The sequence below is a fragment of the Dioscorea cayenensis genome, chromosome 15 (genome assembly GCF_009730915.1).
Source record: "Dioscorea cayenensis subsp. rotundata cultivar TDr96_F1 chromosome 15, TDr96_F1_v2_PseudoChromosome.rev07_lg8_w22 25.fasta, whole genome shotgun sequence".
Lineage (NCBI taxonomy): Eukaryota > Viridiplantae > Streptophyta > Magnoliopsida > Dioscoreales > Dioscoreaceae > Dioscorea > Dioscorea cayenensis.
Genome location: NC_052485.1, coordinates 5,551,443 through 5,663,131, shown reverse-complemented (window position 1 = coordinate 5,663,131; position 111,689 = coordinate 5,551,443). Strand labels below are relative to the sequence as shown.

The window sequence follows — 111,689 nt, the reverse complement described above, 5'->3', positions numbered from 1 at the left end:
TTTATACATTTTAGAAATTAGTACTTTTTTAAAGCTATGGATTGGAAAGTTAGGCCACTTGAAGCCAACTATTAAACGCAGCTTCAATTTATTTATTTATTTATTTTTTTGTACTTGAACACTCTTCTTCAACCATAAATTCAGTCAAAAACATTTAAAATATGATCGGATAAAATTATCACAATTTAATAAAATCTAATGAATGTTAATTTAATTAACATTGTACTTTTGTTTTTCTTTTATATGTAAAGATGTCCTAAATGACTATTATATATCTCAATTTTATGATTACAATTTTTTTGTCATTATCTTTGTATTTATACTTAACAAGTATTTGTAAAATTATGTTAAATAATTAATAACTAACGAAAATTAAAAAATATAGTTTATATAACCTCAAAGATACAACTATATTATTCTAAAGTGTAAATGTATTTTTAGCCATATAGATATCATGAAAGAAACCCAATTATTAGAAGGGAAATATGTGTAATTTGAGACATTGGCAGGCTATATATATATATATACACACACACAAAAATATAAACCATTTATTTATCACTAAAATGGGAGAAATAATGTGGACCCTTGGATGAAGAAGGCTAAATGGCACGTGGCTTTATCCAGATGACGGACCACCGTTTCTATGTGGGGCACTTGCCACCTTGTTTTTCTATTTATTTATTTATTTAATTTTATTTCGTAAATAAATAAAATAAAATAGGTTGCTTTTGGAAAATATATATTATAATTATTGTATATTTTTTTTCATAATATGCATATATATATACACTCGTTACAAACAATTTTATGCAACCTCATTATCAAATTATTCAATCTATTTAATTTATAAATATATATATGGTAAAAACTCTTTTTACACAACACTTTATTATTATTATTATTATTATTATTATTATTATTATTATTATTATGAGCTACACGTGTGCTAAGGAAAAGGAGCGAGGATAATGTAGCATAAGAATATATCATCTTAAACAAGTGGAAGAATAACAAAAATCGAAAGTGGAAAGTGTCTATCTGTTGAAAGATGTACAAGAATGTCTAGTGCTAAGGAATCCCAAAAACAAAAGTGACATCTTATGCCTTAATAAAGTTCTCACTTTGAATCATTTTACCATCAGTATATTTTACATATAATATTAATTATGAATTATTATATGGCTAGAAAAGGATGCATGAATTTTTCATTATATATATATATATATATTAAAAGGGCGATAAACACCTGTCTCTATGACGTATGAATGTAGGTTGCAATATCACCCGTGAGTTAATTCTTCTAACGAGAATTCGAACCCTCATCACTTCACACAGCACGAGAGATTTATTTTTTGTGCCGTTAACCACTTTTGTTACCATTAAAATCATTTATATATTTTTGTCGAAAATTAATACAGTTTTTGAAATTAAAAAAATAATATTAAAAAACTCAACTACAATAACAAAGTGCAGTTTTGAGTTCTTGGACACCATCACATTGATCCATGCAATCATGTAGAGAGGATATCCGAGTTAGGAGCTAGCACGACCATTGCAGGATATTAGCTCATCTTCTATAATGAACCGGGGTTCATTTTAATGTCATGTTTTTTTTTTTTCCATTAGTTTTGCTTATTCCAATTTCTTCTCTTATCAGGATCTAATTTTAGTGTATCAATACTGTCCTATTTGTTGGTTTGTTGTACTACCTTCCTTCATTTTATTTACTTTATATTTAACATTAAATAATAATATGTAATTATTATTCGCCTTCTACTAAAGAGTATATATGTGTGTGTATGAATGTAAGTTTTAAAAGAGGCTTATTTTATTAGATTAATTGTGATAATAATGTTTATTAGTGATAATATAGATTAATTATCAGTAGTGGCATTACGTATAACAATCAACTTTGGTATAATATGTTAGACTTATTGGGCAGTGGAATGTTTAGATGGACAACACCACTTTATTAAAATATTAATTTTTTTATTCATCATATTAAATAATTTTATATTTTAAGGAGTTATTAAAGAAGAAGCTTTTGCATCTAGAAAATAAAAAAAATATTTTTGATTCAACGTTATTATTTGGAAGATTTGAACTTTGACAATCCGAGATCAAGATTTGTCGATTTAAAATCTCTGGTACTATAATAAAATAAATTTCATAATAAAATAGATAATTCAATTATTATTTTATACTCTATATTATTTTTTTTGTAAAATACGATAAGTACGTGTCAGGAATATGTACATGTATGGAGCAAACTCAATAAGCACTTGTGCCTTTATTTTACGTGGATTTTAGGGTTCATCTCGAGTTCTCCCTAAAATAAACATCTTGTGTAAAGGACTCTATACTAAAAAAAACTAGACATCTATTATACTCTAATTTTTATTGTTAATTTTTATAAAATCTAAAATAATAACAAATAGTTTCCCAAAACATAGCATTTGATGAACCATTTAATAAAGTTTGAATAAAATTTTGATTCTAAAGAATAAGTTATTAAATTTTTAAAGCCATAATGAAAGATCTTCTACAGTTAACAATCAAAGACCATTTATATTTCTTCAAATTAACTAATGATGTTTTAGTTTAATAATACCACTAACTCGGCCCAATCTATCTTGTAAGCCGAAATAATAATAATAATAATAATAATAATAATAATAATAATAATAATAATAATATAAGGAAGGAATAATTTATTAATTTATAATTTGTTTATGCACAAATATTGGTAAAATAAATTATAAAAAACCTTTTGGATATTTTCATTGACATTAAAAGCCTCTAAAATAGTTATTAACCTTTTCTTTAATGAACCATTTAGTTTATTTTCAATCTATTTTTGTTAATTTTCACAATAATAAAATCAATATACTTTAGATTGTAGAAAATAATGAAAATTAATATTTGTCATGAGTTTTCATGAATTTATGATGAATAAAAAATCGTATATTTTAATAAAATTACTAAATAATAATTATCATCTAAAATTTTGCCCATTATATAAACTTAAAAGACTTTAATTATAGAAATATACTGTCTCTATTGCTTTAATCTCTTATCAATCCATGTGTAAACAGACTTTGATAATAAAGATGAATCAGCAAAAGTCTATCAAAAATCATAAAATTTAAATCATTTTTAAAAAATCATTTAAATTTTCTCCCTCCAAATTGAAATAAATAAATCATAATTTATGTCATTAATTCACTCTATAAAAATCACAAAACTCATAAAACAATATTTGTTGCATATAAATAACTCGATAGTTAAGAAAACACAAAAATAAGCAAAATAATTATTTGTTTGGACCAAACATACGTATTAAACTCACACATCACATATCATTATAAGATTACCGATGCACTCTAAAATAAAATAAAAATTCAATCACCTCTTTCACCTAAACAATGCTGTTAAAATCATTATTTTGCTCAGACAAATTAATGACAATTTACCTACCATTCGATTTGATTTGATTGAAACCGGCTTCTTTCTTAAAACATTTCATTAAGCAAAATAAAAAATAAAATAAGAAAAACAAACAACCACTCCCCTATTTTAATTAAATTCCCCTTATTGCTAATTAATCAACAATTACCAACAAGAAATATTACCACACTCTCTAAACCAACCCAATGGTCACAGAAACCTTAACACAAAGAAAACACAAGTAAATAGCTAAAAGCCCAACCCCTAAAACCCTATCCAACTTCATTCCTCTCCTTGGCAACATCACCAAAGCCCAAAGCAAACCTCCAATTAAAAAAGCCAAAGTCTCAAGCAAAGGATGAGCTCTTTGGCACCTCAAATGATGCAGGATAAACAGCAATGCATGAGAACAAAAAAGACACTCCCAAACCAACCAAAACATTGAACACTGGCCCTGCATAACACCCACTTATTGCAACCTGAACTCCATCTTCTCCTCCATTCAATGCTAATGCAACATTGGCCATCAAATCCCCTGCTGAGTTCCCCCATGCCAGCACTGTAACTCCAAGCATTGATGGATTTACTCCAAGAATATACCCTACTGAAACCAACAGTGAAACAAGCTCTCTTGATGTCATGTAAGTCCAAATCACACTCATCAGGAACTCTCCACAAAGCCACAGTAACAAGTACTTGTTTGGAGGCCTTGAACTCTCTGTTGTTTCTACTACTGTGATTCCAAGCACTATACCAACCAGAGCACCAACAGTCATCAGTGTTAGTCTTTCCTCACTGTCATACAGTGCTGCAATCAGTAATGGTGAGAAGAACACTGTTGCTATTGCCATTGGCTTTGACCACCTCTCTTCTGAAACATCTGGGATTGTTAGTCTTCTTGGCAGGTATAATGGCAACTCCAAAATATACAAAATCTTGTTCATTTTGTGATTATCACATGAAGAAGAAGAAGAAGAAGAAGAAGAGTGAGCTCCATCTTCTTCTTCTTCTTCTTCTTGTTGTTCTTCATCTGTGTTATTAATGAAAGGTTCTATCAAGTCTTGTTCTTGAGGCTTGCTAGGTTTACAGCAATGAGCAGTGGACACAACAAAGACATAAACAATATAGACAGAAGCAAAACAGAGGGAGCTCCAAACATTGATTTGTCCAATGAAAATGATCAAAACAAGAGACAGTGAAGCAATTATGAGGAAGGAAATGTTACGGAAAAAGCCGGGTTTTTCGATGAAGACTGAGTGATGATTTTTGGAGTTCATGGTGATGCTAATGACTCCAACAACAACAGAGGAGACAAAGAATGCACCACCAATGACACTGCTGAGTCCCACTTCTTCAGCTCCAGAGCCAGAGAATGAGACAATGCTAGCAAACACATCACTGGCTCCATTACCAAGAGACAAGAGAGTAACTCCTGCAATGGTTGGTGATAGTCTCAGGAGTTTAGAAAGGCCTTCAAGAGATGAACAAAAGTAGAGAGAAGCAGTGGTGCCAAGGATGTAGAAGAGAACAAGAAGCCAGAGAAAGAGAAGGAGATAGACAAGATAAGGATGGAGAAGCTTGGAAAGAGAACAGAAGAAGTAAAGGTAGTCTATGTAGCCTTGAGGAACACATGGGGCATGGTTGTTGTTGATTGGGCATCTTGAAGTAGAGAGGAAGTCATGGCAGCCATTGGCTGGGAAGAAGTGGATGGAAGAGAGGAAGAAGAGGGAGAGGAGTAAGAGGAAAGAGAGGTTTAGGAGGAAGAGAATAGGAAGAGCCATGAATGGAGAATGGAGAAGATGGTTGGAGAAGGGAGACTTGGTGAGGAGGGAGTTGGAGAGGAAAAGGTGGTGGTGTGAAAAGCTTTCTAGTGTGAAGCCTTTGATTTGAAGCAATGGAAATGCTTGGAATGAGGTGGTGGCACTTTAGTAAGAATCATGCATCAATGGCTTTCACTAAACTAGTGACATTGATCTAACTACTATTTTAGTTGATGATGTGAGTTAATACATATATATATATATATATTTATGTTGAAAAGTGTATTTTTGCTTTTCATGCAATTATACTTGTACTATTGCTACAATAGATCACCAAATAGTGCAATAAACTCTCACGTAAAAGATAGATTTTTAATATGGTTGAGGATTTTGGAGAATGTGTATAAGGTGAGTTGTTGACATTATAAAATAAAAAAAATTGAAAAAAAATAAAAATAAAATAGTTTTTTATCTTTTGATGATAATATAATGTTGTGGGGTATTTTTAGTTTATGAATTACTGAAAAACTTTAATTTAGTCTTTAAAAAAAAATGTTAATTTCGTCATGCAATTTTTTTATAATAAAGATCAAAGTTGTTTTTTTTTTATCTATTTTAATAATTATTTTATATTTTTAAAAAGTTTGATTACTAACAGGATTTATGTTGAGTTTCATTGATGAAAATGAGTATCCACCTATATTTGGAAAAGCGTGTATTTTCATATATTTCTTTTAGTTTAAAGATGATGTGAAATTTTAACTATTTTAATTATATAAAAAAAATATACTTTAATATTCTTGTCTTAAAAGGTCCATACTTTTATACCAGAGTCACTTTAAATTAAAAATAATTAAATAATATAATAATAATAATAATACTGTTTTATACTATGGTTGTTAGGGTATTTAGGTAATAATAGCACACTTTTGTAGGGTTATATTAATGCAAAACCCTCAGCATTAAAATCAAGATTTTGGTAGTGACTTGAATTTAGTGGTTAACATTAAATATACAAAAATTGGATGAGTAGTGGGATTTAGAATTTGGATTTATATTTGTCTAGGCTTCTTGCTTGTGAATGTGAATGAACAAACAAATTGAGGTGGTTCTAATATTATGCTCACTTGTTTTTTTATACATTATGTGAAAAGAGTTTGTAAATGAGTAGCTGGTTATAATGTGCCAAATTGTTACTTGATAAAGTATACTAATTCAAGTACTTTTTTTTTTCTTTTTGAGGAAATACAGACTCAATTCTTATTATTAGTTGGACAATTTGTTTTATTTCTCTGTTTTTTGGTAATCAATCATTCTCTTTTAGACATATCAAAATCTAGTCAGAAAACAAATTAATGAGCATTGTGGTTGAAAATTTTCAATGACCATTGTGGTCATTGAAAATTTTCAAGAATTAAAAAGTTGGAAAAGACCTCTTTTGAATAATTGTGATGAGTATTATTCAGAAGTTTGGAATAATAAACTTTTCAAAAAATGATGATATTTTATGGGAGCTAATAATAATATTCTTTAATATCATGTTCAAGGAAAATAGAAGAATTATATATGTAAATACCATAACCTTGATATATATATATATGAAAAGGGTTTCTATGGACATTCGTAAACGTGCACAAGTAGTAACAAGTTTGTCTTGGTTTTTATTTTTGTTTAGTTACTATATGAATAATTGATTAAACGGTTAAGATTTAAATACTATGCATTTCACTTTTTTATTGTGCATTGTTCATAAGTACAGTAATTTGAACACGGTAAGTACTATTTACTCATAATAAAAAAAAACTGTTGAATTTCAATTTAACAGTTCAAATCTAAAGTCAGGACTTTAACTAAAAATATCAAACGGAAAAAGATAAGTCATTGTTGCAAAATTTGGCAATAACAAATTTTATTTCAAAAATATTTATTTATATTTAGAAATTATTTTTTATTTCTTAAAAAGTGAATTTCAAACTATGCATGTATATGTAAAACAGAAATAAAAATTAGTAACTACATGTATTAATTTATCATGAAAAATTAGTTTTGTTATATGGATTTATCAAAATTTATCTATCTTAGATGCGCTTGATCAAAAGTTACAAATTCAATAATAGTTAATTTACCATGCTTTTCAGCTACATGAATCAGTTGAACCGTATTATGTTTTTATTTATTTATTTATTTTACAAAGGTGACAAATTATACTATTTTATATTATTCGCATGATTAAAATGATTAAAGTGTGATTTGAACACTTGAACTCTCAGGTGGGATTTTTATGCTTTACGGTTAGACTACACCAATATTAATGTGTTACTCATTTGAATTTCATATGTAAATAAATAATTTTAAAATTATGTCAAATTACAAATAAATTCACGCCCAATTGGTTAAATAATTTTTTTTATAAAGACGATAAATACCAGTTTATAAAGATGTGTCAAGAAATAGATAAGTATAATGGTGCACCAATTACAGTGGCTTAACGACTTTTTAAAAATTTATTAACATGGCTAAATATCACATGAGACAATTTGAGTTCTACTATGTGCAAATCTGTTCGGGAACCAAACAGAATTAATTAAACCCTCAATATACAACTTTTAAGGGGAGAGAAACAATAACTTTTTGACATGAGATTTGTGAACATTAAATAAACAGTACTATTATAATATTTATGTATTGTTTTATATAATATACATAGTATTTTAACATTATTACGACCCAAAGATTCAACTTTAAATCTCTCTATTTACTATTCTCATCACATTCTATTAGACAAACCAATGGTAAGTTATCCTTCATTTTGGTGAGTCTATTTGGAAAAATGAAAAAAAAAACCTATCTCACGAAAAAATAGAATAAGAAAGAAAAAAAAAAAGCTGAAGTAGACTTAGAAAGACAAACGATAGCGTTGCTTGACAATCATTTTTTGACTTTTAGGGTTTACACTTGTCACATCTTGCTATGTATCACAAAAATAAAATAAAATTGAAAAAAACCAGGCAGGAGAAACACGAGTATATTATATATCAAATAAATTGACATTTCCACTACCTGATATGATCAATCATATATATAATCAATATAACCAATTAAAGAAACAAAAGGAAGACGGTCATTCAAGCAAGCGCAATGGTCCACACAATCTTCTCCTTCGGAACCCCACAACACAACGGTCAAATCATTACTTTCTTATTAGCACTCACAACAACAAATTAAAAAATAAATTAACATAATTAATATTAATCAACAACCTTAAAAACCAAACCAAAACATCAACAACCAACAAACCCCAACGGCTAGGCTAGATAATCCTATCAGCCAAACGACGGCAATCGCCGGAAAAAGTTAAACGGCGCCGGTGGCATATCACCTCGGAACCTCGGGTGACGTAGATAGTAATACCCCATCCCCAAACCCATCACCTTAAACGGCACCACATAACAAACCATCGCCGCGAGTAAACACACCGCCGCAAATATCCCCGTTGCCCTCGTGTCCCTCCACGTCATCAACGCCACAATTCTCTCCCCTTGTGCTGCCACGTCACCAAGCAACACTTGTCCCCTGCCTGCAAGCGCTCTTAGCCTATCATATCTGGCTCGCACGATCTCGGCTGTGCGCCCACTCGGGTACCCATCGAGCTCCTCATCGATCTCATCCGCGCCCACACCGTCCACGTGCGAGAGCCGTGCGTCAACTCCCTCTGGCCCACGTGCTCTTCCTCTGTACTTCCATGTGAGGACAAAGAACAAGTAGACGAAGGCCGTGGAAAGGATCATGTGCGGGCAGAGCACCATGGCGGTTACCAGGACGTGGACGAGCATTGTGGTCGGGAGTGTGCACCCAGGTGCGCACACCGTGCGCCCAACGAGCCAGTGCCGCGACTCCTGAGAGACAACTCACGACTCGGAACCAGTTGGCTTTACTCCGCCTCATGCTCCACGCGTGCGCATCCGTGTCGAGCATGTGTTGCACGACTTCGGGACCTAGTGGTGGCTCCGATCGAGCTAGCCGTGTGGATACGATTCGGACTGCTGTGTGTCTGAGCATGTCTTGTTGCGCCGGACTGAGTGGATGGATGTAGTGCATTCGTGGTAGCATGGGTGTGCCGTAGGCTTGGATTAGGCTTAGGAAAGAGAAGCATGTGAAACGGATTGCGAGCTCTAGTTCGCCGGTTTTCTTTGCGCCGGTTGGGTGGATTGTGATTAGTGGATATGTGTTTGTGTAAACACGGTTGGTATCGAGTGTGGATAATCGGATTCGGACTTTGCCGATTTTGGCATCACGTGGGGGTTTATTTTCGTCGGATGGTTTGAAGCGGGTGTTGTCGAAGACGGCGACGGTGAGGACGGTGCATGGGTCGAAGACGTCCCAGGCGTACTGCTCGTTCCAATGTGGATTGAATTGGTCGAGGATGGTGCGGGTGCGAGCCCATTTGGGGCCGTATTTGAGCACGACGTACGCGTCTGTGGAACCACTGGAACCGTCTTTGGCTACTTTCATTGGGATCAGGTTGGATGCGCCGCGAACGCCGACTTCGAGTGAGCCGATGGCTGGCTTCGAGAGCTGCTTCGATGCTGCACGGACGTCGCTGGCCGCGTGCGCGGCTTCGTCGAGCACGTGGTACCCACCCTCCAGGCAGACTCTGACGTGGACACGGCCGGCGTATGGGCGGGCTTCGTCGCCGGATAAATTCAGCCAACGAGACGGCGGCTCGGCGCGGTCATCGATGCGCCGGTGAATGCTCGACAGTGGGACCCGCGCCTGACCCACTTGCTGCCCCGCGGTAACGTCCTCGACCCCAACCGTGAGGAAAGGATCAAACGGCTCCGCTGCAACGAACACCAAGTCCTCGTTCCAACTCGGGTTAGCGGAGCTCGCTGCCGAACCCATTGAGACCCTGACCCGTTTTAAAAACCTGCCCGCCGAGCTGGGCCTTCACGTAGAGCTCTCGTGCTTTGAGATCCGAACTCGAGGTCGGTAGTCTGAGATCTTGCGTCTGGATCACCGTCAATCTCAAGTACCACAGTTTGGGAGAAAGATAAGCCTTGGATCGGGTATGGACGATGAGCCCGCCCGAATCCGATTGCCACGCCTCTTGGAAGGCCTCATCGGCTTGGGTCCCCACCCAAACGGCCAGCATAACATCATTCCCGGTAATCTCCTCCGCGGGGCCTTCAAGATTGTACCACTGTGGAGCGAGTGGGCTGTCCTGTGAAGCACGCTTGGGGACTTCCTGCAAGTCAAAGGAGACGGAGCCTAAGCTTACCTCGGCGGTGACCGTAGTCCCATCCTCCTTCTTCTCTTCCGTCTCCTCCCAAACGGACACATCCAGCGCCGTCGAGTTGAGGCTCGCTTTGTGGAATGCGAAGACCTGATCCCAGTCCGAGCATTTGACGGCCCTCGTACGGACGGTGTGACTCCCGATCACCGCTTTGGCGAAGATTGACCGGTCGGTGCTCGGATCGCGCTTGGCTCTTAAGAAGCGGACGAAGAGATAGGGCACGCGATCCACGAGATCGTAAGAGCTGGTGGTGGCGCGATCGCTGCTTGGTGGCCGGAGCTCGAGGTCGGTGAAACCAGGGCTTGCTGGCTCCTTCGCCGGTGATGGCGGCGGAGGTGGCGGAGGCGGGGCCAACACCACCGTTGAATCTGCGGCGGGCGCTGGCTTCTCCTCCTTCGGTTTCGCCTCCTCGGGCTTCGCATCCGCCGGAGGTGCCTTCTTCTCCTCCGCCGCCGCCGGCTTCTCTTCAGGTTTCTTATCCTCTTCTCCTTTCTTCTCGTCCTCTGGCTTCTTCTCTTTCTCCTCTGTTTTCTTCTCATCGGTGGCAGCCGCCTCATCGGGTTTCGATGCAGCAGGAGCCTCTCCCTCCGTCGCCGGCGGCGGCGCCTCGTCTTCATACCAAACCTTGACACCGATCTCCCCCTTGATCTGCGAGAACACGCTTCGTTTCTCCAACGGGTAGTAGATCAAACTCTCCGACCCCAATTTCGCGAAGCTTGAGCCGGAGATCTTCACTTTTCCCAAGAAGGTACCCTTCTTCCCAGTCTTCTTATCATTGTAGACATTGATCTCTAGCGTCTCAGAAACCATAGACTCAGGATCATGAACAAAGAACTCGAGACGCTCATCCCACTGGGGATTGAGATCCCGAAGCTTAGTCTTCGTCCGCCGTCGCTGGCCGTCAAAATCCACAATAGCATAAGCACTCGCCGTACCCTGCCCATCCTTAGGCATCAGGTTCCGCGCATTGCTCACCTCCACCAACACCTTCCTCCCTCCCCCTTCCGCCATTAATCCCGGCGAAATCCCTAGCTTTTTGCACCTAATTTGAACACTCTCCGGCGAGCAATTTGAAAAAAATTTAGTTGAAAAATCAGGGCCGGAACTAGACTTACAGGAAAAAGCAGTCGACCGTTAGGAAGTGGTGGAAGTGAGCTCTCAGCGATAGGGGCTTTTAAAACCCGAGCGGTAGCATGGGTACACGTAGGATCCGTACAACCGACACGTGGATCGCATCGAAGAGCGTGGAGTGTCTGGATCATTAATCTCCAAAACCCTCCTTGAATCTCAACAAATTCACGAAACTGCCACTGTGGTCCCGTAACGGTCGACCGTTGGAATGGCATTAATGGCAGGATTGAAATAAAGTAGGGAAGATAGTGGTGATTTATTGTGAATACCTGATCCATATGAACGTTGGGCGTGCATGAACGTTTTAGAAAATAACAAGTGCTAGCGGGTTTCATGTGGTGCTTATGAGTTATGAGGATGGTTCCTTAGTTTTTTAGACTTAACTAGATGACACTTTATTAGGGGAAATCAGGATCTTGGAATTAGTTTTTTGTTGGGGTTTGTAGGGTTATGTGATCTTGTCGGATGAAGATGGTATTCTAATTGGTTGGTGAAAAGCATGTGGGATTAGAACGTGGGGGAATAGAGAGAGTGGGTTGTAAAAGAGTGGAGAGCAATGGGGTTGATTAGGTGTACTTAATCAAGAGAGATTGATTAGCTAATTAATTACTCCATATTTTTGTTTTGGTGCTTATTGGTAACGTGTTCCCTCTAATGCCGTTGGGGAGTCATTTGATACCTGTGTATTTATTCTGCATGTGTTAAATGGTTTGAGCCATTTGATGAATTTTGGATTTGGCTTTTGGGATCAGAGTTTTGAGTTTTTTTTTTTTAAAGTTTCCCGGTTTGTTTGATTTTTTATATTTATTTTTTTAATCTTATATTTAAAAATTATCACCAACTTCACAAAGATTCAAAAATTTTTGATCAGTATAATTGGTGTGATGAATAAGAGAAATACATTTAAGATTATATATTTTATTGGCAAAAGGTATTGAATTAAGTGTAGCATGTCGTTTGTTGTATTGAATTTAATTATATTAAATTTTTAATTGTAATTTTATACATGGATTAACTTGGCTTGTAAAAAGTGTATTTAGTATTTCACTTATCATTATAACATCCCAACCATACGGATCAAAATAAATAAAAAATTAAAATTTACATTAACTTTATTGAACAATTTTGAAATAGAGATGGTAAAATGAATAAATACACAAAATAAATTTAGAGTCAATGGCCAAATAATATTTGATTTCAATCTTGAATTAACTTTAATAGTACTATTTATTATTAGTTTATGTGATTTTGTTGATAAAATTTACACCATTTTCTGCCCCGAGGTGATAGAATTGCTCTATTAATAAATGAAGAGGATTCAAAGAACAAGTCCTCTCATGCACATTAGCACTCGATGGTACCAAGCCATTTTGTCAAAGTTTAACTTTTAAATTAGTTTGGTTGGGTTTGACCCATGTTTCAATCAATCAATGTGGTCTTGGGAGTACATTGCTTGCTCCATAAATTTTGGAACATCTGCAATTTATTGTTAGTCTGGGTACATCAGGATTGTTGACTGTATTTGTAATTTAAATACTTTGGTACAAAAGGTATGGTTTTCGAACAAGTTTAGTTATTCTTGTGTAGCAAGACTAAAGATTGTTCAGCATATGCCTTGATTAGGGATCACTAATGCTTGATGCTAGTATTATTAGAGTTGGTCACTAAAGAAACAAATCCTTTGAATTAGATTTAGGTTTATTAGGGTTGGTTATTAGTTACGATCGCAATGGTCAAGCAATCATTTGATTCTCATACAAGCACAAGCGGAGGATTTTTTTTTTTAAATATTTATATTTTTTATTTTTTTAGGAACCGAACAAATCACTATAATTATAATGAAACTAGTAAAAAATCTTGAATGGGCCAAACACCAGTTAAGAGAGCCCAAATAATAGAATTTTTACTAAATATTTTTTTATAAATATATTTTTTCATCATATGTACTAATTTATAAAAAAATAAAGAGATTTGTACGGGAAAAAACTCCCTTTAAAAATAATTGTTTAAACTATATAGATTCATAAAAAAAACTAGATTTATAAAACTATACATTCAAATTTATAAATAAAAGTAGAACAAATTTGTAAAAATTATATATATATATTTATTTAAATATAAAAAATTTTAATGGGGGATTTGTAAAAATAAGAAGGGGCATAGCTCTTTTCGGCCACCCTTCGCTCAGCTTATGTGTATAATTAACATGAAATAAATAACATTAACATTTAACAACAATCACATTTCTTTAAAAATATTTAAATTTCCCATCCTAACTTGAAAGGACCAGCTGGCCTAATCAGAGCCTCAACGGTCAAATTCTGTAAAACCAAAAATAGAAAGGAAAAAAAAGAAAAAAAAAACCTTCTTATATTCAGAAATATAGGATAAACCTCTCAGTGCTTGGCCGCTAACTCTTCTCCTTCTTTCTACTTCGTCATTGTAGAGTGCGCGAGCGGGAGGAAAAAAGCCATGCTTGCAAACCCTAGCGTCCATGGCCGACCTCCTTTTTCTCCCTCTTTCTCTCTCTCCTACTCCTCATGTAACTCTTGGCTTTTCCCTCTCGCCAGAGTACCCAGGCTTCAGCCTTTCTCTTCTCTTGGAGTCCTTAGAATGAGGCGAAGGGTATCCACCATTAGGGCCTATATGGCCTCGGAGAGTCCAGCAGTATGCGGTGATGACGATGAGCGTTTTGCCCCCCAGGCCATCTCTGTCAAGATTCCCATCGGTGATCGGCATGTGAGCATTTGGTTTTGAATTTTAGAAAATCAAGGACTTGTTTTTTCTCTTTTTTCTTTTGATTCGTTGTTTAACTTGAAGTTCTTGAAGTGATTTTTTTCTTTATTTATCCTGAGGGGTAATGTCATCGTTGGTTTCTGATGAGTTTCCTAATTTCTTGTGAGTTTTCTTTCTGGTAGTTTGCTCTGCTTCTAGTGCTGAAGTAAACCTCTATGTTTTCTGTTTTTCATTGTTATTGTTTGGATAGTTGAGTGGAATGTGTAATGTTCCATTGGTGACCGGCATGTGAGTATTTGGCTGCTCTCTCAAGAATTTCCTTGAATTCAAGAAAGTTAAAAAATTGTTTCCTTTTTCTTCAATTTGTTGTTTAACTTGAAGTTTTTGAAATGATGCTTTTTTGAGAGAACCCTGTAATGGCATTTGTTGGTTTCTGATGATTTTCGTAATTTCTTGTTTTGTTTTTTTGGTGGTTTACTTTACTTCCCGTGCTGACCTAACCTTTTTCATTTTCAATGTTATTGATTGAATAATTGAGAGAAATGTGCTATGAGATATGTTCTCTTGCAGATTTTGGTGGAGACTGGTCATATTGGGAGGCAAGCTAGTGCTTCTGTCACAGTAACTGATGGTGAAACTGTAAGCTGAGAACCCTTCTTCACTTTATATAAATTGATTCTTTCTGAAGTGAAATTGAAAAATGAATGCACTGCATTTTATACGATTGTTTTGGTTCTCCAATCTAAACACTGCACTGAATTTGTTGTGTGGCTACTAGCTCGAATATAAAATTTTTTAACAGTTTTTGTGGAATCATGATACTTATTCCGGTTTTTGAGGCTTTATTCTTGGTCCTCAATGTTGGCAACATAGAGATCACATGTGGGTTACTTTTCATAATTTTCAATAATGAGTTCTATTCTTCAGCCTTGTAAATCAAAGTTTAAGAAAACATGATAATAAGTTGGTTGTGCATGTGGTTATAAGTGCAACATTGAATGCTTATGGTCTATAATCCTTATACATGATGTTGTGGATAGTTGAAGATGATGGGATGTATCACATAAAGCCTTTAAGCTTACTGCCAAAACCTGAACACTTAATCATAAGGTCAGCTAAACTAGGCAAGAAATGCCCATTTGTGTAGGTGCAGCTGTGTTAATTGAAATAGTGTCAATCTTTGCTTGGGGTATCTGAGGAGAACCTGCTCAGTATCATAATAAGATATTGCACATGTCATGTGGATGGTTTTCATTCTGCATTATTTATTTACATATTATTTGGTTTTTTGCTCCCCTTTTGCGTAGTGGGCTGTTTTTTTTCCTGTGGTTCTGATGCTTGTTTTGAGCATGTTCATTTTAAGTCACCAAACCAAAGCACACTTTTTTCTTCTCATCAACTAATGCAAATATTATATTGAGATGTTTGCTATTATATTTCTTCCTGGCCAATTACAAAAATGAAGGTTTAATTGCAACTTCTCTTTTAGGTATATCTATTTGATTCTTCCTGTCCATAGTTGAGCATAACAAGCATTGTCTGCTGAAGCTGGGTGTATTGTGACAATCATCTTTCTGGACACATTTGTGATTTATCTTTCTCCTTGGGTCGTTCAAAAGTTTGTGTTGTTATGCTGTGAACATCCGTCTGTTGTTAACTATATTATGTTTAGATTTGTGGAACCTCTACTTTGCAATTTATTACTTCACCATCCTATACTCCTTGGCCATTTCCTATTTCCTACCATGCACTGACGGTAGATGGGGAATTTTATTTTATTTTTTGAGTCATCGACTTTCAAGTTATAGTTTCCTTTCATGCCCAATAAATCGCAGGCCTCTGTTCAAATTTTGCTAGAAAATGTGCATTTCGCAAACTGATTATTAATATCTGCCTTCTGCACCGTCAGTTTCCTGAAACATGTGGTTTATTTGGTGAGGCTCACTACCATGCCCATAAATTTAGTGGTTTAACTTTTCCAGATTATTGTGAGCTTTTACTGATATCTTGGTTTTGGATATTGGAAAAAAGGTGCCTGTATAATTTGTTAATGATTCACATTTATGATTGTCCGTGACCAACCTTCACGAGAATATATTTTATATTTTAAATATTTGTTAAAATTTGTTTATAATAAGTTATTTTTTTATAACATAATTCTAACAGTATACTAGTTTTTAGCGTGCTAAATAACTGTATGTATACTCTCCTTACATTTCTTACTGGATATTTGGTGTACTTAAAGTTTAATTACTTTAGTAATTTCCAACCTTTGATTTCAAATGCTGGGCCTCGTTCGAAAGGTTTTCCAAGAGATCAATGACACATGCAATCTTCTAATATGACCAACATGTTAGTGACACAATATGCGGAAGTTTGACTCATGCATGTGAGATTATGTTGGTGAGCTTTGTGTATCATATATATGAAATTATGAACTGTAACTATATCTTTTCAGTTTCTGCTGATTAGATTTTTTGTTGTTCATGAAGCTTGTTTGTGCAAAGATGCAAAAGAAGTTCAGAAGATCTGAAACTTTTGGCTTTTTTAAATACTTTTTCACTATAAGTGAAATCCTCCAAATTTGTTGAGAGTGGAATTTTATTGAAAGCAAATAGTTATTTCTTGTACGCAATTATCTGCCATCAACAATTTAAAGCCTTATTATTTAAGATTAGTATCTGATTTCCTTGTTAATGTTGTTGCATTTTTTATTTCCTGTGACATAAGAAAGCCAGTTGGTCTGTTATGGTCAACTAGCGGAGGAATACATTTTGTCTCTATTAACATTTATCTCGTTTCTTTTTCCTTCGGTTTGTTTAGATTGTGTATTCTTCAGTTTGTTTGGCTGATGTTCCAAGTGAGCCTTCTGATTTTTTCCCTCTCTCAGTAAATTATCAAGAGCGTCTTTCAGCTGCAGGCCGCACAAGGTATCAATTACAATAGCTATCTATAGTTATCTTAATTTATCATAGTCTAAATTATAATTCATTCTAATATTGGTTAATTTTCACTGTGGTTTAGTGGAGGGTTTTTCAAACGGGAAGGGAGAGCAAAGGATCATGAGGTTTGAGTAATCACCTTTGTAATAGATAGAAAAGCATGATTTGATATTTTCTTATGTTGATTCCTAATGTGTGATTCCCTTTGATGATTTTGACATGTATCTTTTCTTCATTCGAATGATTTTTACATACTCTGCGAGTGTTTGCCTAATTCTTCTTCATTGTTATTGGTGAAAGGGAGCAGGAGCCACTCTGGGAATTTGACTGTGTATGGCTATTTGCTTTCTTATCATCTCCTTTTATGTTACCATACGAGCAGCCATATATTGAGAATGTAGATAACATTTCACCAAAAAAAAAAAGAAAAAAAGGAAAAATAATAGAATGTAGAAATTCCAAACCAGGTTTAAGAGACAGTTTCATGCATGTTGAAATGCTATGTGATAAAATGACTAATTTCTATCAAATTGGTGGCTCTAGTTTATGAATTTTGAGATAGGAGTGTGCCTTTGAAAGTAGAGATCACATTTGACAACTGTATCATGACAGTGGCACTCTGTATAAACAAATTTTTTAAGACTAATCATGCTTATTGCATATATTTGTTCATTGCTTCAAAAGCGGTTGGTGTGACGGAATTCACCTTTTTGTTACTGTATTTGAACAGTTCTCTAGGTTTATCAGCAAATGGACAGCACATGGTCCTTCTTTCAGTTTCCTTATTGTCATCATTCCATGATTAACACACTTTCTGTTTTATATTGAAAGTAACAATGAAAGATTTTGCTTTTTCACCGCACATGAGTGACTGTATTAATCCTGAAATAAAATCAACCTGAGGGTTTATCTTTTCCTTGAATTTCTATTGCATTTTGATTCAGATAATATTACTTTTGTACTATCTTCTGTGAATTTCGAATTAGGCTTGTGCAGCATGCCTTATAATTTTCTTGTGTAACAGATGGAGGAAACATGCAGTTATATTGTATCATTAATGATTTTAGTATACCTAAACTTCTTTTAATGGAATAGGTTATAGGGCATTGTCTTGATTTATGACAAATTTGAATCAGTTGATGGATAATTTACTAACCAAATCTGTTACTAGGCCTCATGGAGTATTGAATATTAATGACAAATTTGTATCATCATTTCATGCAGGTGCTCATATGCAGATTGATAGATAGACCGTTGCGTCCAACCATGCCAAAGGGTTTCTACTATGAAACACAACTATTATCATGGGTATTCTTTATATTATTCCATTTTGTGAATTACCTATACTTGATTTGATATGCTTTCTTTTTGTAATTTATTTCTAATTTGCACATGTGAATATTTTTAGTTATGCTTTTGTTTATTCTCCTCGTTACCTGTATTTATGTACCTCCCTCAAGCTTATTAAAGAGAGTTTTGGTTCAACCTGAACTTTTTAAAGCAGTTTGCGGAACACACTATCATGGAATTGTTTTACATTTACGTACAGGTGTAAAATCACTTAGAAACAAGAAGAATGCAGAGTTTTGATTTGATCGCCAGTCACTTTCTTCAGATGAGAAGCCTATAAAAAGGAGCTTAGATTCTTTGAATAGTGTGGATTTGCTCATTCATGTGGGTTCAATAATATTTCCTAGATTAATTTGATTGGCAAACATACACAAAACAATCCTAAAGGATTATTTGCAAGGACAACTTAAATTTAAAAGTTATATACTGTAGAGAATCATTGATCACTAACTTCCTAGAACTTGCTGACTGATTTTCAGGGATTTGATTTATTGTCTATTGCTGTATAGCTGTAAATTTATTTTTTTACAAGTGTAAGATGCCTATAAAAGAGTGTGTGGTTCTTTCTTCTAGAGATATAATACAAGTGAAAACTTCTCTTCTTTTTTCCAGAATTTCAGCAATACAACAAACTCTTTCTTCTTTAGTTAGAAACTCAACCTGGTATCAGAGATATCTTAATTAGCCTATTTTTTCTTACTTCCTCCTACGGTCTTCTACTATCTTTTATTTCTATCATTCTTTGACCCAATTATCATGTCAGAAATCTCAAAATCAACTTCTGTGTTTTCTGTCAACACTAACTCCTCTAAGCTGCCAACTGAATCTCATCAGAATCTCATCATTCTGTCCAAATAACTACTATCCGCCTCAATGGAAACAATTTCCTTAGATGGTCACAATCAGTCAGAATGTATATTAGAACAAGAGGAAAGATTGGTTTTTTAACAGGTGATATTCCTGAGCCAAGGAGTGATGTATTCAGATCTTGGTAATCAATCTCAAATATATGAACTACAACTCAAGTTGGGGGAAGTTTATTAAGGTGAGCATTCTAGCACTAAATATTTCAACATTCTCAAGGGCTTGTGGCAGGATCTTGACATATTTAATGATGACTATGAGTGGAAGAATACGGATGACTGCAATTACTTTGAAAAGACCGAAGAAAACTCACATGTTTTCAAAATTTTGGCTAGGCTTAATGTTGAGTTTGATGAAGTACAAGGAAGGATTATAGGTTGTCAACCTCTCCCCTCCCTCGATGAAGTGTTTTCTAGAAGGACGTCGTGACGAAAGTAGGAGAAATATCATGTTTGGAAAAAAAAACCAATGTGGGGGAAATGGTAAATTCTGTATTGATAGGAACTGCTGCTATTGCCTATCGTCCTGCTCATGCCAAGGCTGGCGTTGGTGTGATGTTTGCAATAAACCACGACATTCTCGGGAAACATGCTGGAAGTTGCATGGAAAACTTGCTGATTGGAAACTTGTTGAATGGAAGAACAACAAATCAAGTAATATGACTGCTCCTGTCAAAGCACACAATGTTGAAGCCCTTTCTTTGAGCCAAGGACAAATTGAATAGCTATTGCAACTATTGAAAACCACTCTGCCAGCTCCTAGCACTCCTATAGCATCTTTGGTTCAAACAGGTAGAACTTTGTGTGCCTTTTTTTCCTTCATTATCTTTATCATGGATAATAGATTCAGGTGCCTTTCACCACATGACTAGTCTATCCCATTTGTTTATCTCATATGAACCTCTTTTTGGAAATCACAAAGTGCGTCTTGCAGATGGAAGCTTATCCCCCATTGCTAGTAAAGGTTCAATTCGCTAATCAGATAATCTTACTTTGAAATTTGTCTTGCATGTCCCAAAACTATCCTGCAATCTTCTATCAGTGAGACGCCTATCCAAAGATTCTAATTGTCTTGTCATCTTTGATACCTATTGTTGCACATTCTAGGATTTGAACACGGGGATGATGATTGGCAATGCTAGAGTGATAGAAGATCTTTACTATTTTGAAGACAACAAAACTGAGAGTAAACAAGCTCATGGTTTTATTGGTAGTGTTTGTTTAAGCCTTATGCATGATCAAATAATACTATGGCATAATAGACTAGGACATCCTTGTTTTCCGTATTTAAAGTATGTTTTCCAAATCTATTTGAAAAATTGGATTGTAATACTCTAGTTTGTCAAACCTGTCTTTTAGCCAAAAGCCATCGTAATCCTTATAAAACCAAACCATATTGTCCTTCTAAACCTTTTAATTTGATTCATAGTGATGTTTGGGGTCAATCCAAGATTGCTACTTGAACTGGGAAAACATGGTTTGTCACATTCATTGATGATCATACTCTTATGTTGGATCTTTCTAAGACTCAAAAAGTGAAGTAGTAAAGCTGTTCAAAGATTTCTATTCTAGGGTTGAAAATCAATGTCACACCAAAGTAAGTATTCTTCGAAGTGACAATGGAGCAAAATTTTTTAATGGATGTCTAGGAGGTTTTTTACTTGAAAAAGGTAATTCTACATCAAGCAATCTGTATAGATGCACCCCAACAAAACGGGATTGCAGAATGCAAAAACAAACATTTACTTGAAGTAGCTTGGGCTCTTATGTTTCACATATAACTTTGGGGAGAAGCTGTTTTAACAAGTCGCTATTTGATTAATAGAGTGCCTACTAGAGTCCTAAACTATGAAACTCCTTTACAAACTCTCAAAAGATCTTTTCCCAACACTCATGTTTTCACTGATCTTCCTTTAAACATTTTTGGTTGCATAGTTTTTGTCCATATTCCGCCTCATTTTTCGATTCAAACTTGATCCTCGAGCTGAAAAATGTATTTTCATAGGATACTCTCCAAATAAAAAAGGGTTATAATTGTTTTAACCCAGTCACCAAAAAACTCCATGTTAGTATGGATGCTCAATTTCTTGAAAACATTCCTTTTTTATAAAAAAAAACTACTTTTAAGGGAGAGAGTTTGAATGAAGATCAGTTTTGGCATCTTGTTCAACCAAAATCACTGTATTTTTTCCTGAAATAAATCAAGAAATGAGTACTTTACCAATCGAAAATTGGGAAAATTCCGATGATCTTTTTATGCCAAGTAGAACTGAATCACAAATAGGGGGAGAAACTTTACCACCTATGTCCGTTGAACTTCGTGTTTATACTAGACGCAAATTGGCTCCAAATACTAGGGATCTTCCAGCTAATCTCGAGCATGACCAATCAACAGCCCCTACTTCAACAAATCTAGGTAGTCTTTCTACAAATTTTGCATCTATAAATTCCATTTCTCCAACTCCTTCAGATCTTGATATTTCTATTGGTATTCGTAAAGGAGTTAGGACTTGTACCAACTATCCTATAGCAAAACATCTTTCCTACCAATGACTCTAAAAATATAAAAGCTTCACAACAAATGTTTCTCACTTGTTTATGCCAAGGACTATACATGAAGCACTAGGACACACAGAATGGAAGTCAGTAGTGTATGAAGAAATTAGAGCACTTCAAAAACAGAAAACATGGGAAGTTGTTGATGCACCTAAAGAAAAGAAGACAATCAGGTGCAAATGGGTTTTCACAATCAAATGCAAGGCTGATGGAGCATTGAGATACAATGCTAGATTAGTTGCTAAAGTTGTTGATGCACCTAAAGAAAAGAAGACAATCGGGTGCAAATGGGTTTTCACAATCAAATGCAAGGCTGATGGAGCATTGAGATGCAATGCTAGATTAGTTGCTAAAGGCCTCAAACAAACTTATGGAATTGACCACCAAAAAACCTTTGCACCTGTTGCAAAAATTAATTATGTTAGTGTATTATTTTCTCTTGCAGTAAACTTAAATTGGCCCTTGCATCAATTAGATATAAAGAATATTTTTTTAGATGGTGATCTTGAAGAAGAGGTGTTCATGGACTTACCACCAGGCTTTGAAGAAGAATTTGGAGAAAAGAAATTCTGCAGATTAAAGAAGTCATTATATGGCTTTAAACAATCCCTCAGGCGTGGTTTGATAGATTTAGAAAAGTTGTAAAAATTCAAGGATATGTTCAAAGTCAAGCTGATCACATAATGTTCTATAAACACTCAGAAGAGGGGAAAATTGTTGTCTTGATAGTATATGCGGATGATATCATCCTCAATGGAGATGATTTCTTTGAACTTGGAAGATTAAAGAAGGCCTTGGCGAGTGAATTTGAGATAAAGACTTGGGTCCTCTAAGATACTTTCTTGGAATGGAGTTTGCCAGATCCAAGAAAGGAATCTTTGTCTCTCAAAGAAAACACATACTTGATTTATTAGAGGAAACTGGTTTACTTGGTTGCAAAGCAGCTGAAACACCTATGGAGCCCAATTTAAAACTCCAACCTACAAGCTCAGAAGAAGCAACTGACAAGAAAAAATATCAACGCTTAGTTGGGTGACTTATATATCTCACACACAAGACCGGATATTGTATTTGCGGTAAGCATGGCGAGTCAATTCATGTTTTCTCCTAACAAAAGACACTTTGATGCTGTATTGTACAACTGCAAGTGTACGATTTTTCCAAGTAGTAAATAAGTTATCGATCCCACGAAAACCAAGGTGATTACTAATCTATTGCAATAATAGGCTATCTAGGCAATTAAAAGATATATAGATGAAAGACTAAAAACAACAAGCAAGAGAAATTACTCAAATGGGGAATGCAGAAATGCAGAAATGCAGGGCTGTGGACTGAGATATAGATGAAAGACTAAAATAAACAAGCAAGAGAAATTACTCAAATGGGGAATGCAGAAATGCAGAAATGCAGGGCTGTGGACTGAAAATCAGATTTAGGTAAACCTAGGTTTGGGAACTCACCACAAAAAGTAATGAAAGATGTGCTTGGATCTCTATTTGATTTGGGTAGATCAAATGAAGGGTAATAATCCTTAATTACTTGTCACTATCTTTCAAGATACAAGCTGATTTTGATTAAGCCATCTCCTACTTTCGTGGTAGATGAACTCTTTCAAAACCCTATTAAGATCAATGATTAAACAATGAACCCTGAAATTACTTTTCAAGAATCTCAGGGTTGACTTAAGAGTTTCCGGGACCTAGAATAACCTTTCAGCTAATCTTGATCCCTAAGATAAAGCAAGCAAGGTAAACCTAGGTTTGGGAACTCACCACAAAAAGTAATGAAAGATGTGCTTGGATCTCTATTTGATTTGGGTAGATCAAATGAAGGGTAATAATCCTTAATTACTTGTCACTATCTTTCAAGATACAAGCTGATTTTGATTAAGCCATCTCCTACTTTCGTGGTAGATGAACTCTTTCAAAACCCTATTAAGATCAATGATTAAACAATGAACCCTGAAATTACTTTTCAGTAATCTCAGGGTTGACTTAAGAGTTTCCGGGACCTAGAATAACCTTTCAGCTAATCTTGATCCCTAAGATAAAGCAAGCAAGGTTTTCACACTCATAAGCTATGCGAACACAAATCAAAAGCCAACTCAAAATAATCTACCATTAATTCATAAAAGATCCTTACAAAAGAAATAAGCACATCAATCATCACTACTTTGGGCTAATCCCAAACCTAGAGAGAAGTTATATACTTTCATGTCTTCATTACAAAAGAAAACAGGAAAAGTAAAAGTCATGTAAAAACACAACACAACAGGACTTGGAAAACCTCCTATTTTGCCCACAAAAGCTTGATCTCCGGATTTTCAGCTATTTTTTTCCCTTTTCAGCCTCCTTTCAGAGCCTTTAGAACTCTCTCCTCTTTCTCCAGCAGCCAGTCCCTTCTGCCTGCCTCCTCTCTCTGAAAATTCCTTTTTTTGATGCCCTTTATACCCATTGTCAGGAATTGGGTCCTAGGCCACATGTGGGTTGTGTATTATGGAAAAGATGGTCCCAATCCTCTTTGCCTTTGGGACATCCTTAATTCATCAAAGTTTTGGGTCAGCTCCTGCTTCCTACATGCAAAGTAACTAAAAGAATTAGTTTGTACACAAAGGGAGAAGAATTCATTACAAAAGCTAGGAAAATGCATGATAATAGTTATGCAGTTTTTATATACAACATGTTGTTAATTGAATCTTAAAATACCTTAGAGGGACTTCAGGAAAAGGAATTCTATACCAAAATAACGGTCATGTGGAAGTTGATGTGTTCACTGATGTTGATTGGGCATGAAGTGTAACAGATAGAAGATCCACTTCGGGATATTGTTTTTTTGTTGGTTGGAATCTTGTGACTTGGCAGAGTAAAAAGGCAAAGTGTGGTCGCTAGAAGTAGTGTTGAAGTCGAGTTTAGAGCAGTGGCATATAGCATTTGTGAAGCTTTGTGGATCAAACAATTACTTGAGGAATTGAAGGTTGTCAACCCCTTTACGTATGAAAATCTTTTGTGATAACAAAGCTGCTATTGCTATTGCAAATGATCCAATACTATATGACAGGACTAAGTATGTTGAAGTTGACAGACACTTCATCAAGTTGAAGTTGACAGACTCACATTTCTACATTTGACCAAGTTGCAGATGTATTTATTAAAGGCTTACCTTAGAGGCAGTTTGATAAATTGGTAAGCAAGCTGGCCATGGATGACATCTTCCAGCCACTTGAGGAGGATTGTAGAAAATCATTGATCACTAACTTCCTAGAACTTGTTGACTGATTTTCAGGGATTTGATTTATTGTCTATTGTTGTACAGCTGTAAAATTTTTTTTTACAAGTGTAAGATGCCTATAACATGGGTGTGTGGTTCTTTCTTCTAGAGATATAATACAAGTGAAAAAAACTTCTCTTTTCCTTCCTAGAATTTCAGCAATACAGCAAACTCCTTATTTTGTTAGAAACTCAACATATACCATATTGGATTATATTTGCTACATGTGCTTCATTAATTTGGTCTACTGCATGGTTGGTTAAGAATGAATGACTTTTTGGGTCAAAAGTTCTATTGCTATTTCATGTAAAATAACCGGATAACTCAATTGATGAATGCTCTACAAATGCCTTTTGGGACAAATACTTTGGGAGAAGGTAGATTAAGTCAAATTAAGCTCAAAAATGAATGGTGGATCATTACTAGGATGACGAGAATCGAGGCTGCAATCAAAAGAATACAAATTAAGGTAGTAAATGCCTTTTGGGACAAATTCTATGGGAGAAGGCAGATTAAGTCAAATTAAGCTCCAAAATGAATGGGGGATCATGACAAGGATGACAAGAATCGAGGCTGCAATCAAAAGAAAACAAATTAAGGTAGTAAATAAAGGTGATTCCAATTAATTATGCTAAAGAATTATTCTAGAATCTAATTATAAGTAAGCCTATTTTTTTCCTGTAGTTTAGTCCTATAATAAAGCGATTAGAATCCCTTTAATTATGTACTACTTAAAATAGTAGCCTAGTCTTGTTATTTAAAGATTGAACCTAATGGAAGAGGGCTAGCAGAAAGTTTGTTCAATTAAGATAGGCAGCTCTTTCGTGAGCTCTTCCATCACCCTCACACTCCTCACCATAGGTTCTCATAGAAAACAAGCAAAATCATCTCATTACTAATCCCGATCCAAGGCTCGCAACAGTTCATTAGTTGTCACAGTGGATTTCATGGGTGTTCAAGCTTATACATCAGTATATTGTTCTGTGCATGGGCTTTATAGGGTCTTGATTGATAGCTTTTGATAAATGGCTAGGATACCAAGGAATGTAATTGATAGGAGATGTATGTCTGGTGGCAGATGAAACATAACAATAACTTTGTTATTAAAAATTGGGCCAAGATACTTCATGAGATAGGCTAGGCTTGGTGTGAGGCATGCAAGAATATACTGATTCAATTGGTGTCGTTGATTTTTTTATTTTTTTATTTTATTTTTATTTTTATTTTTTTGGGGAGGCTCTTAGCAAATTACTAAATTTCTATATATAGTATGAAAAAAAATTTTTAGGAAAAATTTTTAGCATTATCTGTATTATAGTTTGACATGTGAGCTTTGACTATCAAACGTAAATCACTTCATCATTCCTATGGCTACCACATTTGTTAGGATGCATAGGATGGACTTACATGTACATGCCTCACCCATTATTATCATGACCAAAATCAGTCTAAAGCCTCGACTTTAACCTGATACATGATGGAATATGGATCGCAATAGCTGACTGAACTCAACTTGTCTGTGAACAACATGAATTATGGTCAGCCGACTGCAGGTTCAGGAAAAAAACACCCCTGATGCATTCAGCATTCAGATAGATAAATAGCATTGATGTCAGATAATGAGGGAAGTCTGTCTTTGTTATTAAAGGGCTATCCATATTTATCTTTTTCTGCTAAACTCTTATTTCTTTCTTCACTGAGGAATGCGTCCAACTAGTGCCCTTACTTTATTTTATTTTTTTAAAATAAGAGCAGCACTACTGCATATGCTTAAAATTTTTTTCTCTGTAGGTTTTCAGCTATGATGGTCTACATTCCCCTGATTGCTTGGCTGTAACAGCTGCAGGCATAGCAGTGTAAGTCTAATCTAAGTAATCCTCTTGAAATGGCTTTATATATATATATATATATATATTGTGCAAAGCATCGGGGAACTTTAGTGAACCTGCTTGATCCTATTTGTTGTCCTCATAGCAAGCTTTTTGGGTGCTTTGTTCCTGTCTCAGGTTTTCACAAAATTGATTTCTGGTCATTTAAGTTAGTTCATCATCTTTTCCAGGGCTTTGTCAGAAGTGCCAAACACGAAAATTATTGCAGGAGTTAGAGTTGGGATTGTTGGTGATCGTTTTATTGTTAACCCAACTACCGAAGAAATGAAAGAGTCAGAATTGGATTTGATAATTGCAGGAACTGACAGTGCTATTTTGATGATAGAGGTGTGTTTTTCAGACTTCCTTCTTATGACCTGAGGTGTCACAATCCAGATATTTGTCTCTGCTGCTTATCAACTATGCCTACGGTGTCACATATATAACTGTCAATAACTAATCAAAACTGCATATGTGGGATCCATTGATAATTACGAGGCTGCTTCTTTGATATCAGTGGCAATGAGTACAGTTAAAAATGTTTAAATTGGATCTTTTTCTGGATATCTGTTTTATGCAATTTTGTGTTTTATTGGATGTCTTGATCATGAAAATGATTAAAAAGAGCTCCACATATTCCTAAAACCAAATGAAAAGGGAAATTGACTGATCTATACCTCTGTATTTTTTGTTATTAATAAAAATACATGCATATTAGGAACTTGGAAGACTTTGTCTTACATCACATGGAAAACATTCATAACCAGCTCTATCCCTTTTTAATTGGAATATACTTTGTATCCAACATGCTTTGCCTGATTTATTCCTTTTGTTGCATGGGAACCATCTTCTCAGTTTAAATGCCAAAATTGATGTAGAATATCTGCCAATAAATTCAAAGAAAGATACAATTTTCTTTGTGCTGAGCACCGCATGTCTGCTTTTCTACTTTTTAGCAAGTCTAAATATATATGATATTATGATTTCCACTCACAGGGTTATTGTAATTTTCTTACGGAGGAAAGGTTGCTTCAAGCTGTAGAAGTTGGGCAGGTATCTTTTCTTTATTCCATGCTTGATGTAGGGCATCTATTGCTATTGGCTATGCAATATTATTGCATAAAAGTTGCATGATGTATTTGAAATGCATGTGATTGATATAAAGGATTTTCATAATTTTCCACATCCTATTATTGTTGGAATACGTAAAGCTTTTCATGGCTCTAAGATATTTCTTGACCCTTTGTAAATAACATACACATACTATATTTTCTCAACTCCGTAATGCACTTAATATTTTCTGAGCTGCCAAAGCCAGGATGGTTGGATTTTTCATTCTGTAAAAGCTGAAATTTCTTTTTGTAGAGTCAGCAGTTTCTGATATTTATCTTCTTATATCTCATGGCTTCTTGCAATAATAGGCTGCTGTTCGGGGAATTTGCAAGGAAGTGGAGCAATTGGTGAGGATGTGTGGAAAACCCAAAATGACTGAAGCAATCAAATTACCTCCTGCTGAGCTTTATAGGCATGTTGAAGTATGAACATATTTTTTATTCTCATGATTTACAATGGTTTAAGAATAGTCTTTGGGTTCCTTATATGCCTACTTTGCTCCTTAATATGCACTTCCAGTATACTTCTTTCATTTTACTAACATGGTTTCTCATGTTTAATTATCTTTGTAACTTTAGTGCTTCATTTTTCTGCTTAAACTTGGTATAAGTCTGCAACACCAAATCTTAATTGACTTGAAATCATCAGTAGCTTTAAGACATTGTTTACATGTTAGGCATCAGCATTCTGGATTAAGCCAGTGAAAACTTAATACATAATCTCAATTTGATAGCCTTTTGATTGAAAGAGCTTCTTTGTGTTGCTCAGGAGTTAGGATAGATTTTCTCGTATTAACTTGTTTGATTATCTCAACATGAAATCTTTTTTATCACGTAACTACATAAGTTTGTTGCTTGATCTGAGATTGCGTTGAATTTCTTTGTTTTCATGATGCTGGATGTTCTTTGAACACAGGATATTTCTGGTGATGAACTAGTGAGGGCATTACAGATAAGGAGAAAAATACCACGGAGAAAGGCTCTTTCTGCATTAGAAGATAAGGTTTTAGCTGTACTTACTGAAATTGGATATGTTGCTAAAGGTGAGGTTCAAGGAACAGCTGATGTTTTGGTGGATTTGTTGGAGGATGAGGATGAGGATGAGGTTGTAGTTGTGGATGGTGAAGTTGATGAAGGTGATGTTCATATAAAGCCTGTCTCTCGGAAGTCCACCCCCTTGGTGAGATTCATTTGCTCTTGTCATTTTCATTTTTCTTTGCTTGATTAATCCTTGATACCTCAGTAGGGACGAGTGTGCTTTCTTTCATATATGTATATATAGAATGGCTGGTAACTACAGAGAATCTCCTGGCTTTAAAAAATGATGTGATTGGTGTAAAACCTAGATTAACCATCTATCCGTGTAATTTTATACTGAGTATGCTTTAAATTCTGTCTTGTAGTTATTCTCTGAAGTGGACGTAAAGCTTGTTTTCAAGGAAGTTACATCCAAATTTTTACGTAAGCGGATTGTGGAGGTATAGTGTTGCTTTTATGATTCTATCCTGTGCATCCTTTTTTTATTACTATTATTTATTTATAGTGTTGGTAATTTATATTTTTTCTTTCAAGTTTTGCATCAGTTAAAACCACATTGTCTGTCTACAATTTTCAATTGTGTTAGATGGGATTAGACCACCTGAAAGCCGGTCATACGAGGCTCTCTGTTCCTACTGAACAATCTGTTTATAATCCTGAATCATCAGGATACGCATGCTAAAAATATATAAATTTTCATATTAATAAGATGTTAAATAAATCATTTAAGAAAATCATCAATCTGGCTCTTATTTCACTGTCTAATACACTTGGTGTTTTAAACAATAAATACACATAGCTATGATGCAATTTAGTTCATATGAAATTCAAATAATAATTCTTGATATGCCTTAGATCGGAAAAGCAGGTTTGTAGTGATATTCCTGTAGGAGTTTAGAATGGAAAGGAGAACATTTCTATTATCATTTTGTATTCATGGGTGGTCTGGAATAAGAAAGAAGATAGTTCTTTTCACACTATTGAGTTACTACTCTTTATGAGTCTTACTATATTGTTGAAGGATGAAGAATTTGGATTCAGCTTTTCAATTAATGTGACTATAGTAATAGGTGGGGTGTTTGACCATGGAGTCTGCACATCTGTGATTTATCTGACGTCCCTATCCTTTCTTTCTTTATTTCCTTGATTTCGTAAGTTAATTTCACTAAACATCTTCTACAAGGCAATTTGATTTGGAGGCTGTGTCCCTCTCCTCTAAAGAAGCTCCAACATGTGATGAAGAAAGAAGCACATGATATTTGCAATGGTGCCTAAGCCCTCCCAAGTTGACCTTTTGATATTCTTTAATTCGTTATTCATCTGAAGCTGCCAAGTGATAATATTTATTTCTGTATTTCTACTGATCATTTCTAAGGTTTGTTTTGCTATTCCCTGTTGATGCCTAGCCTATGTGGTCCTCCATAAGAATACCATGGCCTAGAAATTATGCATAAGCTGCAGTGTATAATCTGTAATTTGTCACACAAGTATGTAGAATCTGTAATGTGACATAGCTTGAGGTGGTCCTCATTGTCCTAAACTAAACTTATTTTGGCATATTTAGGAGTTGCTTATATGCTATGTTTTGATGTATCTTGAATCAGGCAACTTTTCAAGGGAAGGTTTGTAAAACTCCAATGATTAACCTATTGATAGAAGTTATGAGGAAACTTGGTTATATATGTGGTTGTGATATGGCAGTCTGCACAATATTGATAGAAGTTATGAGAAAACTTGGTTATATATGTGGTTGTGATATGGCAGTCTGCACAATATTGATAGAAGTTATGAGAAAACTTGGTTATATATGTGGTTGTGATATGGCAGTCTGCTCAATATGACGATGCTTGTGTTGTGCAATTCCATTTTGTTTAGGGGTGTAAAGACAATTATTTTAATGAATTGTTCCTTTGGAGGATACAAATTGAGGGAATTGATCAGATGGATAATCTTTTCTATAATTAGAATAAAAATATTTAGTTGATTTTCCAAAGTGGATGTGTACGATTACAACAAAAGCGACCCAGGTATTGTAGAAGTCAGAATGCTTATGCATTAAGTCAGTCCATGTGTAACATGTGTGACCGTCAATAAACAACACATAATAAAGTGCACCTTCCTGGGGAAGCATGGGTGTAGGTACCCAAATGTTTGAATGGGCCAAATTAAAAGCAAAGTGAGGAAATACTATGACTTATTAAAAGGAAAAACAAATAGCTTGGACAATTTACATCTGTGACAATTTGAGATGTCACTAAAATGTACTCCCTCCATTCTTTCTTAGTTGTCACATTTAACTAATTCACACCAATTAAGAAAAGTTGGTTAAAATTAGTTGATTACGTATATTTTTTAAAAAAATCCATTATTTTTCAAAATTACCCCTATTTGAAAACCCCACTAGTGGAGAATATAATTTAATGCTTAGTTGATTTTGTTTTATTGAAAATTGTACAAGTACATTAAATTAAAGGGTAAATTTAGAAAAAAATTATTTAATGCTGCACAAAGTTTCTAATGTGACAAGTAAAAAGGAACATAGAAAAGCTCCAAAACGTGACAACTAAAAAAGAACGGAGGGAGTTTTTTTTCTTCTAATTTTTCTGTAGAAATAATAAACTTTAACTTAGAAACATGTCTTAACCCAGAATATCATAAATAAACGATGTCGATTGAGAGTTTAACACACCAAAAAATAAAAAAAATTTAAAAATGATGCAGATGAAGATGCTTTAGAAATAACACCCAAACGTGGGATGTGAAGACCAAGTCATATAAGCTAGCAACTCTATGGCCTGTCTTGATCTCGTAAGCCTGTTGGCGGATGTTGCACAATGCGAGAAGCAGCAGTAAAGGTTACATAATAACCTAAATCAACCAATTGATAACAAATAATAAACAAGTAGTGAATTTGGGAGCATGTAGACTATGTAGACTATGATTAATAGTAAGGTGAGGTAAATTAATAGTACGAATCCCTTGAATGGGTATAACAAAACCATTGGGAGTATAAACTGGTATGAGATTATCGATAAAAGAAGAGTAATTGGGCTAAGGTGCGTATAAGGGGGTCATATGATTGGTATTGTTCAATCAATCAACCAAGAAATAGAAAGATTAGCTGAATTGGGAATTTGTGCGGAATGGGAATTGTTAGATTTTATATTTTGGTATCAGTGGGCCCTATATGGGCTTTATATGGGCTTAGGGGTCTTACACCAAAAAATCTCAAGACTTAGTGGTTCAACCCCTATACCTATATATAAACCCATTACACTTCTATCACACAATCGATGTGGGACTATATTTCTAACACCCTCCCTCAAGTTCAACTGGGTCTTTTTTTTTCAGTTTGAAGTTGCTCAGACTTGTACACCAGAGGTCTGTTTTTACTAGGACTTGTACACTACTTTGTGTTTCAGAGGTCCTACACACATGGACTTGTCCACTACTTGTGTCTCAAAGATCCTACTCACATGGACTTGTACATCACTTGTGTCTCAGAGGTCTTTTTTTTTATTTTAAAATATATATATATATATATATATATTGGGCTCCACTATATTTCTCTGATATCATGTTATATTTTATATTTTGGTATTAGTGGCTCTATATGGGCTTAGGGATCTTACACCAAAAAGTCTCAAGACTTAGTGGCTAAATTCCTATACCTATATATGAACCCATTAGACTTCTATTACACAACCAATATGAGACTATATTTCTAACAGGAATATTGCTAACCTTCATATAAACAAAAATATTGAAATTGATTCAGCATAAAATGTTCAAACTCTTTGTTTATATACCCTAGTAGGCAAAGAATATATGTGTTGATTTGCAAATATATTAGACTAAGACATTAGCAGAAAATTCTTGTCAACGTCCAATGCCTCATTGTGGTTGTGCCTAAGAATAATTTGAGTAATAGATTGTGAGTGAGACTGAGATAGAACATATGGATGGGCATGGCCATAACCTTGACTACTGCCGTACCTTGTAAGCTATAGACAAGAGTTTTTCCAACACCTTTTCTCATGGCAATAGGTACATCCCTTTGGATAATTATTGGATAAATTATTTTTTTAATTTTACCCTTACTCTTTCTCTTTCTACATATAGTTATATCTGTTAAAAATGGAATTATGTATGCACCCTTAAGCCATGATTTTCTATATATACCATTGCATAATTATATATGTATATAACATAAATATTTTTTTATTGACGCACTTATATAGAGATAGTGTTTTATGCAGTCTGGGTGTTTAATATCCAATTCTTTGCATATATACCCCTGCTAAATTTGTAATTGCATATATACCCTTTCAAAACCTTTGAGGTTGTATATTAAACATTATTTATATTTGTAAGAGGGTATGTTTGTTATACTTCTGGTATTATAAATTTTGCAATGACATATATGCAAAAAAAAAGTATTATGTTTTATATATAGAATTTTATTAGAATTTTAATTTGGTGAAAATGATTTGGAGCAATGAAATATCCCTGTAAGTAACAGTCTAACATAGAGAAATTGGCATGAAAGTTGCTGCTCTCCTAGAGCTGGCATTTCAAATGTTCAACTACTAGAATTGTACATACTGTTAAATTATGCACATTCAGACTGGTCATTGTCAATTTAGTCAATGGTTAGCCTTTTTCCTTTCTGATAATTGCATGCGATTGCATTTGTGTCTAGAGCAGGGTGGAAAACGAAGTGATGGGCGGACACCTTTGGAGATTCGACCAATCAATGCACAGTGTGGATTACTTCCAAGATCTCATGGAAGTGCGCTTTTCACACGTGGAGAAACTCAGGTGTCTTGAAATTTGGGATTTTTGTAGATAAAGAACTTTTTTTTACAGGTTATGACAATTTCCCTTTCAAAAATATGACTAAACAAAGAAACAAGTGATTCCAATATCTAAAAGAACTAGATAACAAGCATCATGTGGCAAATTTAAATATTTAGATCAGCTGACAATGAAATCAACATTCAGCCCATTGTGGTTCCTTCTAACAAGGCCATCTTGCAGCAATTCAGATTTGAAAATGCCAGCGCCTTGGCTGAAGAAACCAGTGATTTTTAAATTCTGAGTAGTGTCATCCAATATTTAAAGGAATGGTGTATTTAATACGATATTAATGTTTTGCATCTTATTTTTCATCTAATAGTCACTTGCAGTGGTTACTCTTGGAGATAAGCAAATGGCACAAAGAATAGACAATCTTGTGGATACTGAGGAATTGAAGAGATTTTACCTGCAGGTGTGTTCTGTGCTCTTTTATGATGATTAATTATTTGAGTAATTTGGCTTTCAACCCTGGTTGACGAATTCAGTTATTTTTTTTCCATATGCCGAATGATGCATAGATTCAGAACTCACACCTTCTAAATTTCTCCTCCGAAGTAATTAAATTTTCTAGCTAATTCCTGTTTCTGTAAAAACATGTTTATTGTATTTTCATTACTTTTTCTTGTTAGGAGATAAATCTAGCCAGTTAGATATGGAGTACTAATTTTCAAGTTCTTATTCTTCATTCAAGTAAACTGGTAAATGAAGCAGAAGATTAATAGGAACTGGCCTTCAAGTGTTGCTTGATGGTCTTTAAAAAACATTTTGCAGTTCACAACTATTATATTTTGGTCGACATATCCTTCCAATGTATGCTCAATCTAACTCTCGTTCATTTCTTTTCTGAATGAAATGGGACTGTTGTCATGGTGCAAACATGATCATAGATTAGTGATCTTACAGAAGCAAACATGTAATACTGCTAAACTTGTATCTTTTTTAGTAATTTATGTTTATTTTTATAATATTAATCCTTATATTCTTTTAAAGAGATGTGTCACCGTCTAGTTTGTGTTCTTCAAGACTGCTTTTGAGTGTCTAGGTCGACTAATGAATTACTAATTCTCTTCTTTGATTTGTTCCTTGGTCTGCTTCAAATCTAACTCATACTCTTCACTCAAATGTACTGTTGTATATATGTTGTATGTTTTGTGGTCAATACCCATGCCTATGTTGCTTTATGATGCTCAGAACTCTATCATAGGTGCCTTCCTAACTTTGTAGGTCACAAGAACTATGATTCACGGAGTTATATATTTGGTTGATAATAATGCTATTTGTTCTCCTAAAGAATATTGAAACCTCCTTAGCCATGGAAAAGCTAGCCTATATTGCCAAATTAGCCTTCCCTAAAGGATTCTTTTGTCAATTTATTTGTATGACAGAATTATACATGACTTTTATCTGGTTGTTTCAGTACTCATTTCCACCTTCATGTGTTGGAGAAGTTGGACGAATGGGGGCACCCAGTAGAAGGGAGATTGGTCATGGAATGCTTGCTGAGAGAGCTCTTGAACCTATTTTGCCATCTGATGGGGATTTTCCTTACACGATTCGTGTTGAGAGTACTATTACTGAAAGTAATGGTTCATCCAGGTGATTCATCTTTACACAGTTAATCTGTGATCTTTTCTAATATATGCGCAGGATATAGTTTTTTTTTTTCCTTCACTTTTGATTCTGTCCTTAAAAATTTCTATGTGTCAAGCTAATGCATTTCCAACAATTACTAGTATGGCATCTGTTTGTGGAGGTTGCTTAGCACTTTTAGATGCTGGAGTCCCTGTGAAGCGCTCTGTTGCTGGCATAGCAATGGGTATGGTCTTAGACACGAAAGAATTTGGAGGAGATGGGACTCCACTTATTCTTTCTGATATTAGTGGATCTGAAGATGCTTCTGGAGACATGGACCTTAAGGTTTTCTGAGTCCCCTTCTGTTTATTGCAAGCACATTTTTTAGTCTTATTTTCCTTCTTATAATCCGTAGGTGAGTCCTCAAGTACTTGAATTCAATTTTGCAGATCGCTGGTGATGAGAATGGCATAACTGCTTTCCAAATGGACATCAAGGTAGGGTTTTTTTTTTTTTGAAGCAGGTCTTCCTAATGCAGCCTTTTCTTTCTTTAAAAATGAAGTTTCTTGAAGCACATTTTTCAAAATTTTCTTCCATTCATTTGTGTGTGATTTCGATAGATTGGTGGAATTACGCTGCCAGTTATGCAGCAAGCTCTTTTACAAGCAAGAGATGGAAGAAGGCATGTTCTTCGTAAGTTAAAGTATTTATTCATTTTACATTGATGGGCTGGAGATGTTGGTCTTTGTGCACTTGAAGTTCATAATTAGTTGTTATTAAAACGGTCTTTTTCAAGTTCATGAATTAGGGAAATGTTAGCAGGACCAGATCAATTAGAAACGTTGTTTTCTTAAGAGGAAGGATGACCCTTGTTTCATTGAACTGGTTTTAATAACAATAGATCCTAAGGTATTGTGTCTTGAATGTGCTAGGAAATTGGGTCCTGATCTCAGGTTAGCCTAAGTTAGAGAAGTTGGCTTTTGTTTGCCCAGTTAAACCCAAAAAATTAATCAACTCCGGTTGATGTGAGGAAGGTGAGCAATTAGGGAGGAAGTTTTGAGTGAAGTTGTGCAAGCAGTCATTCTAGGGGTAGAGTGGGCAGTAGCATTGTCCTAAATTTAAGGTCCAATTAGTTCATGTGGAAGTGAGGTTGAATACAGTGATGGGAAATGAATTGTTGGCAATCTATGGAAGAAAGAAACAGAGGTGTTGAATAGTCGCTGCAGGTGGCTGTCTTATCTTCCCATAGCCATCACATGGCCAAGTTGCATTCTTACCCTCAGTGGCGGAGCTAGAAACAAAATTTAAGAGGTGCTGAATTCAAATTTAAAATATTTATGAACATTAAATAACTTTATTAATTCAAACTTTGAGATGATAATAATCAATATTTCAAAAATATAAAATATACATCCAACTATAAAAATTATGGTTTAGGTGTTAAAAACCTAACATATCTATATAATTAGCAAATAACTCAACTAACTAATAATTAAACACTAAATTTACAAATAATGCAATTAAAAACTTGGCACAAATTCACAATCTAAATTCATTTATGCAACAATTATTTAACAAATAATTTATAAATAATTAATTTTTCATACAATTAATCACAACAAATATCTAATAGTGTTCACAATAATTTTCATAACAAATAATTAATCAAATATTTGACAAATATCCAACAATTATTTAACAAACATGAAATATTTTTAGGCAACAAATAATAATACAAAAATTAAACAAATTAAATTAGATATAAAACAAATAGAAAAAAATACATAATAAGTCCCTATAATGAAAGATAAAATATAAGCTCAGAAGAAGTTGAACAAAGAGAGAAAACTCACAAACTGCAATAATTTTTTTTTTAGAGATTTTGAGATAGCAATTGTATTTTTTTAGGGTTTTATTTATATTTATATTTATTATTACTATTTTTGTATTAATATCCAAAAAAATTGATAATTATGTATTGATAAGTTCAATAAAAATATATCTAAATATAAGAATTTAAACATAAATATTTGAAGATCTATGTTTGGTTAGCCTTGTTATTTATTATTGTCACCCAACATCAATTTTATTTAATATAATAATTTTATTGTTTTTATTTAATTTATTTTAAAAATTGTGGGTAGAATTTTGAAAAAATAAATAAAGAGTACCACTTTCTATATGAATTATAATTATTAATATTTAAATAATATATATACATTTATATTCATGGGCAAAGGGATGCTTGCCTATGCTTACCCTCACTCAGTGAGGATGAAGAAACACCATATAGTAGATGTTTGTGGACATTATTTGTAGCAAAGTCACATGAAAAATTGCTCTATTGCTTTTGTGGCACAAGCAGGATGTGCAACAGGATGGGATTACAAACATATGTGTGTAGCCTCTACGTGTGCTAAGTGTGTGAAAAGGTGATGAGCAAGGTTTTTGGACAACAAGGTTTTGGTAGGTAGTGGAGGCCTAAGGATGTTTGCCATCTTTGAGGTAGTTTGAACATCTTTTCATGATGAAATGGAGCAAACATTCGAAGGAAATTAACATGGGTTTTAAGATCTTTACTATCTTCCACTTATAGAGAAACTTTAACCCCTAGAACTTTTTATAGCAGTCTCATGCTTTCATTCGTGCAATAGGAAGACCTTGTTAGATCTAAACCAAGTATATTATTCTAATTTAATTCAACTTAAAAGCACTAGGCTTGTATGCTTAGATCCATATTAAATTAACTGAAACTCTAATAGACCTAATTACTGGATAGTTTGGGTTCATCCACCCCTAAATTACTGAAAACATTCGCTATTGCTAGAATCTCATCTACCAATAGGAGCAATTGACTTTTCTTTATTTATTTCAAGCTTATATCTCTATCATCAAAATGTGGAGGTTAAAGAAGCCCTAATGTTTTAGTAAATTAAGCATAATCTTCCATTATTCCTTTTTTTGGGCATAGAATTCATAAAATGTGCAAGCAATCCTCATACTTAGGACTAAGATATCTTTGCCTCAATTGGAAGTAATAAAGAAGATAACTATATCCCTCTGTTCCAGGCCACAGTTTTTGAATTATTAATTTGAATTCCCCCTTGGCCGGGCCAACCTATTTTTCCTAGGAAAATTCATCTCTATGTATTTTCAGTTTTTTAAGACAATCCTTTGTTTCATTATTCAGAGTGTTACGATGGTGGCCATTATTATCTGTATTCTATGGAGTCTAAGCTTATAATCATGAAATGAACTTTTGAGCCATATTACAAAGAGGTAGGTTTTTGAAAGGAGGGTGAGAAATGTGCAAACTATGCAAACCATGCAATTGCTTGTCTTTATCAAGATGGGCTCCATTTATTTATTTATTTATTTATTTATTATTATTTCAGTAACCACCTGCATCACAGGCCCACTTCTTTTGAGGGACACTTTTTTAGCCATTGATCACTAGTTTTGGCGCAAATCTGATGTATAGAATGCTTGCTAATAAAGCATGAAAGTTTTAAGATACGAGACTTATTTTATACTTCATCTGCACGTTTTGTTGGAGATTGTAAACTTTAATATCTCATAAATATTTGATTTAAGGAAACGAAGAGTTTCTAGGAGGAAAAGTTTTTGGAATATTATAAATTGTGGGTTATGAGTCATAATTATGAGAGATTAGTGAGAATATGAAAGGTTTCATTAGAGCCTATATAAAATTATTACTATATTAATTAAAATTCTTCCTTTTCCTTGTATCTTTTTAATCTTGCACATATCGTTGCTTCCAACAAGTGGTATTAGAGAGAAGTTGGCTAGATCTTGGAAAATAGTGATAAAGATAAGCGACTCTCTATAGTTGATAGAATATCTTTGAGACTTGAGCCTATAATAGGAGCACAAGTCTAGGCAAATACACCTGTAGCCTATGAGGCTCGAAGCTTGAAGTACAAGTCAAGTTAGCTGTGAAACAGTATAAGCCAGAAGAAAAACTTGAGATGTGGAGAGTTCAAGACCTATTGTTGTGTCTATACAATTTAAAGTGATGCTTAATGACATACCAGAAAAGCTAAACCTTCCACCTGCAAAGTATGCGCATGAAAAGTTTGGTCATGATCATTTACCTGTTTTTGTTGTAAAAATAGGATTGAAGGCAACCTAGGAAATCATGAATTGTATGGATCCCAAGCATATACAAAAAAAAGACATACCTTGGGGGTGAAAGGTTTAGTTTTTCTAGTATTTCCTCGAGCATCGATTTAAATTGTATTGACACAACAATAAGTTTTGAACTCTACATATCTGAAAATTTTCTTCTAGCTTATGCGGCCGTCTCACAACTGATTTGGCTTGTACTTCAAGCTTTCAATCCCAGAGGTCTTTTATCAACTACAGAGAGTTATCTATCTTTATTTCTGTTTTCCTAAATCTAGCCAACCTCACTGTGATACCACTTGTTAAAAGCAACGATGCTCATAACTAGTTCAAGAAGATACTAGGAAGAAGAAGAATTTTTATTAATATAAAAATACTTTTATTTATTTTTAATCTCTTACAAAACTGTAAACACTTAGCCTATATATAGGCTCTAATAAGACCTTTCGCATTCCTACCGATCTCTCATAATTATGACTCATTAATACATAACATTAATAACTCACAATTTTTAATATTCCAAAAACTTTTCCTTATAACTCCTAAAAAGTCTTCGTTTCTTTAAATCAAATATTTATGAGATATTAAAATTTATTATTTCCAACACGTATGGCATCTCAGTTAATGTCAGAGGTGCATATCTGAAGTAGAATTTTAACATATTTTGGTTTCTTCCAGATGAAATGTCCAAGTGCTCACCACCACCTTCAAAGAAGCTCTCTATGTATGCTCCGCTTATCCATGTCATGAAGGTTTGCATCAGTTAATTTAGTTCATGTTATTTTCATATCTGTGGACTGACATGGTCACTAATTATTTACCACATATATACTTTGTTGAACGAAATCTTAGGTCAAACCAGAGAAGGTGAATGCAATAATTGGTTCTGGTGGAAAGAAAGTGAAAAGCATTATTGAGGAAACTGGAGTAGACTCCATTGAAACTCAAGATGATGGGATAGTAAGCATGAAATTTGACTTTGTTTCAAGTATATGTTTCTTGTCATTGCTTCAATTTCTTATGATTGGTTCGGGCAGGTTAAGATTACTGCAAAGGACTTGTCAAGCATTGAGAAGTCAAAAGCAATCATTGCAAATCTGACAATGGTTCCAACCGTTGGTGATATTTATAGGTATCAGGTTATCAATAATTTTTATGCATGTAAAGAGATACTAAATCCACATTGCATTTTGCAAAATTCATAGTTCCATAGGTTTAAGGTAAGCAAATCTTTTGAGGAGTACATAATATCGCAAGGGGGAGAATTGGTTGAAGTAAGAAATGAAGCATGTAGTGAAACATTTTTTGGATTGGCTTACCTTTCCCTTATTTGTTCCTCTTCTTTTTTCAGTAATTGAATTTTGATTGATATTTTTAATCATCTCCCTTTCGAATATCTCCTATTTTTGGCAATGAAACTTGATAGTTGCATTTATGAAGGATAATTTCTTAATACTTGTCTTGGTGATGCTATAGTAGTCATATGATTTTTGTTTATCCATTTAATTTCTTAGTCTGATGTATGGCATTCTTGTTGCACTACTCAGGAACTGTGAGATCAAATCAATTGCAACTTATGGAGTTTTTGTTGAGATTGCACCAGGGCGTGAGGTCTCTTTCCCCGATATAATAAATTTGAATACTGCCTTCTTTTATACATTTTGGTTTATCACTTCTTTTTTTTTTTGGTGGCTTATGTGTATCATACAATTATCTGCAAGAGTGTAAAGTTAAACCTTATTCTGTTGGCAACACTAAGCACATGTGTCACTATTTGGAGCCATATTTCACCACTAGAAACTTGATTTGAGTTTTTATTGTGAGTTCTAATGGAGGGATTATTTTGCAACAGGGACTCTGTCATATTAGTGAGCTGAGTTCAGATTTTGTGGCAAAAGCAGATGATGTAATGATCACGCATTTTTAATTCTCTTTTATTTCTCAAATACTATATGAATCTTGGAGGTAATATCCTTAAACATCTCATTACAGGTGTTTAAAGTTGGAGATCGCTTGGATGTAAAACTTATTGAGGTCTGTAAGCTTTTTTTGTTTTTTCTATTATGTTTATGTTTGTTCATAATTTGAGATAAATCCTAATGCTAGTTTCATTTATATTTCTAAAAGCTTAATTGAGGATCCTACTAATGAGGAATGATCCAACAATGTCTTGTTTTATTATTTCATTGCTTTGATTACTTTTCTGGCTTTTAGATTCTTAATAACATTAAATCCAGTGATCTGATGAAAAGATCCATCTAAATTTGGTGTTTATTATTTGTGGGTATTGTTGTTATGGATGAATAACTTATATTTACCATTAAAGGTACTAGTGAATAACCATTCCGTGATGTTGCATTCAACAAAAGAATCACTAAAAGAGCACCTTGTGTTAACCTATTAGTTTTCTCTATGTTCTTACCATTTTCATTCCGCCATTGTTTTCTTGAGACCAACAGTTAACAAAAATGTGTCTATACATAGGTGGGTGCAAATTTTAATGCATTTCTTTTTATTTATGTCATCCTTGTATTAATTTTATTGCCTCTGTTTGTGATAATTTTTGAATACTTTCCTTGCCAAAAACCAAATGCTATGCCATGCCATAAATTTGGTCATGCTATGAATCAGAGGTAACGCAATTAATTTCAATCTCAAACTAGTCTGCTTGAAGAGGAACTTGACCTAAAGATATTGATTGTTGAATCATCATGCGTGTGGGAGCATATGCGACAACTAGTCAAATTAAAAGTAAAAGAAAAATGTGTCATCCTTCATATTGAGGCCGACTGTTGTTTGTTTCTGGTGAAATGTCTAGACCCAAGTTTCCTAAGAACTAGTTAAAAAGGAAAGAATCTATTTATACTATGGTAATTACTACTATCTTTTGCAGATCACTACTTATTTCATTTAAACAATGAATGATGCCCTTATGTTGATAAAACTTGAAATCTTTTAGTTTATGAATATCTTGCATGTAAATGCATAACCATTTTAGAAGAAAATAGAGATTACAATAATTAGTTTGGTAAATATGTTACTGCCTGTAAGCTGTATATGATATTTATAAGACTCATTGAGTGCAAATAAGTAATATACAATATATTTAAAATTTCAAGATAGGAAATATGTACTAGCGTATACAGAATAAACTACTATTCTTACAATTTTCATGCAACATGCATCATAAACTCCTGTTGAACAAAGCTAGGTTTGCTTATATTTGAGAATGGTTATTATAAGATTTCTGACTATCTTGGAGTTTGTGATCCAGATAAATGAAAAGGGTCACTTACGACTGAGTCGCCGGGCTCTGCTTCCTGATTCTGAGAAAACAAGTCCCAATCAACAAGACAGTAACTCTACAGAAGAGAGTACTCCATCAGGTGATGTCCCTGCAGAGCAGGATCCTAAGAACAAGGCCCCATCCTCTAGAAGAAAAGTTTCCTGCAGCACAAGCTGATAAAAACAAGGAGAAGGCTAGTAAAAGAGCAGATAGCTCTGCTAGAACTGGTCCCTATATCAACAAAGACAAAGAGAAGAAAAGCAGTAGCAAAGCAGTTCCTGAGGTGGTTGTTTCAAAAGATGGAGCCCAGATGGTTAATGGAGAAGCAAAAATTGGGTGACATGCCCTTCCATTTTGTGATGAAAACCGAACTAATTCAAGTTCCAACATCTGATGCAGAAGACAATACAGGATCTCTTTGAACTAACCAGAAATCCAGGTTAACGTCTCTCTCATTTTCTTACATGTCAAAAGAAAGCTATTTCGTGAGCATGTGAGAAAGTTTGTTGTTGTATTAAATTGCCACTTGTACGTGTGGAAATGAGGGGGAAAAATAAAAATCTTAATTGAAATCAATGTTCAAACGCATGCCAACTGACATATCTTTGAATCCTGTCTATGTTTTTCTTTGCCTACTCTTTTATGTCAATAAACTCTTTTTTCTAATATTCCAATTTCAAGATAGTTTTTGTTTCTTGATTGCAGAAATCAAACCCTGCCCCTCACTCAGATTATTGAAGTCACATGGAAGAGCACAAAGTAGGCATCCGTGGAGAGTTTGGAGGAGCTCATTGAGCTTTGGTGGTGCCATTTCTTCAGATCATTTTTATTGATTTTGTTATACTGTCTTGTTTCTTTGGTGGTGTTATCTAGAAATCAAAGGCGAAATATATGTTGTTATTAGGCTAGTATTTAATTTAATCTTGCTTTTTGTAGTTTTTCATACTATATATTTTTGTTGGTTTCGTATTATATTTGATGGTTGATGGAAGTAGTAGTGAACTATATATTTCCCTTCACTTCATATTTTGCATTTGAAGAAATTGTTGTATAGATATGTGGGAATTTTTTATATCCTAAAATGAATAATAAGTCATTACAAAAAAATTTTATAAATAACTGTGTTAACCAAAAAGAAAAATTGAAGTTTGTTTTAAATCTGTTAATAATTTATAAAAAAATTATTTGCGAACTTTATTTTAATATGAAGTTTTCTAAAAAAAAATTTCTATTAATATATATTATTTATAAAAACATTATTGTCTGTAATAATAATAATAATAATATATAATAACTAATATAGCATAATATATAAACATAATTCTAACCAAAGCTCCAGTGTGGATGTACCTGTGTCAAGGAGGATTTCAAACGGATTTTACATTTTATAAATTTGAGTTAGTAGTAAATATAATATTTATAAGGGGTAATTTGCAAATGCTGAAGAAAAAAACTAAAAATCCCTGATAATCGTCTTGCTTCTCTCTCTCTCTCTCTCTCTCTCTCTCTCTCTCTCTGGTTCGCCGTCGCCGTCGCCGTCGCCGTCGCCGCTGCCGCCTGCTCTCTCTCTCTCACGCTTGTTTGTCGGCGCCTTCTGTTTGAGAAATCCGTCACAAGCGCCTGATCTTCAAACAACAATCCGCTCCAGGACGGGGGGAGGACCCGCAAAATCACATTAGGTATCTTGATTTCTCGTCTTTTGAATCAAATTCTCATTTTGTTTGAATTCACTGTTTTCGGAATCGGGTTTCTTATCTCTCTTGCTGGCATCTTGTTGATCAAGCATCATTCTTTGTAGGGTGGTTTTGATTTTACGTTTTTTTTTTTTCTTGTGAAACCTGGATCTCTTGGAATCGTAGAAATTGAGAAATTTTCTTGTAAGTTGGGTTTATTCGTGTTAAACATTGAGAGATTACGAGTTTATTGGTCTATTTGTTTTTGCTTTTCTTGTGTTGCTGAAAGTTCTTAGATTGGGAGGGAAAAAGTCTTTTTATTGGGCTTATTCAATTGCAAATTTCTTTTTTTATTGGAATGCTTTAAGTTTCATGGCCTTCTGCTAAACCACAAATTCAGTGGTCTTGAGAACAAAACTTGGGTGTTGCTAACTCTCTCTTCTCTTCTTTGTGACAGTGGAAAAGGTGTCTAGGGTTTCATTAACAATATCAAAAAAGGGAAAGGATTTTACTGGCATTTGGCAATTCTAAGTGAGTTTTAATTTGCTTGCAATCATGTCGGTGACTGCGGGAGTCAGTGACACTGTGATTGCAATCCGAGATAAACTCCGTGGGCAAGATTGGCCAAACCAAGGTCAAGAGGTACTGGCCTGGGAAGGCACCTGAATGGGCTGATGATGCTGATGAAGATGTAGATATTAAAAGCTCACGGACTGCTGCGCTTGAGAAAGCGTTTCCAAGGCAGGAAGAGTCTGATATTGCCATCAAGAAGGATGATCGCCGATTGCGCCGTTTAGCCGAGAGCAAGATTGATAATAAGGATGAAGTGAGAGCTGATCACCGGCGGATTAGGCAAGCAGAGATTATCTCCACTGTTGAAGAGGAGAACAATCGACAGGAAGGTTTGGACTTGGATGAGGATGAGGATGCATTGGAGGAGAGGAGGAGGAGAATTCGAGAAAAGTTGCTTCAGAGAGAGCAGGAAGAGGCTGCTATCCTTCCTGAGGAAGAGGAGGAAGTGGAGGAAGAAGAAGAAGAGGAATCTGAGTATGAGACTGATTCTGAAGAGGAGCAGATGGGTATTGCCATGGTGAAGCCAGTCTTCACTCCAAAGTTACAGCGTGACACTATTGCAGAGCGTGAGAGGCTAGAAGAAGAAGAGAGGCGGCTTGAAGAGTTGGTTAAGAGGAGGATTGAGGAGCGGAAGGTTGAGACAAAGCAAATTGTTGTGGAAGAGATAAGGAAAGACCAAGAGATTCAAAAGAACTTGGAAATGGATGCAAATACCGGTGATGTGGACACAGATGATGAAGTGGATGAGGCCAAGGAATATGAGGCTTGGAAGGCTAGAGAGCTTGCAAGGATTAAGAGGGATCGTGACGACAGAGAGGCAAGGTTGAAGGAGAAAGAGGAGATTGAGAAGGTTAGGAATATGACGGAGGCTGAGCGGCAGGAATGGGAGAAAAAGAAGCCTGCCAAACCACAGAAGCAGAGATGGAGGTTCATGCAGAAGTATTACCACAAGGGTGCTTTCTTCCAATCAGAAGCTGATGACCATGCCGCCACAGTTGGTTCAGATGATATATTCGAAAGAGATTTCTCAGCACCCACTGGGGAAGATAAGATGGACAAGACTATACTGCCTAAGGTGATGCAAGTCAAGCATTTCGGTCGCAGTGGGAGGACTAAATGGACACATCTGGTTAACGAGGATACGACTGACTGGAACACACCGTAAGTATTCCTTGAACCTCTCAGAATTTCCATTCTGTTGCATCACCTTTTGGCCTACGTTTCATTCTATGGTTGCATTTCACTAGTCACTGAACAATAGCAATGTACAGAGAGAATCTGCTCATAGTGAGATTTAACCAAATTATAAACCTATAAGAGTGGCATTTGTATGTGGTCATAACATTTGATCAAATTACGTATTACTTTATGCCCTCCATTTGCAAGTGTTTTTCTACATGCTGTTAGTAGTTTCTTTGACAGTTCCTCTCTTCATAGCATTATTAGAAAAGTAGTTTAGAATAGAATATGCACTGATGTTTCCATTTATTGTTTGTGTAGGTGGACTTCTAATGGCCCACTAAGATCGAAGTATGATGAAAAAATGGCCGCCATGAGAGCACCAATTGCAAAACCAAAAGGAAGCAAGAAGTTGAAGGACTGGGAGACCAAGTAGTTCGATTCCTTATTTTGCTTAAAAGTGATTCTGCATGTCTTATTCACATTGGCTTCTTTTGAGTAATTTGAAGGACATGTAATATGAGTTATCTCAACTACCTGTTGCTAGAGTGTTTTACATGTAATGGCACGGTTTGATCCATTGGTTCAACACTTGATTTCGTTTGTTTTAGAAACCGCATACCAAGGGATGCAAAAGTAAGCCTCAGAATATTTTCGTTTGTTTTATTTTCATAACTCTAGAGTTCCTCAGTTTGTAGTGCTAGAATATGGAGAACAGAGTATAGATTTTATGCCCTAGAGGCTTGTTTTGGGCTGTTCTGTTTATGTTTAACATGCTTATAATTATTAAGTCTCCCGCTTCAAGGATGTTATGATTCTTCCGCCAAAATTTATGTTTCTTCTTCACAATGTTATGAAGAAAACCTACCTTTTATTTTGGATGTCTTGTTATATATAACCTTGTTATACTGGTTTGTCAATCCTATATTTCTTTCTGTTTTTATGCTTTTTGTTTTGTCCGGCTGCTGTAATTTCTATTATTTGCAGAGTATTAATGTTGGTTCCTGGTGGATTGTCGCAAATATCATTTATTATTAGCAGCCATGTGGTTACTAACATTTTTACTAAAGTTGTTTTCTCAGAAATTGTAATTCAATATAAATATTTTGAACTATGGCTGCAAATAATCAGTATTCTGTAGTTCAGAACATGAAATCGGCATAGATCTCAGCCGTATTGATTCTTTAACCTTTATGTCCTTCTTTTTAAAGACTTGGCCTTTATTAGGAGCATCTGGCTGAGCTTCACATTAGAAATATGCCCAACTTGACCAGAATTTTCTTAGAGCGGTGATTATAAGGTCTAATATCTTTAGGTATGAGTGCATTTATGAGTGTTTTTCATGTCTTGTTGAATTGTTAATGGTGGAAAACCCATATTAGTCCCTATACTCTTTTCACTTTGCTTTTTAGTCCTCCTATTTCAATTTATGCCCTTTTAATCCCTCTATTCTTTGCATGAGTGCAATCAAGTCTACACTTTGAACATATCAATTACTAATTTTTATTACTCATATATTCTATGGATCATATAAAAATAAAAAATAAAAATTGTATTATTTCCCTGAATTGTGTATATTACAATGATTATTATGTATGAATTGTGTAGTATATTAATTATTTTTATGATTAGAACAGTTTTAGAAGACTTGATTGCACTCATTCAAAGAGTAGAAAGATTGAAAGAACTTAAATTGAAAGAGTAGAGAGATTGAAAGAACTTAAATTGAAGTAGGAGGACTAAAAAGGTAAAATAAAATAAGTACATGGATTAATATAGATATTCTACCATTGTTAATCAGGTATATATATGTCATTGCTCTACATATAATATGTATACATAGGATACTCTGAGAAATCAAGTGAAAACTGAGGAAAACTGAGAATCTACTTCTTATGTGGACATCAATAAGAATTTACCAGTCAACAATGTATTCATTTTGCTAAATATTCACTAGGCTTTGTCAAGGTGGTACATCCAGAGCTGGTCTCACAACAGTACTCATTTTGATAAGCACACTCATTATTGCTCGTCACAATGGTTGTGTCCGCTGATTATATGCTATGATATCTTGCAAGGCTGTGTTTTAGATTCAATGCTGTTATGTTTTAGTCGGTCTTGGCATCTTATTTTGCAACAGTTTTACTATTAAATTATTGTAATTAAAAACCTTAAATTAATATAAAAAAATACATTATAAATCCCTTCTAGCTGTATTAATACAATATAATTTGCCTACTTACAGACATCTTCTCATCACATTAACTAGAAAAACCAAACTAGTCTTGAGCGCTTACATAATCTGAAGACCGATTAGCACTCTTCACTTCAAGCTTGATGCTACTGCAATATCCCTGATTGAGTGATTCAATATCTTAAATTGCAAAGTGACAATACATAGTACAATACTGAATTGTTGAACTAAAGGTTCTTCAGCTAAAAACATGATGTTTTCAGCTAGCTTTCTATGTTAATAACTTCCTCAAGCTAGATATATATATATGTATGTATGTATGAAATCACATCTTTCCAACATTAGATGCAGCAGCAAATGACGCCAGTGATTTTTATATACAAAGCATTTGTCTCACTGGCAAATGGTGATTTCACAAACAATGAAATCTCTGAGACAGGCATTCCTTAAGAACAGATTGAAGCATTTTGCAAATTCTTTTATCTTGCTATGCGACATAAGCTGAAGTCTTGTATACCGCATCTGCGTGTGCCGTGGAAACATAAATCACATCTCTTAGTGAGCTATGCCTCCGCCCGTAGAATAAGTATACAAAGACTCCGATCAGAAGCCATATTGAAACACGAGCCCATGTACCGGAACTGGAAAACAGTAATCAGTTACCAAGTACCATCAGTACAGTCAAAATTAAACTATAAAATGGTTGCATTATGAATCTATATGTGAATTGAAACTGCATTGTGAAATATCACCAATGAAGTTCGTCTTTTCAACAGCCAAAGGCCTTCTCATCTAACATTTCAAATCAGCAAGTATTTAGAGAAGAATCAAAACTTACCCAAGATTTACCAGTAAATATGAATTTATGAGGATGCAACAAATGGGGAGGAGTGGAACAAATGGGCAGATGAATCCTGACAAGATTAAAAATGGTGATCAATTACACAATCACAATCTGAACCTCAACCCGAGCAAAGTGCTCTTTGCTTAAGAAAGACGAAAACATTGCAATTCTAATATTTTCTAAATTCACCTCCAGTATGCCCGAAATTGTGACGGGCATCGTCTTGATCGATCAAGGAGAGCACAACCAGGCCACTCAAGAGGAACAATCCACCAATAAAACATGCAAAGTACCTAGGATAGCTGATATAAAAACACAAAGTTAATGAGGTAGTATCACTGTTGCTTGAAATTTTCAGAGCAAACGCTGCTTATACCACAAAAAATTAGTGTTCATTGTCATACTGTAAATGAATGACAAGAGACAATTGCACAAGATAGATAAAGGGGAAACCAAAAGTGAATCAAATAAGAACAAAATCAATGATATAGCTTTTATGTTATATGGTATATGTCAAAATTGCAGTGCATATCTGCAACAAGTATGGCTACGTGATTTAATACATCCTGAGTAGGTGGTGTAAAAATGATCCTACCTGAGCAGCCTGCTCTTCTCCTTGGTGATGTTTGATTGGGAAACAAGTTGGATAAACTAGTTTATTCTGATTTATTCCAACCTCTCTAGTAACTTAAAATATGAATAACTATTTTTACAAAATTTAGTTAATTAGAAATATAATCACTTATTAATATTTTAAAAGTATTAATCATTAAGTAAGAAATTTTATTTTAAATTATAAAGTACTTATTTTATTACTAATAATTAAGTCAATCCAGGCTGCGGATAAATACATGAATTTTAATTTTAAGCATCTTCATGAGATATCAAAATCTTGCACCAGTTTCAAGTTCTATCCTTGAATGTTTCAAAGATACTGCCTGTGTTTTCATGGGTGGTCCTAGATACAGATTTTGTTATGACCAAGTTTCTTGACTAAACTTGATAGATGGTGGTAGCCAAGGCCTATACAATTGCTTTGTTATTCACTGTACATGCAAGTTCTAAAGTTGAAAGTTACTTGTGGCATCCTTCTTTAAATTGATAACCAGCTAAATCATACAGTAGCAGATTGATTAATATAAGTCCATCATAACAAGGTCAGGTATTGCAGCTTGGTGAATTTTAATTTTTAAACTACTGAAAAGGTGTGTGAGCATCTCTTCCAAACATTGCAATAGAAAGAGAAGACTTAGAGGTTCACTTACGTGGGCAAGAATGCAGATGAAGCTGAAGTAGTGAGGATGAGAACCCCTATGCAGACAGAAGCGATACTCCAAGCAGCTCTTTTTCGCCTAGTTTGCTCATTTAATTTTTCTGCATCAAATTAAATATTAGGCAAACTCACGAATATAACACATTGATATCCAAGTTTATGTAGAAGGGAGATCTGAGGTGCATTCTATGTGTGTGAGAAAATTCTCTTGCAGGTAATATCTGTGCACACATTTCATATCCTAAGTAAAAGCTGATGAAAATGCATCAACATTACCGTGGTTTAATTCCTTTATAACAAGAGGGCTCATAGAAGAAGCTTCAACATCATCTACAAGAGATTTGTCATCTTTTGAACATTTGCCATCTTCCTCTTGAGAATTATAGTAAAATGACACTGAGTCAATCGATTCTTGCAGTGATGATGGCAATGGCACCTCATCTGGGGGTACATATCTGAGTATCAAAATAGATATTGCAACAATGGTGAAAGCAAGGAGTGTACCCACACTGACCTGCAGAAAGAAAGCAAAAATATAATGATCCATGTCTCAAGAACATATCTTAGGCACAGAACAAAAATAGTGGTAGCTGCTTATTTTGTTGATTCTTCTTAATAGTATCATTAAGAAAAACTCATTCAAAGAGAGTATTATCTCACCATTCCTGCCAATTGTGAAACATCCATAAAGAAAGCCAGGGCTGCTGCCATAATTCCAGTCAAAATGGTGCTCTTGACAGGAACTTGGGTGCGTCTGTTCACATCTGAGAAGAAAGATGGCAATAATCCATCTCTAGCCATAGCCATCAGTATTCTAGGCTGAGAAAGGAAGGGAAATAAAATAGTATTCAGAATTAACACATTTGTTGTTAACCTCAAACACCATAACTCAGCAATAAGTTTCCAAGAAGCAAGTATGCTCAATGTTTGTGATTCATGACATTCATTTCTAGAAAATGGATACAGGTAATATATTGTGAATTTGCAAATGATTTGCTATGGCACAAGATACAGTACAGAATAATCAACTTGAGACTAAAACCTATAGCTTGGGTCAATGTATATCTTCAAAATCGTCGAAGGACCTCAGTTTTTCATAAGAATATACACAATCAAAGTCGACTATTGCAGATTGCAAAACTTCTGACTTGCAAGAGGGGTGAAGGATGGCACAATATAGACATCAATTTAAACTACATGTACGCCTTAACAGTGACTTGCTAAGACCCAATGACTGACACTTCATGAAAAGATACTATTAGAATTTATAAATCATTTGCACTAAGAAGAAATTTGCCAAGAAAACTATTTGTTTTTAACAGCCAAATTCTTGATAATGAGTACCCAAAATGTCAAATGTCTCTGGAGACATTGCATATTCACATTGTTTATCATGATGTCCGACAATATGAAAGATTTTTTTATTAAATATTGACAAGCCAGATTAGAATGGAATCTGATTTGCTAGGTACCTGTGGAAGCAGTGAGCCCAGCAAGGTCGAGCAAAGGGCAAGCACTGCTCCAGATGTGACAATATACCTATAGCAAAAAAGATCAGAACAACTTTATCGTTAAGTGCACAAATATTAAAACTATATTTTACTCACACTGCCCACTGCATTCCATTTCTGGAAAATGCAGTTGAAATCGGGGTGTCTGGATCCATTGCAAAATATGGCACTAAGCCAACAACGACAGCAGAGACCATCATGTACAACAAGCAACAAATGGACAATGCCATCCCTATACCCATTGGCAAATCTCTTTGAGGATTCTTAACCTGAAGAAAGAAAATATTCAGAATGCAGAAGTAATAACACAAGATTTCACAATTTCAAAGCTACAATGTAAAATGCATGTTAGCCAGTAGAAGCTATGCTTATCAGCACCATAGTATTAGAAACTCAAAGAATTAAGAGGCTATTCAGCTACACCCTGGTTTGTAATATCTTACCTCTTCAGCAGTGCTAGCAACCGAATCAAAGCCAATGTAGGCAAAGAAGACAGTTGCCGATCCAGCAAGCACCCCATTTACCCCATATGGAAAGTAACTGCAAATAAAGGACAAGTAAATGAGAAACATATAAAATTTAAGATTATTGCATTTAAAAACCAAAATATTTTCAATTACCCGCTAGAAACTGCATATCCAACCCATCCAGTCTGAAAGCCAATGTACCCACCAGCTATGATGACAAACACCATTACAAATGCATTTGCAGTGGTGACAATGCCTTGTACAAACGAACTCTGCATGAATTATTGGACTTCAACTTTGAGTTGCTTGAGTCAAGGAGACATAGAACACTACATAGAAAGAGAAAATACCTCCTTGATTCCCAAACAGAGCAAAGCAGTGACGATTAAACAAAGAACAGCAGCACATGGATCACCAATAACATCAAGCCCAGGAATATGAACACGTGCTAGAAAAGCTGGCAAACCATCTGGACCTCCAAAAAATAAAGCCTGAAGCATTACAAGCAACATCTGAGATTAAACTGTTCCGTAGGAGTGTCACTAGATTATATTTCACCTTCGCTGATTGTTAAGGAGCACTGAATTTAATGTATTACAAAGGTATTAAGATTGCAGACTTCACCATTCATGAATTTTCAATAATGCTAAATCATTAAAAGCTGAATGAATCTTCAGAATCTTTTGCATGCTAAATCATTAAAAGCTGAATAAATCTTCAGAACCCTTTGCATAATAATTTGTTAAGAAGGCTTGTGGGTGCACCAAGATATCATCATTGATATGAAAAATAGTTCTATCCCAATGATAAGGCATGCAAGGCGGTGATGAAGGCATTATGAAGACATGGGTGATACTATTACTGATGACCACGAGAGTTGTTGATGGCCAATATAAAGCCAGGAGTTCCTGATCTTGTATCAGTGTAAGTTTTTGAAACATCCTCGGAGATAATTATTCACAATAACATATTTTTAACATATTAGACTTCTGATGGCTCTACACAATGTAATTGCTAGCAAGTTAGTCACAACAAATAAAGTTTCAAAAAACAATAAAAGTAAAGGCTTTGCATTTCGAGAATTCGTAGGGGAAAATAAAGAAAATGTTCTTGCATCATTTGCTTCTGAATAGTGAAAAGTATCTTGATGAAGTTTAGTATAAGTCTGACACTCTTCAGGAGCTTGCAACAGTTTGATAAAGAAACTTTATATTTTACAATAAGAAAAGGAGAATATTTATTTTAACATAAAAAATGAAAACAATTATTAGTCCAATAGAAATTAAAAATGATAAATTTCTGGCCCAAGGTGCAGAAGGTCTGTAAGAGTCAAAGCTATTTGTTGACCATTCAAACAATATATATATATATATATATATATATATAACAAAATTGTGCACAACCAATAACATGGACCCCATAAAAGAAAGCAATTCAAGATATATTTCAACCTAAAAGAGTAAATATGCAGGGAAATAAATAGCAGCCATCAAATGAAGATAGAAAGCATCAGAAATCAAGGGAACCTCCACAAAGATTGATGGAAATAAAGTACAAACATTTGCCAATACATTAAGTGAGTTATTGCTAGAACTAATACCTAAAAAGGAAAAGGAACCTAACAGAATGAAAACAAACACAGCGTACCAAGTTTGGAGTTATGCCCCGTGCAACAGCCGATCCACCAATTGTATACTCTAGAATCAGAGCCCACCCAATTAACCAAGCAACACTGGTTAAAATGCCAAATTGCCATTTCAGATATACAGCTTTAAGGGAGAGTAATGACAGATTTGTTCATTTACAGACTTCCCAACTTAAATGTTCATTTGCTTACGCATGTTCTCATTGAAACGATAAACCTTAGATATATTAGAGGATAACCAATATAAAATCAACCAACAATGTAAAGCAGCTGTAAGCCACATAGTAAATTACATGATAAAAAGATGAAAGAAATCATGTTAGCTTGTTGAAATGTTTTATTACCCTTCTCCAACACAAATGTATGAATAATGATAAGCACTTCCAGCAGAAGGGCAACGACTTGCAAGCTCAGCATAGCAAAACGCTGAAAGAGCAGCTGCTATCCCCGCTATTAAGAACGAGATGGTCAAAGCTGGTCCAGCATGCTCACGAGCAACAGTCCCAATGAGAACATAGACCCCAGCACCAATTGTAGATCCCACACCTAACAAGAAAACCAATCTCTAAAGTCAAATATGCTAAAAAAAGAAAATATGAAAAATAAAATTGAAACAAGTGAATTGTCACATTAGTCAAAATAAGTAGACAAATAAAATAATAAATAAAATTGAGATGTTGAACGAAAGGAAAACTTGGAAAAATGGCTTTATGGTGATCTTAAAAATAGGAGCTTTTGCAACAACATCTAACATCACCAAAAAGGCACTAATAGAAAAGGAATTTAACATATATCATAAGCACATAAAAGGAAAGTACTATTGCTCAATGGAAGCCAGCAAATATGAGCTCATACCAAAGTAGCGATAATTTGACAGTAGCTTCAAATCTTCCAAACAAAAGAATAAAATATATAAGATAAATTATCTAATAAATTGCTAGAGCCCAAATAATCAAGGTTTATTTAAGAAATAATCTTAAACAGATATTTGCTTGTGGAAGGCAAAATGGCATGTCTGTCATTGGATCAAAATAGTATTGTAACAGAACCTTTCAGAATAGATCAAGATATTTGCAAGCATTCAAAAGGGTTTATCACTAAACCTATTTTTAGTTGAGATAGGCATGTGTAACCTCTTGAAAAAACAATCGCATGTGCACTGGTCACACATGTAACCTATATGATATAAACATAAATATACCACAAATACAAACACACAGTTAAACATCCAAGAACATCCACAGCATACATGCTATCTACGAGAAGGCCAGGACCTTAACTACACAAACTCATCTCATTAAACATCATTTTCTCGCTGGAAAACAACAAGCAAATGAAGAAAAAAAAAATAACCATCAAAAAGCACTGCTCTTGAGATAGTAAGAGAAGATCCATAATCCACCACCACAAATTAGACTCTGCCAAAAAGAGAGAGAGAGAGGGGAAAAACCCTCTTCTTTTTTCCTTGATGAATCAAGGCCATATTAAATTCAAAACACCAGTCCACAATTTCCAAACAAAAGCACATACCAAACAAAATCATCCGTCTCAACATCACATCAACCCCAAACATAAATTTTTTTTTATCAAAACAAACCTTCAAAAGAACAAATACCAAACAATCAATGAAAAGAAGTCGAGATTCCGCAGCCAAACAAAACCCCAAGAATCAAAACCACCAAATCAAACACAATAACAATAAATGAAAACAAGTAACTTTGATGATCAATACCAATGGCAACAAGCTGAGGCACAGACAAATGCTTGGCGAGCTGATGGTGGCCACCACCAGCAGCCCTAGGCCGATCGGAATCAACCTGCTTCCTTCTAATCAAGCTCCGGATCCCAGCCCATCCCTCCACCCTACTACTCCTCACCTCCTCGAATCCCATCCGATTCCAAACCAGAAAACTGAAACCAAGATCAATATACAGCTCTCAAAACCGTCCAAGACCTCCAAAACACAGAAATTTCTCGTTTATCAGGAAGAATTCGAAGGGGGAAAGCAGGAGGGAGAGAGATGAGAGAGTGAAAGCAAGAGAGAAGCACAACCTCTCGAACTCTCGCTCTCTCAATCCCTCTCCGAAGCGAAGTATATGAAGAAGAAGAAGAGCAGAAGAATGGAATCTAAACAAGACAACGACACACGATTCTATTTTGCTTTTTAAATCTGAAAGTCATGATTAGTCCCTCAATTATTACAAACATTCATTTTAATCCTTAATCTAATCCCAATAAATTTTAAAAAATAAAAGGTTCATTTTTAGTAATGTTATAATTTGCACATTTGATGAAATTTTTAATTTTCAGCAGGTTGAGACCTTGGGAATAACTAAAAAATATAATACTCTTCTCCTATATCTAAAAATAGAGACTACACACACATGAAGAAACATCATTTGGAGACATTCATAGAACCGACTACAGATTTCAAAAAGATTGTGAGAGGAACAAGAGGAGAGAGATGAGAAGAAAGGGGTGTATCAGCAGGTCTAGCAACATTGGTTGAAGATGGTACTTGCTTTGCTTGGGATAACAAGAAATGAATTTGGACGATTGAGATTGATTCAGTCGCTATTACGATGATGATTTATGGTTTAGATTGAAATACTTTGCACCTCACTTTTTTACTGTGCTACTATTTATAAGCATAGTAAAGCTATGCATCTGAATAATCTCAACTGTTGATTTCTGATCCGATGGTCTATAGTCAACCTGTTTAGAATTGGTATATGTGGACATCCACTGAATATTCAACCTGAGATTAATTCAATCATTATTACGACGATGATTTATGGTTTAGATTGAAATATAGTATATCCCACTGTTTTCTGTGCTACTATTCATAAGCGCACATAGTAAAGCTATGCATCTGAATAATCTTAGCCATTGATTTTCTGATCCGATAGTCTATAGTCAACCTGCTTATAATTGGTATCTATGGACATCCACATAATATTCTTGAGAATTGTGTAAATTAAACTTTAATTTATTATGAAGTGTTAAATATTTAATTTTATAATTTGAATAATAAATAACTTTTTATTTAATTATCTTATTTATATTATAAAAAAATATGTCTTTATCAGGTGATACGGGATTTAGACAATAAATTCACATCTATAATCTATTATCACTGTGTCTAATAAGACTCAAACTTGAGTTTTATCTTACACTTATTTTTTATAATAAGGCTAATATCACTGAGACATAAGTTTTTTTTTATATGTTTAATTTTTATTTGATTTGATAAAAAAAAATTTTCAACAACTCAATAATTTTTTAATATAATAATTACTATTAAAAGTAAAACAATAAAAACGTTAAAAATAATAAAAATGTTGAAAGATTGCAAATTAACCCAAGATTTTTTTTTTTTTAAGTGCATTGCATGAGTATGAGTGAAATTTCGTTTTCATGAAAAGAAACCAAGTTGAAATCATCCGCATCATTCACAGCATTGCTTGGGACCTCACATAAGCAAAGCAATTGCTGTCTTATTGGCTTTTAGTGCCAGTGTTTTCATACCACAAGCTTGCTTCAGCCTCCATTATTGATAGACCAACAGTAACTATGTATATAATATATATATATATATGTATATAAAGTGAAAGAATATATGTTTTTGGGTGCATTTAACTTTTTAAAATGTATGAAACTTTGATGACAGTGATTAGATTATGAATTAAAGTTTGTTATTTATGAGAATGATGTACAAATTTATGAATAATATAATGAATGTTTACTGTAGCAATTACCATTATAGTAATATGTAATTATATAAATTAATATTATTATAGTAAATGACATATATTTTCTATCATAACAGTCAATATAATTACTATTTTATTTATCAATATATTTTAAACTATTTGATCAAATTAATTTTAACTATTAATTCATCTTTTAAATGCATATAACTATCTCACTTTTATATTGTAAATAATATAGAAAAGAGATAATGAAGAATTGCAAAGAACATAGAAAAGAGACAATGATGAAGAAAAAAAAGAATTAAATATAATCCAAGATATTCAGTATGTATTCTTACTTTTTATTCTTATATTAAGTTTTTTTTTATAATTACAGTGTAATCATAGAAATATATATATATATATAGATATTTTTTTAAGATAAATTATTAATTATATAAATAATATTACAGAGTTTATTGTTGATTACTTTACTGTTTTAACTATTGTTAAATACCATATATAAATTGATAGAAACTGCCCACCTATGTATGTGTGTGAATCTCATTTCTTTTTTTTTTTTTTTTATTTATTATTTGTTTTTCTTTGGACTCTAACTTTTTGGTTTTTTATTTTTTTGTGGGACAGTGATCTAATTGTGGGACCGGATTGTTCAATTATTTCATGTTTTTGTTCATCATAAATGTCTCATGTTCCAGGTGCAATTTGGAATGTGCAAATAATGTGCTCTTTAAGCATAAGCTAAATTTAATTATTCAATTTTGCAGGTACCTCTTTGATATCTTCATCCCTCGGTCAAATCTTCATTCATATTAAAGCATTAAAAAAAAATAAGATGAAAATATTCATCAAATAATCTTTTTTATACAACTAGTTTTAAATTTATTAATTTATTAATTTTACTTGTTGTTAGGAAATACCAGTCTTATTTTGCTGCTGCTGCTGCTGCTGCTGCTGCTTCTCCAACTTTTTTTTGAAAGAAATCTCTTGTGATCTTAATACTTGATAAAAACACGTCAGCATGTCATAGATAAAGAAAAAATGTACATAATTTTTTTAATTTTTAATAAAAAAATCATATTAGTCTAAGAAACCAAAGTATCAATTTTTTTTTATTTTTTATTTTTACAAATAGACTACAAACATCTTGATTTTAAGAGAAGTTCAAAGTTAGCAACCGGAACAAATGTGAGATTAATACCTCGACACATATATCTTTATGCTGATGAGAATAAACAGTCGGAGAAACCAAAAAATCATTGAATCTACAATCATTATTCTAAAGATGTTCCACAATAACCGTTAAATCAGATCTAACAGTTGTTGTTTTATTATAAATATAATCATGATCCCGAGGTTACTAATGAAACAACAACCGTCTCATCAAACGGCTGTTGTGGGGATGTTCCTAAAAAACGAATCTAAGAACATCCTAAAAAAACATACTGTATATATATATGAGGATCAATCATCCTCTGTGAACACCCATAGAGTATGAGTATGGACATTTATTTGAACAGTTGAATTGAGATCCAACGATTTTTTTTATTATAAATAAGCAAAGTGAATTACTATATAGGCACATTCTGAAAGTGTGAACGAACAAACAACGCTCGACATCATGCTTATAAATAATGACAAGAAATACAGATGCACTTGCCTACTAGATCACAACTTTTGAATACTATTTCTACTAATATCTACAGTTAAAAAAAACCTAAAGACTAAAACCCAGCTGTTACTATCTGTGGAAATCCACGGAATTCCGTAAAATTATATATATATATATATACCTGTGGACATCTACGGAAATTCCGCAAAAACCTTTTATATATATATATATATATATATAGAGCTCTCATATATTATTTAGCAATATTTAGGACATGCTGCCGTGCACCGAAAGTGTAAAAAACCCAGTATTGATGAAGATGGAGACATTAAATCATATAAAACTCAGAAGAAGAATACAAATCACACACACAAATGTACCTCACTTTGAAAAGGATGGATGCCTTTATTGGAAATTCTCCATCATTCCATTATTCAAAAATAAAAAAAAAGTAGTGTCCCATCCACAAGAGAAATTATTAGGGTTTGTTTTCAGGTCAACATCACTTTATATTGGCATCTAATCGAGTCCATCTTGACTATCCATCCACCTTGACTTTCCTTCCATGCTTGAAGAAATTATCCCAATGAAAATGAGAATCATGAAATGGAGGATGTGATTGGGGATTGGATTGAAAGGATGATGATAGAAATAAAAAGTGTTTGGGTGAAAGAAATAGAAAGTGAAAATGATAGTAAAAAATCAGGTAAAATTATTTTTATTTGTTTCAATGTAAATAAATGATATTGCATACAATAAAAATTCACTTTAACTATTATACGTTATTATTATTATTATTATTATTATTATTATTATTATTAAAATAATTAATCCACTTAACTGTTATCCAATTTAATTTTTATAATTAAAAATTTACTTAAATAATACACTTTAACTACATTTTTATGTAAGATAAATTGAATAAAATTTCTACTTTGCTAAGATAATTTCAAAATCTATTTTAATTATGATAATTAAATAATTTTAATGACATAAATCAATTTAATTAAGCGGAAAGTATTTAATCATTCCTGACAAATTTGCACTTTCCCTCTAAATCCCTGCAAATTTTTTATTTCTTTTTTAGTCTTTTTTTTATTGGATATTTATTTTACAGTCTTTATTTCCCCAACAGTGTTAGATGGGATATGAGCAATCTGGGTTTTGAGGGATGAAGCCTCCTCGTCCCGATTCCCAACACTATTGGTGCATATCCAAACATGGGTATGCACCAAAAGTGGGAGTGATCCCATTCTTCCACAATCAAAACACAAGAAGGTAAATGCTATCTTGAGTACCCATACCTTACAGCAGCTACTTTGTTCTATCACACAAGATGAAATTTTGGTTTAATTGATCTTCAATTCAGCTCCAGAGCCAACCAAACTAGAAACGAAGTTAGGGTTTGTATAATTAATGTCTTCAACATTATTCCAGACATAATAAGACACATCCACCCCAAAGATTAAAGGAACTATATTGAACATTTATGAAAGAAGATTGATGATAAATAAGCCTTATTTAAGAAAGAAAAATAATTTTAGATTGAAGTGCAATAGCTGGACATAGTTTGCTGCACAATGACTCTAACCCTACAAATGCATTCATATTGGTCTCAAATTTGCACCAACAAAAAAAAAATAAATACAAAGCAAGTAGTTGAGATGCACTGGTAAGGAAACAGAGTAGATAGAACCTTCACATGAGCTTCAATATTCACAACATACCCAAAATAAATATTCAGCGTGACAATGAACTCATGCAAGAAAACATCGAAAAAATAGGGTTTATATAAACTGCAAAAGATCTCAACATAGAATTGTTCTATAATAATCAAACAATAACAACAGAAGACGCTAAATAACCGTATGACATCACTGTTCATTCACTTCTCAGCATGCAATATGATAAATGAAAAGGTCAGGTACCAACATTGTTATTTGACAGTAAGAGCATGACAAAGGATTCGAAGGAAATAATACTGACATGAAGATATCATAATCGGCGTACAATAGATAAACTTCATTAGGAAAATATGATAATCTATTGGTCATTCAATGTTAGCATTTAAATTGTATTGTAACCTCATTACCATTTGAAAACATTTGTATTGCAGAAAAACAAATCATAGCATCCATATGATACAATAAGGAAGAACGCGAAGAGTTATAAAAGCCATACCTCCTAACATGTTCTAGTTAATGAGCATTGTTCTTTTTTCTTTTTTTCTTTTTTAATTATTTTACACCTATAAAAATAAAAGCACATGAACCTCGATATGCCACACATACGTCAAAGCGGGCAATAATATATACATGACATAGGGTTACCTGCCTGCAAAATTATTTCATGAGCCTCAACTCCAAGGAACAGATGATCTGATGCTTGTATGGTGAGATGTGTTTTACTTTTATCATAAACAGTTGTCGTTCCCAGGGCATAACAGCTGCCGAAAACCATGATTGAAACTGCCTCTGGCTCGAGAAATGGAGGGAAAAAATTGCATCACCAGTTGTGTAGCTCCGAAGCAATGCTTTTCACCAAGGGATGGTATTCAGTGTGTATGTACCTTTTTGCTTTCTCTGAACCAGGTTCTTCAAGCCACTCATCATATAATCTCTGACTATAGGATTCAAAAAAGGGTTGGCAATCGATACCTGTAAAATTGGCAAAATTATATTATTCAGTAAAGCAGTACTCCAAAACTACATCTGCTAAGTAAACCAGGCAGAGAGTATAACAAGGAGCTCTACTAAAATTACACTCGGCATTTTTATAATGGATAATAAGTCACCTATATTACTAACAAATTCTTGGAAGATTTTATAGTGTCTTACACAGCCAAATCAAAAGCAAACAAGATGCAGATAACACAATTATACACATCAGAATGCATCTTATATCTAGTTGCGTCCTTCAAAATTATGCAAAATATTATCAATCACAAGGACATGAATGAGGAACAACCAATATCACCCATAAGTTTTGTGGCTTCTTACATGTGGAGAGTGGGCCAGCAATAGAATAAGGCAACTAATAGGATGCTTCCTACCGTAAACGAGCCAAACTCAAGCTCAAAAGTTATTTCGAACCGAACTCAAACTCAAACAGTAGTAATTTTGAGCCAAATTGTCAGGTTCTTCCTCATACCTAACTTTCAAACTAAAGAGGACTCTTGCGATTGTTGGTGAGATCATTGGTCAAGGTATTAGATTCTGGGAGAAACTTGAATAAATGTTCATACCCTTTTTCATTTTCTCTCTTTTGGAATCCCATGACAGAGTTAGATATAAGCGGCTAACTGCCAGAGTGTTTTGCTCATTGTTACATAGCTTGAGCTAGCGAGAATCTCAAGTTCAGCTTGAGTACATTACCCAAACTCAAGTTATCCTTCTCAGACTTGAGCTGAGCCTGAGCTCACAAGCTTGATATGTTTACACCCCCAGAAGAGGAATCTCTTCATGGATGATAAAAGGACAGTCACTGTGCAAACTCTAAACACATGGGAGTAAGAATTTCTTGAGACAGAAGAGATTTTTCGCCCAACATGCACATAATGAAAAGATTTCTTTGCAAAAGTCATAAAAGGAATATATGATCACTTAGGACATGACTGCTATGCTCTTCAGCATTTGCCCATGATCTCTCACACCACCAAATTAAGAAGTAAATAACACCTGCAGAAGAGATGGACACCGAGAAAGATTTTTTTCAGAGAAAATTTTCCTTCTTATTTAGCAATACTGCATAGAGTCGGACCTAGACAATCATGGAAACAATGTCATATGGTACATAGAGACAACTTGGTACCCAAGAAGTTACTAACAATAACAATATATGCTATATAGTTTATGGTAGCACACAGAAAATTTTGTACTTAAGATGTACCTAACAGTGTATGCTATACAGTTGATGGTACTATCACCTACTTGGGGGTTATGCCATGCTGAGATTGCAGTAAAATAAAGAAATCAACTTATCAATAGCTAAATCCTTACATCTTGCATATATACATCTTCCAACTGTTGAATTAGGTCTTTGGCAGACTGCCCTGCCTTTGGCTTAATTTGGCCTCCACCATTAAGACAACCTGTTCCAGAGCACCATCAGGGTTAAGAAGCTGTAGTATTAAATGAGATTCACACACAATGACTTAAAACAACATGGTACCTGAGGGGCATGCCATGACTTCCAGAAAATGATAGTCACATTTCCCAATTTTAATTTTTCTTACTATATTCTGCAAGTTTCGGAATCCATAGCAAAGTGCAACTTTCAAGACTGCAGTGCCTTCCACCTACAAAACCATGCAACTTAATGCCATCGTGGAACTACATGATCCAACCCGACCCTCAGTTGTAAAATAGGACTTAATCCTCAAAAACTTACTTCCAGAATTACTTCTCGAAAATCAGAGTTGCGGACAGTTTTGAAGTTGAGTGGGCCCTCAAGGTCTATCCCTAAAAAGGGTCTTAGCAGCATGCCGAAAAACTGTTTCAGCATAACCACCTGCACCGCCAGACACTCCATAAAGATGACCTTCCTCATCAACATTTGTCAACCTGTCATACAGAATATTATAATATTCTTATAATCCATGTCTAATTAAGAATGCCATTGGCAACAACTTCACACTGGAAAGGCATATCCATTCAGTCAGTTGATTTCCAAATAAAAATTTATAATATAGCAAGTATACTAAGTCCAAATGAAGATGGAGGTGATCTTTTGCTTGTATGACAGGCAATATAAAAACAACAATTTGTTACTTATGAACACCAGTTTAACGTCAAACAAAACTGAAAAAACAAATTGAACAGACTTTCCATGTGTGCTTAAAGATCTTGTTAAGTAATATGAATACTTGTACACATGCTACTAAGAGAATGTTATCAGAGCATACATAACTGAATCACTGAAGAATGTGAGTTCTTAATGTATGATGCATCTATTAATAAAGAAAGGACAGTGTAAGTGTTGCTCGAAGAAGGAGGCAAAAAAACCTACAGCTTATCAAGAGGAGCTTCAGCCAAGCCTTTGAAATCAATAGATTTTGACTGCATGAAATTGGAAAAATAGCAAAATCAATAGTGTTAGTACAGATTTACCAAACAAGAAGATAAGCTGTAAGATGATGAAAGGCTTGTTATACACGAATGAGGTCTAGAACTTCTCCTGACGTCAATACAGAGTCAACCTCAGTAATCTTCACGACTGAAGCATCACAAATGTTTTCTCCTTCCCCATCCATTGAAAAGACAAAATCTTCCCTAGCAGCTTCAAGCTTCTTATCATAGCAGGGCATCACAGTCACATGATAGACTTTGTCAGGCCTATTAAAAGTGTTCATGAATAGTCAATTTACTGATCAAGCAGAAAATTTGTTCCATAGTAGGTATATACCAAAATTGAATATAATGGCAGGATACCCTAACTAAGGCTCTGAAAGAACTCATAAAGCAATATGAATGAGGAGGCAAAACACTAGTCTGAAAGAGACAAAAGGCATGCATGCAATCCAAGCCTAACCTTCCACAACATTATACCAAAAACTAAAAAACTAAATGCAATTTTTTTGTGTAATATGTACTACATTGCTAATTCAGTGCACTGAAATATACATGGACTTATTTACTCTACCTAACAACAAGTTTCATAATATAGATACAAAAGTTGCTTTAATATAAACCCCTCCAGGACAATGAATACGAGTCTTCCGATATAAGCAATAGCATGTCAAAATATGTAAATGAATCTAGCTTATGATCCATGACTAGATCGCCAACTGATTCTTGATCTGATCTACAGACCATGCCTGGTTAAGCTCGTAAAGGAGCACAAAATCAATAATCAATCCAACTTTTGAAACCAAACAAACACTTATTGTAGGTTGGCTTGTGGTTCAAGGTTAAAAGAGTAAATCTCAACCCGATATTTTGAAATGTAAGCAGCTTATAATAACAGCTAAGTTCAAGTTAACATGATCTTTTATCTAACATGAAGAAGGATATATAACCTGAACAGACACCTAAATGTGATAAGATCATTTTAAATTCCACACAGCACATGCAAAATATACCAAAATAGTTGGCTAATACAAAAGAAGAAGAAGAACCACGATAACAAGATAATGTGAAAAAATCCAACACCAAGGAATATATGCCTTTCATACTATCACCAGTTTATCAAGATAACTCATGTGCAATGTTCATGTTTCATTATCAGAACCACGATTACATAGCTTGGGGCTTGATCTTCTGGTTTGACTAAAGCTAAGTTGGCAAAGTAGCATAGACGTATGTCATAATAAATTGTCCCAAGAGTCAGTTAAGGAGGTCTTGAATGAGTCTAAGATCAGAAATTAGTAGATATTGCATGTTTTTGAACACAAAAAATAATGTAGATGATGGTCCATAAGGAATTTTCGATGTATGAGGCAGGAAAATATGAAACTTTTTATATTTACATTGCAAGAAGGAAGTTTCACAGCTCTCCTCAGAGTTCAAGTAGACAGATGACAGAACTTACGGAAGACCAATCTTCTGTGATAAATGATGCTTTATAGCAGCACCCATCACCTGCTGTGGACTTTTCACGGAAGAAATATGTGGAAGGATATATGAACCAAGTGTCTTTTCAGCATAGCATATCCAGCCTGAATTAGCAAAGCTTCAGATATAAAATGTTTCTTAAAGCAAAAAATAAAGTACCCTAAAGTAAAAACTAACTAAATGCTTGCATTTGTTCAGTCTTTAAAAAAAAATTAAGTTTACATTACTGTAGATCAAGCAAAGCATGTTCTCAGCAGCAATTACAAGAATATTGTTTGTATAAAATTGGAAGAGAATAAAACAGAGATGATATCAGAGTTAGCAATTCAATCAAAAGAAGAAAGAGAACCAGCAGAACATGGTCACCTCCCCATTAATAATCAGGTAAATTGATATGAAATTTTAAACACTAAGAAAGCTTGAACATGACACATTTCTAGTGATTGAACCCATCGTAATCAATCACAACACAAACAGAAGCAAAAGCATCATAGGGAGCATATGGTTGATCTATTTCATTATTATTTGTGTTCTCTGTTTCATATGGTTGATCTATTTCATTATTATATGTGTTCTCTGTTTCATATGCCTTGTTTTGATTGTCCCATTCGTAACTGTTTTTTTTCTATACCCTCTTTTCTTTCTCTTTCCGAAATCCTCCTTTTTTTTTCATTTTACTTAAAGTTTTCAACTTAAAGCAACATTTATATTTGATGAGTAATATCTTTTCAAAAGACAGAAACTGGAAATGGTTTTCCTAAACACAGTCACAGCATTTTAGTTTCTTGTCCTATGGTTAATTAAGACTTCTGCAGTTTTAAGAAATCTTATAGAAGCCTTCATTCTCTGATACTGCATTTACGCATTCACAAAGTGAGTAGATCATTTTGAATGTTAAGAGAGATCTACAAATCAAGTTCAACATATATCCTCATCCTCACACTCACAGTTTTGCAAGTTGCGCATATAATATAAGATTTTAGATACACAAAGGAGGATAGATTTGTCAGCAACTTCAAAATTATGATTAATTAATACCATGATTAAAAACAGTCAGTCATAGGGTATTATGGTACCATGCACTAGAATTGTGTAAGGACTCGAATTTGATAAGGTACTTGACATTTGATCAATGTAAAACTCATACACCAAGAAGTTGCAAATATGACTTGTGCTGACAATAGGTGTCATTTGGTTTTAAATGCAACATCTTGATCTGATTAGATAATGGCTTTACTCATATTGTGTAACTGAAATAGCATTCCTTTACAACTCTCCCGTCCACCACTCTATCAACAAGGTGCTATTTCACTATGACAGAGCAACAGAGAATAGAAGTATAGACCCACAAGCATGCCATTAGGTAATGCCACCGCAAAAATATCCCACCATATGTGAGTCATAGTAGCGTGGAATTTCTAGAAAAAAAAAAAGTAGAAATGGGGTTTTTTATGAAAAAAATTCCCATATTATATTTATACAAACAGCAACATTGTCAAAACTAGGGTCAAAACAAAATTCGAAAAAAAATTTATCAAGCAATGAATATTCATGTGGCTTTGAACATATTAAAACACACAATACCTGGACATGCGGATGAAACCATTGGAAGCACTTGTCCATTAACTTTGCCAATATTCAATTGATATTCTCTGTACCGTGAAATAAACTCATTACACACTTCAATGAGAGATAAATCCCTGCTGCAACTGGTGTCGTACACTGCCTTCACTCCAATTGACTTGAACATAGCAGTGAGTTTACCGAAAACCTAAAAGTTAAAAATATTTTGTTGCTTAAACTTGTAAGGAAAAAAATAACACTCTGCTACTTAGAAAGATGCTTTACCATCAGTTAAGTCTGGTATGCTAGGGAAAACATTTAGTTTTCAGAAAGGAACAATTCTTTAAAACATCAATTACAGATGACAAACTTTATGTCCAATTATTCCTTATTTTATACCAATATCCTTGGGTATCAATGTTATATGGAGCTGAACAACAGAAACTATGTTCAACCTTCTTGTCAACTAAATGAAAAAAAATTTCCATGAAAATTTCTCCCTAAGGAGATGCTCTTTCTCCATGTTAACACTTGAAAAAAAATAAAAATAAAAATAAAAAACTTAATAATGAGATTCGTACTTAAAACATACAGAAACTTGTCACCTAAATCCTACTCAGATTTTTAATGGCACAACCACAGGATAAGTGGAGAGAATTTTGCAAAAATGGTTAAGCAACAAAAAAGGAGCATGTAAAGAAAATCATCATAGTTTTCCAGTAAAGAGCATTTGGGTGATTGTAGCTCACTATCTAGATTTTCAAGTCCAGTAATTGAAACAAAATTCTGCAACTAAAAAGGAGCATGTAAAGAAAATCATCACAGTTTTTCATTAAGGGGGCATTTGGGTGATTGTAACTCATTATCTAGATTTCAAGTCCAGTTATTGAAACAAAAATTCAGCAATTAAAAAGGAGCATGTAAAGAAAATCATCATAGTTTTCATTAAGGGGGCATTTGGGTGATTGTAACTCATTATCTAGATTTTCAAGTTCAGTAATTGAAACAAAAATTCAGCATTTGTTTAGAAGTATTTCACTGCAGCATGGCATTTGGAAATACCAAATACTTTCAAAATAATGATTGAATTCCTGAGCTTGACTTGAAATATCAATTTGGTTTTATATCATCAATTATGTTTGAAATTGCATTTGACTCTCCTTTCTTGCTTTATAATCTCATATCTTCCATGTTACACCTTATATTCCATATCTTACGGTTCTTTTCCAAATAAACAAGAAATCTCTGAATCTAGATTTGCAAATTTTCCCAACCAAACACAAAATTATCTAAGTAGAAATTTTCAAATCCATGTAACTCCAATTACATGTGAATTAAGATCCAAGTTATTTTCAATTAACTTCAAACAAACATCTGCTGAAAGGAAGCATTTTAATCTATCCATAAGAATTTAAACATTTAATTTTCTAGATAGCCTAGACAACAGCTTGACTGAAGTAAGACATAAGCCAATAGTTAAGGAAATATCAAACAAAGTGTCAGCCACATTATTTACTACCTGAGCTGGAGAAAGGTCAAAATGAGAAGCCAATGATGCCCTTGACTGGGGAGAAAGAGAAACAATAACAGTCTTGTCTGAGTTGAGTTGTGACAAAAACTCATCCAAACTTTGCCTCTCCAGCATAACCGTTTCAGCTGAAGTTATGCAACCACTGCAAACATATAAAAACAGTAAGCCTAGTCCACTAGAAATAAAAAGTGTGCATCACCACACAATAATATCAAATTAAATGTACACAGTTGAAAGATACAATAAAAGCGTACATATATGAACAAACTAATAAGATGGAAATTTAGCATGCATTCAATATCACCTGAAGTAAACAATATATACTAAAATACATTTTTCACATATATTTCAGAATGCACTGAGCCCTGTTATACATTTGTCTCTCAAAATCAAAAACCCACTTCAAATATAAGTTCTACCTGCAAGCTAAGCAATCTTTCAGCGAGATTTTCACTGCCTCCGCAGGTGATGATGTATTGTTAAAACCACCACTGAACTTCCCTTGATTCCGCTGAAGTACAATTTTGAGATGAAATGTCAGGAACCACAAGGGATATACAAAATACTTATGCAAGAATTTCTTGTAATATTTGCTAACAAAATAAAAGCCATTCAAACAACCAAATAATACAAGAAAACAAAAGTTGACTTCATTTAGATTGCCATGATACTTACAATAAACTTGAGCCACAATCAAATGATCTCATCATCCATTTGCTAATAAAAGTCTAAATACATTTTAAATAGTTTGGACGCATTATTCAGTCAAAACTGTCCACCGTTCCCAAACTTTTAGCATCCTTAACACAATAACTAATAGATCAAACTGATTTATCTAATATTCTAAAGAGGGTAAGGGCTATGATAGCAGACTTGTCCTTAGTTACAATCAAATAGCTCCATGCCTTCCCTAGTCTTCCAAAAACTTAAATCATTCAGAAAACAGGAATCTTCTACCAATTGAAACAAAAATAACCTAAAAGATGGTTCCTTTCCTACTCCAATACCTAACTGTCCAACAAAACAGAAAGGCACAAAGCTTGCAACTTTATTGATTTAAAGTTATAATCACACTTGATACCAACCAATAAGATAAAAATAAATAAATAAAGCAAGAAGAAAAAACCTAATCCGATACCTCAGGCTTCTCAATATTTGGTTTGCGCCCCGTGATTATGCACTCCTGCGTCGGGGCAATGAAGTCATTGAGATCGGTCAGCCGCAGCGTCGGCGAGAACTTCGCTGACATTTTGGCCTTTCCTTTTTTCCGGTCAAACCCTATCAAATCCTCTGAAACAAATACAATAAGATAAAAAAAGACCAAGAAATCACACAATAGAAACAAGAATTGCAGAAATCTACCCAGAACCCAATGTCTCGATTGACGATTGATAGCTCTCGCGATAAGATGAGATGGAATTAGGGTTCTTCGAGATGAGATTAGAAGGAAAAAAGAAAGAAAAGGCCGTTGGGAGGGACCAACGGAAGTCGGTTTAGGTCAGGGAATTTGACGGCGCGTTGAGTTCCCGTTTTCTTGGATATTTTTTTACATATACCCCCTTTATAAACTCTGTAATTAATTAAAAGGAAGAGCTGATATATCATGTAATATTTTAAGTTGATATTTATGTACATAATAATGTACTTATCAAAGGGTATTAATGCAAAAAAAAAAAATTCTTAATTTGAGGTAGTAACCGTAGTATATGTTCTCCCTGTCAGCAAAATGAAAAAAATGAGAGGGAAAAAAACGAATGGGTAACAGTGATATCGAATAGTAGCAAAAAATTATACTGCATTGAAAATTAATGGGTGATTGATTGTGTCATTGGTTTAATTTTTTTTTTTTCATGGAAGGTGAAACTATTTATAATACTTTGTATATAGTTTGATACTATTTATATCATTGTTTTTTAAAGATATAATATTCGATTTAGTCCCTCTAATATAGTCAATATGTCCATCTCTCTAATATCATTTGTCTTTAGAAGATTCTCTATTTTAATATTTAAAAAATATAAATCCCTCTTTTTAATATAATTTGTTAAGTCCTTACGAAAATATTAAAATAGAGAAATTGTCTAAAAACAAATCATATTAGAGGGATCAAAATGATAAACTGACTATATTAGATAAACTAGATATGGTATTCTGAAGTTTTGAAATGGTGTGCAGCATTATGTTAGTTCACAGTTGATTTTACTGATAATTAAAGTGGGTGATTTGCAGCCATAGGATTTGAATCCAACGGCCCAAAAACTCGCCCTCTTATTATATACTATATTTATACATGCACATGAAATTATGAGGCTTTCAAGGGGTATGTACGCAAAAGAGTCGTATCACCGATTCATCAAGATTCGAACTCGAACTTGATCGAACGGACGAGATCAGTCATCGGAATAGAACACGTGGACGGGTAGGCGATACCATGCTACGCGTTTCCTTCCCGAGTTCCATGCGTGAGCTTCGCACGAAACCCTAGAAATTGGTTCCCCTAATCCAAACCCAGACACGGATGCCCTCGTCTCGGATATTCAGCATTCCTCCGAATTCTCTGCGGAATTGGTCATTGCTTATTCCTTGGTGGTCAAATTAGGGCTGCGGGAACCAATTCGTGTTTTTCTCCCCAATTCTCTAGGGATTGGACATATATAAGGTATGGAATCGATATGGGATTGACAATTTAGGGCTCTGAGTTTAATTTTGGTGTGGATTGTGATAAGGATCGGAGAATAATCGAAAGCGTTGATCTTGGGGAAGAGGGCTTGATTTGGGGGTGCAATGCCGCCGATCTTATCGTCTTCGAGGGCCTTAGCGAGGTTGTTAACGCGAAGAGGTCGTGCTTTGGGTGGCAGCAATGGATTGGGATTGATGGAGAATTGTCTGGCAAATGAGGGGAGGGTGGAGCGGTTTTCTCAAACTCGATGTATCAGTAGTCTTGCTCGTGTAGGGAATTCGAACATTGGTGGATTGGTTGATGAGCGGAGGGAGCAGGATCTATCTTTCGGGAGTTTTCAGAGTAATGCGCAAACAAGATGGTTTCTTGGTTGTGGAGATGGAGAGGAAGGAGAGGTTCTTTCCAAGGTGCATGAGGAGAAACGTGTGATAGGGTATGTTCATTTGTTTGGGCATGTGTTTTCCCCCACCGATTATTAGTGCAATTTGTGCATTTCCACAATTTCATGTTTCTCATGAACTATAATTTTACAGCATGGTAAGCAATTGATATTTTGCTTTTTGTGGTCACATGGGTTGTTTTTCCCCCTCCTTGAAATACCTTCATCATGTTCCACACGTATTTTGATGTTTAACTGTTGAGTGTTGTTAGTTTATTATCAAATTCTGTAGATTTTTTCTATTGTTCTACTGTATATACATGCTTTGCTTGTTTTTGTTTGTGCATTGTATAGTAAATTTTTAAAACCGATGCCTTTGTGGTCTTTAGTTTGCGACAAATATAGATTGTTGCTAAGTTTAATTTTTGTTTAATTAATTTTACATGCAATACCCTCATCATATTTGATAATTATTTCAATGTCTAACTGTTGACTGTTCTTAGTTCATTATAAATATTGTGTCGAACTTATACAATCTGTTCTTTGGATTGGATTAATATTGCTATATTCAGGTACTCCCCAGAGCAAATATTTGCAGTGGTTGCAGCAGTTGATTTATATGAAGACTTTCTTCCATGGTGTCAAAGATCCAGGGTTATTAGGCGTAACAGTGATGGATCATTTGATGCCGAGTTGGAGATTGGTTTCAAGTTCTTGGTTGAAAGCTATGTTTCTCATGTTGAATTAACGAAACCCAAATACATAAAGGTTATCATCCTTTCCATCACCTATGTTTTTTTATTAACTTCATGACAAAATGGCCTATTTTCCTTGCTTTAATTTTAGTTTACTTGATTCTATACCAATTTTCAGCGGGATCTGTTATTGGTTATATTGAATTTCACGAGGATCTGTTTAGACAGTTGGTTACACTTTGTGAAAATGGTACACTGGTGAATAGTTAATAAACTTTGTCATCCTTCTTTACTATGTTCATTAATGTTCATCATAAATTTTTACCTTGAAAAAGAGCTAATCACAGTGGAAACAACCATCTTAAAGTATTAAATGAAGAATAAAGGCAATTGGTGAAAAACTCTTCTGAATAGCGTTGGGAGGAAACAATAAATAGTATGCTAAATCCAACTTGATTATAAGGTTTGACTACTGCAAACAAACATTTATATTTAACTTTTGGTTTGATAGAAATAAAACTAAGTGGATTAGATACTTCTTGCACCCTCAAACTATTTTTCTAAGTTCACTTATTTGAATCACATTGTTTGATGCTGATTTGTTTAAGCTAGTGAACTTATATAAATGGAACACAAAGGAGGTTTTTAATTTTAAGAAACAAACAGGTTATATTGGTAAGGAGGTAAATTTAATGACAATCAAGCAGAAATCTACCATTATAGAAATCAAATGTTCTGTGATTAAGAATTTTAGTTGAATTGTACAAGTACATATTGCTGTAGCAACACTTTCAATTGTTCATGACATAGTAAGAGATGGTTTTCTCAATTTGGCTTGTCTTAGACAAATCTTTCTTGTTCAATCCTTTTGTAGAAGATGAGGTGCTTTGTGAACTAGACTAATCTGCCAACAATTTAGTAGTGCTACCAAGTATTGTTATCTGGTGTTTATATATATATATATATATATATATATCTGAGTGGCAACCGTTATGTATGATGACAAAAATGATCTGATTTATTGGCTGGCGAGGGTGTTCACTTGGGTTCTTTTTTTCTTTTTTGGCTGGTGTTGTTTTATTTCCTTCATGTATGGTCGGGATTGGTAGCGGTGAGGTTAGTCCCTCTGCACAATTAAGATTAGGTGTTTTGTGTACTTGAAAAATCTAAGATCATTTCTTTGCCTGTGGATTGGGAATGTGATGCTAATGGATTAATATGTGGAGTTTTTTGATAGTTAAGTAGCTGTGGCTATCCCTAATGGTAGAAAATTGATGTTGGGTTATCAGCTGGCTGGCTTATATGAACCTGGTTTCATTATTAGGTTTTGACTTTGCTGGTTAATTCTTATTATTATTATTATTTTTTGGATGGCTGGGATTGGTAGCATTGTTGTTAGGATGTGTAAGAGTGATTTTTGTAAGGAAACCTTGTCTAGAGCTTAGATGTGAGGCATTAAGAAGAAAACATAAGTGTTGAGATAGAGAGAGAATGTGGGCTCTGAGGCATAAAGAAATAGTCTGGAAAGCTAGAAGGTGAAGTGGGGCACTGTGAGAGGATACATGGATGTTGAGTTGGAGAGATAGAGAGTAGCTGATGAAGTAGAAAATGTAGGTTTATAGTGTAGGAAACATGAAATTTTAACTAAAAATGTTTTCTTAGTGACTTAGAGAAACATCTTTTTCAAATGTTTTTTTCCTTGGCAGCATGAGAAAATCAAATTTGTGTAAAACCCAAAACAAAACTGGTCTTATTTTCCCTCGATTTCCAGTCCTGTTTTCTTATGATTCTTTTACTTTTTTCCTGATTGAAGTTGGAACTGAATGTTAAATCTGGGAAATTATACATATTTATCAAATTAAACATATTTATCAAAACTTTGAATTTACCTTTATTAAAGCTATTATTCTTTTCTTGCTATCAATGATCTAGACAACTGACCAATTTTTTGACAGATTTTTGGGGGCAGAGAAAACTGATCCTGAACTTTTATTTCCCTGACCGGAATAGATTTTTTTTTTTCCTGCGTTGTAAACAACAGCACATATAATGTCTTAGGATTAAAGGAGAATGACAATCAAGATTTCAATAAACACTCTTGATGTAACCACTTATTTTGTTATAATTATATCTCTGCACTTGTTCTCTTCTGAAAGTGAGACCGCTTGTTTAGTTTATTTTGTCACCTCTCATCATTGCTTGTCTTCAAAATGGTCGATCTTTTCATCAGCATCATCATGTGGACACCCAATCATAATGAAAAACACAATGCTGTTCTCAAATTTTAGTCCGTCTTTAGTTCTGTTTTTAGGGTTTAACCCAGTTTCCATCTTTTATGCTGTTCTCAAATTATGCTGTTCTCAAATTATGGGGAGCTAACTATTTCATTATAGTGAGCTAACCACTTTCTGGCCAGATTATTATCTCACTTTTTACCTTTCATTTGTACATTGTACTTATTCTGATGTGCATTGTTGGTGTTTCTTGCAGACAACAGCATCAGAAAGCGGTTTGTTTGATCATTTGATTAATGTTTGGGAATTTAACCCTGGTCCAGTCCCAGGATCTTGCCAAGTCCATTTTTTGGTGGATTTTAAGTTCCAGTCACCTCTATATCGTCAGGTATGGTTAAGTAGAATTCATTTTGCCTTTTCAATTTCATAAATTCTACAGCTATGCCTAGAAATTACATCGCTTATTCAGATTTTTCATATTCCTTTACTTCGAAAGGTCGTTTTACATCATTTTCAAATGTTGTGGCAGGTGGCCTCCATGTTCTTCAAGGAAGTGGTTTCCAGGTTGGTTTTTTCATTCACAGATCGATGCCGGAGAATCTATGGTCCCGGCGTTCAAGTTCTAGAAAATCCTTATGGAGAAGGAAAAATTGTTTCACGAAGCTGCTGAATTTCTGTTAAACAATACAGTTTGAAGAATTATGGGAAAAAAATCTCAGTTTTCCCCCTTCTTACTGAGATGAAGAGGAGGAGCCTTTTCATTTGATCTCATGAAACAGAGACAACCAACACAAGCTTTTGTCATGTGTTGGAACTCTGAAAATTGATTTATTTGGTGTAACTCATTCACTTCTTTTTTGTACCTAATTTTTCAACAGGGATTTTACCAAACAAACAAAGAAACATTCTATATTTCTCTTCTTTGCAAGCATTCTTTTTTACAAGCATTCTTTTATGCTGTTGGATTAATAGCTAACGGTCCAACCCTCCTCAGGCCCGTGCGTGAACAAATCACGTTAAAGACATACATAAGAACGGAGTTAATCTCTTAACACACTTGTATTTTTACTTTACAAAAGCTAAAGTTCGAATTTATCTCTTTAGCATGACTCATGCACTCTTTAGCATGACACGAACACCTCATACAAGACTCAATAAAAAATTGTTGGCAATATTACATAATTTTTGACTTTCAATTTTGCGAATAATTGAATCACATATTTTACAAGTTCAAAAATTAATTTATCTTAAAAAAATTAAGAAAAATAACTAAAAACTCCCTATATATTTTCATGCCAATCATAGTCCCTTAATTTTTTTTTTAATTCATATCTTAGTTTTTATTTTTTGAATTTTTTTCTATACAATTCTATATTTTTAATAATTTAATAAAACTGTCAAAAATATTATGTGACATGGATAATTTTATAATTTTTTAATTTTAATTACATTTAAAAAGCAAAAGTTTTAAAATCAAATATAGTTTAAGAATTTGATAAATTTTATGGGCTCTCTAGACCCTGCCAGATTGAAAGAGTCGGAACGAATTGCTGTCAATTTGCTCAAAAAAATTATTAATGAATAAATACTTTTTTTTAAAAAAAAAAACTCTTATCTCATCCAAAGGCGAATCTCAAAGCACTCCAAATACGGATCAAATGACGCATTAACCAACGGTCGCGATTGGATCTCCGTTAAGCCGTCATACCGCTGAGAAACGGGTCCATCTAAATCGGATGGAACCGAAGCGGATCCGAGAATGGGCGGAGCTAGTCTTCCCATGGCTCCCGCCGGCCGTTCTCGCTGCCGCTGCCACCGCCTGCAAGCTCTTCAACACTATAGCCGCTTCCATCACCACTCGGCGATCCGCCGATGCAACGCGCGGCCTGGAGAGGTACCCCATCCCCTTCTCTAATCCCATCGATTCCCAGCCCTACTCCTACTTCCTCTACTCCCGTTCCGCCATTCTCCGTTCCCCCTCCTCCCAGCCCTGGGGCGGAGCCGCCGGGGAGCCCTTATCGGATCCCTCCTCGTTTTCGGATCTCGCCTCTGTCGCTATAGGATCCGGATCCGGGTGCCAGTGCCGGGTCTGTGATCCTGAGGGTTGCCCGTGTTGGATAACGGATTCGGATTCGGGTGTGGGAATGGGACTACTGAGGGAATGCGGATTCGGGTGCGGATGCGGGTCGGATTGTGGGAATCGGGCGACCCAATTAGGAGTTCGGATTCGGGTGAAGGTGGTTAAAGATCCGAAAAAAAGGGTTGGGGATTGCATGCGGATCAGTTCGTTATGAAAGGGAGCTTCATCTGCGAGTACGCTGGTAACCAAATAAATTTCCTTTATGTATATATATATATATATCTAATAAGTTTTTTTTAATATCGTTCTGAAATTAACAATGAATTGTTATTTGAATAGTGAATAGGCAGACTCAAGTTTTGTAGAAGGCAAAACAATACTGTTTATTCACTATTTATTAGGTCCTCTATGAGAGGATATTGTTTTCTTCCCCTGGAGTTGTATAGAGAGTTGTATAATAGCTCAGTTTGATTTTTGAAAATGCATGTATAGGACTCTGATCGTCTCATGTGACATATGCAGAGAGTTTTATAACAGCTCGGTTTGATTTCTGAAAATGCACGTTTAGGATTCGGATTCTCATCGTATCATGTTACATGTGACCCTTTATGGAACATCGTTTGTTGCCTTTATAAAAAATAAAAAATTTAATGATGATAATTAGAGAACTTCTGATTTCATAAAGTATTATTTATTTATAGGATTATATGATAGATTATTGTTGTTAGATACAAACTAAACATATTATTTGGACCTATTTTAACTTAAGAGCTTAAACTAATGTGATCAGAGACCTATATTTATATATTCAAATTCATATTCTCTAAATTAATGGATAAACTATTGGTTACTTTAATAATTGTGTCAAGTAGTATTGTGGTAATGCACATTATACAAATTTGTTATAATCTTTGTGATTAATGAGATCTAAACATTCATATTAAAATCAATGGTTGTGATTGAACATGCGACTTTAAACAAGACACTTGAATATAATCTTGACCACATATGAAGCTAAAAAGAAAAACAAAAAAACATCATATGTAATATATTATAATATATAATTTTGTTGTAAACGGTTATAATCAAGGTTTAAGTGCAATGTTAGTGACTTTACTAAAAATTTTGGTCAAAAGTGAGTCGGTTCCTTGAACTTAAAAAATGAGGAGAAGCTTTTCGATTTGTTTTGGACTATACTTGAACATTTCTCTTAGCTCCGGGACCAAAATAATCAAATGTGGTTAGTTTTAGCGCCAATGTTGTACTTTAATTCTATAATCAATTATTGTTACTAGTGAAATCGAACTGTTGATTTTTGAGATCAATTGCCATAATCAAGCAACCATAATTAACCAAGATACAAATTGGTAAGTAAATGTATGTGCAAGGAGTACTTGACTACATAGGAAGCTTAAAAAGAAGCAAAATCATTATATATTTCTATACTGAAATCATATAAGCTCATTACAATCAGTTATAATCAATTATTTTTACTAATGTGATACAACTGTTCATTTTGAGATTAGATAGTTATATAATAAACTGTGGAACCTTAACATGGATGACGCATAGAATATCACAACTTTACAGAATTCAGAGGAGTTATTGATGAGATAGGAAGCTGAAATGAAGCAAAAAATCAATAATATGTATCTACGCCACATTACATGAACTTGTTATAATCAATTATTGTTATTAATGTGATCAAGTAATTCATTTTGAGATCAATGCTCATAACTCATCATGGATTCATAAAAGCATAACCAAGATACCGAATTATGATATAGAATATCACTACCTTATAAAATCCAGGGGAGTTATTAACAATATAGAGACCTAGAAAGAAGCAAAAGTGATAATTAGTATCTATACTGCATTTTTTAAACTCGCTGCTGATGTGATCATACCATTCATTTTGGGATTAATGTTTGTAATTGAGCATGAAACCATAATTAAGATATCGACTCATGACTCCCAGAATATCACAACCTTGTTCAATTCATGTGAATAAATGTTTGAGCAAAGAAGCAAAAGAAATCATAATATGTATTCTGCATTATATAAGTTTGTTGTAAATGGTTTTTTCTGATATCTTTTCTAAAGAGATCAAGCCATTCATTGATCAATGAATGTTATTAATGTGATCAAATCATTCATTTTGAGATCAATGTTCATAATTGATTATGGATTCACGAAACCATAACCGAGATACCGATTTATACCATTAAATATTGCAACCTTATAAAATTCAAGAAGAGTTATCAACCATGTAGGAAGATAGAAAGAAGCAAAAATCATAATATGTATCTATACTGCAGTTTATAGGCTTTCTGTAACCAGTTATAATCAATTATTGTTATAATGTTACTAATGTGATACAACCATTCATTTTGAGATTAATATTTATATTCCACACCCTTGTTCAATTCATGTGAATATTTAAATGTGTGAGCAAAGAAGCAAACGAAATAGTAATTTGTATACTGCATTATACACATTTGTTGTTAATGGTTATTTTTTATTATCCTCACTATGAAATCAAACCATTCATCGATCAATGATAGCACAGAATATATCACAACCTTATAAAACTAAGTTGAATAAAATGTATGTGCAGGGGAATACTTAACAACAGAGGAAGCAAGAAAGAGGCAAAAATCATATGATGAATTGGCAACATCGAAGATGAAGTTTTCGCCTGCTCTTATTGTTGTAAGAGAACACCTTCCATCAGGCAAAGCATGCTTAAGAGTGAACATCGATGCAACCAAAGTCGGCAATGTGGCTCGTTTCATCAACCATTCTTGTGATGGAGGCAACTTGATTTCTGCTCTTGTGAGGAACTCTGGTTCAATGCTTCCAAGGCTCTGTTTTTTTGCTGCCATTGATTTGATGCAAGATCAAGAGCTTACTTTCAGTTATGGTGATGTTACTAGAGTTAAAGTTGATGCTTTTCCATGTTTTTGTGGAACTGATGCTTGTTTTGGTGTTCTTCCTTCAGAAGAGACTTAGATCAACTCTTTTTATTTTATTTTTATTTTTATTTTTTTTAAAAAAATTATTTAATTTTGTATTGCATGTTATCACAGGTTGATTTTATGAAGTATTCCTTTATTCCTTTATTTTTTTTTCATTAAGGATGAATTTTGGCCATTTTGGGTTTTCTGTAGTTTGAGTGTTGTACAAGGAGAAGTATTTTTAAAAATTAAAAATTTTAAAAAAATAAATAAATGAAAATATAATTCTATCTTTTGTAGAATTCTTAGGATTTCACCTTATATTTGTGGGTCAACGTCCCCCAAAAAAAAATAAATATAAAAATAAAAAAAAATCTTTTCTTTTCTTGCAAGCCTGTGTAAAAATGAAAATATAATTATCATTAATTTGCTTATGTATAATTATACAAATTATTTTTACTTATATATATGTAACTTCTGACTAAAAATTAATTTAAATTTTTTTTGAAAAATTTAAGGTATTATTTAGTCTATTCTCTTCATTCATTTAGAAAAACAAAAGTCAATTTATCTTTTCATAAAAAAATTTTAATTTGGTTTTTCTATGAGCCAATTTTATCAGAAATAAATAATATTTTGAGATCAATATCATAAAATATGACACATGGTAATAGATTAAAAAAAAAATACATAACCTTCCTCACTGTTGGAAAAATAACTTAATCATAATCTAATTATATTTTTATATTCTTCAAGTGGTGGTCTACATATAATTAATAATTAAAAATAAAAAAATAAAAACCAATGGTTGGCCTTCATTTGGTCATCTCCACTCCACTTTTAAAAGATTTGTCAATCCATTTCTCCACTTAAAAATCTTGTCCCATACTTTCTTATAAATTTCTAAATTTCAAAATCAATCATCATTATCATAAATAATTTTCTATGTAAACCTTAATAATATTTGTGAGGATAATAATTTTTCCTAATTAAAATATTAATGCTAGCCATCACCATCTACTATTGTATATTATTAAAAACTTGACATCTGAATTTATTACATTTTTATTAATAAAACACTTGACATCTATTTAATCTGTAAATTTAATAATTTTCTTCTTATTATAAAAGTAATTGGTGAATATTTTTTTTCTTGGTTTATAACAATACATTTCAAATGTAGAATAGTAAACAATTATTTAAATTAATTAAGATAGGGACCATATATTGAGTCAGATATGGATTTATATCAAATAAGAACATTAAGTATGAATTACTGTTTTATTTTTTTTAAAAGGAAATTATTGATTTATCTTAAAATGATAGTTTTCTACTTTTATTTTTATTTATTATTATTATTTTAACCATGTAGTTTTCTACTATTACACACAATAATTTATTTATTAATTAAGAACATATTTATACAAACCCGGGAAGAAAACATAAAAATATTAAATGTAATATTTATTACTCCTTCTGTTCTTTTTTATTTGTCATAAACCCATATTTTTTTTTACTGTTATTTTCTATTATCAAAAAACATTTATTATTTTTTTCCAAAACTACCCTAATATTTTATTCAATTCTTTTTTTAAAATTACATATGAGAGAGAAATGTGAATATATAAATTAGGGGCAATTTTGAAAAGATAACAAATTTTTTATAAAAATTTATGAAATAACTAAATTTATTGATATGTGAGATTCGATTATTCACGACGAAATAAAAAGGAACGAAAGAGAGTATTATTTTTGTATGAAAGTAACAGGCACTAGATAATCAAAAATTGATTACTAGTCTATGCTCTCATATGAATAAAAAATCTGCACTCACAATTAAGTAGATGTTATCATTACTGTGCTTTCAAGAAAACTCGAATTCTAGACTTTTAATATGGCTGAGCTATGAGTATTTTTTTGGTCATTTATTATTTTTAAAAATTTTATTTTTAAAAAAAAAAAAAAAGAAAAAAATGGGGAATCTTATACCCTAATTTCAGCATCATAAAAAGCACCCCAAAATAAATAAATAAATAAATAAAAGGGTAGGAAAAAGGCAACCTACATCTCTTCAGTGCCCACTTGGTTCATTTCCATTGATGAGATTCTCAGACCCTTTTCTCTCTCTCTTTCTCTCATAAATTCGAGAAAAAATGGAATAAAAATTGGATATTTAGATCGAGAAGCTGAGAAATTCGAAGAAAGATCCAATCTTTGGGTGTAGAAGTTGAGGAATTCGAGGAAAGATCGGATCTTTGGAGGGATGTCGACGCCATCGAGGAAGCGGCTGATGAGGGATTTCAAGAGGCTGCATCAGGATCCGCCGGCAGGGATCAGTGGCGCGCCGCATGATAATAACATCATGCTCTGGAACGCCGTCATCTTTGGGTATAAATCTTTGATCAATTTTTGTTGATTTGGTTTTCATTTTGTTGTTCTATTTTTTTAGTTTCATGAGGTTTTATTGTGGTGTTTTTGATTTTGATCTGCAGGCCTGATGATACACCATGGGATGGAGGTTTGTTGATGACTTGATTCTCTCACCTGTTTATGAACCCTAGTTTCTTGTTTTCTTTGGAGTCTTTTGGAGATTGATTGTTATTGTTGAAGATCTGAATTAGGTCATCAAATTTTATGGAAATCTTAGGGTTTGAGGGATGTGGTCTGTTAGTATTGGTGAATTAGTGATGCATATAATTTGTTTTTGTTGTGTGAATCATGATTGGAAGATCTTGAGGTACTACACTTGAGATTATTTAGTTTTATTGAGTATTGATTTTGGTTTTAGGATGATTAGCATTTTGTTCAAGTTTCAAAAGGGGAAATTTTGTGGAGTAGAGCTTGTGTATGTAAGAACTTGTTAGCATTGTTATTAATCGTGGTGTTTATATTTCTGTTATGATGTCTTATTGCCTGACGGCCCTGACATGTGTGTGAATTTCTTCTCTCATTAACCTGCCCTGAAATTTGAAGAGCTTTCAAGCATTGCATTCTTGGTTTTTCGCTAAAAATGTTTTAGTTGAGAACTTGGGTTGTGTGGTTCTAAGCTGAGATCTTCTTGTTCAGAGATTTAAAAAACTAAAAAATTATAGCTAATGTTCCTGATTATTTACTATTGATCTTTCCGGATGTCCTATGGCAGTCTCCTTACCATATCGCCATTAGAAGAACCTTGGCCAACTCTGGAAGACATTTAATGTGCTTGTTATCCTGAAAAGTGCATCTCGTTCTTGCTTACTGGACTCTCATGAATTAGGAAGATTTTTATGCAATTCTTTTTCCTTTTCTGGTTTCAATGGAATGTATCAAATGATGATATGCTTTTGGTTGTGGATCTGCAGTGTATGTAATGGCATGAACTTGTTGGATAGTGGTGCTACGAGCCTGATGACATCGAGCGCTCTAAGAACACTTAAGATGCATTGTGAATTACCTCTGTTAGGAATGCTTTTTATTTTCCATTTTTTGAAATTTTATGTTGTGTCTGGAACCAGTTATTGATCCAGTATCATGCATTTTTAGCTTTCTTTTATGCGGAAAGATAGATTTTCCAAACTTTGAGCCTGGATTATTATCTTCAGTAATGCTTCTGTCAAATTTCATCTTCCATGCTGTTCTGTTACTAAATCAGAAATGGATTTGCAAATTTTAATTGGAAAGCTAATGCGATTAGATTAGGTTTGCTTTCTCTTTCTGTATACACACACATCTTAGTATATACTTGCTTGTCTTCCCTTTGGTTATTATCTAGGTACGTTTAAGCTGATATTGCAGTTCACAGAGGATTATCCCAATAAGCCACCAACTGTGCGGTTTGTATCACGGATGTTTCATCCTAATAGTAAGTCACCACCATTTTGTTTGCTAATTATAGCGTGCATGTTTTTTAGAACTTCCTATTATTATCATTTACTGACGACTCTCAAATATTAATAAATCACTTCAGACATCTAGATCAAACTTGTCAAATATGTGAATATTGTAATGGCTTATCTCAAAATATCCATTGCTCGGCACAGTATATGCAGACGGAAGCATTTGCCTCGATATATTACAGAATCAATGGAGCCCCATTTATGATGTTGCTGCGATACTAACTTCAATCCAGGTATTTATCTTTCCTTTTTTATTAAAGTCTGAATCATGAATTTTGATCGGAATATATTATTAAAATGTGCATTCATCTTTCCTAGTCACTTCTCTGCGACCCAAATCCAAACTCTCCTGCAAATTCAGAGGCGGCTCGAATGTTTAGCGAGAATAAACGGGAATACAACCGCAGAGTCCGTGACATAGTTGAGCAAAGCTGGACAGCTGACTAAAAATAGCAGCTATCGATTCTGCAGTTGGCCGGACCATACCATTATTACTATCGAGCTTTATTCTTATTCAGACCGACATAATCTGAATGAATTAGCAGCTCAAAACTACCTGGAATGATATCCATAAAAAAAAATGGCTTTCTTGCTTTCTATCTTATGAATTAATAATCAAGTTAAATGTATTGTTGTAATATTTTGCAAAACTAAAGACCAATGGCTATGTATGGAAGATATTCATATCATATTATGAATGAAAAATGTAGTAACTGTGATTGTTGTTGGTCTTCATTTGTCTCTTCTTTTTTCATATTTTCTGAAATGACAACAATGGCATGTAAACAGATGAGTCTAACTTATCATCGAAGCTCAATTCAATATCGTCGTATTTATAAATAATTCAATCTTTACATACACAGATATTGCCTCTGAACAGATGAAGAAAATAAGCTCAATTCGTGGTACACACACTGCTATCATCATTCAAGGAATTTATAGATTTGGAGGAAAAAGGACATGCATAAATTCTAATGACATATGTACTTTCGATACTTACATAACGATGAAATTGTTCTTTATCAGGCTAGTGATCTCCGAGGTTGATACGATGGGAATGGTGACCCCTCGCTGCTCGAAGAATCTTTCCTCCAGGCATCTTGGACCTGAGCAGCGAACTGCAAATTCCACAGCACATCCTCGACGGAAGGTCTCTCTGTTGGCTCCCTCGACAAGCATCGGACGCATATTTCCATGACAGTCTTCAATGATTCATCGCAGCAAGCTCTACGGACTACAGGATCCACATTGCTCTTCCTTTTGGACTCTCCATCGGTCGAAATGCTTGCTTGTAGCTAAAATACAAAAATGTGTACTTATTGTAAAACTGTCTTCTTTTGAAAAATAGTCTACATTGCGTCGAAATGTCTCCATACCTCATCTTTTATGATGTTAGTCTCATGTTGAGATTTCATTGGTCTTCCAGATATAAGTTCTAGCAAGATGACACCAAAATCATATACATCTTTTTTGTCCATATGTTTTGTTCTACAGGAAACAACAGCAATTCAATTCAATTTATGAATAAAAGAATGACAGAAGTTCCTTAAATCTGGTGTGATTGCATGCATACCTTCCATCCTTCGGTCCATTTGAAGAACCTACCGATCCCGCCTGCAAAGTCACAAAACCGATTGTTAGCTAAAGACAATCAAATTAAGTACAGCTCAATGTAAACAGGGTTGACAACAGGTATCTATACTTTAACATCTGTTCGCACACTCTCCGATAATACTGGCAGGTTATAACTGCTGATTTTTCGCAACAAGATTCTGATCTAGAAAGTATGTTTGTTATCTTTAAATTGTTCCCAAACAAGCCAGGTATAATGCCTGCATGCAGAAACTGAATGCCCCTTGCGACACCGATGGCGGACGATATTCTCTGAGACCATGTAAGCATTTGTCCTCCAACTCCTTCTATGGATTAAACATCAAGACAGATGAAAATAAACGTCAATATACCACACAACACCGAAAAGAAAGAATTTCATATAGCATTCAGCTACCTGAAATGCCGGTTCTTAATGTACCATTTGGCATGTATTCAAAAATGAGAAATAGTCTGCTGACTGTGGAATCATCAAGGTAATACTCAAAGCAGTGTCCAAGAGCACTGACTAAATGTCGATGGCGCAACTTTGAGATAAGTTCAATATGTCGATTAAAGTTCTGGTAGTTCTGACCCTTCTTCAGTTTCAAGCATCTAATTGCCACCATAGAACCGTCATTTAGCCTGCCTTTGTACATCTGACATTATAAAAATGGATTAGCATCTTTTCACATTATATGTATCAGGACATACAACTCATAAAGTTAGTTTAATAATCAAATGTTCATTGTTCGTATGTTTATAACTTTATAATATAGAACTGAGATCAGACTGCTGAATGAACAATGAATTTTATTCAGTATGTTAAAGTTTTACAGTATTACATATTAAACTCCTGTGATTTTAATCAAACAACACTGTCAACATTTTTCTTTATGAAAATATATAACATAATGCGATGAATACTTTCTTCAGATAAGTTAATATGCATAAAATTGTAGGATACCTGCCCATAAGAACCCTCTCCCATAAAAGCTGATGTTTCGAAGTTGTTTGTAGCCGCCTCAAGCTCCTCCAAGGAAAATGACCGATATGATGGAAGGCCAAGTGTTCCAAGCTTCATTGTTTGTGAGATGTACCCTTAGATGTGAAAATAAGCATGGGGTCAGAATTCTTTCGATATCATCACAGAATCATAGACTCAACTTGGAAAAAGATTCCAGTACCGTTTTGATGCTGTAATAATTCATGCTTATCCATTTATAATAAGTAGATATGGTGATATAATAAGTAGAGAAGATTTTAAAATCTAATAAATGAAAATTGAATAGAAGAAAAGTGGAAATATTAAAGTTGGCTTTTATGGTCCTTGTTCTTTGATCATGTCCAGTCTAGTGTGAAGGCAATCGGGGTTAAGAAATTTATGAAATCTAAACAATAGAACAACTGAAAACTAAATGAAAGGAAAACACTTTGATAAACTGCAACATAAAAGATAAATCGTAAAAAGGTTTGAAATACCAAATAATTCTTGCATAATTATATGAACTACAAAAGTGACATAACATGATAAAAAGTAACAATAAGAAGAAGAAGAAAAATAGAAACAGAGTGTTACTTGCATCTGTCAGCAATTTTGATGGAAAATTATGTGAAGCATGCTCAATCAGTCTTCTTGGAGGTTGTTCGCTTGCTCTGCTTGAATTTAATCTTTTAATAGCAGCCAAAATCAGAATTCCAACTAGGAGAGAACCAACAATAACTCCACCAATCACACATACCAACCGAATTGCCTTAAGTACAGCTATCTTCTTCTGCATACGAGGCACTATACCCACAGCCAAAGCCTGGGTCTGGCAAAACGAGGATGGATGCTGATTTTGAGATTTAGTTGTCAAGCAATTCTCATAATATATAACAATCTTGTTATTAGAATTTGATACAAGACATGAAGGCATGCTCCCAGTCAAGAGGTTTGCTGAAAGATCGGCAGACTCAAGTGTATCACTACATGACATGTTTTGAAAAAGCATGCCAGTGAATCGGTTTCCGGATATATTTAGGTAGTTGATGTAAGGCAGAGACAATAATGATGGTGGAAAAGGGCCAACAAATCTATTTGATGAAACATCCAACCACTGAAGCAGGTAACAAGAGGTTATTTCAGAAGGAAGGCTGCCAGTAAACTTGTTCTTCCTCAACTTAAGATAAACCAACTCCTTCCCGACATTAGGAAATTGTGAAACAAAGTGGTTCTCACCCAAATCAAGCATTTGAAGGTTTGTAAGCAAGCTGAGATCAGGAACCTTTCCAGAAAAACTATTTGATGAGAGCACAAGCACCCTGAGAGACTCCAATTTACTAATTGAATCAGGTAGAGTTCCACTGAGATTATTGTTCTTTACACTCAGCACTGTCAACAGAGGAAGTGAACCTATCCAATCAGGAAGGTGACCACTAAACATGTTATGATCAAGGATCAGTGTTTGAAGATTCTTCAAATAAGAAACTTCACTAGGGATAACACCAGAAAAGTAATTTGAACTCATATTAACAATCTCCAAAGACGATAGGCGTGAAATCTTTGCTGGAATATGGCCCCATAATCCAAGAGATCTCAGAGAAAGAACTTTCAAGTCTGGAAGTCTAGTAAGAGTAGTGAAAAACGAATGAATGGAAAAGTTCTTAGGAAGAGGTGGAGTGCTCTCATTACCGATAATATGCAATTGTGTAATGCTTTCTTCATAGCAAACCACTGTAAAAAAAGGATTCTGTTCGGCATCACAGATATCTGAGAAGTTATTCCAGCTACTTAGAGCTGATGGGTAGTTCAAAAGGTGCTGGATTCCGAGAAGAGACCATGCTTGTGAGGTTTGCAACTGGCTTGAGCATGGGACTAGGGCAATGCTCAAACACAAGATGAACAACTTCAACATATGACTTTGCATAGCCATAATCAGTACAATGGGAGCAATATAAGCTCAAGAAACCCTGTGAGAATCAAAATATTTAGGGTTCTAACTGAACAACTAGTAAAAAATCACAAATCTGGAAATTCAAGCACTTAGGGTTCTCACTCAGTTCATTAAAATATATAGTGCATAAAAATTGTACCTTTTTCCCCCTTCAATCGGCGCACGATTGTCTTTCAGAAATCAAACAAACCAAATACCCCAAAAACACCCAGAAATTTCCATCAGAGGTTCCACACAGCATCAAATCACCTGAACAAAACTAATCAAACCCAAAAAACTAAATTAAGCACAGAAACACACAGGAAAACAGTACCATTTAGCAAGAGAACAGTTGAAAATAAAAATGAAAACCAACAAATTGGTCCCAAATCAACAGATCAAAGCCCAAAACCCTACGATCATTCTCACTCCCCATTCAATGGGTCAAAGTCATAGAGGAAAACACCAAAAGCAGCAGGGATGCAGGGGCAAAAGGGCCAGCAGCCAGCTAGGGGAACTGAGAAGGCGACAAAGAAGTTATATATATAAGGCGAAGGCTCTTTTTCAGAGGTGCATCAGCGCCATTAAAGCTCGCGAAAGCAAAAGAGAAACCGACCTTCTTTGTTGTTCTTCCTTTATTCCGATACTCTCTCTTCTTCTTCTTCTCTTCTTCTCTTCTTCTCTTCTACAGAGAGAGAGAGAAAAAGGGTTGGTGACCGTTAGCTTTCGCGCCATTTTTGGATTCTTTGGGACCAGAACTAGCACATGGATTTTTTTTTTCCTACTTAAACCAAAAAAAAAAAAAGATATTTATGTTAGATTTTGATAAAAGTGTTATTATGTGTCTATTTAACCTTTTATATTATATATATATATATATATATATATATATATATATATATATGTATATACAGAGGATGCATCCTCTGTCAACGTTCACAGATACGTAATCTGTGAACGTTGATATGGGCCGTTGGATTTCAATCCAACTGATCGCACACTATCCGCTAATAACGAATACTACGATTATTCATAAGACGCGGTAAAAGTGCGATCTGACGCATGTTTTTAATCGAACCATCCAATCAATTTCAAAGACAGAATCGAATCAATCACGTACCATCCAACCCTATAAAAATATCAGACATCATCTCATGACGGACTATCTACGTAACGTCGCAGATGATAGCTACTATATATATATATATATATATATATATGAGAACCCATCTTCTACGGATGTCCCTAAATTTCAATTAATCCGACAGCTATTATCATTATGAACTGTAGAAACCGTGTTATTCAGTGTTATATTTATAGTGCTTATATGAACAAATAACCGTTGGATGATGATCCAACGGCTTAGATTAAAAACGTCCTTAGATTTTAAATTTAGGAACTTACTTAGATGATCTTTTTCTTATATATATATATATATATATATATATATATATATATATATATATATATATATATATATATATAAATGGAGACAAATCAAGTATGAGACGTATATAAATGCAAAGTTTTTATTTCAATATGTATGTACACTCACTTTGCTTGAGTTGAGATTCAAGCACATCTCATCGACGGGAGATGTAGGGTAATCTGGTACTAATAAATTAAAAAATTATTGATAATTATTTTTTTATTTTATTTTAATTATCACATACAAGCTTTACATAAATATTAAGATTGTCATAAAACGTGATCGAATGCTAATAAATTAAGAAATTATTGATAATTATTTTTTTTATTTTAATTTCACATACAAGCTTTACGTAAATATTAAGATTGTCATAAAACTTCTAAAGTTTTAAAAAAAAATATATTCTTCTTTTTATATTAATTAAGTTACTATATAACATTTTGTTTTTCATTTTAAGTTATGTGTTATGGTCAGTGAACACTTGGATATTTTTCTTTTTATATGTTTCTAAGATTTAATTAACTTACTATATAACATTTTGTTTTTCATTTACAACAACATCATAAATAATATTAATACAATTTATTAGTGATGAAATATCTTATTCTTTCAATGGTCTCCATATTGATGACTTGTCACTAAAATTATAGGGAAAAAATAATGAAATAATTTTTTTAAATTAATTGATAAAAGCTCACTATTTATTAATCTTTAATTTGATAAGATGCATTCAATTAATGAGTGACTGATTGATTCATTGAGGTGGACAAGTTTAAGAAAATTGAAAGAATTTAATATAACTTTACATTGATTTTTGTCTTTTCTGACTTTTAAAATAGGAAGGATATGATGCTCCACCAAATGACAACTATGAAATAGATATTGACAAATTATTTAGTTTTTAACTTATAATTTACTCATAATTGCTTTTAATCTAAGTTTGAAAAATCTAAGTTTGAAATTTACCAATTAAATTTCACATATTTTTTATATTTGAATAAATTAAAAATAGTTAAATATTTTTTTAAAAAAGTAAGCTTGAAATAATTACAATGATCATTGTTTTTTTTAATTAAATGAAAGAAAACAAAATTCATACCTTTATTCCTATCTATGTTTTATGAATAATCAATGAGTTTTGATATTATATGCATCAAATACATAAATAAGACAAATAATCTTTTCATATATTGATTATAAAAACATAAAAATTTACTTAAAAACCTTTATTCCATAGCACTGCTCTCCGCTGGCAAAGGTATTGTCGCTAACATTAATTACATGGAATCAAAACAAGTCATATGCAAATAGATGCCAAAGGTCCTTAGTTGTAAATGTGAACTCACAACCCAATTCACATGCCGACCGTATGAGGGCGCAAGGGTGGAATTTTATTGCAGTCTACGAGCGCACACCTTGAGTATTATTGCTTATCAATATTCTCAAGAATAAATAATTAAAATAATAATAATAAATAAAATATTAAAAAAACTAACTAAACATTAAAGTAAGCTAAATAAAAATAATAATAAATAATAGAATTAAATAAAAAAAAGGTAAAATGTAGTAATTGGTTAAGTATGTTAAAGGACATGGGACCAAATGAATGGGGTTGAGGGGTCACTTTTGATTTAGACAATGCAATCAAGTCTTGTATGGCACCTTACAAGAGTACTAGATTTTAGTCCAAGATTATCAATGCAATCAAGACCCCACTCAGCTATGAATCATTTTCCTTTTTTTTTTTTAAATTTATTTTTTGTTTTTTCTTTAAGTTTTGGTACAATTATTGCAACAGGCTTTGCAAAATAATAATAATAATAATAATAATAATAATAATAGTAATATCTTTCATATTTCCTAAATTCTATGTTTCAGAAAAAATAAAATAAAATAAAATCTTTTCCCCAGTAATATTGTTTATATATTATTTATGGGCCTGAGTATAGATTTCTTGTTAAACAAATAGTGATTTCACTCCTCAGTAACTACATGGCAGAGTAGTTTTTTAGAAGATCTATAAACTATTGTAACTAACGCATTTTTATACCTATATGTTATTTTGACAATTTTTTATAATTCAAAAATTTATAATAATATTATATTTTAAAGGTATTTCAATAACAATAATAATAATGGTATATTATATATATATATATATTTATATACATCTTCTAGTGAATCTCTCTTTTAATTCTGTTTAAAGAACTTGTACACAATTAAGTCTAAAAGTTATAATAACATTTAAGAAAAAAAAAAGGTAAGGTATAAACTAAAATAATAAAAAAGAAAAAGAAAAAAGAAAAGGAAAAATAAGTGCTGAAATCAATGTTTTGTATTGAACCTTAAAAAAGTTATGATTCTCATATAATGGCCCATGTTGCCCTTGCTTTATTTCTATGGGGTTTCTTTATTTCAGCTTTAATTAAAGCAACCCCTTTATTTTTTTTTTCAATATTTTTTTGAAAATCTAGATCTTTGCATATCAAAGTGAATTCTCAAGAATTATAATTTCTGTTCTCATTTTCTTGCTTTCTGTTTTTCTTGTCCCACATAATCAGTTTTGTTGCCTTATTTTTAGATTCCAGTAGAAAGTTTTTCTTCTTATTATATTTTTTATTTTCATGTGTTCCCAACTTATTTTTAAATTTTTTTTAATATCAAATAGTCAGAAATAGTATGAAAATATTCACATAATATTAGCTAAATTTTAAGTATGATGAAATCAACATCTAAGAAAAAAAGGTCATTATACCAAAAATTTAATGATTTTTCATTAGAAGTATGTTGCCTCAAAAAACAGAACTAGAAACAATTTTCTAGCCAAACAACTAAGCACAATAGTTATATTATAATGATCTAATATTAGTCATAAATAGCTAAAAAAATCACAAATTTAGCAAAAATTTAATTATGATGAAACAAACATCTGACAAAAAGGAGAAACTAGCAAAAAAATTTTAAGGCCTATATACACTAAAAATAAAAAAAATAAAAAAAAATAAATCATGTTAAGAGGCAAGTTCCATTTGTCTTCAATGACTAGGAAGCAATCAAAACAGAATCAAGCTCCTTTAATAAGGCAGAATTTAGCTGGACATTTAGCATCAAAGTAAGGCTTTATCAGGCCATTAAACAAAGTCTAAAAAACAGTTAAGATACCTTAGTTGTATAATAAAATAAAATTAATCAAATTGCATGTCACTAAAACAAGGAACAAAGTTTGCATGGTCCATAGACCATGGTACTACAATAATTTAGTCCTGCAAATCACCTCACATAACCCAATAAAGCATATCAGATCACCACCAAGTTCTTTCTCATTTATGCAAATCTAAATGCATTAAAATTAGAGATAACAAAAACCGAACTGACCCGTGATTTCCGATCCACTCCGCTCCGAATGGAGCGGCTTTAGATGGAGCAGGGTAGGTTTGATTTTTTTATACCCCGCCCCACTAATAATTTAATTTATTATAAATATTATATAATGTGGAGATCAATAAATTTTAAATTTCAATAAATTTTGTATGAGCGTGTTTTTATAAATATATGTTTTATAAAAAAAATCTATTTTATAAATATTTTTAAAAATTTTAATTATTTATTTGTAACTATGAGCGGAGCAGAGAGGGGGGTTTATGAAAACCGGGTGAGGCAGGAATGATAAAAGCGTGCCCCGCCCCAATGTCATCTCTAATTAAAACGAATGCAAACCACATCCCATTGCCATCCCTAATTAAAACGAATGCAAACCAAATTTCTCATAGGCTCATACAAGATAATGTCTATCATGTCACTATTTTGGCCCATGTATACACTTACAAAGTTGTGAAAACTGTAAAGCATTATAGTACACACACACACAGAGGGTACATGTAAAACACACAAGACAATGCTTGCAATCATACATGGATAGATGCATACACACAGGACAAGTGTTTACATGCATATGTGCATAAAAAGAGTCATACAAATGAATGCATGCAAACAGATAACACATGTACCACATTTACACACATGCAAAACACACATTCACATACGCATATGGAGTGTGAGTGTGGTCAATGTATATTTCTAGAGAGAGATGGTACTGTTGAAAACAATATACAAAAACAAAAAGAGGTTTGTCATAACATTGGTCTAGCATAGTCATACAAAAGGTGTTAAACGTGGGACATCTATTAGCAGTAACAAGTGAAAGACAACAAAAAAAAAAGTGAGTAGTTATGATGTCAACCATCAATGATCTGAGGTCCTCTGTATTCAACAACATGAAATAGGTCCTTGGGAATCTCAATCTCTTCCAACCAACCCTTTTGATCATCAGCTTTCCCTGCACTGGTGCCATCTGAGGAATGAAAATTTCATGTCAGTAAGACTCAGTAAATTGATGCTTCAGTGTTGCAGGCATTCCAGTTTGAGATTAAAAGTATTTGACTGCCATATCATTCAGGTTTACTAGCTCTATAATGGAATATCAGGAAAGATATACTAGTTAACAGGGGGATATTGCTGATTCTAAATCATCTATTCTTATGATCTTATGCGGTTATACAGATCATACTTATAACACTAAAGTCAAAAATATGAGTGCAAGTGGTGTTTCCCGCTAGTAAAGACTTGATGTCATCACTTCAAGAGTTCTGGATCACAGTTTTTACAAACATTAGCTGAATAGTTCTCCTCTTGATGCAATAAAAATATCAGGCTCAAATAAGACATAAATCCAAAATAAGCATGTGGTTTCAGACTGGAAGCAGCCTTTAAGAGTCACTTTTGCAGTATGCAGCTAGCATAAGTCAAAATGTGATCCACAGCTGGCAGCACAAATCACAGCAAATTAACACACATATGCGGAAGCACATGCGCCTCCACAGAAGCCAACAGTGAAAGCTAATAATTACGCTGAGACACTCAACTACTCAATTGTGTACCAGCAGTGCCATGCGATCTTAGTTGAATAAAACACTGAAAATTAAAGTTATAAGGAGGAAGATTATATTTGACAAATTCACAAAATATTACTACAAGCAAGAAAGTGTATACCAAAAGTGTCATGCTATATAATGAACATGGATTTGCACAAATGGTAATATCAGACCAACATTGAGTCCTTATATCCATTAGACTTAGTTCGAAATAATTGAAGTGTTGATGTGGCAAATCAGACAAAACAACAAGATAATAATTTATTATCATCATCAAATTCTGAGCCTGGAAATCACTAATCATCAAGTATGCTATTAAAAAATGCTTACTTTGGACATGGCAATAGGGATGCTCTTTGTAGTATGTGCAGTCACGGCCATCCTCATTCAAATAAGGAGGTCCTAGGACATCAAGCACCACACACGGAGTACTAGCTACAAAGGTATGGATGTTCCCTCCAGTGGTTGGGAAGAGAATGGAACTTTTGCATGGGGCGGCAAAAACAGAATCAACCACTAGCCTTGCCAGTCTCACTTCTGTCAAATAGGTAAAAGTTCATATGGCATTCAAGGAAACATTGCTAAAACAAATATCATGAGCCTTTTGGTTATTTTTCAGGCAAAAGCAGCACAGATAAAAGGGGTATGTGTACAAGTGCATTCACTTACACTTTGTGGATGGTGCTTTGCTGTCTACAACTCGAACAGGATCAACCCAGTCGTATGCTTTTATATGCATTGATCCTACCAGGAGCTTGCTGAGAACAGTCATTCCAGGGTGGTTGTGCAAAGGAATAACTGCTCCTGGAGGTAAAACGAGTATGCACAACTGCATGAATAGACGTGTACCCATATTTAAAATGTTTATTGTGGCAGCTTTAATTAATTTATAGGTACAAAGAAACTCAAAGGGACAAAATATTCCTAGAAAACATCTCAAAAAGAAAATAAAAAATCCCAATGTACATAGATAAATTCGTGCAAAACCAAACCCTTTTAATCCTTTCCCCAAGATAATTCTCGGAATCAGTTCAAAATGTCATATTACAGGTGCAAGCCTACTGAATAGTCCCTAATCAATATCTTTCAAACGCTAATGTATAAACACCACCCTCATTTTAGCAAATATTTCGACAATGATTTTCAGGGAAATGCTAGTTTGGCTTCACTGATGTCTCATGAGTCATAATTTGATTTAAAGAAGTTAAGTGGCCAACAAAAGAATGTCTAAGAACATCTGAAATTCTGAATCCAGCGCATTTTGTGTCACAGTTGTAGTAGATTAGCAAAGGACAAATTTCAATGATGTCAGTTGTATCTCGTCCTAGACTCCTAGTGGACTCCGTTCCTTAGTTGTTCTGCCTTTTGTAATCACCTTTCCGTTTTAATAAATCCTTTGTTTATCCAACCATCCAATAATGTACTGCAGATAAGAGTTAAAAAAACAAAGTTCAATAAATGGATATCTAAGAGATCTTATCCAATACCGAGAAGTTGTCACATTTATATGCTGTTGTATATGTGATTCTTGGAGTTCCATTGGAAGAACTTCTAGATTTGAAGGGAAGCATATCTGAGCGTAGACCAACATCTTCCAAACTCATTGTATCTGTATCAGATCATACCAACAATTTATCAGTACCAGGAAAATAGGTAAAAGAAGAAATCAATTACAAGTAACCTATTCAAGTTTTTGCTTAGCAAGGCTAGAAATGAAACAAACCAAAAGGAAATTAGAAAATAAACATTTACCTAAAGTCCAAATCAATTTTCCGTCCCAATAAAACACCAACGAACTCACAAATTCTCAAATTCTCTGTTCTTTTATTTGTTTCTTTTCTACATTTCCCAGTCCAGACCGATACTAATTAAGGACAAAGCATATTTAAATATGCACACACACGCACATTCATGGGAGTTCAAAAATTATATTCAATCTATACAAAAATATATAAAATTTATCTACTTTCCAATTCCTTTCCTTTTGTTTCCAAACAATCCTGCTATCCTAATGACTCAATTAAACAACACGAGCTAATTCTGGGCAAAAATTCCATAAACCATCAAAGCAAGCAAGCAACACATCCACGTCATTACCATTCAAAATGTCTTGGAGCTTGCAACTTGACCGGGAAACTAACCTAAAATCAACTCTCAATCAAAACCAAAAAAAAAAAATCAACAAAAGAGGATAAAGAATCACAGCAAACAAAGAAGCAGAAATCATAATTCATCATCTTTTCCAATCCTCTGTTTCCATATACTTCCCAGTTTACTTTCTTCTCTATATTTTCCCCAATCCAAAGAAGCCGTAATGACTCAACCAAACAATGTGGCATAATCCTATTCTAGGTCACAAACTGAGCTTCCTCAAGGCAAAAATATCACAAACCACCAAAACCATCAACACATTCCCATCACCACCACTCAAAATCTCATGGAATTCACAACCAAACCAAGAAACCAACCTAAAATCAAAACCTCAATTAAAAAAAATATATATTTTTTTCAACAAAAGAGGATGAAGAAGAACATCAAATTACCAAGCAGGAACCTAATCTTATCAACATCGAGAGGCGGCGGCACGGATCCAGGCCCCTTTGAAAACCGATCGGCAACCCAAAAACAATCTCTGGATCGGAGAACAACCACCATGAACCCGAAGCCTAACTCTTCTCTGATTCTCACCAGTTCTCCGCCTACCAGGCTTCTCCCCGTGCCGCCTACTCTTCCGCTCCTTCACAGGGCTCGATTCCAGTTCCATATCGATGAGATTTCGATAAGATTTGCGTGTGCGATCGAGGAGAAGAGATTGGAGATGAGAAGGAGACGAAGACTGGGGGGATATATAGGAAGAGCAAAACCAGGGGCCGAGGACTTCATGGAAGAATGGAAACCAGAAACCGCGCCATTTGAGCCCCTCTTATTCATAACGGTTGAATATTCTTTATTTTTTTTTTTCATATATACCCTTGTTAAAACAAATAATTAGTCAAATTATCATTTGATCCCTAAAAATTAGTCCTCAATTTAAAAAAAATTCAAAATTTTTATTGAGATTTTTAAAAAAAATTAAAAAAAGTAAGTATTGAATGACTCATGGCCTTAACGGCATTCGATGTTGTTGTAAAAAATGAGGGTGTGATAATCAAAAGTGTCGAGTTTAAGACTCATTGGATGCAATGATAATAACGGGATTGTTGATTATGGGTGCGGATTGACAGTCCAAACTCCTCGTTTTTGACTGAGGGTATGTCGATTGGACGATTAATTCTCAACTTGTATATACGCACCTAATGTATATAACACTTGTCGCTTTTGAAAAAAAAAATGGATAGTAATGGTATAAGTTAGAATTTTTTTTTTAATAAAGAGTTATTAAATTATTTATTATTAATGTAAACAGCTTGTTGGTATTTTTAATTAAAAAACAAAATAAGAATGAGAAAATTCAAAAATGTTTATTGAATCTAATGTTTTATGGAATATCCTTGTGGGTTTGATTCAGTAGCGATTATTATTTATTAATTATATTCAAACTTGTAATGAATTATGCCATAAAGTAGTAATTTTAAATTTTTTGATAAGAGACAAGGAAATATTAAATGAACATTATTGCAACTTTTGAATATTCAAGTAAATTTATATTATAAAAAAAATACAAAAAGAAAAAGCACCGATACATTGTGAAAAAACTTTAATTTTTCTCAATGATCCTTCAAATTTTTTATTTTTTTCGCAATATTCTTATTTTTTATCTTTTATTTTAAAATTCAAAATAGGATGAAAAATACCAACCTACCCTTTTGACAAAAAATACGCTAGAATGAGCTATATGCCCTTTTTCGGAGGATGAACTTACACTAGAATAAGTTATTTTTAGTATTTTTAATAAAATACAAATGAAAAAGGGAAATATATAAAATACCAATAGCCTCTTAACTATTGATAGCGTATCTAAGATATTTATTTCATAGAAAATCATAAATTCAATCCCAAAGCCTACATAAAGTTGGAACATATGTGTTTATTGAGTTTTCTTTTTGTTTATGTACATTTTTTTATTTTTTTAAATGAGAGTACTTATTGCTTATTTATAATATATATATATATATATATATATAGGACTATTCCTATGTGGACATCCATAAATAAAAATCTATGGATGCCTATTACCAGTCGTTGGATTTCGATCCAACGACCAATATTGATAAACAATAGTTACCATAATAATATATACAATAATTACTGTTTATCAATGTTGGTCGTTGAATCATCATCCAACTGATGATAAACGTCATGATATTTTATCATGACGTCTATAAGATGATTGTCATATATATATATATATATATATATAAAAAATATATAAAGTACACAAGGGCTTTTTTAATAGTATTCCTCCAAAAGAAAGAAAGAAAGAAAGGGGGTTTGCTAATAGTAATAATAATAATAATAATAATAATAATAATAATGTAAAGGGAAGAGGACACACAGATTTGGGGGTAGTGGTAAGTAAAAGAGTGGATAACCATTGACTCAGCACATGATCAAGGGTGGTTGTGTCTGCATCATGTCAATGATGGGCAATCTTGTCCTTTTCTTTTTTAACCTTTTTCCAATTTTCCATGTCCCATCTGCTACAGCACCCTGATTAATTTTGAAACCACGTGTGTAAGCCCCTCATTTATATAATTTTTTTATTTTTTTATAGATTTTTTTGTTGTCAGAAATTACATGTAAGTGAAATTACGTGAAAATGTTACATTTTAATTTACATCATTGCTGTTTGGTTTGCTGTAACTGAAAATGCTGCATTTAGTTTTTATTTGTTTGGTTTGATATAAGTAAAAAAATATGATCACCATGTAAGTGAAGGGGTTGAGATTACCCCCATTTTTTAGTACTATTATTAATTATTTAATACATTTCAAAAAATTAATTTAAACTAAAATAATTAATTTAATTTAATTTTTAAATTAATTAATTAATTTAATAAAGTATTGATTATATTTAAAAATAATATTTAGAAACTTAAATAACTAAGCCGAAATAATAATGAGAATCTTAAATAATTAAACATTAATTCAAAATAATTAATTTAACTCTCACTATGTAAGAAAAATAATTAATTAATTAATTTAATGATAATTTTATTAAATTAAAAATATGTAGTATTCTTTAATTCTATATTAAACAATATTTTCATATTTAAAACTAAATTAAATTTTTTATATTTTAAATAAAAAATAAAATTTAATTAAACATAAATAACTAAAAATTTAATTATGTTAACAATTGATTACCTCATAAGTTTTCATTTCTTTTTAATGCATAATGTGAAGAGTAAAGAATGGTGATTTTAACTCAAATGTTTTGCTGCATTTCAACTTACAACAAATTTTGTTATAAGTTGAAATATTGTAAAAATACACAAAACTACAAAATTTTTTACATGTAAAATTGATTTCACAAAAAACCAAACAGCATTATACATGTAAAACTAGTTATATTAAGCTACTTACAACTAGTTGCAGATAACTAAACAACTCCCTATATATATGCCCCTATAAGTTTTCATAATTATATTTATACCCTCAGTAAAATCAAATTCTCTGTATTCACTTTAAAATTCAATTTATCTCTCTATATATGTACTATATATATATATATATACACTCTTCTACTACCACATGTATATCATTAAAATAAACTATTACAAAATAAATAAATTGTGCATTTGCCACGACAAAATTTTTAATTAATATTTTTTGGTAATACTTTTAATTTTTTTTTTTAACAAATCCGACAAGCTTATATAAAGATATGAGCGTACACATAAGTTAAGAATTTGATCACCTAGACCCTCATCCAGTGATATGGAATTTAGGTTACAAGTCCATACCTTTAATTGGGAATTTATTACGACCACTATTGTATCTAACAACACTTAGGGTATGTTTGGATGCATAGTAAATTTTATAGTAGGAATTTTATTCCATATATAGGATTCAAAAATGATTCATGTGAAATTTACTATAGAAAAAATTCCTACGGAATGGTGTTTGGATGTACACAAAAATTTTTCTATAGGAATTTAAGTTTAAAAATAAAACTAGGTGTTATAAGTTTTTTTAAAAAAATAAGCGCTAAAACTGGACTTATAATTTAATTGTCATTTCTATCAACTAAACACAAACAAGCATTCTCTTTTGAGCTCACAACAGCCGATTGTGAGAATTAGATCGGGTCAATGTGTTCAAACTTTTCCAGATATCTTCTTTTTATTAATCTGCTATGAAAAGATGTAAATATTAAAAAGAGAGAATGAAAGATGAATAGTCTACTAGAGCACATCAACCACAACTGCTCTGTTTAAAAAAAGAAAAAACAGAAGTATTCTCATAAAACCATCCCTTAAGACCTTGCTTGGATGAAGTTTTGGGAAGGTTCATAAAGTAAGGTAAGGTAAGGTAAAGGAAGGGAAGGTAAGGGTTGAACTTATATTATGCTAGGGCAAGAGTAAAGTAAGGGAAGGTTGTTTAACTTTTTGTGTTTGGATTGAAGGTAAAGGAAAGTAAGGGTTGGTATTAATATTACTAAAATATCCTTGATATGTCTTGTGTTTTCAATATTTGTTATCCTAAAGTAATAAAAATAAAACAATATTACCAAAATAGGATACCTTTGAGATATAAACTCAATAATAAAAAATAATTATTATTTAATTAAAAATAATAATGTTTAAGAAAAAAAATACTATTTATTGTTAAACCGGAATAAATCAAAATACGAATATACAATGTTTTATCACAATAAAACAAAATACTAAGGGCATTTTATTATTCTACTAAGGGCATTTTCATCATAAAAAAATATGAACCCTTCTCAACTCTCCAATTTGGAGGGTTGAGAAGTGGAGAAAGTAAAATGAGGGTGTTTTTTCAACCCCCTCACCCCTCCATTTACCTCCAAAACCTTTACTTTATCCCCAACCCCTCACCCCAAGCAAGGGTTCAAACAACCCTTACCTCCAAAACCCTTCCCAACCCTCCACAATCTTTCACCCCAAGCAAGCCCTTAGATCAATAACAAGAGGAAATATGTGAAACACTTAAACCTATGATCAGGAACAAACGCATCTTGTCGAATAACATGTTTTATGGATCACTCTAGCAATTGGTGATTTGAGTAAATAAATCAGAAGAGACAACTTAAAAGCATTTCTCTCCCTCAACAGGAGCATAAGTAAACCATTCAAGCAATAAACCTATGTATCTACGTTAGTTCCATCAACTTCCCTTACCACACCTTCAATTTTATTTTGAATGGTAAAATCTTTAACAATACAAGGCTGCCTTGTGCTTCCTGAATTAACATCTTTCTCCAAATCGACCTCTGAAACTACACCATCCTTGCTTTGAGCAGACAAAACATCCTACGATCAAGCCCTTGGTCCGAACTCTCCGATCAGCGTCCTCTGCAGCACGGGAGAATATTGCTTGTGCGCTTCTTCGGCTCTCGTATTCTGATGCCCTCAAGACCGGCGATACCGCCACTTGTCTCCATGTTGGAATCTGGCAGGGCCAAGGCGAAGAAGGACTCAGCAACGACGCTCTACGCACTGTGCTTGATGAAAAAGAACAAGATCCGGGCAGTGGAGACGGGGATCATGAGGCCGTTCTTGGAGATGATGACGGAGACATAAGGGGGGATAGTGGACAAGGCTGGGTGCATGCTCGGCCGAGTGGCGACGGAGGAGGTAGGCCGGGCGGTGGCGGTGGAGGAGGATGGGATTCAGATTCTCGTCGAGGTCGTCGAGATCGGCACTCAACGCAGATTATACTCCACTTGTCTTTATGCTCTGGATGAGAAGGCCGGAGCGGAGGAGGAAGTTTTCCCAATCAACGCTTTGCCCGAAATATGGAGGGAAAAAAATATTTTGGGGTCACCTCTTTAACAAATTAGTATGGAATCCTAAGATTCTATACTAATTTTATACTGTCAAAATTGTATCCAAACACCATTTATTATATTTTCCTACATAATACTAAATTCCATAGGAATGGTAGTGGTACCCAAATAGGCCCTTAAACTCTTAAATCCCTACATCAACTCCCAAGCCAATGCGGGCTATAAATTTTTTGGTTTTAAATTAAACTTATTTCATTCATTACATTTATATTCTAAAAATTTTATTTATAATGATATTTTCTTTTACATATGCATCTCTAAAAAATTTTAAATCAGGTTTTTCAATACTCATAGATAAAAAATAAAATTCTATTTGTTTATTATAAAAATTAATATTTATATTATTTATAATATATTTTGATAGTGCATATGCGGTGAAAAAGTATATATGCCAACAAATTTAAATTAGAGTGATACATATTATATTTGATTTTTATGGAGAGGTGAATGTTTACTTAGATAAATTTTCAAGAGTTTATAAGTAAAAAAAAATTCAAATATTTTTTATCCCAAATATAACTTACATATTTGGTTTTGATATTTTAAATTTTTTTTCTTCTTGTTTCTAATTTTCTTAATGATTGTCAATGACCTACCAAAACTACTCAGTTTAGATGATTAACAGTACTAATTTTAAGTCGTTTGAAAGAAATAAGAGATGGTAAAAATTTGATTTTCACGTAAAATAAATTTTACTTCACGAAAGTTTGAATTCAATGCAAATTTTACCAATGACATGTGAGACATTAATTTCACGTACATCTTTTAATTAACCCATGGACTTATCCCTTCGCAATATATATATATATATATATATATATATATTAATGACCTAGCTGAGTTTTGTACAAGCTCCAGCTTGGTAGAGTAAAGTTGACATGTTTTTCCCTGCAACCTCATTCAATCATGCACTAGTTAATGTACACCTCGGAAGGTAAAAAGATAATTTTATAAAAAATTAATTAAATTTACAGTAATAATAATAGGTTAAGAAGTACACTTTAAAAATTGGGAATTATTTAGTTATTAAAAACATTAGGGACATGTGTTTTGCCCTTTGTTGAAATTTCATTTTTGTGGAATCTAACATATACATCTGGATTAATTATAATGCGCTATTTTACATAAATAATTTTATTTACTAAGTTTGCTAATGGCATTATCCAAATAAAGACAAAGTTATTATAAATTCAAAGATGCGCATAAATTTTTTAATTAAAATAATTCACATGTTTAAATTACGTAGTTGAATAAAATTAATAATTTATATTTATCATTTTCAAAAATTATGACAAAAAAGGGAAAATATCTGCACATTATAAAATTTTTGGAGTTTATATTTCAATTGACAAAATTGACTTTTTTTTAATGGATTTATCGTAAATCTATAACAAACTAGATGGCACAAAAGTTAAATTTTCTTTTATTAAGAGTTTTTATTAATATATATATATATATATATATACTCATGTAAAACTTTGAAACTATACTGATATATTCATAAAATTTTAGTTAGATATATTAATATTAAGGGTTATCAACTAAGTATGTTTTTAGAATTACTGTTCTCTAAAAAAATGTTTGATGATGATATAACAGTTTATACAAAAAAAAAATTATACAAAATAACTATTGTTAGGAACCTTTGGGCTAGTCCAATGGTAACTACCCATGGTTGTAAGTGAGAGGTCTCGAGTTCGAACCTCTCAGCTTACAATTTATATTTAGGGTCTCCTGTGGGAGTTCTGTGTGAGGATTTCATCTCGTTCTCCCCTCCAGGGTTGCATGGCAGGGGGATTATTCTCGGGGAGGTCATCTCGGGGAGTTCCGTGAGATTTCATCGTGCTCCCTCCCGGGTGCATGGCGATTATTCTCGAGTCTTCAGCATCGTGCATCTCGTACCGCTTGTCGCTTTGTCGACTTTGTCAAAAACTGTTGTTTATTATACATAATTAATATTTGACACTATTTTTGGTAGTAGACATAGGATGATGGTAGTTATTAGGGGTTGTTTGTTTGCAAGGCTTGGATTGGGAATGGGCCCAATGCTTTGTTTGGTTGGCAAGCTTGGGAATGTGGGAGGAATCTATGAGGAATGAGATGAGGGGAGAGGGTTGATTGGCATTCACCCCAATTGGTTGAGGAATGCCCAATCCGGATGGTGAAATGTCCATTTTACCCTTGACTTTAAAACTTTATCTATATATATAAGAAAAATGTTGAGAATATTATAAACAAATAATAATGATAACATATTACAAATAAATTAATACTATAAAAAAATACAACAACAACAATAACAATAAATTAAATTAATATTTGACACTATTTTTGGTAGTAGGCATAGGATGATGGTAGTTATTTAGACTTATATCCAATGGTATTATGGGGCATTTTTGTATTTGAAATCTAAGAATGTTTTAAAAGATGCCTCCAATACAAATCCTGTACAAATAAATATGTTTCAATATTGAGTACGAAGAATTATATAAAAATTAAAATCGTACATTAATATTTATAAAAATGATAATTTTATAAACAAGAAGGTGTTGCATAGATAAGTACTAGATAACTCCTTAAAACTTGGAAACTTTGACGTTGCCCCTTTAATTTATTATTTCTTAACTTATTTTATAACCTCTAATTATTATAATATTTATTTTTAAAAAAGATGCATTGGCACATGAAAAAATATACATCAAATAAAATAAAAATTAAAAAAATCAAATCCTCTGCTGTAAAATTTATGAAGAAGTCTATATAATTAGAAAATTATGTAATTCTCTACAGTGTTATAAATTTAAAAATTTAGAGGGTGTCCATACAAAAATGGGTTTCTATAAATATTCCTAAATTTTCTTCTAATTATGAATTTTTCTTTCTTTTTCCATCTTCGATTGCATGATCGTCGCTCGCGAGCTCCTCCGTCGCGAAAATCTCAGGTGAGCGTCGATATCCGCAAAGATTCATTTCGATCTGGTCACTGATTAGGGTTTTCTTTGATTCCCATGCGTCGAGAACAATCAATTTATGGATCTATTTTGCTACGTTATGATGTAAATCTTAAATCTCTCCGTGTTGGAATCGTTCTAGGGTTTGTTTTTTGTATTTAGGTTTTTTTGTCTGAATTTGAGGCCAGAATGGGATTTATTAGTTATGAAATTAGGATTTGGAGGTAGTTTGTTAACTTTGTTTTCGTGATGGATCGTTTCATTTGCGTTAATCTTGGCATTTGGGGGAAAATTGAATCTTGTGAACAAATATATGTGTTTCGATTTATTTTTTTTAATTTCTGTTTTTTAAGCTGAATGCTGGAATTAAGGACTAGTTTTGATGGATTTCCAAGTCAAAATGCTGAAATTAAAAGATGCTCATTGATATACATGGTCTCAAGTTCGTCATTGTGATTCACAAAGATTTGTGACACTTCTGTGTAATTGTCTCAGTGGTTGCTAGTGGTTGTGCAAAATGGTGAAGCTAACGATGATAGCACGTGTGACTGATGGTCTTCCATTAGCTGAAGGATTGGATGATGGTCGTGATCAAAAGGATTCTGAATTCTATAAGCAACAGGCAAAGCTACTATTCAAGAATTTGTCCAAAGGGCATAATGAAGCTTCTAGAATGTCACTTGAGACTGGTCCTTACTTGTTCCAGTATCCTATGATATACTTCTTATTAGTACACGTATTATCTGAAATTAGGTTCCATTTAAGCTAGATTGATTAATGCTGCAAAAAAAAAATGAATTCAGTCCATCATAGAAGTACCATACTGTTGAATGTTAAATATATATGTTTTTAGACTAATAATAATCATCAGCTGGCGTATTCTTTTTCTAAGCAATTTATGTGACATTCCCATTGCTTTAGTTTTATTTTCATTTGTTGATGTTAGATTACACCTCAAGATTGGTAAATATGTAGAAGTAGTAAAGTTTGTTTTCAAAGAAAAAGTGGATTAAAACCATAACCTCCTTTATCTAATCTCAAATAACTCTGGGGAGTAATTTTCTTGTGCTTACCAATTTTTGAAGAAGGGACATTTTGAGCTGAAGGTTCTGATCCTACTCGCCCAGTTCGTAGGATGACTATATGCACAATTATAACCATATAGATAGTAATTTAACCTTTTTTGTTTGCAATGTGCACTAATTGTTGCTGTATTATATAGTAGTTTGAGTAAATATAGAAATAATTCTTTTGTTCTCTGTATTTATTTTTTCTCTGTTTTATGCATCCAAACTGTTTGGCATCATATTGCTAGTAGTTCACTGTTGCCCTTGACTCAAGTTTATAGTTATATCATTGAGAACCGTGTTTGTTATTTGACAATGTGTGACCGTTCCTATCCCAAGAAGCTTGCGTTTCAATATTTGGAAGACCTTAAAAGTGAGTTTGAGAGGGTCAATGGAAGTCAAATTGAAACTGCTGCAAGGCCATATGCTTTTATCAAATTTGGTATGTTGTAATTGGAAGCAGGGTTACTTTTATTTGACATTTAGATTTTGGTCATATAATTTTCTGGTGATTTTTAGAAATTTTGTATTTTTGCTGTGGTAGATACATTCATACAGAAGACAAAGAAGCTGTACTTGGATACTCACACCCAGAGGAACCTAGCAAAGCTGAATGATGAACTCTATGAAGTTCACCAAATAATGACCCGCAATGTGCAGGAGGTTCTTGGTGTTGGTGAAAAGTTAGATCGTAAGTCCACACTAATATTTATACTTCCTTATTTTCCATTGCCTGAACTTTTTTTTTTAATTAATGATTCATAGAGTGGGACTTTGATTCTAAGATTGTTGATCATAACATGAGGCCATAATATAAATGAGACATATGAAGAAAAACATTTCATGATGATCTGTTCAAAGTTTCATATTTTCAATCGTTATGCGTGGACACATATTAAGTTATTAGGACTTTGTTGCCGTAATTTCCATAAAGACAAGCCTCCAAAGGTGATATGCATTTTCTAGTCCTCATGGCCTCATAAAAGCACCCTTAAGTTTCTTTCATTAATGAAAAGTTTCTAAGGTCTTGCGCTTCTTCAAAATAATTATAGTCTATCTGATTGTGCGATAAACTTACTCTATAAGCAAGTTGAAATGTTGATATGCACAATGTAAGTGAAATGTCAACCATTGAAAGTGCTAACATTGAATTTCAGCAACCTGTGGTTGTAATCAACAAATATCTCAGAATATTCTAGAGAGAAAAGTATTAAATTTCTAATTAAATATTTGAACATTAAATACCATGCATGAACAATAGAAATTAGGGTACATCCTATTAGGTTAATTGTTGATAAGTGACTTTTAAAGAGTTTGTGGCATGTTATTGACATTTCCTGGGGCACTTTGGGGCAAAGGAATATTGAAGTGGGTATATATAGTATTGGTTGGAAAAGTGAGCCTAGGGATGCAGGGAGAAGGTATAAAGATGCCTACATGCAAAGACTATAATCTAGTTTGAACATGATAATTAATATGCATGGCATTCATTATTGTGTAAGTAGTTTGAAAGTGAAGAACGAGTCTAAAATTAAGATGCAACCTACAAGCAATCTTGGATGAAGACTATATAAAGACACTAGTTTCTTTCCTGCCAGTTCTCTTTTTCCTAAATTGAGGAAATGGTTGGCAGAGAAATATTGGTGCATTGGCTTAAAAGGGTTCAACTGCTTATGTCAAAGAATATCCTGACTATATAAGGTAGCCCCAGCCTCATCATATTTGTTCGCGGACTTGGCTTTTCTCAATCTGATGAATCAAAGCCGATAACATGAGCTTTCCTCTTTCTCTTTCTTTCATAAGTTGTCAGTCCGTTATGATATGTTGTTAATATAATTTAAAGTGGTTAAAGATTAAACAGAAAACTGTACTGGTTTCATTGGTTTTATCTTGAAAGATGTATTGTGTTCTTACACCACTGGATTGAGTTGCCTACGTACCTCTAAATCCACGATCTGATTGGAGTCAGATAAATTCTGAAGCCATGACAGGAGAAGAAAGGTTTCTTTTAGGTTCAATCATTCGTTCAGTACTCTCCTTTTGTGTTTGCATTTTAATAGTTATACTTTTCTGTACTTCTTACATAGGCCTAAGCTTGTTGGGGTCTTACTACTTTAACAATTAAACTAAGTAAATTGAAAAATGATACTGACGTCCATCTCCGGTTGATGACCTCTCAAAGTTGGATGGGAATATGACCTGAAATAGACACACCAGTACCAATTAATCACAAGGAGATGAGGTGTAGGACTTTACATGACTCATTTGACTTGAATCACCCTGTTTGCCTCCAATTACTTTTAAAGTAAATGAAAATCAATTCTTCAAGATTTAAGTTGCCTGAATCCACATCTTATGTGTCTTAATGAACTGATCCCTTTGGTTTAACTATTTTAAAATCAGCTGCAAACCGTCTAACAATTTGATTATGGCCTTATGCATACTAAAATGCCTGTCATAAGTGATCTGGTTTAGATCCTTGAACATCCCATGTGTCTTCCAGAATGAATGCAGTAAACCTGGAATACCATGATCTGCCTTAACAAGTAAATGTGAATGGCACAGATTATGACTACATGAACTAGGAGTATTGTATATGCTTCTCATCTAAAAAATAAAGGTGACTCTTCCTCGAAAACCCAAGTCAATTCTTGATGGGTTCAGTATGACTGTAGAAGATTTTTTAACCTTACACTACTATCCACTGATGTTTATATTAATGTCGAGCATACATTGGTTTATTGATATACACTTTTTGGTAGCACATAATGATCTCAAACATGTAGTGAAATACTTAGTAGGTTGGCATCTGAATCTCTGGTCTTGAACTTTGTCCCTAGTATATACTATTTGGTTGAATTTTTTTGCTCTGTTTGGCAGAGGTTAGTGAAATGTCAAGTAGGTTGACATCTGAATCTCGCATCTATGCAGACAAGGCCAGAGATCTAAATCGACAGGTATAAGATGCTTTACATTGTATTTAATATTTGTGTGCAATATACTCATTTGTCTATCCCTTACTGATTATGTTCACAGCTTCATTACTTTTATTCAGTCGATCTACCAAGTTTTTTTTTTGGTTGATTTTATATTGGTGATCATTTATCTGGCCTGATTTATCCAGTCAATCTTGAGCTATTGCCTTACCTGGATTAATATCATCATATGCTTCAAGTGCCTTTTGCAAGGATAATCCATGAGAAATACTTCGTGCTACATCTAAAATTGCATCTTTAAATTAGATTTTTTAATATTTTGAAGCACAACAATCCATTTCTGCTTATTCCAATGATGACAAATTAATGGAAACATCATTGATGACTCCTTGGCTCCAGACTTGGTGGGAAAGACCTTTTTATGAAGCAAATGTTTGGTCCCAGTGGCTTATGTTTTTCCATCACATAATTTAAGTCAAAATTATAGTTGATGGCTTTGAATGGTAGGAGACACACACACACACACACACTAGGAAAGACATGAAAACATGAAAGATACAAAAAGAGCATGTGTTTGGCTAAAGAAGAGTACTGATTCAAGTTAGTAGCTCTTTCATTGTTTCTTTAAATTATCACTGATGCTGTTGAACATCTATGAGATATACCATCATGGTTTCTTTTTACAGGCTTTTATACGGAAATGGGCTCCAGTTGCAATTGTGCTTGGCATTGTCCTGCTGCTCTTTTGGGTCCGAACAAAGATCTGGTGACTGAAATGCAACAACTCCCAGAGGATTTTCTTCACAAACTCTATCTAGATTTTCCGATGACCTAATTGAACCATGCAGACATCTAGATTGGTCCTCGAGTTCTCTCCTAATCGTTTAATTGCACATTTGAGGAAACCCTATTTAGGCAGAAGATATCAAAAATCTTATTCTTTCTCCCTTTACCTACACCAGCGTCATTATAAACTGCATTCCAATTTTAGCTTAGACTTGCAAAAATTACAAGAGATAGTGCAGTTGATCATTTTGTTCAACTTGAAGAACAGAAATTTTTTCCAACGTAGTTGCTGCAATATGTTTGTGGCCATGTGCATGCTGTTCCTAATTTACTTTTGAGTCTTCAGTGTCGTGCGTTTTTGTTGCCATTATTATTATTTTTTTTACAAAAAGGAAAGAAGTGTCCTCTCATCAAAAAGAAGTCAGGGATGTGCATAAGTGTGAAGCGCAACTGCAAGCTCAACATGGATCTATGCTTTCACTTTGCGTTGGTTTTGGGATTTAATCCTGGGTCTTCTCCGAAATGAATACCTAAGCAAGGATTCGATATCAATTAACTAATATTTAATATTGGAGGTTTCTACCAAATTCTTGCATTTAATATTCAAAATATTTGAAGGTTGTTTGTTTTTTATATATACTGTATTTTTTT

The 111,689-nt window shown here is 33.6% G+C and overlaps 10 protein-coding genes and 2 pseudogenes across 12 annotated transcripts; 6 read left to right on the top strand and 6 right to left on the bottom strand.

The window, feature by feature from the left end:
* Positions 1-3,511: 3,511 nt before the first annotated feature.
* LOC120277034 lies at positions 3,512-5,317 on the bottom strand (annotated as a pseudogene).
* Positions 5,318-8,245: 2,928 nt separating this feature from the next.
* On the bottom strand, positions 8,246-11,632 carry LOC120278139 (FT-interacting protein 3). Its single transcript, XM_039285061.1, is given in 3 exon segments — positions 8,246-9,052; positions 9,054-10,124; positions 10,126-11,632. Coding segments are annotated over 3 exon segments (2,979 nt in total). The 5' UTR covers positions 11,515-11,632; the 3' UTR covers positions 8,246-8,533.
* A 2,415-nt stretch (positions 11,633-14,047) lies between these two features.
* Positions 14,048-44,237, top strand: LOC120277316 (probable polyribonucleotide nucleotidyltransferase 1, chloroplastic). 2 transcript variants are annotated; one of them, XM_039284107.1, is made up of 26 exons: positions 14,048-14,373; positions 14,941-15,009; positions 17,261-17,300; positions 17,395-17,437; positions 17,613-17,643; positions 18,537-18,620; positions 27,140-27,204; positions 27,408-27,564; positions 28,213-28,269; positions 28,638-28,751; positions 29,245-29,508; positions 29,732-29,806; positions 34,074-34,187; positions 34,546-34,638; positions 35,644-35,822; positions 35,960-36,143; positions 36,248-36,295; positions 36,419-36,491; positions 40,623-40,696; positions 40,797-40,904; positions 40,982-41,076; positions 41,492-41,555; positions 41,797-41,850; positions 41,937-41,978; positions 43,219-43,669; positions 43,936-44,237. In XM_039284107.1, exons 4-25 carry the CDS (start codon positions 17,433-17,435, stop codon positions 43,405-43,407), a joined length of 2,169 nt encoding a protein of 722 aa, XP_039140041.1. In that variant the 5' UTR covers positions 14,048-14,373; positions 14,941-15,009; positions 17,261-17,300; positions 17,395-17,432; the 3' UTR covers positions 43,408-43,669; positions 43,936-44,237. The 2 variants fall into 2 exon arrangements, with proteins under 2 accessions (XP_039140041.1, XP_039140039.1); XM_039284105.1 differs by lacking the exon at positions 17,613-17,643 and having other exon boundaries at positions 17,194-17,300.
* Positions 44,238-44,734: 497 nt separating this feature from the next.
* On the top strand, positions 44,735-47,462 carry LOC120277947 (microfibrillar-associated protein 1-like). Its single transcript, XM_039284826.1, is given in 4 exon segments — positions 44,735-44,909; positions 45,361-45,515; positions 45,517-46,637; positions 46,977-47,462. Coding segments are annotated over 3 exon segments (1,293 nt in total). The 5' UTR covers positions 44,735-44,909; positions 45,361-45,458; the 3' UTR covers positions 47,092-47,462.
* A 1,520-nt stretch (positions 47,463-48,982) lies between these two features.
* LOC120277050 (cationic amino acid transporter 2, vacuolar-like) lies at positions 48,983-56,735 on the bottom strand. The gene is made up of 14 exons (XM_039283798.1): positions 56,322-56,735; positions 54,934-55,135; positions 54,592-54,676; positions 53,295-53,435; positions 53,098-53,216; positions 52,921-53,017; positions 52,574-52,746; positions 52,439-52,505; positions 51,627-51,785; positions 51,243-51,480; positions 50,959-51,067; positions 49,883-49,995; positions 49,688-49,763; positions 48,983-49,490 (listed from the first exon to the last, which is right to left on the bottom strand). Exons 1-14 carry the CDS (start codon positions 56,479-56,481, stop codon positions 49,337-49,339), a joined length of 1,893 nt encoding a protein of 630 aa, XP_039139732.1. The 5' UTR covers positions 56,482-56,735; the 3' UTR covers positions 48,983-49,336.
* A 5,267-nt stretch (positions 56,736-62,002) lies between these two features.
* LOC120277482 (protein NAR1) lies at positions 62,003-71,070 on the bottom strand. Its single transcript, XM_039284343.1, is given in 14 exon segments — positions 62,003-62,532; positions 62,535-62,571; positions 63,913-64,004; positions 64,085-64,211; positions 64,304-64,375; positions 64,377-64,476; positions 64,922-64,971; positions 65,067-65,247; positions 66,443-66,569; positions 68,050-68,236; positions 69,548-69,701; positions 69,979-70,070; positions 70,698-70,849; positions 70,922-71,070. Coding segments are annotated over 13 exon segments (1,443 nt in total). The 5' UTR covers positions 70,809-70,849; positions 70,922-71,070; the 3' UTR covers positions 62,003-62,419.
* Positions 71,071-71,993: 923 nt separating this feature from the next.
* On the top strand, positions 71,994-76,468 carry LOC120277893 (coenzyme Q-binding protein COQ10 homolog, mitochondrial). 2 transcript variants are annotated; one of them, XM_039284747.1, is made up of 5 exons: positions 71,994-72,218; positions 72,286-72,672; positions 73,191-73,386; positions 75,804-75,935; positions 76,077-76,468. In XM_039284747.1, the coding sequence occupies exons 2-5, from the start codon at positions 72,344-72,346 to the stop codon at positions 76,215-76,217; spliced, it is 798 nt and encodes a 265-aa protein (XP_039140681.1). In that variant the 5' UTR covers positions 71,994-72,218; positions 72,286-72,343; the 3' UTR covers positions 76,218-76,468. The 2 variants fall into 2 exon arrangements, with proteins under 2 accessions (XP_039140681.1, XP_039140680.1); XM_039284746.1 differs by having other exon boundaries at positions 71,994-72,672.
* A 693-nt stretch (positions 76,469-77,161) lies between these two features.
* LOC120276965 (histone-lysine N-methyltransferase SUVR3) lies at positions 77,162-80,749 on the top strand. Its single transcript, XM_039283706.1, is given in 3 exon segments — positions 77,162-77,796; positions 77,799-77,868; positions 80,245-80,749. Coding segments are annotated over 3 exon segments (978 nt in total). The 5' UTR covers positions 77,162-77,283; the 3' UTR covers positions 80,640-80,749.
* Positions 80,750-82,641: 1,892 nt separating this feature from the next.
* On the top strand, positions 82,642-85,194 carry LOC120276730 (ubiquitin-conjugating enzyme E2 2-like). Its single transcript, XM_039283408.1, has 5 exons — positions 82,642-82,972; positions 83,077-83,102; positions 84,336-84,425; positions 84,604-84,692; positions 84,778-85,194. The coding sequence occupies exons 1-5, from the start codon at positions 82,848-82,850 to the stop codon at positions 84,904-84,906; spliced, it is 459 nt and encodes a 152-aa protein (XP_039139342.1). The 5' UTR covers positions 82,642-82,847; the 3' UTR covers positions 84,907-85,194.
* Positions 85,195-85,267: 73 nt separating this feature from the next.
* On the bottom strand, positions 85,268-89,696 carry LOC120276729 (probable inactive leucine-rich repeat receptor-like protein kinase At3g03770). Its single transcript, XM_039283406.1, is given in 10 exon segments — positions 85,268-85,754; positions 85,836-85,947; positions 86,033-86,073; positions 86,162-86,227; positions 86,230-86,378; positions 86,468-86,708; positions 87,017-87,150; positions 87,629-89,001; positions 89,125-89,234; positions 89,581-89,696. Coding segments are annotated over 8 exon segments (2,352 nt in total). The 5' UTR covers positions 88,965-89,001; positions 89,125-89,234; positions 89,581-89,696; the 3' UTR covers positions 85,268-85,481.
* A 4,752-nt stretch (positions 89,697-94,448) lies between these two features.
* LOC120276852 lies at positions 94,449-98,197 on the bottom strand (annotated as a pseudogene).
* Positions 98,198-106,170: 7,973 nt separating this feature from the next.
* Positions 106,171-111,369, top strand: LOC120276978 (25.3 kDa vesicle transport protein-like). The gene is made up of 6 exons (XM_039283717.1): positions 106,171-106,240; positions 106,745-106,954; positions 107,598-107,758; positions 107,861-108,007; positions 110,197-110,273; positions 110,939-111,369. Exons 2-6 carry the CDS (start codon positions 106,767-106,769, stop codon positions 111,020-111,022), a joined length of 657 nt encoding a protein of 218 aa, XP_039139651.1. The 5' UTR covers positions 106,171-106,240; positions 106,745-106,766; the 3' UTR covers positions 111,023-111,369.
* The last annotated feature ends 320 nt before the right edge of the window (positions 111,370-111,689 follow it).

Coding starts and splice junctions, on each gene's coding strand:
- LOC120277316 (XM_039284105.1), top strand. CDS start 14,107: ATGCTTGCAAACCCTAGCGTCCATGGCCGACCTCCTTTTTCTCCCTCT. Junction 28,270..28,637: donor AAGCTGTAGAAGTTGGGCAG/GTATCTTTTCTT, acceptor TTGCAATAATAG/GCTGCTGTTCGGGGAATTTG. Junction 40,905..40,981: donor AAACTCAAGATGATGGGATA/GTAAGCATGAAA, acceptor TGGTTCGGGCAG/GTTAAGATTACTGCAAAGGA.
- LOC120277050 (XM_039283798.1), bottom strand. CDS start 56,481: ATGGGATTCGAGGAGGTGAGGAGTAGTAGGGTGGAGGGATGGGCTGGG. Junction 54,677..54,933: donor TACATTTGTGTTGGAGAAGG/GTAATAAAACAT, acceptor CATTTTAACCAG/TGTTGCTTGGTTAATTGGGT. Junction 53,217..53,294: donor TCTGTTTGGGAATCAAGGAG/GTATTTTCTCTT, acceptor TAATTCATGCAG/AGTTCGTTTGTACAAGGCAT.
- LOC120277893 (XM_039284747.1), top strand. CDS start 72,344: ATGCCGCCGATCTTATCGTCTTCGAGGGCCTTAGCGAGGTTGTTAACG. Junction 73,387..75,803: donor CGAAACCCAAATACATAAAG/GTTATCATCCTT, acceptor TGTTTCTTGCAG/ACAACAGCATCAGAAAGCGG. Junction 75,936..76,076: donor AGTCACCTCTATATCGTCAG/GTATGGTTAAGT, acceptor ATGTTGTGGCAG/GTGGCCTCCATGTTCTTCAA.
- LOC120276730 (XM_039283408.1), top strand. CDS start 82,848: ATGTCGACGCCATCGAGGAAGCGGCTGATGAGGGATTTCAAGAGGCTG. Junction 82,973..83,076: donor TGGAACGCCGTCATCTTTGG/GTATAAATCTTT, acceptor TTTGATCTGCAG/GCCTGATGATACACCATGGG. Junction 83,103..84,335: donor TGATACACCATGGGATGGAG/GTTTGTTGATGA, acceptor GTTATTATCTAG/GTACGTTTAAGCTGATATTG.
- LOC120276978 (XM_039283717.1), top strand. CDS start 106,767: ATGGTGAAGCTAACGATGATAGCACGTGTGACTGATGGTCTTCCATTA. Junction 108,008..110,196: donor TGTTGGTGAAAAGTTAGATC/GTAAGTCCACAC, acceptor TCTGTTTGGCAG/AGGTTAGTGAAATGTCAAGT. Junction 110,274..110,938: donor CCAGAGATCTAAATCGACAG/GTATAAGATGCT, acceptor TTCTTTTTACAG/GCTTTTATACGGAAATGGGC.